General features: G+C 37.8%; 1 protein-coding gene and 1 non-coding gene across 2 annotated transcripts; one reads left to right on the top strand and one right to left on the bottom strand.

The window, feature by feature from the left end:
• Positions 1 to 22,579: 22,579 nt before the first annotated feature.
• BMT2 (base methyltransferase of 25S rRNA 2 homolog) lies at positions 22,580 to 94,414 on the top strand. Its single transcript, XM_049893600.1, has 5 exons — positions 22,580 to 22,858; positions 43,505 to 43,646; positions 58,706 to 58,876; positions 85,762 to 85,876; positions 91,047 to 94,414. The coding sequence occupies exons 1-5, from the start codon at positions 22,699 to 22,701 to the stop codon at positions 91,674 to 91,676; spliced, it is 1,218 nt and encodes a 405-aa protein (XP_049749557.1). The 5' UTR covers positions 22,580 to 22,698; the 3' UTR covers positions 91,677 to 94,414.
• Positions 39,452 to 39,570, bottom strand: LOC126082306 (5S ribosomal RNA). The gene has a single exon (XR_007518543.1). It is a non-coding gene; the product is annotated as a 5S ribosomal RNA (ribosomal RNA).
• Positions 94,415 to 106,213: the final 11,799 nt, after the last annotated feature.

The following is a 106,213-nucleotide window of genomic DNA, read 5'->3' on the forward strand; positions in this document are numbered from 1 at the left end:
TTTAGACCCAAGGTCCCTGTGCCTGAGAAGCTCTTAGTCCAAGGGAAGACTGATGATAAGGACCTTCCTCCAGAGCCAATAGAGAGAGAAAGCCTTACCCTGGTGCTGACGCACTGAATTTGGACTTCTAGCCTGCTAGACTGTGAGAGGATAAACTTCTGTTTGTTGAAGCCATCTACTTGTGGTATTTCTGTTATAGCAGCACTAGATAACTAAGATAAACATAGAAAAAAGTGTTCAGTTTTATTATTCATCAGAGCAATGCAAATTAAAAACACAATGAAATGACAGTCAAAATTTACTTGACGACAATGGGTTTAGAATAGCTAGAATTAAAAAGGTGACAATACCAAATGTTGACAAGGATAGAGCAACTGGAATTTTCATACATTGCCAATAAAGAGTGTAAAATGATACAGGCACTTTGGAAAAAATGTTTTTGGCAGTTTCTTATAAAGTAAAGCATACATCTATCCTATGATCTAGCATTTCCATTCCCAAGTATTTATTCAAGAGAAATGAAAACCTATGTCCACACAAATATTAATAACAGAAACAACCCAAGTATCCACTGACAGGTAACTCAATGAAATAATTCTGATATATTTATACAAAAGAATACTACTCAGCAAGAGAAAAAAAAAATTATGTAACAACTTGCATGAATATAAAAGAAATTATGTTGTTTGAAAGAAGTCAGACACAAAAGAGTACAAACCATATAAATCCTTTTATAAGAAGCTCAACAACAGGCAAAACTTACCAATGGTGATACAACTAGAACAGCAGTTGCATATGGGGAGTGTCCATTGACTGAAAGGCTCACAAGATAACTTCCTGGGGTGATGGAAATCTATGTTATGTTCGAATTGGTGCTTAGATGGCTGCATTCACCCACTGAAACTCATCAAGCTGTATGTACGTTTTACCTTAATTTAAAAAAAAAATGGTGTCAGAAAGTATCTATAGACTACTATATTCATACACAAAATTTAAATTCCTCAACATCATTAGAGAATATGGTCCTATTGCATATAATTATTCTCTGTGAAAATCATCACTGTATACAGTTCTCTGTGCAATCAAACATAAATACTAAATATAGAAAGCAATGAGAATACAAAACATATAAAGGAACAAGAAACTTTCCAATCTTACAACACAGTGTTTGCTTGGGAAAGGGAAACTACAAAGATACTTTCTGTTCCTTGTTAAAAGTCTTCGTGCCCTCAGGATTCAAATTTACATTCTAAATGGAAGATAATTCAAATTGGCCCATTTTTCTGAAATGGTTTCTGTGTCTAGCTAAGCAGAATAAAGCATATAACATAGCATTTTATATTGCGTAACCATTTTACCCTAAAATCTTGTAAACTAAAAGCAAATAGTGACACATCGAAAAGCTACCTTGTGTACACTCTGATAGAAAAAACTACAGCAGAGGTGCATCGTTTAAAAAATAAACAAGAAAGTAAGCAGTGTGTCTTTCTAAAGCAACGGCTCTCAGTCCCTGCTGTGTGTTGCAATCACCTAGGCAGATTTTTAAATACTCTACGCCAGTGCTCGCGTCTCACCAATTAAAGCAGAATCTTTGAGGTGATATTTTTACTAAATTACTGGCTGTTTTTCTTTATAAGCCTCATAAGGACAGGTTTTTTCCCCCCCCCCCCCTGTTTTCTTCATTGTTATATCCCCAGAGTTCAAAAGATTGATTCTCATTTAGAACAGTGCCTAGCACAGAGTAGGTTTTCAGTGAATATTTGATGAATGAATGAATAAGGTACATACTAGTTATTACAAGCCAAAGAACTATTTTGGCCTTGTACATGATGGCAGAATTCCTCTAGACGAGGCAGAACACATCAGTGCCAAGCAGTAATTTCGCACAAATGTTTGATGATTTGTACTCAGTTTAGCTGAAAATTGCCAAGCTTTTACTGAGCACTTCTTGTGGGTCAAGCACTGTCCTCAGAGTGAGGTATAGAAATGTCTTTAAGACATGGTCTTGTATATGAAAAGTTCCTAGTCTATTAGGGATTAGAGGTACCCAAAAAGTCTAGCATATGAACATTTACCAGTTTACTTTTTGCTCAACACTTTTTTACTAAGTACTTACTGTGTGCCCTGGACTATGCCAGGATATATCATGTCAAACAAAACAAATGTGGTAACTGTCCTCAAGGAGCTTACTGTCTAGTGAATAAAAACAATAATATCCAAGTAATCAAATAATTAAAATTTGTCAGAAATGTTATGAAGGAAATAAATATAATGTTATGATGGGGAATGATGGTCAGGTAGAGAGTACTATGTTATACAGGATAGTCAGGAAATACCTGACATTTGAGTTGAGACTTTAAAAATGAGAAGAAGCCAGGAATGCAAAGTGCTAAGGGAAGAAGGCTGCAGGCAGAGGAAATAATTTGTTCAAAGTACTTGAGGTCAGAAAGAACTTGGCATGTTCAAGGATCTGAAAGGACCCAATGACTAGAGCATAGGTAGAGAGTAGAACAAGTTGAAATTGGAATAATAGGTGGAGTTGTATAATTAAGAGTCCGGTAGGCCATGGTAAAGGGTTTGGATTTTATTCTAATTGCAATATGAATCTATGAAATGGTTTTAAGCAAGGAAATGGCATGACACAATTTGTATATTTAAAAGGTTCTTCCCTTTTCCAGATGTAGAATGGATTGTAGTTGTTAGGTGCCATCGAGTCAGTTCTGAATCATGGTGACCTTATGTACAATAGAAGGAAACACTGCCAGATCCTGCGTCAACCTCACAATCATTGCTGTGTTAGAACACATTGTTGCAGCCACTGTGTCAACCCACCTCATTGAGGGTCTTCCTCTTTTTTGCTGACTCTCCACTTTACCAAGAATGGATTATACCCATTGCTATTGAGTCAATTCCAACTCATAATGACCGTATGGGACAGAGCAGAACTGCCCATAGGGTTTCCAAGGAGTAGCTGGTTGATTTGAACTGACAACCTTTTGGAAAGCAGCCAAGCTTTTAACTACTGCACTGCCAGGATGAAAGAAAAAGCTTGAAAGAGCACAATGCTCAAGACAGACGTTCTTTACTAGTTAAGCTGAACTATTGTTTGGTTTTGAGTAAATTTCAGGGGATATTTTTGGTTTAAGGTTTAAAGGTTATCTCAGGGCAATAGTATCAGGAGTTCATCCAGCCTCTATGAGTCTAGAAATTAAGGATTCAATGAGAATTTGAAATTCTGTTCTTTATTTTCCCCATTTCATGAGAATCCTTCTATAGAATCTTTGATCAAAAAGGTTTAGTAACAGTAACATGGCACCATCCAGTTCTTCTGGTCTTATGCAAAGGAGGCATTTGTTCACAGAGGCCATTAGCCACACATTCTATATCCTCCTCCTATTCTTGATTCTTCTTCTTCCTCTCTTGCTGCAGGCAAATAGAGATCAATTGTTGTACCTCGAACGGCTGCTTGAAAACTTGTAAAACCCCAGGCACTAAAAGCACTGTCTATATGGGATCGAATTGACAACACCAACTCAAAAGATTAGATAGAAACCTTAGAGGGCAGCTAATTTATGTTAATGGAGGAGGAACAACTCAGAAAAGGAGGGTGAGAATGGCTGCACAAGTGAAAGAATGTAATCAATGTCACTGAACTGTACATATAAAAATTATTGAATTGGTGTATGTTCTGCTGTCTATATTCTCAACAACAAACAAAAATAAAATAAATTATTAAAAAATAAAGTAAAGCCTTGGAGACTAGTTAGGAAACATTTGCAGAAGTCCTGGTGAGAGATGAGAGAGGCAGTAAATTAGAGTGGTTACAATGGAGATGGAGAAAAGTGGGCAGCTCTGAATATATTTGGAAACGGAATTGATAAGACTTGGTGAGGGACTGGATATGGGTTAGGGGGATCAACAATGACCCCAGGCTTCTGGCTTCAAGAATGGTGCAACTATATACATATATAGGAACAAATGGGTCGACTCCAACATTTAAAGTTTGGATAGAGAAGAAACCATGGAGTATGAGAATAAGTAGCTAAAGAAGAAGAAGAAAACTCCTAGAAAAGGAGAATATTTCAAGAAGGAAGAAGTAAATATATTCAATCGTACAAAGTGGCTAAAATGAGGGCAGAAAATATCCACTGGGTATGGAATAGAGGTTATTGGTAATCTTGACAAGCGTGATTTTAGTAGAGAGATTGAAGTAAAAGTCAGATTGGAGTGGGCTAAGGAGTGAATGGGATATAAGGCAGCTGAGGAAGCAGGAGTAGACAATATTTTCAAGAAGTTTATCTTTTAAGGAAAGCAGAAAAATGGAATGAGAGTGAGTAGAAATTGTTGGATGAAGAGGAGATGCTGTTGTTGTTAGGTGCTGTTGAGTTTGCTCTGACTCCTAGTGACCTTATATATAACACAAAGAAACATTGACCAGTCCTGTGCCATCCTTATAATCATTGTTAGGCTTGAACCCATTGTTGCAGCCACTGCGTCAATCCAACTCACTGAAGGTCTCCCTCTTCTCTGACCCTCTACTTTACCAAGCATGATGTCTTTCTCCAGCAATTGGTATTTCTGATGACATGACCAAATTAAGTGAGATGAACTCTAGCCATCTTTGCTTCTAAGGAGCATCTGGCAGTACTTCTTCCAAGACAGATTTGTTCATTCTTCTGGCAGTCCATGGTATATTCATATTCTTCACCAAAACCACAATTTGAATGAGTCTATTTTTCTTCAGTCTCCCTTTTTCACTGTTCAGCTTTCACATGTATGCAAGGTGATTGAAAATACCATGGCTTGGGCCAGAGGCACCTTAGTCCTCAAAGTGGCATCTTTGCTTTTTAACACTTTAAAGAGGTCTTTTGCAGCAAATTGCCCAGTGCAGTATGTTGATTGATTTCGTGACTCCTGCTTCCATGGGCATTGATTATTGATCCAAGAAGAATGAAATCCTTGATAACTTCAATTCTTCACTATTTATCATGATGTTGTAAGGATTTTCATTTTCTTTATGTTCAGATATAATCCATACCTTTACCTTCATCAGTGTTTCAAGTTGTCTTCATGTTTGGCAAGCAAGGTTGTGTCATCTGCATATCTCAGGTTGTTAATGAGTCTCCTCCATTCCTGATGCCACATTCTTTATATAGCCAGCTCCTTGGATTATTTGTTCAGCATATGTTGTTGTTGTTGTTAGGTGCTGCTGAGTTGACTGCAACTCATAGTGACCCTGTATACAACAGAACAAAACACTGCACCATCCTCACAGTCTTTATGCTTGAGCCCACTGTTGCAGCCACTGTATCGATCCATCTTGTTCACGGTCTTCCTCTTTTTTGCTGACCCCTCTACCAAGCATAATGTCCTTCTCCAGAGACTAGTCCTTCCTGACAACATGTCCAAAAAATGTGAGATGAAGTTTCATTATCCTTGCTTCTAAGGAGCATTCTGGCTGTACTTTTTCCAAGACAGGTTTGTTCATTCTTCTGGCAGTCCATGGTATATTCAATATTCTTCACCAACACCACAATTCAAAGGTGTCAATCCTTCGTTCTTCCTTATTCATTGTCCAGCTTTCACATGTACATAAGGCGACTAAAAACATCACAGCTTGTGTCTTAGTTGTCTAGTGCTGCTATAACAGAAATACCACAAGTGGATGGTTTTGACAAACAGAAGTTTATTCTCTCACAGTCTAGTAGACTAGAAGTCAAATTCCCAGTGCCATCTCCAGGGAAGTCTTTCTCTCTCTATCAGCTCTGGGGGAAGGTCCTTGTCATCAATCTGCCCCTGGTCTAGAAGCTTCTCAGGTGCAGGGACCCTGGATCCAAAGGATGCATTCTGCTCCTGGCACTGCTTTCTTGGTGGTATGAGGTCCCCTCGTTTCTCCACTTTCTTCTTTTATATCTCAAGAGAAATTGACTTAAGACACAACCTAATCCTGTAGATTGAGTCCTGCCTCCTTAACATCATAGAGATACAATTTATAACACATAGGAAAATCACATCAGATGACAAAATGGTGGACAATCACACAATACTGGGAATCATGGCCTAGCCAAGTTGACACACATTTTGGGGGGACACAATGCAATCCATAACAGCTTGGGTCAGGTGCACTTTAGTCCTTAAAGTGACATCTTTGCTTTTTAACACTTTAAAGAGGTCTTTTGCAGCAGATTTGCCCAATGCAATGTGTCGTTTGATTTCTTGACGGCTGCTTCCATGAGTGTTGATTGTGGATCCAAAGTGAAATCCTTGATAACTTCAATATTTTCTCCATTTACCACAATATTGCTAATGGTCCAGTTGTGAAGATTTTTTTTGTTCTTTATGTTGACGTGTAATCCATACTGAAGGCTGTGGTCTTTATGATGATTTGCTCAATTCAAACTGATTTTGTCATTGCACTGGGTTGGATTAAAACTAAAGGACTGACAAAGCTCCAATTGAACCATGAACTCCTGACTGCCAAATATCTAGAGATTGCCTTACCTTTACGCAAATCAATTCTGTGGCCTTTGATGGAGGTAGATCCAATGATATTATATCCCATCTTTATTTTCACTGGTTCTCATGGCACTGTCTTTAACGATTTCTCCTGCCATCTTTCCTTTTTACTCTATCTCAGCTCTCAGACATATGACCTTTTTGCCGATCTCATTAAAGCTTGTGATCATTTTCTCAAGTTTCCTATCAATCGGGGTAATTGCTTCCTACACAAAATCCAGCCTCCTATTAACTGGCTCATTACCTTGAGTTAAAAGTTCAGAAACTTCTCCAAATGAAATCACTGTAGTGTTCTGAAAAGAAACTACTTTTGAAGATGCTGACACATCTGTAAACCAAGATATTTTTGGATTTGATTCATTGTTTTACAAATCCAACTTATTTCTTAGCAAGTTGTGATTTGTGCCAGTTTTCCTCCCTCACTGTAATGGTACATTTAGTCATAACACTGGCAAACATACAAGTAGCAGAGGTAAAAAGTCAGTTAATGTTGTTGATCACAGCCTTATCTACGTTGACAGAGATAATGTGATTCAGAAGAAATGCCATTAAAGTTTCTCTCATTCTATCCCCAGTTAAAGAAAATTAGGTTAATAAACATTTCTACTCATTATTTCCATGCTAACTAGTTTTATCTTTGCATTTTCTAGGCTCACTTCACTGATGCTGAGCATTCTAAAAAGTTTCGCTTCTCTGAGTCAGCTCGAAAGACCAAGAAATATGAAGTAAAACACAATATTTTCATGTAATAAATATTCTGAACTCATTATCCTAATGAACAATTTAAATTCTTCTGAGTACAGATAAACGTTTTCTCAAATAGATTATTAAAGCATCTACATATATACCCAAGGTCTATATGTCTTTAAGTGGAATAATATCTCCTAAAAAGAACTAAAATGCCTCAGTGTACAATTGCCCTCACGTCTGAGATTCATCAAGCATTTAGGACACAGTAGAACTGCCCCATAGGGTTTCCAAGAAACAGCTGGTGGATTCAAACTGCTGACCTTTTGGTTAGCAGCTGAGCTCTTAACCATTGTGCCACCAGGATTCCAAACATTTATTTACTGCATATTACATGCTGGGCACTATGACATAGAGATGTGGGCCTTGGTTTGAAGAGAAAGGGTATGTTATCCGTAGAAATATCCTATGGATATTCAGTGCCAAACCAGTAGTACAGACAATAAGAAGATATCAAATTTCAAAAGGAAAGAACAATCATACCAATATGGAATAATTAGAAAATGTTTGATAAAGTAAGTACTCCTTGTGCTGGATCATGGAGGAAGTATAGGAAGTTATAAGTAGATTAGCCACAGACATAGAAGAAGGCATTCTAGGAAGAGGAGATAGCTTAAGCAATAGTCCGGAGGTGATATAGAAGTGCTTGAGGTATATTAGACTAATATGGCCTCAAGAAGGCCTGGAAGCTTCCTCTTTTGTGCTTTGGGAGAAGTTAGCTACCAGGTAAAAGTCTTACTACTCTGAACCGACCATGGTGTGAGCAGCCCAACCTACACATGTGGGGAAGCCACAGAGAGAACTAAGGTATCTGACCCTGAGATCCTAGCTAAAATAGATAGCACCAACAGGTCAGCCACGAGAGTGAGGCAATCTTGGCAGTGAATCCTCCAGCCGAAGTTGAGCCACCCAGCTGATGCCACTGTTGAAACCTTAAATTTCAGAATTTTGAGCAAATACATGATTGATGGTATTTTAAATCACTAAATTTTGGGAGGAATCAGTGTCTTTAAATATCAGTTAAAATTGTGAGGTAAGAAAAATTTATCTGTGATATTCTCTTGTTTCATTATTTTTCACTTTGCCAACCTAAAAGTCTTCCACTTACCATAACTGTTTATCCTTAAAAGCTGTGTCATATAATGAATGGCTAATGAAAGACGTTCCCCATAGTATGCTTTTTCTAAAAACATATGATATGAACCATAGAGTAAAACAAAAAATGTGTACTTCTCATTAGCTAGTCTGCTACTACTTCTCTTTAACATTTGTCAGTGAGAAATTTTCTTAAAAAAAAAAAAACATTTTCCTAAAACCAAGTAATAACATATTTTAATTCAACACAAAATTCTTTGTAATATTTTCAGTTCCTTTGGGTTACTAATAGACCACTATCAACTGTTTGAATTAGACCAAATTAAGAATTTCAAACTTTCTCTAATCTTCTACTTGAAAGTCATGATGCCTGTTGCCGTGCAGTGGATTCCACTCATAGTGGCCCTATGCGATAGAGTAAAACTGCCCCATAGGGTTTAAACCCAGTGCCATCGAGAAGGCTGTATATCTTTACAAAAGCAGATTGCCACATCTTTCTCCTGTAGAGCAACTGGTGGGTTTGAAGTACTCACCTTTTGGTTAGCAGCCGAGTACTTAACCACTGCTCAACCAAACCAAACCCATTGCCACAGCGTCGATTTTGACTCATAGCAACCGTATAGGACAGGGTAGAACTGCCCCCTGGGGTTTGCAAAGAGCAGCTGGTGGATTTGAAGTGCCGACCTTCTGGCAAGCAGCCAGGCTCTTACCCACCGCACCACCAGAGCTCCTTAAAGTCATGATAAACCCACTGCCGTCGAGTCGATTCCAACTCATAGCGACCCTATAGGGCAGAGTAGAACTGCCAGATAGAGTTTCCAAGGAGCGCCTGGCAGTTTTGAACTGCCCACTTCTTGGTTAGCAGGCATAACACTTAACTACTATGCCACCAGGGTTTCCAAAGTCATGATAAGACACTAATATTCAAGAACTACTTTATGTCTCTCTCACATTTATTTGCTCAGTTAACAGATGTTTTCTTGTTAAGTTCACACTGAACTGATTTACAAAACAAAACAATCATCACAGTTACCAAATTTCCACTTAAATGAGAATTTCACTGGTCTTCATTTAATAACTAAAAACTCTATGAGGTTTTTTTTTTTTTTTTTTGGCCTCTGTAGCCCCAATGCCAAGCAGAGTATCTGGCTTATAATGAATGCTCAATACATTATTTTTAACAACTTTATTGAGGTATACTTAACATACAAAAATGTGCACATATTTAAAGTATACAGTTTGATAAATCTGACATATGTGTAATCTCTTCAAACCATCACTAAAATCAGGATGATAAACTTATTACCCCCCAGCGTTCCCTCTTCTTATACCTTAGAAATCCTTCGCCACCTCTTCCCATCTCATTCCCATATAACCGCTGATCTTCTCTCTGTAACTATAGATTAGTTTACATTTTCTAGAATTTTATATAAGTGAAATCAAACAGTATGTATTGTTTTCTGTCTGGCTTCTTTCATTCAGCTTAATCATTTTGAGATTCATCCATTTCATTGCATGAATCAACAATTTATTTCCTTTTATTGCTGACTAATACTTTATTATATGGTGTAATGGATTGAATTATGCTTCCCAAAAATGTGTATCAATTTGGCTGGGCCATGATTCCCAGTATTGTGTGGTTGTCCTCCATTTTGTGATTGTAATTTTATGTTAAAGAGGATTAGGGTGGGATTGTAACACCCTTACTAAGGTCACATTCCCGATCCAATGTAAAGGGAGTTTCCCTGAGGTGTGGCCTGCACCACCTTTTATCTTACAAGAGATAAAAGGAAAGGAAAGCAAGGAGAGAGTTGGGGACCTCTTACTGCCAAGAAAGCAGTGCCAGGAACAGAGCATGTCCTTTGGACCTGAAGTTCCTGCACTGAGTTGCTCCCAGACCAAGGGAAGACTGATGAAAAGAACTTCCTCCAGAGCCGACAGAGAAAGAATGTCTTCCCTTGGAGCAGGTGCCCTGAATTCAAACTTCTAGCATATTAGACTGTGAGAGAATAAACTCTTTGTTAAAGCCATCCACTTGAGGACTTTCTGTTATAGCAGCACTAGATGACTAAGACATATGGTTATGCCACATTTTGTTTATCCATTCATTTGCCGATGGACATTTGCGTTATTTCTAGTTTTGCACTATTACAAATAAAGCTGCTGTGAGCATTCATGTATAAATCTTTGTAGAGACACATGCTTTCATTCCTAGAATACCTAGAAGTAAGATGGCTGGATCATATGGTAGGTGTATATTTAACTGTTTTCCAAAGTGGTTGTACAAGTTAACATTTCATCTGCAGTGTATAAGAGTTCTAGTTCCTCTGTATCCTAGCCAACACTTTGTATGGCCAGTCTTTTTAACTTTAGCCATTCTGATAGGTATGTAGTTGTATCTCACCATGGTCTAAATTTGCATTTCTCTAATGACTACTGATTATGAGCACTTTTTCTCACACTTGTTTCCTATCCATATGTCATCTATAGTAAAGTGTCTTCGTATCTTTTTTGTAATTAGGGAGGAAGAGGCAAGGGAGTTGTTCCCTTATTATTGAGTTTTGAGAATTCTTCCTGTATTCTGAATACACGATATGATTTTAAATATTTTCTCCCACTCTGTGGCTTGTGTTTTTATTCCCTTACCAGTGTCTTTCGAAGCGCATAAATTTTTAATTTTGGTAAAGTCTCAGTTATCGATTATTCATTTATGGATTATACTTTCATATCATATCTGAAAAACTGTTGCCTAACCAAAGGTCACAAAGATTTTCTCCTATATTTTCTTCTAAAATTTTACAGTTTCAGGTTTTGTATTTAGGTCTATATTCCACTTTGAGTTAATTTTCACATATGGCATGAGGAGTGGGTTAAAGTTCTTTTTTTTTTTTTTTTTTGCAACTGTACATCCAATTGTTCCAGCATCATTTGTTGAAAAGACTATCCCTTTTCTACTGAATTGCCATTGCACCTTTGTCAAAAAATCAGTTGTCTATATTGGAATCAACTCTACAGCTATGGGTTTGGATTTTTTATATATTATCAGGAGGGCCCAGTTCCTGGGAAAGGACATTATGCTTGGTAAAATAAAGGATCAGAGAAAAAGAGGAAGACTCCCAATGAGATGGATTGCCACAGTGGCTACAATAATGGGCTCAAGTATAACAACGATTCTGAGGATGGCACAGGACTAGGTCGCTATGAGTTGGAACTGACTCAACTGCACCTAACAACAATATATGTGTGGGTTTATCTCTAGACTTTCTCTTCTGTTCTATTCATCTATTTGCTTATCTTTATGCTGATACCATGCTGTGTAGATTAATGTAGCTATATACTAAATCTTGAAGTCACATAGTGTTAGCCCTCCAACTTTATCCTTTTTCAAAACTGTTTTGGATCTTCTAGTTTCTTTGTATGAGCTTTAGAATCAGCTTGTTAATTTCTACAGAAATTCAGTTGAGATTTTGATTGAGATTGAATCTCAGGGTCAACTTGGGGAGAACTGACATATTAACAATACTGAGTCTTCTGATCCATGGCTCAGTACAATTTTATTGAATAAAAGAGGAATTCTTGAAGTTTAGTTTTGGAATGAAGAATTTTCAGCTCTAAGTAAAATGAAAATATTTGTTTATTAAAATATTATCACAAGTATTATGGCAAGAAATTTTTATCTGGCTTTTCAAAAAACATTTATTCTAATTATAAGAAAATTTTGGTAGCAATAGCTATAGTGATTATATCATACCTTGACATATAAAACCCTATAATTTCAGACCTAATACGAGATATTTTAGAGCATGTACCACCTTCAAAGAAAAGAAAATACAGGAGACCATGGTTTCAGGGAACATCTAGGTCAACTGGCTTTATAACAAAGTTTATTAAGAAAATGTTCTCCATCCCACTTTGGTGAGTGGCGTCTGTGGTCTTAAAGGCTTGAGAGTGGCCATGTAAGATACACCAATCGGTCCCAAACCACCTGGAGCAAAGGAGAATGAACACCAAGGACACGAGGAAAATACTAGCCCAAGAGACAAAAAAGGCAACAGAAGCCAGACACTCCATCAGCCTGAGACCAGAAGAACTAGGTGGTGCTTGGCTACCACCAGTGACCGCCCTGACAGGGAACACAACAGAATGTCCCTGATGGAGCAGGAGAAAATTGGGGTCCAGAACTCAAATTCTAGTAAAGAGACCAGACTTAATGGTCTGACTGAAACCAGAGGAACCCCAGAAGACATGGCCCCCAGACTCTCTGTTTACCCAAAACTAAAACCATTCCTACCCAAAACATGAACCATTTCCAAAGCCAACTCTTCAGACAGGGATTGGACTGGACAATGGGATAGAAAATGACACTGGTGAAGAGTGAGCTTTTTGGATCAAGTAGACACATGAGACTACGCTGGTATCTCCTGCCTGGAGGGGAGATGGGAGGGTGGAGGGGGTCAAAAGCTGGCCAAATGGACTAGAAAAAGAGAGAGTGGAGGGTAGGAAGGTACTGTCTCATTAGGGGGAGAACAATTACAAGTACATAGCAAGGTGTATATAAATATTTGTATGAAAGACTGACTTGATTTGTAAGCTTTCACTTAAAGCACAATAAAAAAAATTTTTTTAAGTTAAATACATTAAAAAAAAACATATTTCTGAAGCCAACTCTTCAGACAAAGATTAGACTGGACTATAAGACATAAAACTCTATGGGGCAGTTCTACTCTGTCATATAGGGTCGCTTTGAGTCAGAATCGACTCCATGGTAACAGGCTTGTGTTTTTTTGTTTTTATAAGACATAAAATGATGCTCGTGCAGAGTGTGCTTCTTAGTTCAAGTAGATACACGAGACTAAATGGGCAGCTCCTGTCTGGAAGCGAGATGAGAAGGCAGAAAGGGATTGGAGCTGGGTGAATGGACATGGGAAATCTGGGGCAGGAAGGGGGAGTGTGAGGTCACATTATAGGGACAGCAACTAGGGTCACATAACAATGTGTGTATAAATTTTTGTATGAGAAACTAATCTGAGCTATAAACTTTGACCTAAAACACAAGAAAAAACGAAAATATGGTGAGATAATTGCAAACTATTAAAATATAAAGGGAGCCTGTCTTAGTTATCTAGTGCTGCTATAACAGAAATACCATAAGTAGAATGGCTTTAAACAAAGAGAAATTTATTCTCTCACAGTCTAGAAGGCTAGAAATTCGAATTCAGGGTGCCACCTCCAGCGGAAGGCTTTCTCTGTCAGCTCTGGGGAAAGGTCCTTGTCACCAATTTTCCCTGGTGTAGGAGCTTCTCAATGCAGGGATCTTGGGTCCAAAGGACACACTCCACTCCTAGTTCTTCATCCTTGGTGGCATGAGGTCTCCATTCTCTGCTTGATTCTTTTATATCTTAAAAGAAATTGACTCAAGATACATTCTAATCCTGTAGATTGAGTATACCTCATTAACATAACTAACTGTAATTCTGCCTGGTTAACACCATAAAAACCAAAAAAGCCAAACTTACTGCCTTTGAGTCCATTCCAACTCATAGCAACCCTATAGGACAGAGTAGGGCTGTCCCATAGGGTTTCCAAGGCGTGACTGGTGGGTCCAAACTGTCAACCTTTTGGTTAGCAGTCAAACCCTTCACCACTTAAAATACCAGGGCTCCCATTAATATCATAGAGGTTAGGATTTACAACACATAGGATAATCACATCAGATCACAAAACGGAGGAAAACCAACCACACAATACTGGGAATCATGGCTTACCCAAGTTGATATGCATTTTGGGGGGCACGGTTCAATCTATAACAGAGCCTACTGAACATTCAACAAGTCTATATTTAGCTTCCTGCATCTAGGATATTTTCACTTTTTTCAGGCCCTTTTGAAACAAATACCTATCCCATTTATTTCCTTTTGAAAATTTTTAAATTATCAAAGCACTTCCAACCCATAATTTCCTTATATGTTTACAATAACTTCATGAGGTAGGGATGGCAAGTCATCTTCATTTGATAACTCAGGAAATCAAGAAACAGAGAAGATAACAGATCTGCTAAAATCACAGTGAAAGCTACTGGAAACTGCTTCCAGGTCACCCGATTCTCTTCCCAAATGTTTCTTCACTAGACACCTCTGTGCAAAAAAATAGAATTCGCTCTAGCTAGTTCAAATAAAAAAGCATTTATTAAAGGATATTAAAGGAAATATTAAGTGGCCCCAAATCTCCAGAAGGACCAAAAAGGCAGATTTGGAGACTACCAGCCAGGAGCAACACCTAAATCACTCCCGATGACTACTCTGGGGAAGACCGCACTGTCTCTGTTTCTTGGCTCATAATGCAAATGCTGGCGCTGGAAGATAGAACCTCTATGACTGTAATCTTAAAAGCCACACACCTTCACTGTCACCCCTAACAGAAAAAAGATTCCCGGCAGCTTCTGTTTCATCCTGTTGCTCTCTTCTGAATGGAGAGTTCACCAAGGGGAACGTGACTAGCTGAGCCTAGGTCACCTATCTGAGCCTGCATTCATAATGTGGGAAATTCTCTAAACATAAGAATGGTGTTCAAAACTTCAACATCAAAATCACCATGAGTCACAGAACTATAGTGATTTGGGGGCTGAAAATGATCTTTCAGATTGCCAGTGTTTTCCAAACTGCAGGCCATGACTCATTGCTGTCGTCGCTAATGTGGCTTCAAGTTGATCCTGACTCATAACGACCCTACGTACAACAGAACGAAACACTGCCTGGTCCTGCACCATCCTCACAATCCTTGCTGTGTCTGAGCCCATTGTTGCAGCCACCATGTCAACCATCTCAATAATGGTCTTCCTCTTTTACGCTGACCCTCTACCTTACTGTTTTAGTTATCTAGCGCTGTTATAAAAGAAATACCATCAGTGGATGGCTTTAACAAAAAGAAATTTATTTTCTCGCAGTCTAGTAGGTTACAAGTCCAAATTCAGGGCGTCAGCTCCGAGGGAAGGCTTTCTCTCTCTGTCAGTTCTGGGGGAAGGTCCTTGTCCTCAATCTTCCTCTGGTCGAGGAGCTTCTCAGGCGCAGGGACCCCATGTCCAAAGGATGCGCTCTGCTCCTGGTGCTGCTTTCTTGGTGGCATCAGGTCCCCAACTTTCTGCTTACTTCCCTTTCCTTTTATCTCTTGAGAAAATAAAAGGTGGTGCAGGCCACACCCCAGGGAAACTCCCTTTACCTTGGATCAAGGAGGTGACCTGTGTAAGGGTGGTGTTACAATCCCACCCTAATCCTTTCAACATAAAATTACAATCATAAAATGGAGGACAACCACACAATACTGGGAATCATGGCCTAACCAAGTTGACACATATTTTTGGGGGGACACAATTCAATCCATGATGCTTACCAAGCATGATGTCCTTCTCCAGGGACCGGTCCCTCCTGGTAACACGTCCAAAGTATGTGAGACAAACTCTCGCCATCCTCACTTCCAAGGAGCACTCTGGTTGCATTTTTTCTAAGACAGACTTGTTTGTTCTTCTGGTAGTCCACCATATATTCAATATTCTTCACCAATACTATAATTCAGAGGTACCAATTCTTCTTTGGTCTTCCTTATTCATTATCCAGCTTTTGCATATATATGAGGTGACGGAAAATATCATTGCTTGGGTCAGGTGCATCCTAGTCCTCAAAGTGACATCTTTGCTTTTCAACACTTTAGATGTCTTTGCAGCAGATTTGCCCCCATGATCCATTAATGGGTCATAAAATCAATCGATTGTGCTGTTCTAAAAACTAAACTAGAATTGGAAATACTGCCATGCATTGCACTTAGTGAAAGAAACTATCGTTTGGTGAAATTTTTGTTCTAATTACATATGAATGTGTGCATGTATATACATATATGTGTGTATATCTATATACACATGTATATACACACGTATATATGTATAGGAAACCCTGGTGGCATAGTGGTTAAGTGCTACGGCTGCTAACCAAAAGGCTGGCAGTTCAAATCTGCCAGGAAACTCTACAGGGCAGTTCTACTCTGTCCTATAGGGTCGCTATGAGTTGGAATCGACTCAATGGCACTGGGTTTGGTTTTGGTTATATATGTATATACAAACATATACGTATATACATACGTATACACGTGTGTATGTATACCTATATACATATGTATACACATACATGGGAACCCTGATGGCGCAGTTAAGAGCTCAGCTGCTAACCAAAAGGTCTGCAGTTCAAATCCCTATGTGGCAGTTCTACTTTGTCCTTACAGGGTTGCTATGAGTCGGAATCAACTCAAAGGAAATGGGTTTGGTTTTGGTTATATATACATACATATATATGGAGCCCTGGAGGCACAAAGGGAAACCCTGGTGGTATAGTGGTTAAGGGCTACGGCTGCTAATCAAAAGGTTGGCAGTTTGAATCCACGAGGCACTCCTTGGAAACTCTATGGGGCAGTTCTACTATGTCCTATATGGTCATTAAGAGTCAGAATCAACTCAACTGCAACGGGTTTGGTTTGGTTTATATATATAAATATACATGTAAAAGTGTCCTGAGGCCTAGTATAAAATGTATTTCTTACTCTGAGTCATGGTAAAAAGAAAAAAGATAAAAACACTAGTCAAATCCAATGTCCTCATTTTACATTTGAAAGAGAAAAAAAATGAGGCTCAGCAAAATCAAGTAGCTTGCTCAAGTGGTTAATGGGAAGCTGGAATTAGAATGCTGAAAATCTCTGCCCTAAACTTCATTATAAGGACATCTTCTATCACCTAGAAGAATATTTCCCATTTTCTATCTAGACCTACATTAGTACTGTCACAATTATTAAATGTATATCATTAGTGACTATATCACAAAAATATTTTAATTTCGTATCTGCTGTTAGGATTCCAAAACCAAAGGAAAAAAACCAAAAAACAAAACCCATTGCCATTAAGTCAATCAAGCCTACAATCTTTAGGTTAGTAGATTATCACAAACTATTTGCATCATCCAGAGACCTTCATTTGGGATTGTTGTTGGCTGACCAAGGAGCTGATTCCAACTCATGGCAACCCCATGTGTGCAGAGTAGAACTTCTCCATAAGGTTTTCAAGGCTGTGACCTTTAGAAGCAGATTGTCAGGCCTGTCTTCCCTGGTGCCTCTGGCTGGGTTTGAACCATCAACCTTTCAGCTAGTAGTCAGCACTTAACAGTTTGTACCACCCAGGCACCCAGCAACTCCTATTTGGAATTGTTGTTGTTGTAGCTGTGTGCCCTCAAGTGGATTCAGACTCATAGCGACCCTATAGGACAGAGGAGAACTGCCCCATAGGGTTTCCTAGGCTGTAATCTTTGTGGGAGGAGATTGCCAGGCCTTTTCTCCCACAGAGTTGCTGGAAGATTAGAATCGCCAACCTTTCAATCAGCAGCAGCTCAGCACTTAACCATTGCGCCACCAGGGCTCCCTCATTTGAGATTGTCGTTTTGTGTGCAGTTGAGTCAAATCTGACTCAAATAGACCCTACAGGATTAGGCAGTAATTAATGGCTGTCACTTACTGTAGTTGATACTAATCTTAACACTATTCTCCATATTAACTCTGGAAAGAGAGCTAATCTGTGTCTTATTCTGAGAATTTTTTCATGCTAGCAGATACATTAAGAATTATAGGGGAAACATTGGAATAGTAGATATAAACTGAAAATTTTAAAGTAAATAATCGTATTTTTAATAAATAGATAAGTTGTAATCAAAAAATATATCTGAAAATATTTTTTACTGCTAGTTCTCAGCTATGTCTGTGTTTGTGTCTATTCAAACACTAAGTACATTTTCAAAGAAAATTTCTATGATTTGAAATAAAATATAAGGGAAGAAAACGCTTTTCAACAGTTTCTCTATAATGTGCCCAATTAATAATGTATCTACATTTTAAAAATTTGAGTTAATAGAATAAATTATTTAAACTTCATGGATATTTTTATATGCATGAATAAGGATTATGCAAATAATAGGTAAATATTTTCAAAACAATTTATGCTTTATTTTTTACTTTTCCAGTCTTTACTTTAACTGAATGTCTAAGACTTTTACTTTTAAATAATCATGAATTAAAGATTTGGCCACTTTTTGAATATAGCTCTTTCTTCAAAGATAAGGAGGTTGATAAAGTGTTTTCGCACTGTTGATGTATATCACTGTATGTTTTATAAACATTAAAAAAAAAAGTTGCAGTTCAATCGAATCCTATTCACGGTGATCCCAGAGCGTTTTCAAAGACTGATTTTATAAACTTTAGCTTAATATTAGTATTTCTTTCACACAACATTAAAACTTAATTGTTCTTAGCAGTTTGATGATAAAGAGGGCCAAATCAGAGTTGATAAGAGTACCAAGAATCAGTGAAGGAGAAAAATAAACTATTAATGCTTTAGATAATTCAAAGAATCCTCATTTCTACTACCTAGTCTTCTTTCTCCCACAGAATACTCAATAAAGGCAGTAATAAAATGGGCAACACTTTCGCAAAGGGCTCCCAAAATCCTTCTGTTGGTCAACTCAGTACCACAACCCAGACTTTGACCTGAATTTCAAAGTTTACTTTTCATCACCAATTAATATTTTTGAACTCCTGAAAATAGAACCTACTTTATTATTACAGTACGTTGACTCTTTATCTGTGAGAATTTGCTTTCCTAATAATGTAAACAAAGAGGAGAAGTTATTTGTCTCCACACAAAAAAAAACATTTTCCTTACACTGCGTGGTTTTTTGACACAGGAAGTTCACTCTGGCACACCAAACGTGCATGGAAAGAGTGCAGAAGTTTGCAGGTAAGAAAAAGAATGAGGATGAGAAGTTTAGTTATGTGGGTTTTGTGTAGCCATTAGAAATGCCTCTTCCTCCCAGACTGGTTTGTCCTGCTCAGTGAATACTATTTTACTCCAACATCCCCTTTCCCTAACACCCATTTAAAATAATAATGAGTGGATTAAAAAAAAATTAAGATACAGTAAATGAAAACCTGTCCCCACATGGGAGGAAAAGTGCTGGTATTTCCCTGGGCATAGGATATGCTTATTGGTATGGCACCAAACCTACTTCCTTCAGTGATTCCCTTTCATCAGTAATTACAACAGTTATTTCACTTAAATGGAAAATCCCCTTACAATTCTTCTATTACCCAACAGACAGAAGAAAACTTTTTCAATATAACTAATCACACTGAAGGAAGGTACTCATAAATTCCCTGTTATTCTGTGGTCTTAGGCCAGTTGCCATAGTCTTCTTAAAAAAACTCTTATTAGTGTTTCTCAGGGCATGTTGGTTCATGCCTCTTTGAATTCATGCAAATTTAGAATGAAATCCAGCTGTCCAATTTCAATTTTGAGGTGGCTTCTAGAATGTGAATAGTTTAGTAAATGTGAAATCAAAAAGCAAAGTGAAAATGTGGAGCTCAATTTGCTTAAAAATGGCAACTAGATGTTCTTCAATCAGTTTATTAGCTCTTACATTAATGTTTAATGTTAACCAGAAGACCTAGTTAAGAAACAGGAAATTCCCACATATTTCTTTAAAATAGAGATCTTTAAAAATCCCATTTAAAAAAAAAACTCTTTAAATTATATTACCCAGATTTGGTAACCAAACCAAACCCATAGCCATCAAGTCAATTGCGACTCATAGCAACCCTACAGAACAGAGGAGAACTGTTGCACAGGGTTTCCAAGGCTATAATCTTCACAGAAGCAGACTGCCACATCTTTTTTCCCATGGAGCCACTGGCAGGTTTGAACCACCCACTTTTTGGTTACCAGCCAAATGCTTTAACCACTCTGCCAACAGGACTCCTATATACTGCTAGAGGTGGCATAAACTGCTATTGTGTTTCAGAAAAGGTGCCTTGACAATATAAAAAACTTTAACACATTTGATCCTTTGATTTAGAACTTCTATTTTTAGAAATTTGGCCTAATGAAATGCATAATCAAAGTAATGGACAAAGATATGTGTGCAATGGTGTCCACCACAGCATTATCTGTAATTCAGCAAAAAAAGGAAACCAGATAAACATACAATAATGGAGGCTCAGTTAATGAAATGATAGGCTATTCATTCAATAGATTACCACACAGCCATCAAGAAATCTGATCCCATGTGAAATAAGTATATACAAGCAAAGAAAAAGATGTTAACAGTTGTTACCTCTCAGTGTTGGTTTTCCAGGTGACTTAGTGGCACAGTGGTTAAAACATCTGGCTGCTAACTGAAAGGTGGGTGGTTTGAACCCACCAGCCACTCCTGGGAGAAAGATGTGGCAGTCTGCTTTCCTAAAGATCTACAGCCTAGGAAACCCTATGGGACAGTTCTACTCTTCCCTGCAGAATGCCTATGAGTCAGAATGGCAATGGATTTTGCTTGGTTACTTTCTTTACTCCCTTCTGTACCTTTCAAATTTCCTTCAGTGTGTATCTTCACTTTTAAAAAAGCCTAAAAAATTAATTCACTAATTGTAGCATGGAAGAAGTTAAACAAAATAACTACAGTTCATTACAAATGAAACACTCTCTTTACTGTTGGTTTAACTCCCAAATATTTGCCCCTCTTTTTGCCTCCCACATCTACTAAAATATGGAAAGAGCCAAAAGAGATGTTCCTTCAGGGTCACCTTCCTTCTCAAAGGAAACTCCCCCCCACCCCCATACAATTACATTCTCAATTTATTAGGTGGTTCTGTGTTATTTCTCCTCATAATTTTAATGAGCTGTTTTGAAGTTCTTATGTCCCTGTGTCTGTTTGATCTGCCTCTCCACTGTGACAGTAGGGACACATCTTCCACCTTTAAGTTCCATCACTCTTCTCCTCTCACCTCTCCCTTCCAGTTCCTCCTGTGTTCTGGAGTGTGTATAATGCTTTGTTCTTCAGGTCTTCATCATTCAGAAGGTGGCCTATACAAGCTACATAATGCAAACCATACCCGTTGCCATCGAGTCGGTTCCGACCCATAGGGACCCTTTAGGTCAGAGCAGAACTGCCTCACAGGGTTTCCAAGGAGCAGCTGGTGGATTCGAACTGCTCACCTTTTGGTTAGCAGCCATGTCACTTAACCACTGAGCCACCAGGGCTCTAAACCAAGCTATGGTCATATTTATAAAATCATTGATCAAAAAGTTCTCACTGTAACAATTCCCAAATAATGTCATGTAACCAACATCTGCAGTACTCTACAATCTAATACTATTCATTAAAGGCTTTCAGTCTAGTTGAATCCGGCACTGCAGCAGTCTCAGCACCACTTCAGGAGCTAACGCAGAGTCTACCTCTCTCTGGAGAGCAGTGTTCCACCTTTCTGGGACAGGAGTCTGCAAGCACATTCTCTCTGAGCTTCCCACGAGAAGAGGAGGTATAGGGCAGGAAGGAGAGCAGGATGCCAAATCCATTTGAGCACGCTTCACACAGGCTAACCCGAGTGGAGTAAAAACGGCCAGAATTCTGACGCAAAATAGACTAAGAGCAGTACTGCTAAGTGACCGGGGCTTTTGCAAACTTCTTGAGGGCATCTGTTGTGGGTTCTCTATCTTACCTTCTCTCTCCCTCGCATCTCCTATTGCTTTTCTTGGCCCTCTCCTTTCCCCATTTTCTGTGCCCAGCACTGGCACTAAGAGCATTGACCCCGGCCCTCACACACAGTTTGCCGGCCGGTGAATTTAACCAGCGCTTCGTAGCCAGACCTCTACGTTTGGGCTGCCATCTCATAAACGCTTCTTCAGCGCTGCGCAGCTAAAGGGAGGCTACACTTGACAGCGTGCAGCAGGGGCTCAGGTAAACGACCCAGGCGACGTACCAGATTACAACCCGTGGGGGTGGGGAACGAGCGGGGGAGGATGGCAGGACGTGAAAAAAACGGGCAGGAGAATGAAGCCCAAAGCAAGCAAACGGCCGCGCAAGCGCGTCGCCAGCAGCACGTCTCCAGCGGCCGCACCACGACGCCTGCGCACAAACGCCAGAGAGGGGAGGGGAGGAGGATGGCGAGGAGCACTTCGGCTCAGCACTCCCACCGCCTCAGCGCCCCTCGGCCTGCAAGCCCCGCCTCCTCCAGCTGCTTGCTTCCCAAACAACCCGGTGCGCCGTCGGCGCTCTCTGTTGATTGGCCCTTGGCCTTTTCCGTTTCCGCCCAGCCCTCCGTAGTCCACCAATCAGCTTGTGCGTTTGGGTAAGGTGCAACCTCCGAGGCCGTGGCTTCGGCTCCTCTGCCTTCTCCAGCTGCTGCCTCCGCTGCTGCCTCCTCCTTCCCCACCTCCTCCGCCAGGCGAGCGTCTGCGGGGGCCCGAGGGGCGGCGGCGGCGGCGGCGATATGGAGCCGGGGGTCGGCAGCCGAGGCACTGCTCGCGGTCAGGGGGTCGGGCCACCGAGCAGTCCACCGCCCCAGGAGCAGGAGCGGAAGCTGGAGCAGGAGAAGCTCTCCGGAGTGGTGAAGAACGTCCACCGGCGGCTCCGCAAGAAGTACCGGGAAGGTAAACAGCGGGGGGCGGGGAAGGCCTCATCACCCCCACCCCTTGTCACTTCCCCTCTACCCCAAAGAAAGAAGCCACCATTGACACCTACGGGAGCTGCACGTCAGCCCATGTCTCTCTCCCAGGCCGGACACCCCTTTTCTGTCCGAGCCCTCAGCCGGCGTTAGGCGCGCTCCTCCCGCCCCCTTTTCTTTGAGGGCCTTTCGGGCGAGTTCCCGGCCTGTGGAGGCACTGAGTCCTCGCCGAGGTGCTGAGAAGGTTGTCATCGCACACACAAACAGACCACGTTCACAGAGGAGGTAGGGACGACTTGTTGCGAGCGACTTGGAAGGTAAAACACTAAGACAGGCGAAATCCATTTGTGAAGGATAGACTGAAAGAAGCCTGAGTTGATCCCCTCCCTCTCTTTTGCTTGACCAGCCTGTTGTTTCAGTTGCTTCCCCGTCAACCCGCCTTTCCTAGTACCCCATTCCTACGGGCTTAGCCAGGGCCCTGCCGGAGCTTCCTCGCATTGGCTTCCAGGGCTGCGAAGTTAGCAGGCCTTTTAGCTGGCTGGACTTCACCTTGTTAAAATGGGGAGGAGCTACCTTCCTGCTCACCCCTTTCACCTTTTCCTCGAATGCTTCATTTTCGTGTTTATTTAGACAGGAGAGATAGGGCAGGTTCTCAAAATACTTGTGAGGTTTGAATATGTCACTAGTAAGCCTCCTAGAACATTGATGCCAGTGAGGCTGGTCATCGGTGGAAACCCCGTCAGAAGTAAAGGAAAGAGCTTAGTAACCGTTGATTGTGCCTTTTGATAGTGTTTATAGTTGGGATCCACAGTTATTCTTGATATTTTTAAATATAGTTTGTTTTTTTCTTACACAGCTATTTTTATAAAGCTTCAATAGTGAGAACTGCCAGTCATTTCACATGCTCAGAAGGAATTTTTAAGTATCAAAATGAGGGCTCACTTTCTAGTGGCTCTGCTTTAGCTTAATTGCAAACTGAAAAGTCAGCAGTCTTCTGGTGTTAGTTTTATACTTAGTTAATATGTAGGATTAAAAGCAAAATTATGATAGTGAAAGAGACATGTAGTATCATGTTACTTTTGACTTATACACAGTTTTCAATTACTCTAGCTGCTTAAAAAGTGTCTTTTGTTTCTTTTAAGGCAATTGATGTGTTTCATTTTGCAAACTTCAAATTCAGAGTTGTCTTTCCGTGGCAACTTAAGCCTAGCTTTTAATAGTGGCCGCTTAAACAGCACCAAAGATGACCTATAGTTACTGTTTAATAGTTAACAATAGAAAGAGAATTAACAGGCATAGTTAAGATGTTGAAATTTGTTTTTTAAAAGGATGCTTTAAACCCCAACCCACAACTTAATAAAATGAGTAGTTACCATAGCAACCATTGCATCATTCTTGATGTTCAGAGAATGTACTTACATAATGGCATTTATTGTAGATTTTTATGTTGTTTGGAGAAATGAGGAAATGGACACTTTTCTGCAACTTATCTTGGCTGTTTTGTACAAACTTAAGTACGTTATTAAAAAAGAAATAACGTAATTCAGTTTCCGTTTTTACCTTTTTTAAAAATAATTTATTTTCATAAATGACTAGGTTCCACTTAAATTTTCTTTAATATAATATCTCCTCAAGTACTGTTTATACTTACTTAGTTCCTACATGTTTAAACATGTCTTTAATCTTGAATATTAGCCACTAGAACACTTGTCTATGATGAGAATTGGAAATTGGAAGTTACAATAGCTAAAAAGATACATGTAGTTCAAAAGTGAATGAATGTGCTTCTGGGCAGTCTGTAAATATTTGAATGAGACTGTGTTTTAGGCATTTAATGCCCTGGATTCCACCAATGATCTAGACTTCTCTAGGCTTTGCTGCAGTGATATACAAAAGCTCTAGCAGTGAACTAGCAGAGTAAATCATCTTAATGAGGATGCCCTTTCCACCTTTTTTTCTGACATGTCAGTTGAATCTTAGGAGTGAAGAAGGAGGCAAAACATTGTGAAGAAGCCAGTTGTGAGGGTCTGACTGTGTACACAATAGTTGCAAATAGTATTTTTTAGTGTTTTCATTTGGTGTCTTAGTATTGTAGTTTTGGTGGTCTCCAGTCTGTGAACATGTTTTACAAGTTCATTTGCAACTCAGCTTTGGTCATAAGTCAGTAGCATAAATGGTGCTTGAGTGTTAGGTCATCCCATGAAAGCATCCTTAATCTACTACATACCCGAACTATAGTCAGATAACTATGGAAACTACTATCATTTTATAGCAATAGTTCTACCAGAAAAAGCAGTGAAAATTCCAGCTTAGAACCTTGGAATGTTAGAATAGGAGGAACCTTAACCTTTATCAGTAATTCCTAAACATGGCTGATCAGCGGACTCATCTGAGTGCTTTTGAGAAAATACCTGCTTTCCACCCCAGATCTATGGCTTAAGAATCCCTGTCATTACAGTGTGGAAGTGTGTCAGCCATATTTTAGAGTAGTGATTTAAACTAGCTCCTTCATTTTAGAGATGAACGAGCTGAGTCCCAAAAAGATGAAATGATTTGCTTTAAGTTTGGGTAATTCATCACTAGCACTGTGTATACTTCATGGGAATAAGAGTTGTTTCTTCCCAATTCCAAGCCTGATATCGGTGACTGTAAATGTTGGTGGAATGGAAAGGAAGATAAGAGACAGGAGGTAGTTCTAGAATTTTTCTTAGGGAGGAGGATATAAATTGATGAAAATGGGTGTTCATTTGGGTATGTATGATTAGCTGCGTTGGGACTTTGTGAGATGTCAGTTTTTTTTAGGGAGAGATGGTAGGGAAGGAAATAAGTGGAGATGGAGTGAAGAAGGAGGCAAAACATTGGAGTGAGGACTGGATAATGAGTCTGGGATTCTCATCTCTGGTAAAACCTAAAAACCAAACCCGTTGCTGTCCAGTCGATTCCAACTCATAGCATCCCTATAGTGGAGTTGATATGAAGCAGGAAGGAGAATGAAAATGAGGTTCTTCTGCTGTGGTAGTAAAAGATTGCTCCTTGTCTTAGTTATCTAGTGCTGCTATGATAGAAGTACCACAAGTAAATGGCTTTAACAAAGAGAAATTTGTTTCCTCACAGTAAAGCAGGCTAAAAGTCCAAATTAAGGGCGTCAACTCCAGGGGAAGCCTTTCTCTCTCTGTCAACTCTGGAGGAAGGTCCTTTTCATCAATCTTCCACTGGTCTTGGAGCTTTTCGGCACAGGAACCCCAGGTTCAAAGGATGCATTCTGCACCCCGAACTGCTTTCTTGGTGTTACGAGGTTCCCCTGTCTCTCTGCTCACCCGTCTGTCTTATATCCCAAGCGAAATTGGCTTAAGACATACTCCAATAGTGTAGATTGAGTCCTGCCTCATCAACACAACTGCTGCCCGTCCCTCCTCATTAACATCATAGAGCCAGGATTTACATAACAGGAAAATCACTTCAGATTACAAAATGATGAACAATCACACAAACTCGGGACCTAGCCAAATTGGTATACATATTTTTGCAGAACACAATTCTATCCTTGACACTCCTTAACTCCCGCCCTTCCCCAATCCATTTGTCAAGCTCATGCTTATTGATGGTGATAAACAGGCTTGGGGGTGGGGCCTGGGGAGTGGTGGATAGGATTGTGAAGACCACCAGATTGGTTTTATGTACTCTTTTATCAGCTTTTTTCCTCTCCATTTTACTGTCTGTCCTGTGTCATCAGTTAGAGACCCTGTGCCACTTTGCATAAGGGTAAAGTGAGAATCAGTGATAAAAGTCAGTGTTCTAAGCACTACTGTTGTCTGAAGTAGTTACCAAGAGATAAGGAAATCCCTAGCAGTGGTGATGAGGTGTTTTAGTGTCAGCCATTTATAGTTAGGAGGTCCTCCTTTAGGTTGCATTTATAAATATGCTTGCATATATAGGTGTCTTCCATCTTTGCTATGCAGAATTTTTAAAATTTGACCTCCATGTAAACAAGAAATATTTTAGTGTATTAAAAGAGTTTTCCTTTTAAGAGGTTTGGACAGTTTTTTTTTTTTTTTGATGAGAAGCAACTAGATTTGTTTTCCAAACAGGGACTTCATTGTTTAATCAGATCTGCCTGATAAGTACATACCAAATTGAAGTAGAGCCATGCGTGTTTTCAGTTGCCTTTGTATGATTTCTTTCCATAATCCTATTTGTAAATAATTATTATTATGATTGGCATTTTATGCTAAACTTTAAATTACTCGTGTAAAAATGCCAAGAAAATATAAAAGGATACAGCTCTCAGCAGTAAAGCTACAATCTCCATTCCGTTTAGTTTTGATTTTTTTAACCTGACTTGTGAATGTCTTAAGCAAATTTGATCAGTTTATTCATTCCCTAAATTTATTTATTCTGTATGCCAAGACAAATTAAAAGAGTATTACATAAATCCATGAAGTTTATACATCAATCAGACCAAAAAAAAAAAGGCATTCTAAACAGTTAATAGTATCATCAAGGTCAGGGGATTATGGGTAACCTTTATTATTATACTTTTTTACATTTTTTAAAATCAACATTATTAGTAGCAATGATAATACCATTAAAGCAGTTAACAGATTAAATAAAACAGATTACTGATAATGAAGCAGATAAAGGAGAATTCAGGATAAGTTGGTTCTGTAGACTAAATCCAGAAAAAATGGTGTTACAAAGGTTACCATTTGTGATCATTATTTTAAGAGTCAGGGACTAAATAGCCTAGTTTAGATGTTTAATTCTTTTTGATTATTCAAATTCTTTTTCATAGTTTTGGGCTACTGGTGAGCTAGAATAGCAGTTTAGGATAAACCGAAGAATATGTTTGCAATAGATTGCTTTATAGCAAGCACCAAAAATAAGCAATTTTGAGGAGAGCAGGAAAACCTTTGAATTAGAAATAATTTTAAACTAAAAACCAAAAACTGTAAAACAAAGAATGAATGTAATTTTAGTCTTTTTCCTAAAACAAAATCTTGAATTTTTTTTAATAAATCAGAATAACAGGCTGTTTTTAATTGACTTTTTTTTCTTCAGTGGCCCTTTAACACAACTGCTTTAAAATACTGTTTACCTCCTTGACCCCAAGAAACTTTCAGCAAGCTTTCTTTGTTTTACTCTTAAGTGAGGTTTTACTGTTTTCTTTTTATGTTCTTGCTAGTCATACCCATTCTAATATAAAATAAGAAAGTACTGCTTTTTGTAATACCATCTTTGCTCAGTTAGCAAAATAAGTGAAGTGAAAAGTGTCCACAGAAAGATTTCTTAACTTTGTCCAAGGAGAATTTGAACTGCTTTTTCAGCAGTGGAACAAAAAATGAGAAGAGCTAAATAACAACACTAAAAGAGAGAACTTTGACAGTCAGTTCAGTAAGTGGCGCATAGCGGGCATGCAATATATGTTAGCTATTTGATTTTGTTATTATTAGTCATCTTTATTGAAACTATGGTGCAGTTCTACTCTGTCCTGTAGGGTTGCTATGAGTCGGAATCGACTCGACGGCACTGGGTTTTATTTGATTTTGTTATTATTAGTCATCTTTGTAATAAGGTATCTTTTTTGTTGCTTTTTGCCTTTTGAAAGATAAATAAAAATCAAAAAATTTTGTGCGGGTTTTTTGATGATTTTATGAGGGAGGGACAAACCAAAACAATTATAGTTGTTCTCAGCCTTGGTGCCATATCAGTATGATCTCTGGAACTTCGTGGAGAACAGGCATCTATATTATTTTAAAGTTTCATAGATTATACAATGGACACAGAGGTTGAGTTTAACTAAATAAAGTATGATGGATTTGAGTGAGAAGGAAACTGGAATAATGGATACCAGCTATAAGAGCTAGGAGGCTCTTAATACTAATCTGATTTAGAGTTAATAATGGCATACATATGAGCGTAGGGATCATGAAAATGGAGAAAGGTGAATCAAGGACTTTTTAAAGGTGAGTGTGAGCAGTTTCTTTAAAGGGGAATAGTCAAAGATGACACTAATAATACTTGTGTGTTCCACTAAATGGAGTGTTAGTTGTGCCCATAGCATCCAGGTTGGAAATGTGTATGTTTGGGTAGGGTTGGGGGCAGGCAGGACAAAGAGGCCTAGGTGAGTAGGCAAGTTGGCTTGTCAAAAGGGTGGTAGTAATGATTTACTTTGGAATGTACTCTTTGGAAGTATAGAACTGAAAGCCCTCTCTGGAAGTTAAATCTTTGAGAGCAGATGAATTGTGTAGGGAAATGACAGATCCTTGGAAAATACCAGTAGTTGTGGGTTAGAGGGAGAAAGTGGAAACCTCACAGGGTGCAGTAAAGACAGAGGTTGAATTTCTACTGTGCTGGGTGCTGACACAGTAGTAGAACTATACCAGCTATCATTTATGCTACACCTATAGTAACAAGAGGGTGTTTATGGTGATATTCTAAAGTCCTCAAGAAAATTTAAAATTAGGTTTATTATAACATTGCTTAAGAAGACAGTGATTTGCTGTGACTTTAAAGATTTGCAGTCTCTGTTGGCTCTGGTATAGTGTTGTTTTCTTTACCTATATATCATCCTTACAGCTTTAAAACACCCAAGAGTTGGTTATTAATCTTAATTGTGCTTCAGTGTCCTGTTCTTAGGCCCCAGAAAGCAATTCAGTAGGACTGAGACTGGAACCCAGGAATCTGTATATTTGATAATCACATGTGTGATTCTCATGCAGGTGATTATTGAACCACTTTTTGAAAAAACACTGAACAGAGGTTTTGCTGTTGCAGAAAAAGGAGGAGGGGCACTTCGATGCTGAAGAATATGCTTGTGCTTGGAAGTTCTTACTGTTTTTTCAAATCCATTCCTTACTCATAAGTACCTGTGAAATTCTTCATTTCTATAATAAAAGTACAGTATACAGAAGGCACTCAAAAGGACTGAGGAAGAGGTGCTTTCTCAATGTAGAAAAAAAAAATGTAGAGTTGGCTTTAATGACATGGATGGCTTCAAGCTTTCGGGACCTTAATTTGCTCATGTGGCATGACTCAAAATGAGAAAACAGCTGAGAACATCCATTAATAATTGGAATGTAGAAAGTACAAAGTATGAGTCTAGGAAAATTGGAAATTGTCAAAAATGAAATGGAACACATAAACATCGACATCCTATGCATTAGTGAGCTGAAGTGGACTGGTATTGGCCATTTTGAATCTGAAAATCAAATGGTCTCCTATGCCAGGAATGACAAATTGAAGTGGAGTGGTGTTACATTCAGAATCAAAAAGAACATCTCAAGATCTAGCCCAAAGCATAATGCAGTCCATGATAGAATAGTATCCATATGCCTACAAGGAAGACCAGTTAATACAGCTATTATTCAAATTTCTGTACCAACCACTAAAGCCAAAGATGATGAAATTGAAGATTTTTACCAACTTCTGCAGCTTAAAATTGAACATGCAATCAGTATGCATTGATAATTGGTGGTGATTGGAATGGGAAATTTGGAAACAAAAAAGGATTGGTAATTGGAAAATACGGCCTTCGTGATAGAAATGATGCAGGAAATCATGTGATAGAATTTTGCAAGACCAACGACTTCTTCATTGCAAATACCTTTTTTCACCAACATAAATGGTGACTGTACATGTGGACCTCACCAGATGGAATACAGAGGAATCAAATCTACTTCATGTGTGGAAAGAGATGTTGGAAAAACTCACTATCACCAGTCAGAGCAAGGTCAGGAGGCGACTGCAGAACAGACCATCAATTGCTCATATGTGAGTTCAAGTTGAAGCTTAAGAAAATTCGAACAAGTCCACGGGAGACAGACTGCAACCTTGAGTATATCCCACCTGAATTTAGAGGCAACCTCGAGAATAGATTTGACACATTGAACACTAATGACCGAAGACCAAACGAGTTGTGGAAGGACATCATACATGAAGAAAACAAGAGATCATTAAAAAGACAGGAAAGAAAGAAAAGACCAAAACAGATGTGAGAGGAGACTCTGAAACTTGCACTTGAACGTCGAGTAGCCAAAGCAAACAGAAGAAATGATGAAATAGAAGAGCTGAACAGTAGATTTCATGGGGCGACTCAAGAAGACAAAGTATTGTAATGATATATGCAAAGACCTGGAGTTAGAAAACCAAAAGGGAAGAACGGGCTCAGCGTTTCTTAAGCTGAAATAACTGAAGAAAAACTTCAAGCCTCGAGGTGCAATATTGAAGGATTCTACGGGGAAAATATTAAACAACATAGGAAGCATCAAAAGAAAATGGATTAGATAACCGGGAGCTCCTAAAAGTCAAACATCACCAAGAGTAAAAAAAATTGTCTACAGATTGGGAGAAAGTTTTTAGCTATGACATTTCTAATCAGCGTCTGATCTCTAAAATCTACATGATTCTGCAAAAACTCAACAAAAAGGCAAATGACCCAGTTGAAAAATTGACTAAAGATATAAACAGGCACTTCACCAAAGAAGACATTCAGGCTACTAACAGATACATGAGGAAATGCTCACAATCATTAGCTATTAGAGAAATGCAAATCAAAAGCATAATGAGATTCCATCTCACCCCAACAAGGCTGGCATTCATCCAAAAAACACAAAATAATAAATGTTGGAGAGGATGTGGAGAGACTGGAAAGCTTATACACTGTTGGTGGGAATATAAAATGGTATAGGCATTTGGAAATCAATTTGGCGCTTCCTTAAAAAGCTTTTTTTTAAAAAAAAAAAAAAAAACTAGAAATAGAGCTGCCATACAACCCAGCAATCCCACTCCTTGGAATATATCCTAGAGAATTAAGAGCCTTTATGTGAACAGACTTATGCACACCCATGTTCACTGCAGCGCTATTTACAATAACAAAAAGATGGAAGCAACCAAGGTGCAGATCAATGGATGAGTGGATAAATTATGATACATTCACACAATGGAGTACTATGCAGTGATTAAGAACAACGATGAATCTGTGAAACATTTCGTAACATGGAGGAACCTGGAAGGCATTATGCTGAATGAAATTAGCAATTTGCAAAAGGACAAATATTGTACGAGACCACTATTGTAAGAAATCTAGATAAAGTTTAAACACAGATGAAAATATTCTTTGATGGTTACCTGGGTGGGGAGGGAGGGAGAAGGTTATTCGCTAACTAGACAGTAGACAAAATTTTTTTTTAGGTGAAAGGAAGGGCAGCATATAACACAGGGATAGTCAGTACAACTGGACTAAACCAAAAGCAAAGAAGTTTCCTGAACACAACCAAAAACTTTGCAGGCCAGAGTAGCAGGTATGGGGGTCTGGAGACCATGGTTTCGGGGGACATCTAGGTCAATTGGCATAACAAAATGTATTAAGAAAACATTCTGCATTCCACTTTGGTGAGAGGTGTTTGGGGTCTTAAACGCTAGCAAGTGGCCATCTAAGATGCATAAATTCATCTCAGCCCACCTAGAGCAAAGCAGAATGAAGAACACCTAAGACAAGGTAAATATGAGCCCAAGAGACAGAAAGGGCCACATAAACCAGAAACTCCATCAGCCTGAGACTGGAAGAACTAGATGGGGCCCGGCTACCACCAATCACTGCCCTGACAGAACACAACAGAGATCCCTGATGGAGCAGGAGAACAGTGGAATGCAGATCTCAAATTCTCCTAAAAAGACCAGGCTTAATGGTCTGACTGAGACCAGAGGGACCTTGGCGGTCATCGTCCCCAGACCCTTTGATAACCCAAGATTGGAATCATTCCTGAAGCCAACTCTATGGACGGATTGGCCTGGAGTATAAGATAGACAATGATGCTGGTCAGGTGTGAAGTTCATGGCTCAGGTAGACACATGAGACTATGTGGGTGACTCCTGTCTGGTGGCGAGATAAGAAGGAAGAGGGGCAGGAGATGATTGACTGGACACAGGAAATACAGGTTAGAGAGGAGGAACGTACTGTCTCATTAAGGGGAGAGCAGCTGGGAGTGCATGGTGGGGTGGGTGTGGCTATTCATATGAGAGACTGGCTTGTAAACTTTCACCTCAAGCACAATAAATAAAAAAAAAGAATATACAGAGTCACTATACCAAAAAGAATTGGACAACATTCAACCATTTCAGGAAGAAGTGTATGATAAGGAACCAATGCTACTGAAGGGAGAGGTCCAAGCTGCATTTAAGTCATTGCTGAAAAACAAGGCTCCAGGAATTGAAGGAATACCAGTTGAGTTCTTTCAATGAATGGATGCACCAGTGAAAGCGCTCACTCGTCTGTGCCAAGAAGCTTGGAAGACAGCTACCTAATTCTATCCTAATTCTATCTAGTCGTTCAAACAGAACAAGGGGGATGACACATGGTTTAAAGTCAGTAAAGGTGTGCATCAGGGTTGTATGCTTTCTCCATATTTATTCTATCTGTATGCTGAGCAAATAATCCGAGAAGCCAAACTATATGACGAAGAATGGGACATCAGGATTGGAGGAAGACTCATTAATAACCTGTGTTATGCAGGTGACAGAACCTTGCTTGCTTGCTGAAAGTAGAGAGGACTTGAAGCACTTATTGATGAATATCAAAGTCTGCAGCCTTCCATATGGATTGCATCTCAACATAAAACAAAAATTTTTATAACTGGATCAATAGGCAGCATCATGATAAACGGAGAAAAAATTGAGTTTGTCAAGGATATCATTTTGCTTGGATCCACAGTCAACACCCATGGAAGCAGCAGTCAAGAAATAAAAAAAGAGGCGGGTCCAAATGGCAGAGTAGTCAGATACTTCTGTGGTCCCTCTTACAGCAAAGACCTGGAAAAACAAGTGAATTGGTTGTATATGACAATCTAGGAGCCCTGAACATCAAAGATACAGAAGAGTCGGACTGAGTGGCAGGGGAAGGGGGAGACAGTTCAGAAGCAGTGAGGGTTTGTCAGTCCTTACCAGGCCAGTACCCTGTAGGCTGGATTGGCGGATGCATGTAGGCTGAGGCAAGCAGTAGCACTCAGGACGTGTTTTCCACACTAGAAGAAACCAAGTGGTGGAGAGTCTGTGCGAACCTGCGGAACTAGGGGAAAGTGGCGGTGAATCTGCGAAAGTTAAGTGCAAGCGTCCAATCTACCATGCATGATTAAAAAACCCTTTCCCAGTCTGGGAAGCACCTCTCTCCCATTTACCAGCCCTCTCCCCACTCTGTTCACGTCCTGGTCCAGCTTTAGCAATTGCCATGCCCCCTAGGCTGAAAGTGGAACCCATCACGCACCCAGAGCCATTCTCCCGGCTTTGGAGAGGGAGGGAGCAAATTAACAAACAGAAAAAAATAATCTGCCAGCTCCCCCATGCTGGGAACTCAGGGCAGGCTCAGCCCTTTACCTAGGCACAGGCATAACGGGTCTGTGAACTTTGAATGCCTTTTACCCCTGCCTAGACCTGTGTGGGCCCACTTCAACAACATAGGCCCACGTTAACACAGTACAACAGGATATATATCTGAGGCCTATTTTCAACTACAGCAGCTAAGGGGGAGTGGCAGATTCACGACATTTGACACCACCCTGCCCACGAAGCAGGGTCGTCACCTACCTATGTCAGGAGTCTGAGGGCTGATCGCTCCATACACTCCACCTAGCCACCTGTGACAGGGGTCTGAGAATAAGTGGTGCTTCCCAGTCCTTACAGCCAACAGTACTGGGCACTCTAAGTCTGACTGTAAAACCTACCCATGTACACGCTCTAGAGAACAGGAACACGCTTTCCGCCCAGGCGCTCAGGCAGCTGTCAGCCTCCTACCTTGCTCAGCACATACCCCCTACTGCATCCAGATGCCTGTGCCTACTCCAATCATCCCTAAGTAGTCCTGCCTGCCTAGAACTGTAGATGAGAGCCTGCACCACACACTCAGTGACTGACAACCGGGACACCTGGGCTGAATCCACAAAAGAAAAGTAAAAGGACTCCTCCTGGGCTCGCATACCTAGTAACAGCTCTAACCACCAGGTGCAGGACGTGAGAGCTTCAAAGATGCCAGTAGTCAAACTAGTTCATGCGATCAGCCTATTTGAGCATATCAAAACAAAACGAAAAGCTAAGACACAGTAAGCAAACATAAAATAAATATAATAGTTTATTGATGGCTTCGATACAACAGTGAATATGAAATCACATAAAGAGGCAGACCATGACAGCCTCAGTAAGCGACCAAAACAAAGAACCAACAAACTTCCCGAAGGAAGAAAAGGTTTTGGAATTACCAGAGGTAGAATTCCAAAGATTAATATACAGAGCTCTTCAAGAGATCAGAAAGGAGATCAGGCAAGATGCAGACTAAGCCAAGGAGCACACAGAAAAAGCAACAGAGAAGCTTAAGATCATAAAGAGCATAATGACAAACAGGCTGCAAGAATCCATAGAGGGACAGCAAACAGAGATCCAAAAGATAACAATAAAATTTCAGAATTAGACAACTCAGTAGAAAGTCATAGGAGCAGAATTGAGGCAGTGGAAGTCAGAATTAGTGAGATTAATTAGAACACTTGACACCAATTTATTTGAGGAAAAATCAGATAAAAGAATTATAAAAAATGAAGAAACCCTAGGAATTATCTGGGACTGGAAATAACCTATGAGTGATTGGCATGCCAGAACAGGGGGTATAAGAGAATACAGAGACTTGTTGAAGATTTGTTGGCAATAAACTTCCCTGATATCATGAAAGATGGGAAGATATATGTCATGGATTGAATTGTGTCCCCAAAAAATATCTGTCAACTTGGCTAGGTCATGATACCGAGTATTGTATGATTCTCTACCTACCATTTTGTCATATGATGTGGTTTCCGTATGTGTTGTAAATCCTATCACTATGATGTAATGAGATGGGTTAGCGGAAGCTATATTGATGAGATCTACAAGATTAAATAGTGTCTCGACCCAGTCTCTTTTGAGATATAAAGGAGAGAAGTGAGTGGAGAGACCTAGGGACCCCATACCACCAAGAGTGAAGAGCAGGAGCATGCATCGTTTGTACCTGGTGTCCCTGCCCTGAGAAGCTCCTCGATCAGGGGAAGACTGATGACAAGGACCTTCCTCCAGAATCAAGAAGAGAAGGCCTTCCCCTGGAGCTGGTATCCTGAGTTTGGACTCGTAGTCTTTTAGACTGTGAGAGAATAAATTTCTATTTGTTAAAGCCATCCACTTGTGACATTTCTTTTATAGCAGCACTAGATAACCAAGACAATATCCATCCCAGAAACTCATCTATCAGGGTAGATCCCCAAAGAAAGTTACCAACATATATTATAATCAAACTTGAGAAAACCAAAGGTAAAGAGAGAATTTTAAGAGCAGCTAGGGATAAACGAAAAGTTCTCTACAAAGGAGAGTCAATAAGACTAAACTCGGACTACTCAACAGAAACCATGCAGGCAAGAAGGCAGTGCGATGACACATATAAAGCCTTGAAGGAAAAATGCCAGCTGAGAGTTATGTATCCAGAAAAACTCTCTCTCAAATATGATGGTGAAATTAGGGCATTTCCCGATAAACGGAAGTTTATGGAATTTGTGAAAACCAAACCAAAATTACAGGAAATACTAACGGGAGTCCTCCAGTTAGAAAATCAGTAACACCAGATAACAACCCCAGACTAGAACACAGGACAGAACAACCAGATATCAACCCAGATAGGGAAATCACAAAAATAAATCAAAGTTGTAACACTGAAGACAGGGAAACAGAGACATCAATATGTAAAAGATGACAACATTAAAACAAAAAAGAGGGTCTAAATAATGCAGTTATAGAACTTTCACTTGGAGAAGAAATCAAGGTGATATCAAGAAATAAGATTGGTTTAAACTTAGAAAAATAGAAGTAAATATTAAGGTAACCACAAAGAAGTGAACAATCCTACACATCAGACGTATCTGTCAGTTTGTCGTACGGTGGGGCTTGTGTGTTGCTGTGGTGTTGGAAGCTGTGCCACTGGTAATCAGATACCAGCAGGGTCACCCATGGAGGACAGGTTTCAGCTGCACTTCCAGACTAGGAAGAAGGACCCGGCAGTCTACTTCTGAAAAGCATTAGCCAGTGAAAACCTTATGAATAGTAGTGGGACATTGTCTGATATAGTGCTGGAAGATGAGCCCGCCAGGTTGGAAGGCACTCAAAAGATGACTGGGGAAGAGCTGCCTCCTCAAAGTAGAGTCGACCTTAATGACGTGGATGGAGTAAAGCTTTTGGAACCTTCATTTGCTGATGTGGCATGACTCAAAATGAGAAGAAACAGCTGCAAACATCCAGTAATAATCGGAACCTGGAATGTACGAAGTATGAATCTAGGAAAATTGGAAATCGTCAAAAATGAAATGGGACGCATAAACATCGATATCCTAGGCATTAGTGAGCTGAAATGGACTGGCATTGGGCATTTTGAATTGAACAATCATATAGTCTACTATGCTGGGAATGACAGCTCGAAGAGGAATGGTGTAAAAGACCCAGACGAAGAAAACTAAGACACTACTGCAAGGAACCAAAAGAGACCTACATAAGTGGAAGAACATACCTTGCTCTTGGATAGGAAGACTCAACATCGTGAAAATGACAGTTCTTCCCAAAACAATCTACAGATAACAATGCAATCCTGATTCAAATTCCAACAACATTTTTTAATTAGATGGAGAAACAAATCACCAACTTCATTTGGAAAGGGAAGAGGCCCTGGTTAAGTAAAGCATTAGAAGAAAAATAAAGTGGAGGCCTCACACTACCTATTATATGCCATGGTACTCAAAACAACCTCATAACTGGTACAACAGCAGTTACATAGACCAGCGGAACAGAATTGAAAATCCAGACATAAATTCATCCACCTATGAGCAGCTGATATTTGAAAAAGGTCAAAAGTCCATTAAATGGGGAAAGACAGTCTTTAACAAATGATGCTGGTGTAACTGGATATCCATCTGCAAAAAAATGAAACAAGACTAATACCTCACACCATCTACAAAAACTAACTCAAAATGGATCAAAGACCTAAATATAAAATCTAAAATGATAAAGATCATTGACGAAAAAATAGGGACAACACTAGGAGCCCTAATATATGGCATAAACAGAATACACAACATGGCTAACTGTACAAACACCAGAAGAGAACCTGGATAACTGGGTGCTTCTAAAAGTAAAACACTCATGCTCATCAAAAGATTTTACCAAAAGAGTCTAAAGACAACCTACAGACTGGGAAAAAATGTTTGACTACGACATATCCGCTCAGAGTCTAATCTCTAAAATCTACGAGATAGTACAAGTCCTCAGCAACAAAAAGACAACCCAATTAAAAAATGGGCAAGGATATGAACAGGCACCTCACCAAAGGAGGCATTCAGGCAGCTAACAGATATATGAGGAAATGCTCATGATCATTAGCCATTAGAGAAATGCAAATCAAAAGTACAATGAGATACCAACCATCTCACCCCAACAAGGCTAGCATTAATCCAAAAAACACAAAGTAATAAATGCTGGAGAAGTTGTAGAGAGACTAGAACACTTACTTACTGCTGGTGGGAATGTAAAATGTATGACCACTTTGGAAATTGATTTGGCACTTCCTTAAAAAGCTAGAAATTGAAGTACCATATGATGCAGCAATCCCACGCCTCGTATTATATCCTAGAGAAATAAGAACATCACACAAATAAATATGGGCACACCGATGCTCATTGCAGCACTGTTCACAATAGCCAAAAAATGGAAACAACTTAGGTGCCTGTCAACAGATGAGTGGATAAACAAATTATGGTATAGTCATACAGTGAAATACTATGCCACATTAAAGAACGATGATGAATCCTTGAAACATCTCACAACATGGATGAATCTGGAAGGCATTATGCTGAGTAAAGTTAGTCAGTTGCAAAGGGACAAATACTGTATAAGACTGCTGTTAATAAGGACTCAAGAAAAGGTTTAAACACATAAAACATTCTTTGATGGTTATGAGGGTGGGGAGGGAGGGAGAGGGGAATTCACTCTCCAGATAATAGACAAGAATTATCTCAGGTTAAGGGAAGAACAACACACAATACAGGGGAAGTCAGCACAACTGGACTAAACCAAAAGCTACAAAGTTTCCTGAATACAGCCAAACGCTTCGAGGGACAGAGTGGCAGGGGCCTAGGTCTGGGGGCCATGGTTTCAGGGGACATCTAGGGCAATTGGCATAACCAAAAAAAACCAAATGCAGTGCCGTTGAGTCGATTCCGACTCATAGTGACCCTATAGGACAGAGTAGAACTGCCCCATAGAGTTTCCAGGGAGCGCCTGGCAGATTTGTACTGCTGACCGTTTGGTTAGCAGCTATAGCATTTAACCACTGTACCACCAGGGTTTCCAAAGCCTACCAAACCCAAACCAAACCCGCCGCTGTCGAGTCGATTCTGACTCAGAAACCCTGGTGGCGTAGTAGTTAAATGCTACGGCTGCTAACCGAAAGGTCAGCAGTTCGAATCTGCCAGGTGCTCCTTGGAAACTCTGTAGGGCAGTTCTACCCTGCCGTATAGGGTCTCTTTGAGTCCAAAGCCTACAGCACCCGCTATTCCCAGGCGGTCTCCCATCCAAGTACTAACCAGGCCCGACCCTGCTTAGCTTCTGAGATCAGACGAGATCGAGCACGTTCAGGGTGGTATGGCTGTAGATGCAACTGGCATAACAAAGTTTATTAAAATGTTCTGCATCCCACTTTGGTGAGTGGCGCCTGGGACCCTAAAAGCTTGTGAGCCGCCATCTAAGATGTATCAATTGGTCCCAGCCCACCTGAAGCAAAGGAGAATGAAGAACACCAAAGAGTTGAGGAAAATATTAGCCCAAGAGACAAAAGGGCCACTTAAACCAGAGACTCCATCAGCTTGAGACCAGAAGAACTAGGTGGTGCCCAGCTACCTCCAGTGACTGCCCTGACAGGGAACACAACAGAGAATCTCAGACAGAGAAGTAGAATAGTGTGGGGCAGAACTCAAATTCAAGTAAAAAGACCAGACTTAGTGGTCTTACTGATACTAGAGGAACTCCATAAGACATGGGCCCCAGACTCTCTGTAAACCCGGAACTAAAACCATTCCTGAAGCCAACTCTTCAGACAAAGATTAGACTGGACTATAAAACATAAAATAATACTCTTTAAGAGTGTGCTTCTTAGTTCAGTTAGGTACCTAGTGCAGGAGACTAAATGGGCAGCTCCTGTCCGGAGGTGGGATGAGAAGGCAGAAAGGGATAGGAGCTGGTTGAATGGACACAGGAAACTTGGGGTGGAAAAGGGAGTGTGCTGTCACATTATAGGGGTTGCAGCTAGGGTCACATAACAATATGTGTGTAAATTTTTGTATGAGAAATTAACTTGAGCTGTAAACTTTCACCTAAAGCACAATTAAAAAGAAAAAATCAAAAGATGCATTGGGCAAACCTGCTGCAAAAGCCCTCTTTAAAGTGTTAAAAAGCAAAACTATCACTTTAAAAACTAAGTTGCACCTGACCCAAGCCATGGTGTTTTCAGTCTCCTCATTTGCACGCGAAAGCTGGACAACGTATAAGGATGCCTTTGAATTATGGTGTTGGCGAAGAATATTGAATATACCATGGATTGCCAAAAGAATGAACAAATCTGTCTTCGAAGAAATTCAGCCAGAATGCTCCTTATAGCAAGGGTGGCGAGACTAGGTCTTCCACGTGGATTGATGCAGTGGCTGTAACAGTGGGCTCAAGCATAACAACTATCGTGAGGATGGTGCAGGACCAGGCAGCATTTTGTTCTGTTGTGAACCAACTCAGTGGCACTGAACTACAACAACAAGCATCTGTCTTTATGTCTTCGAGTTAGCACTGAGGATGAATGGCTCCTGGACGCTTCTGCCCCCCTCCCCCACCACTACCCCTATTACCCATTAGTTCAGGTAACATTCTGCTTCCATAGATTTATAGCCTTGGAAACCCTATGGGGCAGTTGTGCTCTGTCCTACGGGGTTGCTACAAGTTGGAATTGACTTGATGGCAATGGGTATAAATTGTGTATTAACTACTAATTTCAAATTAGGCTGTAGGGTATATATTTTTAAATTGTGCTTTCTAAAAATTTTTAAAGTATCTGTACGTGGGAGAAGTGAGGTATGTGTACTCATTGAAGCTTTAGTCCTCTCTTTCTCTTTTTGGCTAAGTTGTTTGTGTTGTACTTACATTGGCCATAATGTATATGCAAAGAATATGTAAGTTAGGTCTCTAAATATTCATAATGATGTACAGACTGACTTTATTAAATGCATTATTGAAATTTTTAATGTAAGAAAATCTGTGTATGTTGATTTTTTACTGCATTTTGGATTTGTGTTTTGTCATTGTTATCACAGAAAACAATTTTCACTCAAGGTAATTTTTAAAAATATTTACAAATTTATATATTTACTTCAAGACATTCATTTTTGCTGGGATTCTTGTAAGAAATGGATCATTAATCACAATTATTTTGAATCATTCAAAAATGCCAATATATTAAAATAAGTCATAAGGCTAATTACTGTTTCATTTGGGAGTTGTGATTAATTGGACTTGAATAACAAAGCATTTCTTGTACTGTATTAACTAGAGTTTTGATGCAGACCTCAGGACGTTCAAGTTCCTGATTTGCCTTTTGATAATGAAAAATATTGTCCTTTTAAGTAAAAAACAGTCTTTTAAATATTCACGTAATTACTAAGTAATTTTAAAAAAATCTTTAGAACTGAGTTTAACGTATTTCGTGTGTGTGTGCGCGCAGTTTGACTCAGTCAGCAGAAAGGTCTGGAATATGTGTAGTGGGCACTGGTCAACTTAACTCTTTTTTAACTTTTAGAATTCAAATCATAGATTATTTTGAATATGTTTTATTTAAATGTTAAATAGTGTTATTTTTAATATTGCTTAAATAATAATGGGCTATTAAGAAAAACTGAATTTTTACCGTTCTGTTTTTGTTTAGTAAGTTTATCTTAAAACAAACAGCAATTTCAGGGGTATCCTGAGAAGTGAAATTTTCCCTTAACTGAAGACTAAGTATGTGTTTTTTTTCCAATTCCATACCAGTAGGTTTTTACTATAATGTGTGCCCCGTAGTAGGGATTTTATACATTTTTGTTGAATAAAGACATGAGTTAAAAGTTTTGGGCCCAGGATACTTTACCTGGAATATACCAAAAACCAAACCCATTGCCATCTAGTCAGTTTCGATTCATAGTGACCCTATATAGGGACCATATTAATTTCATATGTCTAGCATAGTGTCTGTCACAATTTATTACATGTACTTCCCCTTCCTTTGGTGCCAACTCCCTCTCATTCACTTCGTTACTCTCTATAGCATTTGAGACAGTAGATTTTCAGCAAATCTGTTGAAAGAATAAAAAGCATATACAATTGCCTTGGTTACTCTCAGTTATATATTAAGTGTGCTATACTTTACCAATCATGCATCTAGTAACCAGAGGATCAGTTTCAGTACAGCACGTTTGAGAGACTTTGCGGACCAGGCACTAAGCCTTAAAACTTCCTAAGAAATGGAAATATTTAAAGAGAATTTTGAGGAGTGAGAAAAACTAGAGGTCTTCTAAAAAAAACTGTGGGAATAGGTTTTGTGTACATACACAGTTTTGTTTTTGCATCTTAAAGCTAGTAGAGTGTACAGTGGCATGTTTAGGACTCTGAGAATTTGTAATAGACACCTCTGGTGCCCCCATATCGTATATTCTTGGTCCTTAGCTGTGATGGACTGTTCAGTGTGAGCTTACCCAGAGTCACACTTTATATGTATGCAGCTCTCTTTTCTACTTTCTGTCTTTCTCCTGCACTGCTGGTGCCACGGAAGATGTCACCTTATTCAGCATCTGAGACCAGACTAGAAGTGCAGGTTGTTAACAATCCTCAATGAAGTGGGAACCACTGGATACATGTTTCAGCCTCCTATTCTGTAGGTGGACAAGTCCAAGAAGCATTTCGTGTGCTTCTCTGTTGCCCATAGGAGCAACCTCAAGAATGTACCCTTGTGTTGGCTTTTTCTCTTTTCTTGCTTCATCTTCACTCCCTCACTCCTGTTTCCTGGGATTCCCTCCCAAATAAGCTACTTGCACCTAGGACCTTGTCTTAGATTGTGCCTTCTGTAGAATCCAAACTAAGAAGTCTTATAGAAAGGAAATTTGTATAGTTCTTCCCAGCACATATGATCATAGAACTTTTGTTTAAATCACTCCTTTTACCATATCAAAGACCATGATTTTGAAAATACTAATAAAATCTATTTTTTATAGATTAAAGAACAGGCATAGAAAAGGTAAGTCCTCTTTCAACATCTCATTGTTAATTAATGAATTTTAGAGCCAGAGCAAGTGTCCAGGTCTTTTAATTCTCCACATTTGATTATTAAATCATCAAAATTAAAATTATACATAAAGGAACTTATAAAATATAAACCCATAGGAACTCAATATTTATTTAGTTTAATTTCATGATTTTGCTTATACTCATCTTTAAATAATTTTAGATTATGCTGAAACTTGTAAGAGCCTGAATATGTTTTGACGTTAACTTAATTTACTTTTTTCCTTGTTTCTAGTGGGAGACTTTGATAAGATCTGGCGAGAACATTGTGAGGACGAGGAAACACTTTGTGAATATGCTGTTGCCATGAAGAATTTGGCAGATAATCATTGGGCAAAAACTTGTGAGGGCGAAGGTCGTATTGAATGGTGTTGTAGGTGAGTGTTATTATGAACTTGTTATTATGAATTAACATTTTTGGTTTCTATTGTACTCTTTAAACTCTTAAATGTAAGTGATGCTTGTGTGTTTTATAATTTATGTTATCAACATGGAAAACAGGAGATATTTTTAAATGGGTAATATCTTTTAAATACTTCTCCCCCTTGCCTCAGTTTCCCTAGGTTTATGTCATTCATCTTTTTTATAAATCAAATTGTTCTCTTTTGACATAGTTTTTAATTTTCTGTTTTAACTTTTCAAAAATATTACTTTAAATATATTTAATACATATAAAATACAAAAGATTTAATACTTAATTCATCATTAATAAGTTACAGAAATTTTTTTTTTTATAATTATCCATATTTGGAATCAGGTAAAAGTGAATATTTCTTGTAGTTTAAAATTTGGGAACATCTTAGAAGTTTTTAAATCCTTAACTTTTGACATGTGATTCAGCGTATTCCAACATTGGAATTGCCTTTGGATAATGTTCATTTTCTCATAACGTAAGGCTCTAATGTTAAAAACATCAGCATATAAAATACTGCTGATCAGCTTTTTCAAGATGGTAAGATTATGAAAGTGGATATGTGTATTGACTTACTTAAAAACTAATTCCCAGAAAACAAACCTTTATCTTTCTGAATGGAAAAAGTTCATGGTAACTCCGAGTTTATATTTCATTTTAATTCTTCTTTTTTCAAAATTCCTATTTTAATCCCGTTTAAAAATTATATAATGATACATATTTCATTCTGTAAAGAAATAATCCAAAGAAGAGTATGTGTTTAACTTAGTTTATTCACTCATTTAATAGATTATTTAGTAATTGTCTACTGTGTACCAGGCACTATCTTAGGCACTTGGGAGCACCACAGTGAACTAGACAGACAAAATTCCTGCTGTCACAGAGTTTACATGCCAGTGGGGGTGAGGGGCAAGCAACGATACATAAATATATACTAGGTAAGACAAATGTAAGTACCACGAGAAAAATAAAAGTTTAAAATGGAATATACAGAGAAGGGGGTACTCACAAGTGACATGCACAAAATAAATGAAATAAGAGAACAGTCCCCAAGTACAAGGCAGGAGAATGCTGGCATTTTTCAGAAACAGCAAGGAAACCAGTGTGGCTAGAGCAGAATGAGAAGGGGAAGATTATGAACAGCTAGATTTTGTAGGGTCTTGCAGGACATTGTAAAGACATTGGCTTTTCTTCTGAGTGATATGGAAGGCCATCAGAAGTTTTAACAAGAGGAGTGATCAGATTTCATTAACCTTTTAAAGTGTTAACAATTTTTAAAAATTAACTGTTGTGTTAAAAATAGACTGTAGAAGGGATAAGGAATCCAGTCGGGAAGCTACTACAATAATCAAGGAACAAAGTTATATGAAACAATTTTCTTGGAGAGAGAGTGTGAGTGGACAGGACAGTGTAATAGGGTTGCTGCTCAAATGAGTGTAATGACTCAAGAGTTGGGCAAGGGAATGACAGTGTGCACAGTATGGTGATTATGATACGTAAGAAGGGAGTTGAAAATATGAGGTGAGTGAGGAGCAATGAAAAGGGAGTAACTTCAGTGGATTGTAGAATCAAAGAATTGTGGAGTTTTGGGTTACTAAAGGAAGGAGCCAGAATGATAGGAAATGAGATGCTTGGAATGAAAATGTTTGGTTTTGTTTGCCTGGTTCTACAGCGAAAATAGTTATAAATCTGATCGTTCTACAGAATATGCAGTTTCCCTTCAAGCTAAGAAACACAAATATTTCCCTTGTAACAGAAGGTAATGTAATCCAGTCAGGACACCACTATCATTCTTGGTTATAGCAGTACTACTTTTAAATTAGTATTTTGATACAGCAGGCAAGCCTTCAAACTTTATTTTTTAAATAGACCTTGATATGTGGTATTCTCATAGGAGCATTTGCTTGTACCTTCTTCTTGAAAAAAATGATCTGCCTCACACTTCACTTTTCTGTTACGCTGAAGGACTTAGCTCTGAATAACATTGATACATTTGTCTTACCCTAAAATTTACAGCAAATAATTTCAAAATCACATTACTACTCTTCTAACGATAAAATAACTGAGCAGAGTTTAAGATTTCTTTGCAGTTTTTTTGTCTTTAAAACATACCCCACCAAAAGTCAAAGTACTGTATTCAAGAGATACTTAAAACAGTTCTTTTCTGTGTGGTTATATTACCAGTTTGCAGTACAAATGGTTTCAATTTATTTTCCACGTTATGGGTGGGGGACGTTTCCTCCTATTTTGTTTTGATTTGGGGGAATATAAAATATTTACATGATTCAGAAGTTTAAACTTAACAAAAAAGGTATACTCAGAAAAGGCTCCCTTCCATTTTCTGTTTGCTCCTACCCCCTGAAAGTAATCATTTATTTCTTGTTTATCCTACTAATATTTCCTTTTGCAAAAGGAAGCAAATTCAGATAGATATAGATACGTGTATGTATGTGTTTGTACATATATATCTGTCCTTTCCTATCTGTACAGATGGTAGTATATACTCTGTTCTCTACCTTTCTTTTTTAGTTAAAAATATATCCTAGTCATCACTCCATTTGGTATATAGATATCTTCCTCATTTTCATGAGTTATTTATAAACTTTTGCTGTTATGAATAATTCTGTGATGAATAACCTTGTGCATATTCCTTTTGTATTTTTTCCATTGTATCTTTTTAGACTCCTAGAAGTGAAATTGCAGGGTAAAAGAGTAAATTCACGTTTCATTTTGTTAGATATTGCAAAATTGTGCTCCCTAGGGGTTTATGTCATTTTGCAATTCCACCAGCAAAAAATAAGAATGCCTATTTCTCCACAGTCTTACCAGTGGAATGTGTGTGTAAACTGTTGAACTTCTGCCAATCTGATAGACAGGAATTGGTATCTTTGTATAGGTTTAATTTGCATCTCTTTTATGAATGAGGCTGAACACCTTTTCATATATTTAGGAATCATTTGCCTTCCTTTTTTTCTCTGAGTTTTGTGTTCGTGTTTTCTGGTGTTTTTTTCCTTGATTTTTTGAAAGCTTTCTTTATATAATTTACTCATCTTGTGCCCTTCGTTTGTGATTTTGCGTACGTTATTTATTTATTTTTTTTTGCCATGAAAAAGTAAGTTGGATCAATTAAATCCAATTTCTTCTGATTCACTCCATTCTGACATTAAATGCAAATGGAGCACTCTGTCCTGTGACCCTAACCACCAGAGCTAGGTCAGACCTCACAAGCTGAAGCACAGTCTTCCAGACTGCCAAGTCTGCCCAAGACTTCAGTCACTAGCCGCAAGTTGGGAGGTCCCCATGACACTCTTACTTCTGGCTTGTTGGCTCCTACTACTCCATTGGGTTCAGTAATTGACTATAATGACTCATAGACTAAGAAAAGTGCTGTACGTTTGATTACAGTTTTACTGTAGCAAAAAGGATACAAATGAAGAAACACATAGGGCAAGGAATGAGAGGGTTCCCGGTACAGTGCTTCCATGTCTCAAAAAGGGACACATCACCCTTTTGAGCACCTTTGTCTTTCACTAACCAGGAAGCTTATGAAGATTCAGTGTCCAGAGCTTTTATATAAGGTTCTATTGCATTGGCCTGGTGGCATGGTGCTTAAGAGCTCAGCTGCTAACCAAAAGGCTGGCAGTTCGAATCCACAGTCTACTCCTTGGAAACCCTTTGGAGCAGTTCTACTCTGTCCTGTAGGGTCGCTATGATTTGGAATCCTGTGGGCGGCAATGGGTTGTTACTACATTGGCATTATTGATTGAATCTGCCCACATAGTTGAACTCAACCTCCAGTCTGCCTCCTCTGAGGTCAGACTGGCCTGGCCAATCCCTACCCAAGAGTCATCTCATTAGCATAACCTGTCAGGCTGTTTGGGAGCCCTCATAGATAAGGAAGACACTTCAGTCACTGAGGAAATTCCAAGGGTTTAAAGATTACCTCTCAGGAATCAAGGACTGAGTTGAACTACCCCCATAGGGCTTCCAAGGATGTAAATCTTTATGGAAGCAGAGTGCCACATCTTTCTCCTGCAGAGCAGCTTGTGGGTTGAAACCTCGACTTTTTCCATTAGCATCCGTGTACTTAACCACTTCACCACCAGGGCTCCCCGACAAGAAGGTTTTACATAGTTACATGTATTAGTCCCTTTTTATTGCCTCTAGATTTTTTTTTTTAATTAATTTTTAATAAGCTTCAAGTGAACATTTACCATTCCAATCAGTCTGTCACATGTAGGTTTACATACATCTTACTCCCTTCTCCCACTTGCTCTCCCCCTATTGAGTCAGCCCTTTCAGTCTCTCATTTCGTGCAAATTTTGCCATCTTCTCTCTCTCTCTATCTTCCCATCCCCCCTCCAGTCAAGAGTTGTCAACACACTCTCCAGTGTCCACCTGATTTAATTAGCTCACTCTTCATCAGCATCTCTCTCCCCACCACTGACCAGTCCTTTTCATGCCTGATGAGTTGTCTTCGGGGATGGTTCCTGTCCTGTGGCATCAGAAGTTCTGGGGAGCATTGTCTCTGGGATTCCTCTAGTCGCAGTCATACCATTAGGTATGGTTTTTTTTTATGAGAATTTGGGGTCTGTATCCCATTGGTCTCCTGCTCCCTCAGGAGTTGTCTGTTGTGCTCCCTGACAGTGCAGACATCGATTGTGGCCGGGCACCAGCTAGTTCTTCTGGTCTCAGGATAATGTAGGTCTCTGGTTCATGTGGCCCTTTCTGTCTCTTGGGTTCTTAGTTGTCGTGTGACCTTGGTGTTCTTCCTTTGCCTTTGCTCCAGGTGGGTTGAGACCAATTGATGTATCTTAGATGGCCGCTTGTTGGCATTTAGGACCCCAGGCGCCACAATTCAAAGTGGGATGCAGAATGTTTTCATAATAGAATTATTTTGCCCATTGACTTAGAAGTCCCCTCAAACCAAGTTCCCCCGACCTCAGCCCCTGCTCCGCTGACCTTTGAAGCTTTCATTTTATCCCGGAAACCTCTTTGCTTTTAGTCCGGTCCAATTAGGCTGACCTTCCTTGTATTGAGTGTTGTCTTTCCCTTCACCCAAAGCAGTTCTTATCTACTGATTGATCAGTAAAAAGCCCTATCCCTCCCTCCCTCCCTCCCTCCCTCCCTCCCTCCTTTGTAACCACAAAAGTATGTGTTCTTCTCTGTTTTTTCTATTTCTCAAGATCTTATAATAGTGGTCTTATACAATATTTGTCCTTTTGCCTCTGACTCATTTCGCTCAGCATAATGCCTTCCAGATTCCTCCATGTTATGAAATGTTTCAGAGATTCGTCACTGTTCTTTATCGATGCGTAGTATTCCATTGTGTGAATATACCACAATTTATTTACCCGTTCGTCCGTTGATGGACACCTTGGTTGCTTCCAGCTTTTTGCTATTGTAAACAGAGCTGCAATAAACATGGGTGTGCATATATCTGTGTGAAGGCTCTTGTATCTCTAGGGTATATTCCGAGGAGTGGGATTTCTGGGTTGTATGGTAGTTCTATTTCTAAGTGTTTAAGATAACGCCAGATGGATTTCCACAGTGGTTGTACCATTTTACAATCCCACCAGCAGTGTATGAGAGTTCCAATCTCTCCGCAGCCTCTCCAACATTTATTATTTTGTGTTTTTGGATTAATGCCAGTCTAGTTGGTGTGAGATGGAATCTCATCGTAGTTTTAATTTGCATTTCTCTAATGGCTAAAGATCGGGAGCATTTTCTCATGTATCTGTTGGCTGCCTGAATATCTTCTTTAGTGAAATGTGTGTTCATATCCTTTGCCCACTTCTTGATTGGGTTGTTTGTCTTTTTGTGGTTGAGTTTTGACAGAATCATGTAGATTTTAGAGATCAGGCGCTGGTCTGAGATGTCATAGCTGAATATTCTTTCCCAGTCTGTAGGTGGTCTTTTTACTCTTTTGGTGAAGTCTTTAGATGAGCATAGGTATTTGATTTTTAGGAGCTCCCAGTTATCAGGTTTCTCTTCATCATTTTTGGTAATGTTTTGTATTCTGTTTATGCCCTGTATTAGGGCTCCTAGGGTTGTCCCTATTTTTTCTTCCATGATCTTTATCGTTTTAGTCTTTATGTTTAGGTCTTTGATCCACTTGGAGTTAGTTTTTGTGCATGGTGTGAGGTATGGGTTCTGTTTCATTCTTTTGCTAATGGATATCCAGTTATGCCAGCACCATTTGTTAAAAAGACTATCTTTTCCCCAATTGACTGACACTGGTCCTTTGTCAAATATCAGCTGCTTATACGTGGATGGATTTATATCTGGGTTCTCAATTCCGTTGCATTGGTCTATGTGCCTGTTGTTGTACCAGTACCAGGCTGTTTTGACTACTGTAGCTGTATACTAGGTTCTGAAATCAGGTAGAGTGAGGCCTCCCACTTTCTTCTTCTTTTTCAGTAATGCTTTGCTTATCCGGGGGTTCTTTCCCTTCCATATGAAATTGGTGATTTGTTTCTCTATCTCCTTAAAATATGACATTGGAATTTGGATCGGAAGTGCGTTATATGTATAGATGGCTTTTGGTAGAATAGACATTTTTACTATGTTAAGTCTTCCTATCCATGAGCAAGGTATGTTTTTCCACTTAAGTATGTCCTTTTTAATTTCTTGTAGTAGAGCTTTGTAGTTTTCTTTGTATAGGTCTTTTACATCCTTGGTAAGATTTATTCCTAAGTATTTTATCTTCTTGGGGGCTACTGTGAATGGTATTGATTTGGTTATTTCCTCTTCGGTGTTCTTTTTGTTGATGTAGAGGAATCCAAGTGATTTTTGTATGTTTATTTTATAACCTGAGACTCTTCCAAACTCTTCTATTAGTTTCAGTAGTTTTCTGGAGGATTCCTTAGGGTTTTCCATGTATACGATCATGTCATCTGCAAATAGTGATAGCTTTAGTTCCTCCTTGCCAATCTGGATACCCTTTATTTCTTTGTCTAGCCTAATTGCCCTGGCTAGGACTTCAAGTACAATGTTGAATAAGAGTGGTGATAAAGGGCATCCTTGTCTGGTTCCTGTTCTCAAGGGAAATGCTTTCAGGTTCTCTCCATTTAGAGTGATATTGGCTGTTGGCTTTGCATAGATGCCCTTTATTATGTTGAGGAATTTTCCTTCAATTCCTATTTTGGTAAAAGTTTTTATCATAAATGGGTGTTGAACTTTGTCAAATGCCTTTTCTGCATCTATTGATAAGATCATGTGGTTTTTATCTTTTGTTTTATTTATGTGATGGATTACATTAATGGTTTTTCTGATATTAAACCAGCCTTGCATACCTGATATAAATCCCACTTGATCAGGGTGAATTATTTTTTTGATGTATTGTTGAATTCTATTGGCTAGAATTTTGTTGAGGATTTTTGCATCTATATTCATGAGGGATATAGGTCTAAAATTTTCTTTTTTTTGTAATGTCTTTACCTGGTTTTGGTATCAGGGAGATGGTAGCTTCATAGAATGAGTTGGGTAGTATTCCATCTTTTTCTATGCTTTGAAATACCTTCAGGAGTAATGGTGTTAAGTCTTCTCTGAAGGTTTGGTAGAACTCTGCATTGAAGCCGTCTGGGCCAGGACTTTTTTTTGTTGGAAGTTTTTTGATTACCATTTCAATCTCTTTTTTTGTTATGGGTCTATTTAGTTGATCTGCTTCTGAATGTGTTAGTTTAGGTAGGTAGTATTTTTCCAAGAATTTATCCATTTCTTCTAGGTTTTCAAATTTGTTAGAGTACAATTTTATGTAGTAATCTGAAATGATTCTTTTAATTTCATTTGGCTCTGTTGTGATGTGGTCTTTCTCGTTTCTTATTCGGGTTATTTGTTTCCTTTCCTGTATTTCTTTAGTCAGTCTAGCCAATGGTTTATCAATTTTGTTAATTTTTTCAAAGAACCAGCTTTTGGCTTTGTTAATTCTTTCAATTGTTTTTCTGTTCTCTAATTCATTTAGTTCAGCTCTAGTTTTTATTATTTGTTTTCTTCTGGTACCTGATGGGTTCTTTTGTTGCGCACTTTCTATTTGTTCAAGTTGTCGGGGCAGTTCTCTGATTTTGGCTCTTTCTTCTTTTTGTATGTGTGCATTTATCGATATAAATTGGCCTCTGAGAACTGCTTTTGCTGTGTCCCAGAGGTTTTGATAGGAAGTATTTTCATTCTCGTTGCTTTCTAAGAATTTCCTTATTCCCTCCTTGATGTCTTCTATAACCCAGTCTTTTTTCCGGAGGGTATTGTTCATTTTCCAAGTATTTGATTTCTTTTCCCTAGTTTTTCTGTTACTGATTTCTAGCTTCATTGCCTTGTGGTCTGAGAAGATGCTTTGTAATATTTCGATGTTTTGGATTCTGCAAAGATTTGTTTTATGACCTAATATGTGGTCTATTCTAGAGAATGTTCCATGTGCACTAGAAAAGAAAGTATATTTTGCAGCAGTTGGGTGGAGAGTTCTGTATAGTCAATGAGGTCAAGTTGGTTGATTGTTGTAAGTAGGTCTTCCGTGTCTCCGTTGAGCTTCTTACTGGATGTCCTGTCCTTCTCCGAAAGTGGTGTGTTGAAGTCTCCTAGTATAAATGTGGAGGTGTCTATCTCACTTTTCAATTCTGTTAAAATTTGATTTATGTATCTTGCAGCCCTGTCATTGGGTGCGTAAATATTTAATATGGTTATGTCTTCCTGATCAATTGTCCCTTTTATCATTATATAGTGTCCTTCTTTATCCTTTGTGGCGGATTTAAGTCTAAAGTCTATTTTGTCAGAAATTAATATTGCTACTCCTCTTCTTTTTTGCTTATTATTTGCTTGATATATTTTTTTCCATCCTTTGAGTTTTAGTTTGTTTGTGTCTCTAAGTCTAAGGTGTGTCTCTTGTAGGCAGCATATAGATGGATCGTGTTTCTTTATCCAGTCCGTGACTCTCTGTCTCTTTATTGGTGCATTTAGTCCATTTACATTCAGCATAATTATAGATAAATAAGTTTTTAGTGCTGTCATTTTGATGCCTTTTCATGTGTGTTTTTGGCCATTTCATTTTTGCACATGCTTTTTTGTGCTGAGACGTTTTTCTTAGTAGCTTGTGAGATCCTCATTTTCATAATGTTTGACTTTATGTTTGCTGAGTCGTTATGTTTTTCTTGGCTTTTTTCTTGAGTTATGGAATTGATATTCCTTTTTGTGGTTACCTTATTATTTACCCCTATTTTTCTAAGTAAAAACCTAACTTGTATCGTTCTATATCGCCTTGTATCACTCTCCATCTGGCCGTTCAATGCCTCCTATATTTTAGTCCCTCTTTTTGATTATTGTGATCCTTTATCTATTGATTTCCATGATTTCCTGTTATGTGTATTATTTTGTTTATTTATTTATTTTTTAGAATTAATGTTAATTTGTTTGTTTTTGTGCTTTCCCTATTTGAGTTGCGTTGATATCAGGACGTTCTGTTTTGTGACCTTGTATTGTGCTGGTACCTGACATTATTGGTCATCAGGCCAAACAATCTCCTTTAGCATTTCTTGCAGTCTTGGTTTAGTTTTTGCAAATTCTCTAAACTTGTGTTTATCTGTAAATATCTTAATTTCTCCTTCATATTTCAGAGAGAGTTTTGCTGGATATATGATCCTTGGTTGGCAGTTTTTCTCCTTCAGTGCTCTGTATACGTCGTCCCATTCCCTTCTTGCCTGCATGGTTTCTGCTGAGTAATCTGAACTGATTCTTACTGATTCTCCCTTGAAGGAAACCTTTCTTTTCTCCCTGGCTGCTTTTAAAATTTTCTGTTTGTCTTTGGTTTTGGCGAGTTTGATGATGTCTTGGTGTTTTTCTTTTTGGATCAATCTTAAATGGGGTTCGATGAGCATCTTGGGTAGATATCCTTTCGTCTTTCATGATGTCAGGGAAGTTTTGTGTCAGGAGTTCTTCAACTATTTTCTCTGTGTTTTCTGTCCCGCCTCCCTGTTCTGGGACTCCAGTCACTCGCAAGTTATCCTTCTTGATAGAGTCCCACATGATTCTTAGGGTTTCTTCTTTTTTTTTTTAATTCTTTTATCTGATTTTTTTTCAGCTATGTTGGTGTTGATTCCCTGGTCCTCAAGAAGTCCCAGTCTACATTATAATTGCTCGAGTCTGCTCCTCTGACTTTCTATTGCGTTGTCTAATTCTGTAATTTTATTGTTAATCTTTTGGATTTCTACATGCTGTCTCTCTATGGATTCTTGCAACTTATTAATTTTTCCACTATGTTCTTGAATAATCTTTTTGAGTTCTTCAACAGTTTTATCGGTGTGTTCCTTGGCTTTTTCTGCAGTTATCCTAATTTCATTTGTGATATCTTTAAGCATTCTGTAAATTAGTTTTTTATATTCTGTATCTGATAATTCCAGGATTGTATCTTCATTTGGGAAAGATTTTGATTCTTTTGTTTGGGGGGTTGGAGAAGCTGTCATGGTCTGTTTCTTTATGTGGTTTGATATGGACTGCTGTCTCCGAGCCATCACTGGGAAACTAGATTTTCCAGGTAATCAGCTATAAAAAAATGCAGTCAGATCCCTATCTGAATTCTCCCTCTGGCTCAGGGTATTCGGATGTTAATGGAGCCGCCTGGGGAGGGTGGGAGAGGGATCAGAGAGCTAGGAGTGTAGCACCACAGAATATAGAGCTGATCCCCGCATTCACGCTCCACCCCCGTCCGCCAAAATCCTGGCGGGACGGCTCCCCGGCTGGGACGCTACTCTCCCCGCTCCGATACCCGTCACTTCCTCCCAGGGACTTCTCCCTCCAGTGCGCCACACCACTCGCGCGAACTGGGTGGGCGTCTCCCGCATGAACGGGTGGGCCCGCCCCCGGGGTCTATTCAGGGGAATATAATTGGACCCTGCGCTCACGTCCCGCCCACGCGCGCCCGAACCCCAACGGGACGGCTCCCCTGCTGGGACGCTGCTTTCCCCGCTCCGAGACCAGTCACTTCCTTCCGGGGACTTGTCCCTCCGGTGCGCCGTACCGCTCGCGCGAACTGGGTAGGCGTCACCCGCACGACCAGGTGGTGCCTCTAGATTTTGAGTGTCTTGGAAAAGATTCTCTGATTCCTTACTGTAGGAATTTCTCTTAATAAGTCACTCATATTTTTTTTCTAGTACTTAAAAGACTTCATTTTTTACATTTAGGCCTCTAACCTGTTTGGAATTTAATTTGGAGTTTGTTGTGAAGCATAGATCTAAACCTGTCCCCCAAATAACTACCATTTGCCCCACCATCATTTATGAAAAAGTCTAGTTTTTCTCCAGTGATTTGATGTGACATTTGTAGAATATACCAAGCTTCCCGACATATTTAGTTTTGTGTTTGGACTTTCTGTGATGTTCCATTAGTCCATATCATGTATCCATGTGCTGTTTTACTCATAAAGACTTAGAGTTGTAGCGCCGTTCTGTGATCTGCCCCACCCCTACCACTACCACCACCACCTTTTTCAGGGTGTTCATAGATATTCTTGCTTGTCTTTAGAATCACTTTAAAATCAACTCCTGTAACTAGAGAAAAAATTGTGTTTTTATTGGGGTTTTATTGAATATTTATATTAACTTAGAGAAAACTGATGGCTTTATAATGTTGAATCATCCTGTCCATGAACAAGGTATGTCTTTCTCTGTGTTCTGATCATTTTTTGAGGGTGTGTGGGGAGACTGGAATTTAGATGGCTGCCATTATCTTTTGAGAACCTGAAATTCCAGCCTTTAAATATTTTGCACCAGGTTTCTTGGTAACTATTAAGTTGAACCACGTAGAATACTGATTTTTATAACTGAAGAACTGTTGAATATTGGCAGTTTTATGATTCTACCTAAGAGGTTTGTGTGGTTTTTTTTACCTAATAGAAAGGTAGCAAGCTTTTCACTCTTGTGTTTTATGCCTTAGTTTAAATTTTACATGATAGGAACTTTATTTAAGTATTAAGTCCAAGTTGATAAAGGGTACATCTTTTATCACTTTTCTTGAGGTGTAATTCACATACAATAAAATGCACCCATCCTAATGTACAGTTCAATAGGTATTGAAAATGGTTTACACTAATGTAACCACCACCGCTCTTTAAGATATACCATATTTTTACACAAATAATGCACATGTTGCACTTTTTTTTTTTTGCAAACCACAAACTGCCTTGTGCATTATTTTCCTAGGTGCATTATATGTATTGACGCATTATTTGCAAAAAAGTCCGGTAGAATGTTTCCATCACTCCAAAAAGCTCCCTTGTACCCCTTTAACAGTGAGCCCCACCCACAACCCAGGCAACCACTAAACTGCTGTCTTTCATTAAATTAGATTTGTAAAGGCCACATTTTTAAATTGACTTATGGGCCATACATGATCTGAAGCTTCCTTACCTCTCCAGTCTTACCTGGCTACCTTTCCTCTCCATGTGTGTGCTGGTCACAAGGCCTTTTCACGTGTGAGTCCATCCGTCATTTTCTTCCCTGGCCCTTTAAACTTCTCATGTCCTGAACTGAGTACATTTCTCCAGGATCCATGCTGTTTTCCCCTTCTATACCTTTGTTCATGCTATTTTCTCTGCCTGAAAAGCACTCCTCTCCTCAAGTAAATCATTCCTTGCCTGATTTATTCCTACTCCTCTTTCTAAAATCAGTTCATATTACACCCCCTATGGGAAGCTTTTCTTGAGTTTGTCAGCTCTTGGATTGGGTTAGGTGTTTTTAATATATATATATATCTGTGTGTGTGTGTGTGTGTGTGTGTGTATATATATATAGTTTTTTTGGGTGGTGTATATATATACACAAATATGTATATAGATGTATATAGTTATACATAATATAATGTATCTGGGCTTTATCTCTGTCAACTGTATTTTCTTTGTTGTTATATAATTATTTGTCTTCCTCACTAGTCAGCTCTTTGAGGGCAGCAACTATGTCTTCAACTTGTTTTCTCATGACCCTAATAAATGTTTAATAGTTATGAGTTTCAACTTTTATATATAATTAAAACTTTAACTCTTGTATGTAATGTAATAAAGCTAAATCTAAATACCAAAAAAAAAAAAACCAAACCTGCTGCCGTCGAGTCGATTCCGACTTATAGCGACCCTATAGGACAGAGTAGAACCACCCCATAAATCTACATAGGTTAAGTTAAATAAGTCTTAAATAATAAGTAGTAAGAAAAACTGAAGTTGGGCCAATGGCATGCTATAAATGTAAGAGAGAAGCGGGCATTGTTCCCTGAGACCCTAGTTCTATTTGCAGAAACCAGTTTTAAATTAATTCTCACTGTTCATTCCCTCTGCTTTTGGAACTTCTCTAAGTAGTATCTTTGGAAAAAAAAAAATCTAGCTTTTGTTCAAAGCATGAGCTATACATAATAATAGTGCTATTTATTTTCAGAATCTAAAGGTAAAGAAAATTTGCTCAGGATTTATTCTCCTTAACTTTAAGTAGCTTTGATAAGTATGTCAATCCATTGTTTTCAAGGGTATAGCTCTTGTCAAATTGTAAGCTCTTCAAGGGCCAGAGCTAGGTCTCGTTAGTCTTTTTTTCCTTGAAGTTCCTATAGCTTTTATAGCTAATGAATGTTCAAGTTGATTCTATGGCTCATTTTTGTTATCCCATTTACTTAGTTATTAGATGATACCCTCCTTTTTTTTTTCCTTCCTATTGCTGTCGAGTTGATTCCGACTCGTAGCGACCCTATAGGACAGAGTAGAGCTGCCCCCATCACTGTGCAACCACAGGCTCTAATACCCTACTATAAAAACAAACAAACAAAAAAAATCCGTTGCCATCGAGTCGATTCCGACTCACAGCGACCCTATAGGACAGAGTAGAACTGCCCCATAGAGTTTCCAAGGAGCGCCTGTTGGATTTAAACTGCCAACCTACTATAAGATCTTATACTCACCCTAAAATTTTATTAGGTACATTATAAATACTAAGAAAATTATTTGATAGTATATGCCAGTCATCAGTTTCTGGTTCTGGATAGCAGCCTGATATGGGCTAACGTATGTGAGCTTAAAAATGATACATCTTGAAAAATCTGCATTTTAGTAGTATAAGAATTGGGACAAGCAGGAATGGTCTGATAAACAGGAATAATTTCCAAGTGGTATAAACACTATTATATTGAAGGAAACCCTGGTGGTATACTGGTTGAGAGTTCAGCGGCTAACCAAAAGCTTGGCAGTTCGAATCCACCAGGCGCTCCTTGGGAACCCTGTGAGGCAGTCCTACTCTGTCCTGTAGCGTTACTATGAGTCAGAGTCGACTTGACAGCAACGGGTTTATTGTGTTCAAACCCTGTTCTCTTTGAAGGTATACCTTCACAATGTGATGTCATTTCTGCATGAACTAGATTTATATGTGCCCCTGTCAGAGCAAATAAAAAGATAAATGTTCACTTAATATGTTGACCACCTGACTTTAATATAAGCCAGGAGAGATGTCAAAAACAAGTGTTTGGTTATGGCTCAAACTACTATCTTTCTGGATGCATTACTGAATTGCAGAGTTATCTAAGCCTTGTTAAAGGAAGTTATGTTTTAGTTAAGTTTAAGTTAGGAATGAAGTTTAGAAAAACATATGGGCACATCTGTATTCTTTAAAAAATTTTTTACTTGTTGAAGATGGGCTATTACTCTTTGATGTATAGTAATTTAAAAGATTTGAAAGTGTTACAAAGTCATCAAACTTATCTTTACTTGATATTTTCAAAATAAAACCCAGCGATCAAACCCATTTCCATCGAGTCAATTCTGACTCATAGCCACCCTATAGGACAGAGTAGAAATGCCCCATAGGGCTTCCAGGGAGCGCCTGGTGGACTCAAACTGCCGATCTCTTGGTTAGCCGCTGTAACTTTTAATGTTTGCACCACCAGGGCTCCCATTTTCAGAATTCTTTAATTTGAAAGTTTCCCATCTCGATTAATAAAGGCTAATCGTTTTTTATTTTATTTTATATTCATACCCAGGATCTGAAAATATAACTTTATTTTGCCTTGTAGTGTATGCAGAGAATATTTTCAAAACGGTGGGAAGAGAAAAGCACTTGAGAAAGATGAAAAAAGAGCTGTACTCGCCACTAAGACCACTTCAGCCTTAAATACGCATGAGTCTTCTAAACTTGAAGGTCATTTAACCAACCTCAGCTTTACAAACCCTGAATTTATAACTGAGTAAGTATACTTTTTCTAGTTCAATTATTGGCATTATCCTGGATAGCTATGGTAATGTGAAATAGTGTAATAGTTTACATCAAGTAGTGGGCAGTATGCTTGTTCCTCCAGTAATTTGTTAATATTATTTGATAGAAAACTAGCGTACTTTTTAAGGAATATCTGGAACTAGTGGTTCTATAACTTAGGTTGTCCTCCCTAAAAATAAGAAAGAATATTAAATGTTAAAGTAATGATTTTTATGGCTGGCAATACAAGGAATCAGAAGAGTAAAAGCCAATTAAATGATGTTTTGTTTAAATTGGCTATATAGTAACTAAGACATTGCAAGAAAAGGAAAAGAAAAAGTGGAAGACTTAATAGAACGAATTGCCATTATTTTATTGTCAAAATAATTATTTTATGCACATAGGCACAAATTTTATTTTATAAGCCCATGAGTATTATAATCTAATTAATTATTAGCAGTATTAAAATACTTTATATACCCTAGTGCCAGAATGATTTGCAGTACCAAGTAATTTTTTTTATTAATCTCTTGAAAATGCTAAACTTGAATAATTCTAGAAACATTCTTGATAGGCAGTGAAAGCTAACCATGAAAATGAAAGTCTTAAAACAATTCCAAATTCATAAGTGTAGCATTACCTGTGGTTAATTTGATTTTAAACCATGTTGAAAGTACTCTTGTTAGTTATAGGCAATTTCATTTAAAAATTGACATACCCTTGATTAGCTCAGTAGGAAAAGACAAGGCATGTTTTTTGCTTCTGTTCAAAAGTTACCAAAAAGCTTATAAAGCATAAAGACTTACTAAACATCCTATAACTCAGATATTACAAACACTTTAAATTTTTTAAAAATGTTGACCAATATAAAAAAATTGTATACCTATAATTCTATCAAAGACAGGTACAAATGGAAAGTATCAACTCTAGAATTTCTATTTGGTTCTTTTTTTATAGTCTCTATTTCTTTATTAAAAAAATTTTTTTTTTATTTATTGAGATTCCATATTTGCTGATTCATTGCAATCATATTTTCCTTTAATTTTTTTAAACAAGATTTTCTTTAATTCTTTGGACTTATTTATAATAGCTGCTTTGAAACTCTCAGTTTGGATTTTTTACCCAAGGAGATTGGTGATAGTAGTGCTTGTGGGTTTTTTTTTAGCAATGTGCCTGAACTTAATCTGTGGAATCTGTCTCCCTCATATTGTGCACATGCTGATGTCTATGCTCAGATTTTTTTAATTGCTTTTTTTTTTTTTGGCTGCTTTTGAAGGATTTGCCCCACGTCTACGTGGCTTAGTGGTCAAACAATGAATGTTAGAGGTTACACTCAAACACCGCAAGCTAGTAAGGCTTCCACACTCTGCCAGTGGATGTGTTGGTTGGGAATTGCATTTAAAATTCAGTCAGTTTTCAAGCCTGCCTTACCTTTTTCTTTCCACCAGGCCCTCTTGGATCTTCCCTGTATATTTGCGTGATGTGGTCACATGAAGAGTTTATCTAGCCCTTCAATGCCTCTCTCATTTCTAGAATCTTTCTGTTAAATTTCTAACTAGCTTTCTAGTCTGCAGCTCAACTCAACAGACTGCAACCTGAGGCTAACAGAATGGCAGACTTTCCCTGTTTGTTTCCTGCCACGTTTGCTACTTTTACTGACAAACTGTAGATTTTTCACCATTTGCTCCAACGCAAGTTAGCCCCTCCAGTGGGGCAACTGCTGTTTTTCAAAGGTAGCCCCTGTCCTGGCAGAACTTCCATATCTACTGAGCAGCGGGTGGGGGTGATGAGAGCTGCTTCAGGCAAGAACAATGCAGATCTCCACTGGTTTTACCCTAAGGTCAGCTGGTTTGCATGAATAAACACTTCTCAACTTACTTGCCTTTGTTTGAGCCAAGTGGTTGTTTTTGACAATTTTGTCCAGTTTTATAGCTGTTTCTTGAGATGTGGGTTTGCCAACCTCTTTACTCTACCATAGCTGGAAATCCCTGTCTCTGGTTTAGTTTTGAAGGAGAAAAATTAGTTCTCCTAATATTAAGGTAACTGCGTTTCCCTCCCTAATTCATCTTGTACATAAATATTTGTGATTGACACAAAATAACTACTTACTTTGCTGTCTTTTTAAAAATCTTTTTTTTTTTTAAAGTTGCAGTAAACAAAAAGAATGTAGTTTAAAGACACTGAACCAGCCTTCTTCCCATTTCCCAATCTGAAGTAACATTGACGGACTCCCAGCTGATTGATTGTATAAACGTGATTTGAGATTAATCAGATCTATATTACAGGATTTAGTTATGCTTTAGCTGCTAATCTTGAAGAAAAATCTAAGATTAAGGAGGAAACTGGAGAATTTATCTAGTTGCCAGACACTGTTGCTTTTTGATAATGATTTTTGTAAGAAAATGTCCAAGAATTACAATTTTAAAGCTGTGCTTCCACGTGTAATTACTAAATCTGTGCTAAATTTGTTTACCTCCTTTTTTGCTACGTCCTGCAAATGAACTCTGAAAGCACCCAAAGCTACAATGTTTGAAGTCATTTCAGGCTGGTTTTGGTTTTCCCCCAAACAGTACTTCATTGTTCAAAGTGTTGAGCCCAGCAGTGTAGAGATTTTGCAAGGGCTCAGTACAAGGTGGTGCCCTCTTTTCTGAAGGAGAATATGATGGAAAGAATCTTGCTTGATTACATTGTTGTTTTGTTGGAAATTTAGGTTGTTTAATTTCTCACAATTGTTTCAGCTCAGCATTAAACCTCTTTGTGCTTGAATTTTTATGTCTTTAAAATAGATTCCCAGAAGTGGATTTCTGGGTTGAAGAGTATAAATGGTTCTAGGCTCTTACACATACTACTGAATTTGCTTTTGGGGAAGATTATACTAATTCCATTACCTCTAGCAGTATAAGTACCCATTTTGCCAAAACTCACCAGCATTGGGTATTTTCATTTTTATTAACATGATGTAATAAAATGGCATCCTATTGTGTTAATGTGCATTTCTAACAGATACATAAAATGCAATAAGAAACGGTAAATTTATAACCTAAAAGAAAGGAAAATAATATGAAATTAGAAAAGTAAAATGCATTCTATGAAGTTCTAGTACCTACCATGGCAGAAGCATGGCACGTGTGCTCTCATTATACTTTTACGTATATAATTGGTTATAGGATCATTTCTACAGAACCTGGATTTGGCCTTAGAATCTTTTTACACAGCACTCTTAAGAAGCCATTGTCAGTCAGTATAATGGAAGAAGCTCTTCCATTCAGTCCTATTACTCTTGCTATAAGTAGGACTACAGTTTTGGCTCTAATTTTCTTAGCAGCTAAGGCAAAGCTGTGAATCAGGATCATTTCTTTTTTTTTTTTTTTTTCGGGAATTGTCTGTTAATGTCTATAAACAACATGGAGCAGCGTCTTACCTCCTCTAACTTCACCCAGCAGGATGGCAAAACTGACCAATCTGTTTGGTGGGCCACAATTACTCTGTCTGCACAGCCCCTCCCATTCACCTGGTGGGAGTTAAATGTCCGTGGAGTCTTGATCATCTAGTGCTGCTATAACAAATACCACAAGTGGATGGCTTTAACAAAGACAAGTTTATTCTCTCAGTCCAGTAGGCTAGAAGTCTGAATTCAGGGCTCCAGCTCCAGGGGAAGGCTTTCTCTCTCTCTGTTGGCTCTGGAGGAAGGTCCTTGTCATCAGTCTTCCCTTGGTCTGGGAGCATCTCAGCACAGGAAGCTCAGGCCCAAAGGACACACTCTGCTTCCGGCACTACTTTCTTGGTGGTATGAGGTCCCCACTCTTTGCTTGTTTCCCTGTCCTTTTATCTCTTGTAAGATAAAAGGTGGTGCAGACCACACCCCAGGGAAATTCCCTTTATATTGGATCAGGGATGTGACCTCAGCAAGGGTGTTACATCCCACCCTAATCCTCTTTAACCCCAGAGAGAGGTTATGATTTATTTAAAAAAAAAAAAAAAAAATGATTTATTACACATAGGAAAATCACAAAATGGAGGGCAACCACACGATACTGGGAATCATGGCTTAGCCAAATTGATACACATGTTTTTGGGTCACAATTCAATCCATGACACATGGTGAGAAAGGCTACATGTAAGAAATCCTCCGCACTGCAATGTCATTTGCCCACTTAAACGTTGGTGTCTTAAGTGTTTGTTTTTATCAATTTGTACAAGTTCTTTATGTACTCAGGATATTAACTTGATATTTATAGTTCTTGGAATAGAAACTTAGCACATGCTTCATGGACGAATGGAAGGAAGGAAGGACATATTTAGGACAGTAGAATCATGTTTTTTAATAATCTACTTGAGACTCAGTTGGCTGTTTTAGAAAAAGGGGAGGGAAGGGGTGGTGGCATTGAGTCAAAGGAAGGCATTGAGTCAAAGGAAGAACTGTAAGGAGTATGAGATGGTCACGGACAATGCAAGGGTCTTACTACAGGCCTTATATCCATTCTTCCATAGGATGTAAGATACTGGATGTATTCTTAGAAAGTTTGTGACAGAATGTGATACATGATGGTATATAATATCTAATAAAGAGGACCTGATTAGAAAAAGTAATTAGAACTAGTTTGAAATTCATTCTGTATTAATCATTGTATTGGTTTATATACATAAAGTTGAACCTGAAAATAAAATTCTTCACTTACTTTGCTGAAGTGTTAATAAGATAAAATGTTTCCTTTAATGTTTTTCAGCATTTAACATAGTATTTATCAGTTGTGATTACAAATACTAGATCTCGAGCTTAAGTAATAGTGTCAAGATATTAAGTCCCTTTTAAGCCGTGTATATTCTGATTTTTTAAAGGTATTTATGTAGAAATAGTGTTTATTAAAAAAAAAAAAAAAATTTTTTTACCGGTTCTAAAATGTGAACAATAGGCAGTTGCTCTTTTCTAAAAAGTGATGGAGATGGTTCCTTTCCCAAGATTAGCACTAGCTCAGAGAATGACCTTGGGCAAATATCTAACATTCTCAAGTTTCCTTTTTATTTTTTTCTGCAAAAAATAAAATAATAGTGTACAATCTTCTAGCTCTTAAAAAATATGGGAAGAAGTATAAATAAAAACCTTGAAACTCTGAGCGTCTTTCTGATAATGGCCTCAAGTACTGGATGTTGAGAATGAAAGTGGTGATTGTATAGGTTAGAAACATCATTTGGATAATCTTCGTTAGAAGAATACCGTGATTCAGACTTCTATAGTCTGAATATATATAAGGGAAAATGATGGCTACAAAGTATTTTCTAACTAAAGAAATTTCATCCGGGGATTCTTAAAGTAAGTGGTTTTCCATAGTAAAAGATTTAAAGCATTCCAAAAACATTCTCTTAAAGTCAGTATATAAGATCCTTGGTATAGTTCTGTGTACTATGCCCCCAACTGTTGATTTACTATTTAAAACAAATTGTTTATTATTTTAATAACTAGAATTGAATTCAATTAGACCTAATGAACTATAAAGCTAATATATGAAGTTATAGAAAGATAATTTAGAAAATGGAGTCTTCAGTGTTTTGTTTTAACTAACAAATTACTATTTCCTAATGGTTACCTAAAGCCTAAAATGCTTCCTGGAACAAATGTCAATGAATGTTTTTCATTTTAGGGGGTCAGCAGAACCATGTGCTATTACCTATGTTTTGGGGCTTAATGGCAATTTAGAGGTTATTGACAATCAACTTCTTCCATATTCTTCTCTTTATTCCTGCAGTCTTATCTTAAAAGAAAAAAAAAATTCTTCATCTTAATTTGTGTGCTCTTATAGCCTATTCTTTTATCAGTCCATTTACATGTTCTTTCATAATAGCAGGACATTTTCTTTTCTCTGCCTGTCTCTAAAATGTTGGTCCTGGGCTCCCTAATGTTCACACTCAGCATATCCCACCTGACCAGCCTAATTCAGTCCTGTAGTTTGGGATACCATTAATATGCTGATGATTCTAAGAATATCTGTATCTTTAGTTCAGACCTCCAAATATCTAGTTGCCTACCAAATATCTTTATGTGAGATAGACTGGTGTCATGGTGAGCTAATTGTCTCCCCTTTCCTACCCTTGAACCACTCAAATCTGTTCCTCCTGCAGTGTTTCATTAAATCCATCTTTATGCTCGAGGTAGAAAACTGGATTTATTCTTGACTGCTTCACCTATCTCACTTCCCACACCTAGTTAATCACCAAGTCCTACTATCAGTTCTCAGTTCTCAGTATTTCTTTAGTCCATTTACTTTGCTCTATCCTCATCTGTCACCAGGAGTATAGCAGTAGGCTCCTACTTTCAGTCTTCCTCCAGTCAATTCTCCACAGTTCAGCCTGAGAGATTTTTATGAAACACAAACCTGATAATGTCAATTCTCTTACTTAAAAATTTTTGGTGATTTCTCATTGTCCTTAAGATAACAGTCTGAGCTCCTTAACATTAAAAAGTCTGTGACTGACCTTTGCCTCTCTCCTTTCTCAATACTTTTTTTTTAACTGTGTGATTCAGTAATATGGATCTCTCTTTTATTCCTGTAGAATTCTAGCTGTTACCTGCTGTTTTGTTTTTTTTTTTCCCCTGCCTAGAATATTCTCTTAAACCCATGATCTATCCCCTCCACTTAAATAATTTCTTGTTCATCTTTAGATATTGTCTTCAACATTAAACTTCCTCAAGAAGAACTTTCTTTACTCCTAGACTCAGTATCAACAATAGGACATACTCCTCTAACACAGTAGGTCTCAAAGCATGGTTCGTGGACTGGAAGTCTCTGAAACTCTTTGAGGGGGAGTCTGTGAATTCAAAATCTTTCCATATTCATACTAAGATATTACCTGCCTTTTTCACAGTGTTTCATTTGTAATGATGGTTGAAATGTAAAGTGACGGATAAAACTGCTGGCATCTTAGCACAGATCAAGGCAGTGGCGTCAGACTATGCTAATAGTGTTGTATTCTTCACCATAAACTCACAGTTAAGGGGGAAAAAAAAAGTTTCACTTTAAGAATGTTGTTGATAAAGCAGTAAAAATTATTAACTTTTATTGAATCTGAACTCTTGAGTAATAGTCTTTTTAATAGGATGTGTGGATAAATGGGAAGTACACACAAAGTACTTCTCCATACTAGAGCATTATGACTGTCCAAATATTTTCTGTTTAACTGAACATCAAAAATATAAAGCAGTGTCATGTTTTGGAAAATATTATCTTTCATAAAATGTTATTTATGTTAGCATGTGATAATTTTATTATTGCTTTTTTAAATGAATTAATATTTTTTAAATTCTCAGTTATAATTTCTAATATGGTAAATATCAATACATATAATTCATATAAACAAAAGCTCTTTGAAGTCCTTGTTAGTTTTTAAGTTTGTAGAGGGGTTCTGAGACCAAAAGTTTTAAAACCCCAGCTCTAACACATGGTACTTATTCTGATTCTCATCAGTTTACTCTTACTTGTTAATGGTCTGTCTTTCCTCTTAGATGAAGGTGTAAACTCTGTGAAGGTAAAGTCCACATCTGCTTTGTGGATAACTCAGCTCCTAGCGTAGTGCTAACATATGTATATACTAAAATACTAGACCCTCAATAAATGCTTGTTAAAGTAATGGATTCAGCAAGCATGTATTGGTTATTAGCATAGGCTCAGTGTAAAAGGTTGCAAAATAAATAGGGGATGATTCTTAACTCTCTTATGTTACATCTTCCTTTTGTGATGATGTTATGTCTAATGAGCCATGTATGCTTGCTTAAAATCAGCAAGAGACTTTTAACAGGAATGTAAGGGATGTGCTATGAAAGTCAGAGAAATTAATGATCATTTTTTTGCAGGAAGATTTAATGAATTTTTCACAGAGCTGACATTTGAGCTAAGCCTCAAAGGATGAGTAGGAAAGGAGAGAGGGCTTAATAGTGAGAAGAAAAAGATGAACAAAGATACAAAAGCACATTGTGTTTTTAGAAAACAGTGACTAACACAGTAGATTGAGTCTTAGGTAATAAAACACCTTTATTTTTCCATTGTTTCTACAGAAGATGGGAAGCCCTCCTAGTTCTTGAGAAAAGAAATAATATGTTTTTAGGGGAGGTCCTGTATATGGTATGGATTGGAAGCTACTCTAACAGAGAGACCAGTTGCGATTGAGACTGTATACCGGGGTAGGGCCAGAGAGAAGATGAGTACAAGAGACATTGCAAAGTTATAAAACCCAGTTGAGGGAGGGAAATAGGTTCTACTAACCATAGCATCAGCTTATGGAGTAGGTGATTTATGGGGTAGAGTATGAGAAGAGTTTTAAGGAATGGGAAAGTAATTAGTAGTTTTGGATAAGTTGAGTTTGAAGGTTATTTCCAGGACTTCTGTGTCAGAATGTCTATCTAGCATATTGTTGAAAATGTGAGTCTGGAGCTCAGAAATGAGTTCAAAAGTCAGAAATACAGATATAGAACTTAGATCTGGAAGGGCTGTTTTCATTGGTGGAACCACATGATAACATCAGATTGATCTGAAGAAAGATAGTAGAGTAGAAAAAGAAGGAAAGAGAAACCTCAACTGTGGTGCTGTGGGGAATGCTTTACATCTAAGGAAGAGGAAGCCACACTGAGCATGAAGAGTTGCAGCCTAATCATCAGGAAGATGCAGACTGAAAGGATGTTTTTGGATTTAACAATTAAGAGGTCATTGACCTTGAGAGAATTTTGTGTAGTGTTAAGGGTAGCAGCTAAATTTCAGTGCTTTGAGAATTTTATAGAGTAATGATACTCTTAAGAGAAGCGTGATAGTGAGTGAAAAGGTTAAGATAAGATAATGTTTTGAGGGAAATTTGGAACAGTTCTGCCCTAGCAACTGGAACACACATTTTATTTTGTACATGCAAGTCTGTATAGAGTAAAATTTTATTATCACGAATCACCTAACTGTGATAAAGATGCTAATACAACAGCGTTTACAGAATTGGGAATGTGTGCTGCATGGAGAGAGTAGCAATTGGCTAAATCCAAGGAGCAGAAGATACATGTGTGTGCATAGGAAACCCTCTGAGGCATTATGCTCTGTCCTGTAGGGTCTCTACGAGTCGAAACTGGCTCAACAGCACAACAATTCGTGGTTGCTTAATGGTAAAACTAGTAGTTGCAAGTCTAAGGTATTCTTAGAGCAAAGCTTTAATTTTCTGTGTTTTGCTTTTAAATATTAATAATATTTAATAGTAAAACTAATTGACATTTTCATTTTAATTTTACTTAAATGTAATTTTTTTTTTCTGCTGAGTCCTTTTCAGAATCATTATGCCATGTTTTATGATATATCTGTCCAGGAGCATTATTCAAAAAAGTTTAGATATATGCAAAGTCATATTACAACATCAAGGAAAAAGTAGGGGAACAGATTAATTTCATTTAGACTCTCAGTGGTGGTGGGCCAGTAGACACTGTAACCTCTTTGTATACGGGCAGTTCATTCATGTGTAAAGAATTCCTGAAAAATGTTTATGAGTTGAAACAGGTTCATATGAAAGTTAGACAGTTGTAAAATGGCTTTTATTTTCATTAAAAAACCTGTAAAAAATAGAAAGAAAATCCTTAATTATACCTAATGCTTTAAACAGAATTAGTGACTGTATTTCTAGTATGTTATACACATTCTTTAATTAATTTTCGTAATTGAGTCCATAGTTGGATTTTTAGCTTCTCAGTGACATGTCCATCAAGTTGATGTATGACTCATAAAGACCCTGTAAGACGTAGTAGAACTGCCCCGTAGGGTTTCCAGGGCTATAAATCTGTGGAAGCAGACTGTCACATCTGTCTTCCATGGAGCGGCAGGTGGGCTTGAACCACCACCTTTTGGTTTGCAGCTGAGCACCTTAACCACTGCACCACCAGGACTGTAACTATATGTCCAGTGTGTATGAAATTGAGAGGTTAAAAATTCACTGCTTTAAACAAGCTTAATGAGTTTTATCTTTGTCTCAATTGCTTTAAGACTGAGAACTAAGTTCTTTATCACTAGCATTAATTTTCCAATTATGTATATAAAATAATGACAGTGCAGTGAATGATGTAATTGGCAATGACATATGTGGTAGGAAACAAGAACTCCAATTTCTAAACATCTTCTTGTGGTATTTAACAGTTTCCTCACTTTGCTTACAATCTCTTTCCTTTCAGAACGTGTAATTGTAACATTGTTTGAGAGCATGTTAAAAGGGAAAAAAAAAAAAGAAAAGAAAAGTACGGGTGGACTTGAAGGCTGCTGTTAATTGCAAAACGAAGTAGGGAAACGACTCTTCTGAGATCTGATATTCAGGCCTGAACAAGTTCTGTGGTAGAGAATAGTGTTGACATCTTTTAGTTTTCTAAACCTACCACGAAGCTTATGGTGCAGCTGCTATTTAAAGAGAGATAATAGGAGCTGAAAGTCTAATCAATGAACAGCCCTCTTCTTGAGTTTCAGCCTCTTCCCTCCCTGACCTCTCCTGTTCACCAGGCACAGCTGTTATAGCCGCAGGCAGCTGGCCACTGATGCTCCTTGCCTTTCTTCCCTGGCACTCTCCCATTCCTTGTGCTTCACTTGGCCCGGGGAGACTACTTGGCTCTGGAGCTACCAAAGTCAGAGTTGGCTTCTTTTGATTAGCCTCAGTGTTACACAGAATTTTGAAATTTTATAATGTATTTTATACCAATTATATTCATATTATAGCAATAATAGCTGAATTCTTAGTATCGGGTAACCATGTGAATGAAAATATAGATACTTCAATTCACAAATCATGTTTTCTTTATGATTTTTTTAGATGATTAGTACTCATGTAGTACTATGCACCTATATTGTGGTTGTTTTCCGCTCTCCCCTTCCATTCAGCTTTTTATAGATAGGCATGTAGAAATAATTTATAAAATACTTCATTTATATAGCAAATTACCTAAATTATATTCCGGTTGTGTAAATTTGAGGACAATAGCTTTGTCTTGTTTACCACTATGTCATCAACACCTGTGGAAACAATTGAACAGTCTAATATAGAAAGTTTGAGAGTAATTGCTTTACATCTGAAGAATGCCATGTTTTAAAATTAAGAGCATGGCCTTAAGAACTGGAGATAGAATGTGAACTTTGGGAAGAAACCTTTGAAATATATAAGTTGTTGAAGAACCCTTAGCCAGCTGGATTCTTTCTCACCTCAGCTCTCCAAAGTAGTGGATTTTGGACCTCAGATAAGTATTGTTACCTGCTTTAATTTTTATCTAAGCTGGCAGTGACAGTGGTCACAATGCAGAACTTTGGCCTAATGTTCTTCAGCTGTAGATGTGATTGTGGCATAGTCAAGCCTTTCAAAATGGGATTGTCTGCCTCACTCAGTCTCTAAGCCTTTGGGCAGTGTCTTTTTGCATTAAGAACCGTTCAAGAACAAAAGTCCATTCCTCCTAAAATCTGTGTACTTCATATATTAAGTGTACATTGGATATGTGTTTTCAAGTAGAAGCAATTTTTGAAAACCTGGGAAAATCTGATAGGATCCACAGTACTCTAAATTAATCCACCTTTATCTGCAGGCCATTATAAAATCATAAATCACACGGGAATCTCTGCCTAAGTGCCAGGTTTTCTTTAGGCCTTAATATTGGCTGTGAACTTGTAAAACCATTAGAGAACTCTAAAAGCAGGAGTTCTTCACTTAGTAACTGGCCCAAGGGGCATTATAATCTTCCTAATTCTTATAATTTTCCAAACCATTGTACTAGATTGTCAGGTTCTACAAGGACAGATATTGGAACTGTATTATTCTCTGTTGTATCCCTGGGGCCTAGTGCAGTAACCTTCCATATGAAGGGGCCCAGTAAATGTTTGTTGAGCGAGTAAATCAGTAAATGAATGAATTCTTTTTTAGGAAGGACCTTAAAATTCACTTCAACCAAAATTCCCGAGAGTGCCAACCTCATAATTAAGTTAAACTCTGACTCTGTAACAGAGGTGATTAATTGAAGTTAGAAACAGGGAAAATTAATAGTACTGTGTTTGTTTTGTTTTCTTCTTACAGTTCTATACACCACTGAGTAAGGTGATGTGACCTAAAACATTTGGGGTAGAATGGAGCCATAAACACAAAAGATGAGAACATTATGAATGGTCCCAAAGAGAAAAGCAAAGAATTTAAATTTTAGGACATAGGCTATTTGAGAAAAGGTTTATAAAAAAAATTTTTTTTTGAGACTTTATATCTTCAGAAAACATAGGTAGTTTAATATCTCCACTATTTGGATTCTGACCCTAGTTAATGCATAATAGTCATGCCACTTGCAGACAATTTGTATTTAACCAGAGTTAAGATAAGATCACTTCAGCAGTTGTCGTGTATCCTTCTTAGAGCTGCCATAACAAAATACCACAAAGTGGGTAACTTTAAAGAACAGAAATTTGTTTTCTCACAGTTCTAGAGGCTAGAAGTCTAAATCAGGGTCTTGGCCATCTCAGTTGTTTCTGGAGCTTTGAGTGAGGAACTATTTTCTACCTCTCTCCTAGTTTCTGGTATCTGCCAACAAATGTTGCTATTCCTTTGTTGCTTATACGTGCATTTGCTTCCATCCTCACAAGGCACATCTGTCTTCCTGTGTGTGCCACTGTTTCTGCGGCTTTCCTTCTCTTTTGTAAAATGTCACTCAGAAGGAATTAGGATTAGAATCCACCCTACTTAGATATGACTTTGTTAATTTAACTGATAACATCTGCAAAGGAAAACTTTATTTCCCCGAACAAGGTCACATTCACCACTGTAGGAGTTAGGACTTCAACATACCTTTTTGGGGAACCCAACTCAGTCTGTAACACCATGTAACTAGGACCTTCAAACACAAAAAGGAAAAGGAAGAATAAAAGGGAAGGGGAGAGTATTTCAATGTATAGTAGATGAGAAATCTCAAGTTAGAAGTCAGAAGGAGGGTCAAGTATACTAATAACAATGAAATATGACCAAAGAGACCAGCTTCCTTAGAGAAAAGCATTAAATAATTCCAAAAACATAGGCATGCTTATTTGTGGGAGCAAAGAGTCCATAAATCTGTGAAAATTATTAATGGTCATGATGAATATCCTTATTGTCAAGAAAAGATTATGTTCATTAAGTCATTAAGAAGACAAGTAAGTCCATATTAACTTATGAAAGGTTTCCATTACATGTAAAATATATTCTCACTTGAAAGACTAGGTTCTTGCCCTTTGTTAAAGAATATCATGCACTACAACAACAACCGCAAAGTTGCAACTAGTTAAAAATAACTGAAATGTAGATTATCAACAAGTTGCTTATGTTATAAATAATAACAGATGAAATAATTGAAATAGTATTTAAAATACCTTAGTAATTATAGCTCCACTGTGTTGTTAGTTAATACCTCAGGACATAATCACTTAAAAAAAAAAAAAAAAAATTAGGGCATGGTTTATTGTTAACAGGAGTGAATAGAAATCTGCATTTCAGTTAGCCTATTTTATAATTTTGTATTTTTTCCAACTTCATATCAGGTCTGATTTAGTCATTTTTGACTCAGTGTGGGGCCAAAAAATATTTTTCTAAGAAGTGCACAATTTGTTGTTTTTGGTAACATCCTTGTATTTGCATTTTTAGATTATCTTCAATCATAAGCTGTTTTTTTAAATAAGGCTTAGTTTAATTAACCAATAATTCAGTCTCTCCACTTGCTGGGGCCATGGTGGTGCAGTGGTTAAGAGTTTGGCTGCTAACCAGAAGGTCTGCAGTCCAAATCCACAGCCGCTCCTTGGAAATCCTATGGGGCAGTTCTGTTCTGTCCCGTAGGGTCACTATGAGTCGGAATTGACTTGACGGCAACAGGTTTGGTATTCACTTACCTGTGAGCAAGGAAACTGCAATACGCTGGAGTATGCTGCAAGTAGTAAGGATGCCTCTGCCATTCCTCCATGGTTTGGAACTCCCTCTCATCCCTCAGGTAACCTCGCATAACAGCCAAAGCTTGGCCATCTGACACAGGAACTGAGTGGGGATGCCAGTGTCATTTCTTCTATTAAAGTAAAGCTTAATTTCTCGGTATAAAAATTAAAATCACATACAAATAGAAGTCCTGATACTGTCTTTCTACACTGATAGATGGAGTTATGTTTCCCCATTTTGAAGAGTAGCATAGAAGCCCTTTACAAATTAGCCTTGTTAAAACTAAAAGAAAATACTTGTGTTCATTAAGTATATAAGCTTTCAGAAATAAATCACTGAAATATAATAAAACCTTACTAATTTGAAATTCATGATTAACAACTTATCAAAAATTCATCTTTTCTGTAACTGATAAAAGGATTTTTAAACAAAAAATGTTAAGAAGCATTATAGTTGGGATAGTTAAACATTTAATAATAGAAACCTTAGGGAATTTTTAATTTTAAAAATCATTATACATGTTTACCATCCCAGAATTACTATTACCTACCATTTGCATGTGTGTTTTTACATTGCTGCTTTCAGAGTGGGTGCTATTTTACATTGTATTTTCACTGACAGGGTGAAGATAAACTATGCGTCTACTGTGGTCTTTGCATTTATTTTTAATATTTGTATGATAATTCATCAAGTTCATGTTTGCTATCTTGTTCCTCTTATGTCCTTACAGTGAAATTTATGGTTCCATGGCCAGGTCAAAGGGTATGAATATTTCAATGCCATTGGTAAATATTTCCATTTTACTTTACAAAAAGGGTATGAAAGATTGCCACAAATAGTGTTCAGATTGTGTACCATAAAAGCTCACCACAAACAAAACACATGAGCCTGAGTCCTTCTCAATGTCTGTCTGTAATCACACAAGTAAATATTCTGAATAAACTTCTACAATTATTAGTGGCTAATAGAAGGTAGTGTTCTTTTCAAGCTGTGGTTGGTAATTAGAATTCTAAAGATGTCCCCCTTTGCCCTCAAAATTCCTGTCCCTTGTTTATCCAAACAACACTTATCTAGATACTACTGTGAAGGGTCTTTGCAGATATAATTAAGGTAACTAATCTTAAAGTGACCTTACAATAGTGAGATTGTCTGGGTGGGCCTAATCTAATTACTTTAGCCCTTGAAAGCAAAAAAAAACTCTCTAGATACAGCAGAAGAGGAGGGCAAAAGAAAGTGTCAGGGAAATTTGAAGCATGAAAAAGGATTTGACATTCTATTGGCTTTGAAGATGGAGGGGGCCAAGAGCCAAGGAATGCAGGTAGCCTCTAGGAGCTGAGAATGACTCTTGGCTGACAGCAAGAAATCAGAGCCCTCAATCCTGCATCCACACAAAACTGAGTTCTGCCAACAACCTCAGTGAGCCTACAAGTGGATTCTTCCTCAGAACCTCCATGTAAGATCCCAGGCCAACTGATACCTCGATTTCAGCCTTATTTGACTCTAAGCAGAATAGTCAGCCCAACCTGCTTGAATTGCAGACCCACAGAACTAGGTGGTGTTTTATAGTTTGTGGTAATTTGTTACACAGCAATACAAAGCTAATACATATGGTTAACTTGTTTTTGAGATGAGTAACTATATTCCTAGTGTATATTCCCATAGCATATTTATTGTATGCATGTGAAATTGTTGAATTGCATCCATCCTGCCACTTTCTTCTATATTGGATACAGTGAGCATAGTGGTTAATAGTTCAGGCTGTTGATTGAAACTTTATTTTAATCCCATCTGAAATCACTATGTTATTTAACTGCTCTCAACCTCAGTCTCCTAATCTATAAAATGAAAGTAATAGTACCTACTCATGATGTTACCAATCACCAATCTGACACAAAGGGTTCTCGTCTTTTCCTGAGTAAGAATACACACAGAAGACAAACTTTATCTTCAGCAAGCTTTATTTTGCTGGAGTCAGCAGGGATCTAAGCCTCTCCAAAAGACTGACTCAAAAAGGGAAGCAAGGCTAGTTAGGGCTTATATGGGTTTGGTGGAGACAACAGAGTAACGAATATTTAGTGGGCTCCTTTAAAGGGGAGGGTACTTCTCAGAATGGCAGTTCGTGTTATTTAGGTTGCCCGGGCATCTGGCATCCAAGATGGAACCCACTAATATTCAAGATGGAGTCCTCTCGGCAGCCCTTGGTATCACTTCCTAATGGGATATAGCACAAGTGCACTGATCTTTGGCACTACATCACCATCTTCAGAGGGCTAAGGAAGGTTAAACAGCAGTCACACTTTGTACTTCTGCTCATGCAGGAGCCTGTAAAGGGGGGAGGGACTAGAAAAACACTAAGAAGGAGATAGTAATTCACAGGTTGTTCCAGCCTTATCTCATGTTGATGGGGTGTGGTTCCTGTTTACCCAACTTCTAGATGGTAATTTTTTAACAGCTCTTTTGTTCCACCAGCTCAGTTAACCCTATCTGTCTCAATGAGAATTTTATATTGCTGCTGTTGTGATGGTTGTCATTATTATTTGATCACGATGATGGTGATCAAGATGATAGTGACAACAAAGAATGTTGCCAATAAGAGCAGAAATCTGTGCGTTCACTTCAGGCTGTGGCTGAGATATTTTCGCTTAAATCTCATCTCTCCCTGACCTCTGTATGTGGGCAGCTCTGAGTTATCCTTTCAGTTTTTATTTTCCCAGATATTTTGCTTAGAAACTGGATGTCCTTGCCTTTCTCATGAAGCCTGCCTTCCCCCATCTCCATTCTCAAAGTTCCTCAGAGGAATTCTCTAAGATGTTAACATATACTTGAAAAGGGAGCTTCTTAGCAAAACAAATTTGGGAAAACACTGACACTGAACTTAAAAAATTAAATTGAATTTCTTAGTTATGTATCTATTGTACGGTTACATGCTTGTAATTCTTCAAGAAGAGGACACAGTTTCCCACATTTATCGACCCGTTGACTAAGGAGCATCTTGTAAGACTGTTTCATGAAATGCACTTTCATGAAAGCTCTTCTATCAGATATAAATCATTAACTCCATGAATGAATCCCTGTCTTAGCTTTTCCTTGTTCAAGCTTGATTTTTCTTTGTCTACTTAGTGCAGATTATTTAGTTTTATGAGTAACTTTTAATCATTGTACATAATCTTTCTCTTCATAAATTTTTTGGTTCTTTATTGACAAAATAATTGAGGGGAAGCTGTCGTCTGGCTGTTACAATATTACAATCAAAACCAATTTCCAACCAGTTAGAATTACAAGGATTTGTGACATATATAGAAATGAAAGGGATTATATGAAAAGTGCTAAGAATGGGTTGCTTAACATCAAATAATAAGCCAAGTCTTAGGTCAGAGTCAGGAATTTTCTGTTTTAACCTTTTTTCTGCTGCTTCCTTGAAGAAATGATTGAGACAAAAGGACAGGTGGAACTAATGATTTTTATGTGGCCCACGGTATCTCTTGGAAACCCTTGGTGGCATAGCGGTTAGGTGCTACAGCTGCTAACCAAAAGGTCAGCAGTTCGAATCTACCAGACACTCCTTGGAAACTCTATGGGGCAGTTCTGCTCTGTCCTCTAGGGTCGCTATGAGTCGGAATCAACTCGATGGCAGTGGGTTTGGTTTTTTGGTAAGGTATCTAGTAATAGAGCTTACCTACATATTTGTCACCTGTTTTTTTTTTTTTTTTTTTTAACATATTTGTCACCTGTCAGCCTTAAAAGTTGTCTTTCAAAAAATCTCTCATGAATTCAGGGAGTAACAGTATGCTGTTTATATACTGACTGTCAAAAATGCATTTCCTTTTTGTTTCTCCCCCTCCCCCCAAAAAAATATGAGACAAAAATCTGTTTTTCTCTCTCCCATACTTCCAGCCAGCAGGGATAATAAATAAATAAGGCCTAGATCATTAATTTCAGTGTGTTTTAACCATAGAACCTTTTCTTCAGATGAAACATTTTAGGGAAGCCCACCATTTCAAGCAAACACATCACTATTCTGGTCAAAGAGTTTAAGAGAAGTTGAAGCTTCTCAGTATCTCCTGTATCTGCCTTGTTGGCCCTTGAAGAGATGCTGTGGAATACCTCCGGCTCTGTAGCGCACACTTAACAACAACAACAACAACAAAACACGTTTGTAAACTGCATTCTTGGGTAAATATTGCTAGAATTTTTTATGTAAGGAGCAAAAAGTTTTACTTAGAGACTTTTAACATGTCTTGAGAAGTACAAGATGATGTTGACTTTGGCAGCTTGCCAGACAAAATTGTGTAGGAAATAAAATCCTGTATTTCCTTATTAAACTACTTAGCTAGCAGAATGGGAATTGAGGGGGAGAGGGTAAAAAAAAAAAAGTATGATCTAATAATATAGCTGTTTTGCAAAAATGAACAAAGAAAATAGTGAGGTAAGAATGGCATAGGAAATTTAAGTAGAAAGTTATGATTTGAACTAGCTCTACGTCTTTACGTATAATAAGATTTTTTTCTTTAAGACTTTACCATAATCTAACGATGGAAAAATATTGTAAAACGAAGGTAGAGAGAAGCCTATGAATTTCTAATTTTAAAAAATATTTATAAATAATGCAGCTTTAAGATTCTGTCTATAAATTTGTCAAAAGTGAAAATGTGCTGAGGAGTGTAAATGAATATTTCAAAAAGGCATTGAAATGTAGAGTCTCCATAACTGAAATAAATTTTTTTAGCCAAACTTTGTTTTCTAATCAGTGTGTTTCATCACTTTTCAGAATGTAAATGAAAAGGGTAGAGCTGATAGACTGAAAATAGAAACCAGTCTAACAGTATTTCATTTTTTGTCCTTCAGAAAGTTGTTTGCCTACTGACTAATCAACCTTTTGATCTCTTACATAGATTTTCCTTTTTAGAACAAACTGATTTTTCCAAATATTTATTTTGTCAGCATTAATGTCAGATCAGACATGACCAGTAAATTCAGCCATTCCTTTTTTTTGTCATAAGATACAGTGATAGGTTTTTTTATTACTCAGTCTTTTTGAAATAACATTTTCCATGTCAAAAAATGGCCATCGGATATAGAACTTAATAAAACCCTAAAGCCATAAAACGTGCGTTTAGCAAAATGTGTTCAAATGTCCCATTCAGAATAGTCTTCAGAGAACACAAACACATATTCCAGCAGTGCTGCCTTCAACCACAAAATTTATTGAAACTATTTAATGAAGTTGTTCTGAACACCTACAGCACATTCCTTTTGAGCCTTCTTAATGGTGGTAAATCGTAGCCTATTGTAGTTAAATTTGATGTTAATTTTTGGAGAGATGTTACTGTTGAAAATGATACAGCTGGGATAAGCCCCAGTTTGGTGTGGGAAGAGAATGAAGCATCAAAGGTATAACTGGAGAAGAGCTATCTGAGCATTATAGGTGCCTTGGAAGGAAATTTAAGGAGCATATCCTAACAAAGGCTGCTAAACAGGACAGGTGGGGGCAGGTGGGAGATTCAGAGATGGGATCCCAAAGGTAACCTTGCTTTATAATATTCTTAGTTAATGCCCTGTGTATGCAATACTAGGTACTATAAACTGAAGTAAGAAATAAAATGTCCCCTGGGATACAGGGTTGTAACTATATTAGTCATTGGAATCTAGAAATTCTTTGCAGGCAGCTGAGACAGCTTTTTGGAAAGGAAAAGACAGAGAAGAGTATCTGCTTGGTAACTTTTCTGTTCTCGTGAGGCCGAACTGTACACCTTACAATTGAATTCTATTAGGTATCTTTTTGAATTTAAAATCAATCTTTTACTTAAGATTAAGTGGTTTTCTGTTGTAACTGTTAAAAACAATCAGAAACCAAAGAAATTGAAACATAAGGTTTATTCTGAGCAGTTATTCTATATTCATATAGGAAGACCATTCTGATTACCAAAAAAAAGCAAATGGCTCGAAGTAGGCTTGTTACAGTGAAGCTTATGAAGAGAAGAGGAAGGAGAATAGAAGATCAACCATTGGCTAATCTTAACATGATTGACTAAACCCTGTCTCTCCCCCTCCCTCTCTTGAACAGAAATCAACTGATACCAGATTACTAGGTGGTCTCTGACCTGGCAGCTAAAAATTTGGTTTTATGGATAACAAAAAACTTTAAAATCAAAGTAAGATGTCTATTATTAATTTTTCTCTTTGACATAACTAACCATACCAGACTTAAGACAATGATTCCGTAAACCTTAGTCTTCATCATCACTACCTATGCATGGAATCCTAGATGATCCAGATAGAGTCTGTGAACTACCCCAAATTATATCAAAATGTGACTTGTATGTGTATTGCTTTCTAGGGGGAAAGGCCATGTAATGAGCAGAACGTTTTACTTAGAGTCTCTTAACATGCCTTGAAAAGTTTAAGACGAAGTTGCCTTTGGCAGCTTGCCAGACAGAAAATTGTGTGGGAAATAAAATCCTGTATTTCCTTATTAAACTACTTAACCAGCACAGTGGGAATCAAGGGGCAGAAGATAAAAAAAAATATGCCTCATGCAGAAGCCCCTGCACCCTAAATGACAGAGTCTCTCCATTCTGCCTCCATATGGAGACAGTGAAAGACGCCCATTGGTTTATTATCGTTGGATTTGAAAGTGCCATAACTATGCCAGTTTTCACCCTATATGTGGCACATTGAAAAAGGTGAACCTTAGAGCTTTGCTGCTGTTAGCTATATATTAGCAATCTGGCAGAGTAGATTTCAGTGAAATTTAAAATTTTCAGGAAGTTTGTCCCTTAAGAAAATTCCCTAGGTAGTATTTTTTTTCCTAATAAGACTAAACTTTTGTTCATTTAGTTATTAGCAATTGGCAGTTGATATAGAAAAGTTCGAATTGGGCAAGGGTATGATATTTTATCCCACTAAGAACCGATCTAAAATTTTAGAATTACGATGATCTTTATAGGTCATCTAGTTCTACCCTTTTGTTTTACAGATGAGGAAATTGAGACGCAAAATGGATAAGTAAAATTTCCGTGATTACTTAGCTAATTAGTAGTAAAATCTAGATAAAGACAGATTTCTGTGGCTTATCTGTCTCTGGAGCCTTTTTTACTATATAAAACTTTTGATAGTTATAACTTCTTTATTTCTTGTCCCCATCTATGATGTGTAGCTAATTCACTTGATCTTTGTACAGCCCTATGAGGCAGGTGGTATTTTTCCCTTCCAGTAACTGTAGTAACTGTCTTCTACTTCTTTGAAGAAAGTACATGTTGATTGTTGTATGACTACATATAAGTCAGTTTGAAAAATACTGCTGTATACATGTGGGTACTTATTAATGGTTTTTTTGTTGTAAGTTGCTGTCAAGTCAGCCCCCGACTCACGGCTACCCGATCACAATGAGATCAGACCATTGTGATCCATAGTGTTTTCACTGGCTGATTTTCGGAAATAAGTCACCAGGCCTTTCTTCCTGGTCTTAGTCTGAAACCTGTTCAGCATCACAACAGCATGCAGACTTCCACTGACAAATGGTGGCTGTGCTTAAGGTGCAGCCTGCATCAGCAGCATGAAAGGTGAGAATTCTGCCACTGAACCACCACTGTCCTTTTATTTATGAGAGTGGAATTGAATTTTCAAATCTTGGGTAAATCAGTAAAAGAGCTGTTTCAGGTAATATTTTCTTCTCTGTGTTCAAGGGAAAATGATGAGAGGCTTTTTTTGTTTTTAATTGCTTTTAAATTCAAGATCAGATTTTAAACGGTGTTAAAGGCAAAAGGAACAATAAGTGGCATTGTAGACCTTTAAAAAGACTACATACAATACAGTGAAATCTGTGACTGGACACTTCAAAAGGCACTTCAGTGAGTTTCAGAGATTCTATGACAAGTCCACACCTACTTGGAAGGTACACCTTTGTGCTTCCTATGCTTTGACCAGAATGATAGTCACCCACTTCAACAACCCTCCCCTTTATTCTCCACTGTCCATCTCCCATTTTCTCCTAGAAAAAGCCTGCTTATCTTTCAGGTCTCAGCTGTGGGTGTTCTTTCTCTTTAGTGTTGCTCTGCTCCTATAACATTTTATACACTCCTCTACTGTACACTCAGTGTTGTTTTCACATTATATATTTTTATGTGTGTCGCCTTCACTAGACTGAGTTCCTTGAGCATTATTATTGTTGTTGTTGGGTGCCCTTGAGTCGGTTCCAACTGATAGCAAGTCTGTGTACAAAGAACGAAACTCTGCAGTCCTGCGCCAGCCTCACAATCATTGCTGTGTCTGAACCCGTTGTTGCAGCTACTGTGTCAGTCCATCTTGTCAAGGGTCTTCCTTTTTTTCATGGCCCTGTACTTTACCAAGCATGATGTCCTCCTCCAAGGACTGAGCTCTCCTGATAACATGCCCAAAGTACATAAGATGAAGTCTTGCCACCCTCACTTCCAAGGAGCATTCTGGCTTTTCTTCTTCTAAGATGAACTTGTTTGTTCTTCTGGCAGTCCCTGGTATATTCAGAATTCTTCTCCAACACCATCATTCAAAGGCATCAGTTCTTCAGTCTTCCTTATTCATTGTCCCGCTTTTGCATGCATGTGAGGCAGTTGAAAACACCATGGCTTGAGTCAGACACACCTTAGTCCTCAAAGTGACTTCTTTGCTTTTCACACTTTAAAGAGGTCTTTTGCCACAAATATCCCCAATGCAAAACGTCCTTTGATTTCTTGACTGTTGCTTCCATGGGTGTTAATTGTGGATCCAAGTAAAATGAAATCCTAGACAACTTCGATATTTTCTCCATTTATCATGATGTTGCTTTTTGTTTTATGTTGAGGTATAATTCATGCTGTAGTCTGTGATCTATGATCTTCATCAGTAAGTGCTTCAAGACCTCTTCACTTTCAGCAAACAGGGTTGTGTCATCTGCATATCACAGGTTGTTAATGAGTCTTCCTGTAATCCTGGTTGCTGTGATGCTGGAAGCTATGCCACAGGTATTTCAAATTCCAGCAGGGTCACCCATGGGGGACAGGTTTTGGCGGAGCTTCCAGACTAAGACTAGGAAGAAGGACCTGGCAGTCTGCATCTGAAGAAAATTGGCCTGTGAAAAGCTGGAGCATTAGGACTCTTGCTCAACTTACTACCTCAAACTCCTAGCAGAGAGGCTGGCAGGCACGATAGGTATTCAATAAGTGTTTGTCAAATTGTAGCTATGTGTACATTTAAAGCTATTTTTTAAAATGGTACTAAAGTACTTGGATTTTTTGTAGAAGGTTTGAAGTACTATTCAGATAAATAATATCAAATTATAATCTATAAACAAAGATTAAATAATTTTATTAGCTATATATTATTGTTATAAATTTCTGTTTTATTATTATCATTGCTTTTCAAAATCCCTTATTTCTGTGTCTACAACTTGGGTTTCAAGGTAACAGCTCCCATAGCTGTAATATTTTCCATATCAAAAATTAGATCTGACAAAGGTTTGATTGTATTCTATAAGTGAAAGGTACTCTGAAATACAATTTGGCTGCCAAGATACCATACTATAATTTCCAGATCCTTAAACTGCAGTGAGGATCACTAGGTGAAGAGGTCCTAGTCAAAAAAAAAAAGTTCTGTTACACTGTTTGGAGCCCTTGTGGCGTAGTAGTTAAGAGTTCGGCTGCTAACCAAAAGGTGAGCAGTTCAAATCCACCAGCCGCTCCGTGGCAATCCTAGGGGGCAGTTCTCCTCTGTCCTATAGGGTCACTGTGAGTCAAAATCGATGGCAATGGGTTTGGTTTTGGTTTCTGTCACACTATTTATTACTTTTGTTAAGTGATTTACCTTTTTTTTTTTTTTTTTGCTGTTTGTTTTCCTAAGTCAAAATTATTTTTGAATTGAAGGTATGTAGCAACTGTGTTAACTACCATTTAACTTGCAAATAAGAGCAAGAAGTTTTCCCAACCAAGTAAATTGGTAACTGTAAGGATTTGCATAAGTAATAATACCGTTTGTTGAAATTTTCTTGGGGTGAAACAGAAGTGTTGGTACCAGGATTTAGTCTTCATAACTGACTTTGATTCCATACATAAAAATTATCCTGATTCAAAAGTATTGATGTATTTTGAACTATGTAATTAAAAATCCTATAATGGTTTTAAGATTTTAATAAGATTGTTCAGATTAAGTCTAAGAGAATCTAGGATAACTCTGCGTAATGTTAGTATAAAGTATTTCTTTTGCAGAAAAATTTTTTTTTTTATTTTTATGGTGCTTTAAGTGAAAGTTTACAAATTAAAAGTCAGCCTCTCACACAAAAACTTATATACACCTTGCTCTACATACTCCCAGTTGCTCTCCCCCTAATGAGACAGCCCATTCCCTCCCTCCACTCTGTCTTTTCATGTCCATTTTGTCAGCTTCTAACCCCCTCTACCCTGTCATCTCCCCTCCAGGGGAGAGATACCAACATAGTCTCAAGTTTCCACCTGATCCAAGAACCTCACTCCTCACCAGCGTCCCTCTTCATCCCATTGTCCAGTCCAATCCCTGTGTGAAGATTTGGCTTTGGGAATGGTTCCTGTTCTGGGCCAACAGAATGTCTGGGGGCCATGACCACTGGGGTTCTTCTAGTCTCAGAAGGACCATTAAGTCTGGTCTTTTTAGAAGAATTTGGGGTCTGCTTCCCACTGCTCTCCCCTTGCAGAGAAATTTTAAGCACTAATTAAAATGGGAAAACTGGGTGATGCAGTTTTACTTTAGGCACATCTGTATAAAGTACAGGTATGCATCGCTTAAAGTCCACTATAAAAAAAAACATTCCCCTCCAGTCGATTGCAACTCATAGCAACCCTATAGGACAGGATAGTACTGCCCCCATAGGATTTCCCAAGAGCAGTTGGTGGATCTGAATGGCTGCTCTTTTGGTTAGCCGCTGAGCCCTTAGCCACCACGCCACCAGAGCTCCGACATCCACTATAGATAGGTTCTGTGAAATAGGACATTATGTGATTTGGACTTGGATGTTGTGTGAACACCTGGGTCTGCTGGGCCTTGCGGCTGCAGACACCTTACGTGAGCGCTAGGCCCGTAGTCCTGTGAAGGTCATGGTGGGAAGGCCCCAGATGGGGGTCTGAACAACAGGGGAGTGCCCCTACCCCAGCCAGGCCTGCGATGCCTGCCACCTTGGGCACTAGGGGAGAGGATTGGTCACTCACTCCTCCCAGCAGCAGAGCACTTGTTCTTGTCGGTGGGGGGCAGCAGGATGGGCTTCCTGCCAAGTGGGACTATGGGAAAGTGTTAAAAATACGAGTAGTATGTTTAAACTCTCAGGGAGCTAAAGTGTCACCTTAAAGCAAAAACACAGCAAGGGGAAAAGGGAGAAACAAAAAGCATTTCTGGCCAGGGTGGCCTCATGCATATCTGTAATTTTTGTCATTTATGGCTGGGCAAGATTTATGACCCTGTGCACCAAAGCTGTAAACAGAGCACAAAACAGCAAACACTTGCTCTGTATGGCATATCGAAACAGCACAACATAAAAGGGGGAGCGCGCCACGTAGGAGGTGAGAGCTAGCCACAAAAATGTGCTTCCCAGCATTTTCTCTTCAGACCTGCAGGTCTGATGTGGCATTTGAAGAAACAAACAAAAAAGACCATTGCCATGGAATTGAGTCCGACTCAAGAAAGAAGGTGTGGGTCAGTCAGCCTGTATTTTCTCCTCCAAACTGCTGACACAACTGTCACCACCTTCTCTGCTAATCCAGCTGCTGGCAAGGCTAGCTCACCCATGAGAACCTGCCTGAGGAGGGGACGGTGCAGGCTGAGGGTGTCCAGTCTGGGGCACCTGGGGTTCATACCTATCCACCAGCACCACACAAGGCAAACACAGGGACTAGACCTCCTGAGTCTTGTGAGCTGAGGTGGACCGAGATTGGGAGTTTGGGCCTGGGCCTCCATCTCCACATACTAGGTGGCTTCCAGGCCATGCACAATAGCCGGGCAGAAGTGGGGCTCCGCCCTCAAGACAGGGTCCATCGTGCTGGCACTCAGACACCTGAGTGCTCCATCCCACGGACATACATACAGTTAGACGTTGCCCAAAGGGACATTACGTGACACATGCCTGTATTTTAATTATTTTGTTTAAAGAGAATTTCTAGAATGCTTATATTCAAAAAGGGTATAAGTGGCTTATAAAAACAAATATAATTTTAAAATATGAAAAATATTGCAAATGAGGAAAATGAAAAAAGTACGAAGGATAACATGGAACTGCTGGTAAGGGTAGTATGAACAATACCTACTGAGGGAAAAAGGTGGTGACATTTTTGTGGCTAGCTCTCACCTCCTACGTGGCGCGCTCCCCCTTTTATGTTGTGCTGTTTCGATATGCCATACAGAGCAAGTGTTTGCTGTTTTGTGCTCTGTTTACAGCTTTGGTGCACAGGGTCATAAATCTTGCCCAGCCATAAATGACAAAAATTACAGATATGCATGAGGCCACCCTGGCCAGAAATGCTTGTTTAGAAGTGAGCTACAAATTTAGCTCATAAATGTAATAGAAAGTGCTACATTCCTTCCAATTAAATTTTCTTTCCATTTGACAGCTTTTTATTTCTGTGAAATGAAGAAACCTGAAAAATTTTAAAAGAAGGCCTCATTTTTTATTCCTTTTTTTTTTTTAATCTGGTTACTTTTAATTTTAAAAAGTGTTGTTGTATTAACATGTAATGGATAGATTCTTGTTTCTAAAGTGAATTAAATATTTTTAAACTTTAGTTTTAAATTCTAATAGGATAACTGTTGTTAGATACAACCCATTTAAACAAAAGCTGTATGGGGCTTTCAGTAAATTTTAGATGTGTAAAGGGATCCTGTGGCTGAAGAGTTAGAGAATATTTTTGATCTTTTTTATTCTCAAATATTTAAATTTTTTCTTACCCTTGCAGTTTTCCTTTTATGAAATAAAATATCTGTTTTTAGGTTGCTACAAGCCTCAGGAAAGATCAGATTACTTGATGTTGGCAGCTGCTTCAACCCATTTCTGAAGTTTGAAGAATTTCTAACTGTTGGCATAGATATTGTACCTGCTGTAGAGGTAGGTGTGCATAGTTTTGTTTTGTTTCAGACTTGAGTATTTTACATGTATATTTATGAAGAAAAAGTACAGCCTTTACATTCATGTCTTAGTTATTTAATGCTGTTATAACAGAAATACCACAAGTGTATGGCTTTAACAAACAAATTTATATTCTCACAGTTTAGGAAGTCAGAAGTCCGAATTCAGGGTGCCAGCTCCAGGGGAAGGCTTTCTCTCTCTTGGCTCTGGAGGGAAAGTCCTTATCATCAATCTTTCCCTGGATCTAGGAGCTTTTCAGCACAGGGACCCGAGATCCAAAGGACATGCTCTGCTCCCAGCTCTTCTTTCTTAGTGGTAGGAGCTCTCTACCTCTCTGCTTACTTCTCTCTCCTTTTATCTCTTGTAAGATAAAAGGTGATGCAGGCCACACCTCAGGGAATCTCCCCTTGCATTGGATCAGGGCTATGACTTGATAAGAGTGTTGTATTCCACCCTAATCCTCTTTAACATAATCTAATCTTGTCTCATTAACCACATGCAGAGATTAGGATTTATAACACATAGGAAAATTACATTAGATCACAAAATGGAGGACAGCCACATAGTACTGGGAATCACGGCCTCATCAAGTTGGTACACATTTTTGAGGGGACACAATTCAATCCATAGCAATTCTTAAAACGGCACATGTATTTCCTGTGTACAAGTTGTTAAAGAGATCATTTCTATTCAAAGCTAAGTTTATATTCTTTGAAAATAAATATCTAGTATTAACCAATGTTAATGTGACCAGTATCATATTTGTCTTTATTTTCTTTACTGTTTTGTTCCATAATCTGGAATGGAATAGTAAAAATCATTGCAATTAAGAACCTGTAGTAGATTGCTAAGATTTCCAGATAGCTGTACTATTTAGACTTTTTGTTTGGTTTGGTCTATTTTTTTAATGCATCTCTTTTGAAATGCACTGTGATGTAGATCCACTATGGAATGGTACAAACAGCCAAGGGCTTTGAAGTCAGTCAAAACTTTATTAAGTCTCAGCTGTTTGTACTTGAGTAGATGAAACTACTTAACATCACATAGGCTATTTCCCTTACCTCTAAAAGAGTTGTAAGAATATGATCTCCAGCTGCCACTGGTCTGGCACATCATAGGTCCTCAAGAAATGATAGGTATTATTCTTTCCTTTGAGAACATCACAGTGAGTCCATTTCTGTGATGTAGTCTTTTCATCGAACCAGTATCACCTTATCAGCTCAAACTTTATTTTGTCTTCTTCACATGATGCCAAGAGTTTGTGTTAAGGGTGTTTTTTGAAGATAGGTAATTTCAGAACAGGCAAATTCCTATTTCTATCAGAAAAAGAAATGAGATTTTTCTTGAATAGCATAAATTAGTGTTTGCAGCTTTACTTTTGATATAGCTCCAGGCACCATATTTAAAAAGATATTCAGAAGACCCAAAACTAACTTGTAGAGATGGGTACTACATTGTGTGATATGAGACACACATACAGTGGGATTAGTGACACATTAAACTTTGCGGAAGAAAAGTTAAAGACATAGCAATAGAAGCTATACAAAGTGAAACATAGAAAAGAGAATTTAAAAAAATCAGAGTATCAGCAAGTTCACTTGAAGGTAAACGTGATAAAGATGTACAGTAGCAATCAATCAAGCAGCCAGGCAGAAGCATAATTAGAGTCCCCAAAAATGAAGAGAGGAGATATTTGAAGCAATAGGGGCCAAAAATCCAAATTTGATGGAAACTATAAACTCACAAATCCAAGAACTTCAACAAACCCCAGCCACAAGAAATATGAAGAAAACTACACCAAGGCATATTGTAATCAAATTCCTTAAAACCAGATGAAAAGAGAAAGTCTTAAAAATAAGTAGAGATTTAAAAAGACACATTAAAGTACTGAAAGAAGAAAATCTGTAAACTTGACATTCCATACCCAGTACAAATATATTTCACAAATGAAGGCGAAATAGACTTTTCCCTACATACAAAAACTGAAAGAATTCAACATCAGCAGACTTGCATTAGAAGAAATATTAAAGGAGGCAGTCCTTCAGCCAGGTGAAAATATGGCTGTATAGAAATGAATGAAGAGTACCAAAAATGATGTTTTATATGTAAAAATAAATAAGATTGTCCTATTATTTAAATCATTTTCAAAGATAATTGATTATTTAAATAAAAATAATAATATACAGTGAGATTTATAATATATGTATAATAACAGTAGCACAAAGGGTGGGATAAAAGAAATGGAATATACTATTTGAAGGTTTTTATACTACACAAGGGCTCTGATGGCACAGTGGTTATACGTTCAACCGCTAACCAAAAGGTCGGCAGTTCAAATCCACCAGCTGCTCCTTGGAAACCCTGTGGGGCAGTTCTACTGTGTCCTGTAGGGTCGCTATGAGTTGGAATCGACTCAGCGGCAATGGGTTTGGTTTGTTTGGTTTTTTATGCTACATGTGAAGTAGTATAATATCACTTGAAGGTAAACTATGATAAATTAAAGATGTATAGTATAAACCCAAAAACAGCCACGGAAATAGCAGAACAAAGTCGAAATAAAATGGGATCATAAAAAAATATTAAGTTAATCCAAAAGATGTCAGTAACAAAAGAAAGGGAGAATGTGCAGATGCAACAAATTTGAAAACAAACAGCAAGATTTTAGATTTAAACCTAAACATATCAGTAATTGCATTAGAAAGAATGGCCTAAATATCTCAGTCCCTGGAGAAAGACATCATGTTTGATAAAGTGGAGGATCAGTGAAAAAGGAAGATCCTCAACGAGATGGATTGACACAGTAGCTGCAACAATGGGCTAAAACAAAGCAATGATTGTTCGGATGGTACAGGATCCTGGGTTGCACACAGGGTCACTATGAGTCAGAACCGACTCAGCAGCACCTAACAACAACAGTAACAAATATCTCAATTAAAGGACAGAGATTATCAGATTGGGTTAAAAAAAAAAAAAAAAAGACAGAAATAGATTAAAAGCAAAAGGATGAAGAAAGACCAGCTGGTGTGGCTATATTAAAATCAGACAAAGTAGATTTCAAAGCAAAGAATATTACCAGGGATAAAGATGGTCAGTTCTTAATGATAAAAGGGGTCAGTTCATCAGTCCTAAAAAATTAGGCACCTAATAACAGAACTTCAAGATATATGAAGCAAAAAACTGATAAAATAACAAAGAGAAATAGACATTTATAAAATTATAGTTGGAGATTTTGATACCCCCACTCAGTAATTGATAGAACAAGTAGACAGAAAATCTGTAAGGATGTAGAAAACTTGAAAAACACTATCATTTAACTTGACTTAATTGACCTTTATGGAGCATTCCACCCAAAAACTGCAGACTACACCTGTTTTTTTCAAGTACAAATGGAACATTTACCAATCTATACCATATTGTGGATCATAAAACAAGTCTCAATAAATTCGAAAGGATTCAAGTCATACAAAGTATGTTCTCTAATCAGAATGAAATTAGGCAGAGACATCACTGTAAAATTTCCAGATATTTGGAAAGTAAATAACATGCTTCTAAATAATTCATGGGTCAAAGAACTCACAAGGGAAATTAGAACCTATTTTAAAATAAAGATAAAATGAAAACATAAGATACCAAAATGTGTAGAATGCCACTGAAGTAGTATTTAGTAAAAATTTTTACAGAACTAAATGCCTTTATTAGAAAAGAAGGAACGTTTTGAAAAAATGACATCAACTTTTCAACTAGAAGAAAAAAGCACAGTAAATTCAAAGTGCAATATGGCTATTAGACCATCCAGATGAATATGTGTCCAGCTTGTCTACCCACTATCAAGAATGAGAGACTAAGCTGTTAATTCCATCTTTGTTAATAACTGTTGCTCTGTGTGAGCCCTGGTGGGGTAGTGGTTAAGAGTTTGGCTGTAACCAAAAGGTGGGCAGTTCAAATCCACCAGCCACTCCTTGAAACCCTATGGGCAGTTCTGCTGTATCCTGTAGGGTCCCTCTGAGTTGGAATTGACTAGACAGCAACAGGTTTGATGTGCGCTGTCAAGTCAATTCTGACTCAGAGGGATCCTATAGGATAGAATAGAGCCACCCTGTAGGGTTTCCTAGGGTATGATATTTATGGGAGCAGATCACCAGGTCTTCTCTTCCGCAGAGCTGCCAACCTTTCAGTCAGTAGCCGATCGCTTAACCGTTGCGCCACCAGGGCTCCTTGCTATATGATAAGGGTGACAAGTTTTTAATCAAATTTTAAAGCTGCTTTCTTATTCAGGATCATTTCCATAGAGTTTTAATATTCAACAAACTAGGCAATGTTATATTCGTTTAGTTGTAGTGGTTCCCAGAGTCCTTTGACTGAGTTAATTAAATTTAATATGTAGTTTATTTCACATCAGGAATTAAGTGTTTAATAAATGTGACATTAAAATTACTTTTTAAGATGGTTAAAGTTAATGGTTTAAAAGACCTTTTCAAGATCTTGAAAAGTTGTGGCATTACTCTGCTTGTACAGATTTTATAATCTTCAGTATCCTTTTTGACTTTGATTCATCTTGATTTCATGGTATTACCTATTTTAAAGTTGTTTTTATGTTAGCCCTTTTTTTTGAAACTGAGATGTTGAAGTGTGGATATGACTAAGTTTAGAAGTAAATAGATTGTTTTTGTAAACTCTTACTAAATTAAATTTCAAATAAAACCTTATGATTTTTCAAAATTATGTATACTAGAAAATTATTTCTAATTTCTAATGTATTGTTGGACAGAAATGTATATTTTTAAATTATAACTAGAAATTCTCAGATGTTAGTTGCTCTTTAAATCCGTGGACGTTGCAAACATTTTGCGCTTGACTCTTAACCTAAAGGTTGGCGATGCTACCCTATAATACGTAGGGTCGCTGTGAGTCAGAATCGACCCAGAGGCAGCCAGTTTGGTTTTTCTTATCCTAATTGCTCTTTGAGATTTTTGAGACTGAAAGTTTTGGTTGAGTAAGGCTGTACAAGCTTAATAATTTACAAGGAAAGGTGCGTAATCAAAGCTGGAGTTATATAGAAAAGCTGTGAGATAGTCTGATGTAAAATCTGTTTAATAAAGCGAAAATCGTATTGAGGTTCTTAATATGCCTTGTTTTTCCCTTTCTGCAGAGTGTATATAAATGTGACTTCCTGAACTTACAGCTTCAGCAACCACTCCAGCTTGCTCAAGATGCTATAGATGCCTTTTTGAAGCAGCTGAAAAACCCTATTGATGCTCTTCCTGGAGAGCTTTTCCACGTGGTTGTTTTCTCTCTCCTCCTCTCTTATTTTCCATCACCTTACCAGCGATGGATTTGCTGCAAGAAAGCTCATGAACTGTTAGTGTTGAATGGTTTATTGCTTATCATCACACCTGATTCCTCCCATCAGAACCGCCATGCTATGATGATGAAAAGCTGGAAGATTGCTATAGAGTCCCTGGGCTTTAAACGTTTCAAATATTCAAAATTTTCACATATGCATCTGATGGCATTTAGGAAAATCTCCCTAAAAACCACAAGTGACTTGGTTAGTAGGAACTACCCAGGAATGTTATATATCCCTCAGGATTTCAACAGTATAGAAGATGAGGAATATTCTAACCCTTCCTGCTATGTTCGATCCGATATGGAAGATGAACAGCTAGCATACGGTTTTGCAGAGCTCCCTGATGCTCCATATGACTCAGATTCTGGAGAAAGCCAAGCCAGCTCTATTCCTTTCTATGAGCTAGAGGATCCCATATTACTTTTAAGTTAATATAAAAGCAAAGACCCTTTAAGTCCAGATTCCTAAACTAATTGCTTACACTAATTGGAAATACTACTATGAGCTCAGTACTTAAAATCTGGTTTGCATAGAAGAATTGCAAAGGTTTACAGAGTTTGCTATTTTTTTCTACGTCTCAATTTTAAAATTTATTCTTATATAGAAAGCTTAAAGTTAACATGCAGTGACTCCTGTCATAGCAAAAACCACTGATACTTTAGCATTTAGCACTTAAGATATCATAGAAAGTTACCTTGTTCTCTTCAGTGCTATCGTGAAAAATGAAGCATAATTCGCTCTGTATTTTCCTTCTCTTCAGATTTTCTATGTTGACATTAAACCATTGCAGTGGGAAAGTTTAAGATGTGTAGAAAGCTGTAGGTTGCACTTTGATGACTCACAAGTTAAATGTGACACAGATTGCTTTAGCTTGGTGATGCACTTAACTTTTTTTTTTTTCTAACTAAATTGTTGTCAGCAGCAGAAAGCCATTTTCTGTCCAGTTTTGTCTGATGATCCAGTATTTCCTGAACTTTCTGGAACTGGTGATAATTCTATTTATCCTTCTTTCTTCCATTAAAATCTCATTTGACAGCGTCAGACATTGGGAGAGAGGTTCCCCCCAAATTATGTATTATAGTTTCATTAGCACAGTATAATAAACACCATTGCCAAAGTAGTATTTTGGACCTTGGTGTTAAGTATATTTATCTGTGAAAGTTCACATCTACCTGTTTTTAGTTTAGGTTTCATTTACGAAATTTTCTATATAAGCAAGGAACAGTATAGTACTCGATGCTGACCTAAAACACCTCTGTGAAAGGGTTTGCACTTGTAAGAGAGCTTCTGTTCTAACTACCATATTTTCACATACATAACGCACGCCTTCTACATTTTTTTGCCAACCACACTCCCCCCACCACCTGGTGGAGCATTTTCATAAGCACTGCTATGTCAATTTTTTTTTACATGTTGCTGTGAAAAAAAAATTAGCATAGAGGAGCTTATGAAAATGCCTCACGGGGAGGGGGGAGCGAGGTTGGCAAACAAAAGTAGAAGGTGCATGATATTTGTGTAAAAATACAGTAGACTGAATTTGGCCTTTCCATGAAGGAGATGCTGCACTACGAGTCTGCAATTATACAGAAAAATATAAAATTAACCCTCTGCTGGTAATCTCATAAAATGGTATTCCAATTTCCATCTAAATCCTAGAAGAAATTTTTCTTTGAATATATAAACCAGTAGTTGACAACCATTAGTTGGCATTGAATAATGTCTTTCTGTGTTTCTGAATCAGAAGCAAATGATTAAAGGGAAATGTATGTCCAAACAAGACAAGATTGGTTTTAGACATATAAGAACATTTAGTCCACATTGTCTTGTCAGCTAGCAATTGTTATGTAAAGTGTCATTTTTAAGAGTGCCACTGTGTGGATTTTTTTTCAAGTGGTTATTACATTAAAATTGCCTCATACTGAGGTTTTTGCACTGAAACTTTATCACAGTTTCAGATTTCATGGTTAATGTGTGTGTGTTTTTTTTTAAAGAAAACTTGCATTTTCAATAGTTGATCCTAAATTTCATAAACTGTACTTCTTTACTCTGGTAAAACTGATGTTTTTGTGCATATTGTGAATTGCTGTAGTTAACTTTGAATGTCAAACTTTATTTAGAAGCATAAAATTTATCCTTTAAGACATAAACAGTTGAGCATATGTACCCGATATTTCAGATTAAATTTCACATGCTAAATGAATGAAAGGAACAAGATTGTAATTAACCCCAAAAAAGCCAGTCGGCTAAGTGCAGTAAATATTGATTGCTCAGATATGCCAGAAGTAACTGGAAATTCTATATTTACTTTCAATAGCATAAGATTTCCTTAATTATCATGATTGACTCTCTTTGAAATAAGCACTACAGGGTCATGTCTTAAACTCCCCCAAAAGGAAAAAAGTGCTATGTTCAGGATTACACAGAATTGTATTTTGATAATACCTTTTTTGCCATACTATTTTGTCTTCTTTGATTTGGCTAAATGTAATGTTAAGAGCAAAGAAAGCGATGTTATCAAATGAAACTGCTTTGAAAGTAAATGAAAACAGTGCTTTTGAGGGGCTAGTGTACTTTTGACCTTGGAGTTAGCCTTTGTGTTACAACTGAAATGTTGGTGCTATAAATTCTTCTGATTGTTTACAGATGTTGACTCTGCTTATGCTCCCAAGTGTGCATGATGTTATTTTAAGTAGTACTTTAAAGAAAAATCTCTTTATAAAACCTACTACCACTTAGTATAAATTTGTTTGGATTTATAAGTATTGTTTCTTACTGTAAATTTAGCTTATTCAAATTAGGTTGGCACAAGATTTAAATCTATATATATTCCACCAAAGCCAATTCAGTGTATGTGTTGAAATGTAAGCAGTCATGTGGCTTGGTGCCAGGTTATATGTGGAATGACAAGAGAAGTTAATAGGACCTCCTAATACTATATAGGTACTCTTAAGAATGATTTCATTTGGATATAAAGACATTAAGGGGCCTCCTGTCACACAGCAGGATTCTCCAAAATAATTTAGTGTTTCAAAAGCAAATGATGGTCATTTGGTTGTATTCTTCAGGATCATGACTAGATCAAGTAGTTTATACAATAGTTGCCAAGTTGGGGGAGGTGGCATAACAGAAAATGTATGTTTGTGTTTGTATTTTTTCACATTTTGTGAACAAAGCACATTTATTAAAAATTTTAAATTTTCTAATATTCTTTGTTTATTATAAAAAAGTGTTGTGGTCCTTGACTTAAGTATTTCATTAAGTGATTTCAGAATTGGCAAACAGTTTAGAACTTGAATGCATTTTAGAATTTCCCAACTGGGTTTCATCTAGTCAAATTCTTTAATTTTTTAAATGTATTCACTGGAGGCCCAGAGAGGTCAGGTGACTTCTCATTGTCATGCTTTTTATGGCAGAACCAGGCCCACAGCATAAATTCTAATTTATTGTATATCAACCATTTCATACTCTTATTTTCTTGGAAAGTTCATTTTGTCAGAGATAATTTAGTAAGTATGTCAGTCCTTTTAGGACAGCAAATGGCTTTCTCATGATGGGAAAGAGTTTCTTCATACATTGAACAAACATGCGAACTCTACCATGTGCATTGTGCTGGGGAAACAGCAGGGATCAGGGTGGTCACAGGTCCCTGTTTTGATCAAGCTTGTGATCTAATGGAGAAGACAATCTATATGTATTTAATATCTGCCTTTAGGGATTATTGCCTACTGATCTACAGCTTTGCCCTGCTTAAATCCCATGTTTCCCAAAAACAGGACAGAAGGCAAAAAAGTTTAAACACACACATACACACAAAACTGTTCAGCATATTATAAACACATTGTGGATCAAAACTAAACCCATTACCATCAAGTCAGTTCTGACTCAGTGACCCTCATAGGGCAGAGTAGGACTGCCCTATAGGCTCTCTAAGGAGCGACTGGTGGATTTGAACTGCTGACCTTTTGGTTAACAGCTGAATGCCTAACCACTGCACCACCGAGGCACCATATTGTGGATAAGAGGGATTTATTGTTCATCCTTCTTAAAAAAAAAGCATGCTAAATATAAATTCTTTGGTTATAAAAGACGGCAAAAAAAGGGGGGGAGGGGAATCAAGCTTTTGCTCCATTTGTCCGTAGTTTTTTTTGAGCAGTAGTGCTGGAATGGAATACAAACACAGCCTTGGCCAGTGTTAATTTTTTATCAGTCATGTTCTCTAACACATCTCTATTTAAATGAGTTTGCAGACACTGGCTAAAATATGAAGGAAAGATTTAAAAAAAAAAAAAGCAAAAATCATTTGTTTCCAAATTGCCATAAGCCATTTCACTAGGAATCTAAGATAACATTTTTCCCAAAGCCAACACAGATTAAAGATTTCTTAGAAATAAGGAAATTTCTGAAAAGAAGAGAGGAGTTTCAGAGTGATGCAGAGTTAACACGCTCAGCTGCTAACCAAAAGACAAGAGGTTTGAATCCACCGAGGGGCACCTCAGAATAAAAGCCTGGCAGTCCACTTCCGAAAAGTCAGCTGACACACATACAGTTACCATGAATCAGAATCAACTCGATGACAACTGGTTTAGGCAGGCCAAATCCCTGGAGCCTGCGTGCAAGAAGAAACACGCTTGGGAAACAGACTTCAGACAGTAAGTGGCCCTAACTAAAAGGAGCTTTATGTTCTCCAACCCCACTGAAGCATTAGCAGAGATTAAAGTATCAGACTGCAGGTTACCATGGAAACAGAATAGGGCCCTGGGATTTGAAAGTAAGAAGATACATCATTTTGATACAGAGGAAAGGATAGTCCGAAGCTTGTGTAACCCAAAGTATTATCAAAGTAAGGGACTCTGTTAGCTTGGCGAACTGAGCCAGTTAGAATAAGGAAGTACAGAATGGGAGTTAGGATGCCACAGACCATCTCTTTAGTTTTGTTTGTGGCTGACACCCTTTAGATACATACTGAACTGCTATTATCAATTTTATACAAGTGTTTTATAATGAACAGATGCATTCCTCCCTAAAATTTCTCAAGTGTAAAGAAGTAACATTTTCAATCATTGGTACAGTGATAGTATTACAAATAAATACAGATAGTAATGCTTCTATAAATTTCACGTTCCACAAAATGTGAAACATGAAATTCAGAAGTAAGCAAGCACAGATCTTATAATCACTTTAGGTTGTTTATTGTATTATTTAGGACTTACACTGGACTAGGAACTATAAGAAATAGATGTCTGTCCTGCTCTTTAGAAACTGACAATATAGCTTAAGAAAAAAGTATGTAAGCTTTAACACAAGGCAACAAATTAAAATTTCAACATTGCAGAATAAGAATGATACATTTTGCTCTGCAGTGTATGGTGGTATCTACCAGTCAAATCTGTTCACTTGACCTTTTTGGCACGCTATCCTTAACCAATCTAAATGCAATTTACTTAAATATGAGTGTCCCTCATCATTGACTTGGCAAATGTAAATGATTGACCCTCCCTATCCCTTCAAGCCAACCTACCATTCTCTCCTTCCCCCTCTATATTAAGGTCCTAAAAAAAAAAAAAACAAGCCTGGTCATATTTGCATTTAGCTTGTCCCTCTGCCTAGAATTTCTTCTTCTTTATATTTGCATGGCTAGTTTCTTTTTTTTTCTTTCAGTTTTTAACTTAAATATCACCCCTTCAAAGGAGCCTTCCCAGCCCATACAATGCAGACTCTTTACATCACCTTAGTTAAAATCTCTGCATAGCTCTAAGCGTTGTGTGCCAGTCAAGTCAATTCTGACTCATAGTGATGCTATAGAATAGAGTTGTTTTTTTTTTCCCCCCATAGGGTTTCCTAGGCTGTAATCTTTACGGGAGCAGATATCCAAGTCTTTTCTCTTGCAAAGCAGTTGGTGGATTTGAGCCACTGACCTCTCAGTTAGCAGCCAAGCACTTAACCATTGTGCACCCAGGGCTCCTTTATAGCTCTAATCACGTGACGTTTATCTTTTTCCTTGTTTATGCACACGGGCAAGGACCTTGTCCACCTTGTATCTTCAGCTTAGAAAAATGCCTTGTATGTGGCAGGTGGTTGATAAATATTTTAAAAGAATTTATTTGTCTTATAAAATGGAACTGAGATTATGCGCCAATTTCTTTAAGTCTCTGGAGGTGATCTGATGCTGTTTAATATTTATTAGTTTACTACTTAACATATTCTGAGCAGTTTAACCAGGCAGTGTTACATTTTCATATCTTCTATTTTTCTCCCCTGTGACTTCCCAGAATGAGGTAAAAGATACTCAGTTCACTACAAAATCTACCCTGCGAGGTTTCAATCAAATCTACAAAACAAACCATAACGCAAGATTGTCTTGTCCCTTTAAATACAAATTTATAGAACTAGGTAACCACTTCTACAGTATGTTTAACTCAACTCTCATTAAGCATAGAGGTGGCTCCATAAATATAAGGGATTGCACTTAATATGAGTTAGGAGAATCACAATTTTACCTAAGAGTAGGAATGGATTAGAGATATTATTGCATTATATGAGAAGAAAACCCTTTAAATGTAGTTTAATTTCTAAAGTACTGACTTCTCTAGCCCTACAAAAGCATACCTAATATTGCTTCTATCACCTTCCAAGTTATCCAAATGCAGCCTTATCCATGCAGAGCACTTTTTCTAAAGCCACCAACTAAAGTTATTTATGGCACAGCAGAGATCTTGTGCATAACGACAAGTTTGGAGACTTAGTATTACCTTTTGGCGTGACAACAGTCTACAAAATTACAATAGAAGCAACAGAAAAAAAAAAATTTTTTTTTTTTTTAAATAGCATTCAGCTCTAAATAAAGTCCTTTCAATAGTCATGATAACTTATTAACAGGTATCATTACTAAGCAACTATTATATAAAAAAAAAAAATTATATACCAGGTACTAATTAAGCACTTTGCAAATATGTCAGTTTTGTCCTTTCGACAAGGCTATACAGTAAGTACGATTACCATGTTTTACCGCGGAGGAAAGTGAAACTTAGAAAGGTTAAGCAACTGCCTAAAGCTAGAGTTAGAAAAGTGGCTCAACCAAGATTTGCCTCAGGCCTAACTGACTGATTGTTAAGATGCTGATCTGAAAAGCAAGCAAAGGGGAAAATTGAAAGAAGCCTGAAGAGGCTAAATAGATGTATGTAAAAATGATAGTGGTTAACATTAATTGAAAACTTACTGTCAAATTCTGTTCTAAATGTATATATTAACTCACAATTCTCACAATAATCTTATGAATAAATACTATTAATATTTTCATTTTACAGTTGGGGAAACAGCTAGTAAATGGTACAACTGGAATTCAAATTCAGGCAGTCTAGCTCCAGAACTCTTTGCCTTAACCACTGCTCTTTACTGCTTCTCACTATAACAAATAGCTAAATTAAGAAGTAGAGCAGAGAGGAAAATTACAGTGGAACTCTTAGAAGATATTTTTGATAGTATACAGAAAACAGAAATAAAAGATATGAAGCTTCTCAAAAATTAAATTTATACATTAAAATATGAAATGATAGGGAACATTTTTTAAAATTATCTAACAAATTAGAGAATCTTGATTAAATAGTCAACATTCTGGAAACATATCAGTAACAAAAGTAAACCTAAGGAGGAGTAAAATATTGAAAGGCCAACGAGCATAGGAGAAATATTTTAATAACAAATAGTTACCTCTCAAAAAAACTAAAGACCCACATGCTTTAGGATTGAATTACTTCAAACTTAAAGAAAAAACTTACTTCCATGTTATATAATCTGTTGCAGAAAATAGGAAAAAAGAAAAAAATAGAAAGCTATCCAATTAATTTTATAAAATGAATATACCATTTATACTAAAACTTAAAAAGATAACACTAGAAAAGAAAATCATGCACAGATCTCACTTAAAAATATAAAAAACAAAATATTTAATTCAGCAGTTCATTAAAAGGTCAGTGAGAATTTATTCCAGAATTACAAAAACAGATTAATAATGGTAGTTAATATGACAGATTAATATATCAGCAGTCAATGAGAAAAAAAACATATGAACATCTCAAAAGGTCCTTAAAAAGATTTGGTGGAATTTAAAACCAATTTCTGAAATATAACACAATGAAAAAGCTATCATAGTTAATTAAGAATTAACAGATCTTTTCCTTAAATATTCTCTTTTAAATGACCATCAAGATTATATTTAATGGTGAAAATACAAGAAGTTTTTTCTATTAAAGCGTACAAGAATGCCTACATTCACAATTTCTTTAAAGTTGGGCCAAAATTTTTAAATTGTGCTTTAAAATATGATTCAAAAATAAAATATGATTCAGGAGTAAGAAATATAACAAATGGAAAGGAACCATAATTATTTTTTGGAAAATGTTATTAAACATAATATTTAAAAAATAATTTGGTGAGATAGCCAAATATTAAATGTAACAATATATTTTTATAAAGTATCAATTTAAAAATATGCAAAATTTCAATATAAATATAATGCAAAAATCCCCGCCTCCTATGTTGTATCCAGAGAAATAATAGAAAATACATTTAAAATAATTTAATATGAATCTAGACACATCGAATATTAGAGAGGAATTCTCAATGGATCAGAAAAATGTAGACTCCTTAAAAAGAGAAAGCAAGGGAAAACTATACCAATAAGCCAGATCTGCAAGAGAACAAGCAAGAAGGCACCAGGATCACAATGGGAAGCTACTGTAGAAAACCAAGAAATTTCTAAAACTTGAAGAAAGTCAACACCAGGAAAGAGAGAAAGGATAAATTCAACAAATTAGACAACTTTATAGCTGATGAAATAGAATAAAATGAGCATTAAGAATGATACTTGATATCCTCAAAAGATGAAGGAAATGCCATAAAATGAGAAAAACAAAATTATAAAAGTGTAACAGGGAGGCGGGGCCAAGATGGCAGAATAACCAGATGATTCCAGTGATCTCTCTCACAACAAGCTCTGGAAAAACAAGTGAAACGATTATATTTATGACAAGCTAGGAGCCCTGAACATCAAAGGCAAAGTTAGAAAATGGACTGAGCAGCAAGGGGAGGAAGAGACGGTTCAGAAGCAGAGAGGAGTTACCGGACCTGAATCACCGGGATCCCTCAGGGACCATTCCTGGGAGCAGTTGCAGTGGGCTGAGAGTAGCATTTGGCCGCAGTTTCCTCAGGGAGAAGCAGCCAGCCACACAACTTACTCAAACTCTGGAAACAGAGAAGAAAAGCACTCCTGGCAAAAGCTAAGTACTTGCGTATGTTTTACTGCGCCCCCGGGCCCTGGAGAAGGGATAAATTCACAATTAGGGGGAAAAGATAATTTGCCAACTCCACCAACCTGGGGAGCTCCAGACAAGAGCAGCTCCTGTCCAGACATAAACGGTCCATGGATGTTGAATACCTTTCCCCCCTGCATGGACCTGTGTGGACCTATTTCAGGAGAATAGGCCCTTGTTGGCAGGCTGCAACTGTTTCAGCTGTGCAGTGGAGAGGTGGCTGTTTGATGATTGACACCACTTTGCCTACTGAACAGGGTCCTCACCTACCCACATCAGGGGCCTAAGGACTGGTGGCTTCACTCAGGTCACACAGCCACCTGTGACGGGGGCCAAGGATAACTGGTACCTCCCAGCACTTACAACCAAAGCATTGGGTGCCCATGGTCTGTCTGCAGAACACATCCACCTGTATGCTCTAGGGAAGAGGGACACACTTTCCTCAGAGTCACTTGGGGGATGATTCTCAGCCCCCTGCCTTGTTCAGAGCATGACCCCCTGCTGCAATCAGTACCTACACCAATCACCCCAGCTCCTCTAAGACTGTAGGACAAAGCCTGTGCCACACACTTGATGACCAGCTACCTGGACACCTGAGCTGAATCCATACAAGAAAAATGAATGGACTCCAAGACTGATATACGAGATAACAGCTCTAACCATCTGGTGACAGGACGTCAGAGCTTTGAAGGTGAAAATAATCAAGCTAGGTCACTCAAGCAACCCATTTGAGCATATCAAAATAAAACAAAACAAGAAGTTATGACACAGTAAGGAAACATAAAATAAACTAATACAATAAGTTATGCATGGCTCAGAGACAATAGTCAATATCAAGTCACATAAAGAAACAGACCATGATCACCTCCTCAAGCTCTCAAAACAAAGAATCAAGGGATCTTCTAGACGAAAGTGCATCCCTGGAAATACCAGAGGTGAAATACAAAAGATTAATATACAGAACCCTTCAAGACATCAGGAAGGAAATCAGGCAATATGCAGAACAAGCCAATGAACACAGAGATAAAGCAGTTGAAGAAATTAAAAAGAGTATTCAGGAACATAATGAAAAATTTATTAAGCTGGAAAAATCCATAGACAGCAACCAGAAACTCATAAGATTAACAACAAAATTACAGAAGTAGAAAACCCAATAAAAAGTCAGAGGAGCAGAACTGAGCAAGTGGAAGGCAGAATTGGTGAGCTCGTGGATAAAGAACTTGGCACCAATATATCTGAAGAAAAATCAGATAAAAGAATTTTTTTTTTAATGAAGAAACGTGGGATTCTATCAAGAGAATTAACCTACGAGTGATTGGAGTATCAGAACAGGGAGGGATAACAGAAAATACAGAGAGAATTGTTGAAGATTTGTTGGCAGAAAACTTCCCTGTTATTGTGACAGATGAGAGGATATCTACCCAATATGCTCATAGAACTCCACATAAGGTAGATTTTTTTAAAAAGTCACCAAGACATATTATAGTCAAATGTGCCAAAACCAAAGATAAAGAGAAAATTTTAAGAGCAGCTAAGGATAAACAAATAATCACCTGCAAAGGAGAGTCAATAAGAACAAGCTCGGACTAATTGGCAGAAACCATGCAGGCAAGAAGGCAATGGGATGACTTATATAAAGTATTGAAGGAAAAAAATTGCCAGCCAAAAATTACGTATCCAGCAAAACTGTCTCTCAAATATGAAGGTGAAATTAGGATATTTCCAGATAAACAGAATTTTAGAGAATTCATAAAAACCAAATAAAAAGTATAAGAAATACTAAAAGGAGTTCTTTGGTTAGAAAATCAATAATATCAGGTATCAACCCAAGACTAGAACACTGGACAGAGCAATCAGAGGTCAACCCAGACAAGGAGATCACAAAAATGAATCAAGATAAAAAAAACACTTAAAACAGGAAAACAGTGATGTTATTACGTAAAAGAAGACAACATTAAAACAATAAAGAAGACTAAGAAATGTAGTCATAAATCTTTCAAGTGGAGAGGAAGTTAAGTTTAAACTTAGAAAAATAGGGGTAAGTATTAAGATAACCACAAAGGAGACTAACAGTCCTATTCATCAAACGAGACCCCGGAAAAAAATAGAGATTCAGCAGAAACAAAATCAACAACAAATAAGAGGAAAAGACAATATATAAAGATGAACTACTCAGCACAAAAAATTAAGCAGGAAAAAGAAACTGTCAACAACACACAAAAAATGACATCAAAATGACAGCACTAAACACATCCCTGTCCATAATTACGTGGAATGTGAATGGACTAAATGCACCAATAAAGAGACAGAGAGTGGCAGAATGGATTAAAAAAAAAAAAAAAACACGGTCTGTCTATATGCTGCCTACAAGACACACACCTTAGACTTAGAGACACAAACAAACTAAAACTCATAGGATGGAAAAAAATATATCAAGCAAACAACAATCAAAAAAGAGCAGGAGTGGCAATAATAATTCCTGACAAAATAGACTTAAAAGTTAAATCCACCATAAAGGGTAAGGAAGGACACTATATAATGATTAAAGAGACAATATACCAGGGGGATATAACCATATTAAATGTTTATGCTCCCAATAACAGGGCTGCAAGGTCCATAAAACAAACTCTAAAACCATTGGAAAGTGAGACAGACAGCTCCACAATAATGGTAGGAGACTTCAACACATCACTTTTGGTGAAGGACAGGATATCCAGAAAGAAGCTCAATAAAGACATGGAAGCTCTAAATGCCACAATCAACCAACTTGACCTCATAGACATATACAGAACACTCCACCCAACAGCAGCCAAGTATACTTTCTTTTCTAGTGCACATGGAACATTCTCTAGAATAACCACATATTAGGTCATAAAGCAAGCCTTAGCAGAATCCAATACATCGAACTATTACAAAGCAACTTCTCTGACCATAAGGCCATAAAAGAGGAAATCAATAACAGAAGAAGCAGGGAAAAGGAATCAAACACTTGGAAAATGAGCAATACCCTGATCATAAAAGACTGGGTTATAGAAGACATTAAGGATGGAATAAAGAAATTCATAGAATCCAGTGACAATGAAAACACTTCCTAACAGAACCTTAGGAACAGAGCGAAAGCAGTGCTCAGAGGTCAATTTATATCAATAAATGCACACATACAAAAGGACGAAAGGGCCGAAATCAAAGAATTACCCCTACAACTTGAACAAATAGGAAGAGAGCAACAAAAGAAACCCTCAGGCACCAGAAGAAAGCAAATAATAAAAATTAGAGCAGAATTAAATGAAATAGAAAACAGAAAAACAATTGAAAGAATTAACAAAACCAAAAGCTTGTTCTTTGAAAAAATGGATAAAATTGAAAAACCATTGGCCAAACTTACAGGAGAAAAACAGGAAGGAAGCAAATAAACTAAATAAGAAATGACATGGATGATATTAAAACAGATCCAACCAAAATTAAAAGAGTCATATCAAATTACTATGCAAAATTGTACTTGATCAAATTTGAAAACCTAGAAGAAATGGATGAATTCCTGGAAACACACTACCTACCTAAACTAACACAAACAGAGGTAGAACAACTAAATAGACCCATAACAAAAGAAGAGATTGAAAAGGTAATCAAAAAACTCCCAACAAAAAAAAAGCCCCAGCCCAGACAGCTTCACTAGACAGTTCTACCAAACTTTCAGAAAAGAGTTAACACCACTATTACTAAAGGTATTTCAAAGCATAGAAAAGGACAGAATACTCCCAAACTCATTCTTGAAGCTAGCATACCCCTGATACCAAAACCAGGTAAAGACATCACAGAAAAAGAAAATTACAGACCTATATCCCTCATGAACTTAGATGCAAAAACCCTCTACAAAATTCTAGCCAATAGAACTCAACAACATATCAAAAAAATAATTCACCATGACCAAGTGGGATTCATAACAGTTATGCAAGGTTAGTTCAAGATTAGAAAAACAATTAATGTAATCTATCATATAAATAAAATGAAAGACAAGAAGAACCACTGATGCTTACAATCATTAGTCATTAGAGAAATGCAAATGAAAACTACAATGAGATTCTATCTCACTCCAACAAGGCTGTGATTAATCCAAAAAATGCGAAATAATAAATGTTGGAGAGGTTGTGGAAAGACTGGAACACTTATACACTGCTGGTTGGAATGTAAAATGGTGCAACCACTTTGGAAATTGATTTGGCCCTTTCTTAAAAAGCTAGAAATAGAATTACCATATGATCCAGCAATCCCACTCCTTGGAATATATCCTAGAGAAATAAAAGCCTTTACGCAAACAGATATATGTACACCCATGTTCACTGCAGCACTGTTTACAATAGCAAAAAGATGGAAGCAACCAAGGTACCCATCAATGGATGAATGGATAAATAAACTACGGTATATTCACACAATGGAATACTACACTTCGATGAAGAACAATGATGAATCCATGAAACATTTCATAATGTGGAGGAATCTGGAAGGCATTACGCTAAGTGAAATTAGTCTGTTGGAAAAGGACAAATATTGTATAAGACCACTATTATAAGAACTTGAGAAATAGTTTAAACAGAAGAAAATATTCTTTGATGGTTACGAGAGCAGGGAGGGAGGGAGGGAGGGGGTTTTCACTAATTAGATAGCAGATAAGAACTATTGTAGGTGAAGGGAAACACAACATGCAATACAGAAGAGGTCAGCAGAACTGGACTAAACCAAAATCAAAGAAGTCTCCTGAATACACTGAATGCTTCGAAGGCCAGTGTAGCACGGGTGGGGGTTTAGGGACCATGGTTTCCGGGGACATCTAAGTCAATCGGCATAATAAAATCTAGTAAGAAAATATTCTGCATCCCACTTTGGAGAGTGGCGTCTGGGGTCTTAAACACTAGCAAGCGGCCATCTAAGATGCAGCAATTGGTCTCAACCCACCTAGAGTAAAGGAGAATGAAGAACACCAAAGACACAAGGCAATTATGAGTCCAAGAGACAGAAAGGGCCACATAAACCAGAGCCTACATCAGCCTGAGAACAAGAGAACAAGATGGTGCCCAGCTACAACTGATGACTGCTCTGACAGGGAACACAACAGAGAACCCCTGAAGGAGCAGGAGAGCAGTGGGATGCAGACCCCACATTTTTGTAAGACCAACTTAATGGTCTGATTGAGACCAGAAGGACCCCAAAGGTCATGGTCCCCAGACCTTCTGTTAGCCCAAGACAGGAACCATTCCCAAAGCCAACTCTTCAGACAAGGATTAGACTGAAAAACAGAATAGAAAATGATGCTGGGGAGGAGTAAGCTTCTTGGATCAAGTAGACTCATGAGACTATTTTGGCATGTCCTGTCTGGAGGGGAGATGAGAGGATGGAGGGAGTCAGAAGCTGGTCCAATGGACGTGAAAAGAGAGAGTGGAGGGAAGGAGTGTGCTGTCTTATTAGGGGGAAAGCAATTAGGAGTATATAGCAAGGTGTGTATAAATTTTTGTATGAGAGATTGACTTGATTTGTAAACTTGCACTTAAGACATAATAAAAATAAAAAAAAAGTGTAGCAGACATTTTAAAAAAGGAAAAAAGAAATTAAAAAAAACTAGAGGCCTAGAAAAGAAAAATAAAATAAATAATCTGAGTAATAAAT

This window comes from Elephas maximus, chromosome 8 (genome assembly GCF_024166365.1).
Source record: "Elephas maximus indicus isolate mEleMax1 chromosome 8, mEleMax1 primary haplotype, whole genome shotgun sequence".
Classification (NCBI taxonomy): Eukaryota; Metazoa; Chordata; class Mammalia; order Proboscidea; family Elephantidae; genus Elephas; species Elephas maximus.

Bases quoted from the DNA above. Each gene is read 5' to 3' on its own strand.
- BMT2 (XM_049893600.1), top strand. From the start codon at position 22,699: ATGGAGCCGGGGGTCGGCAGCCGAGGCACTGCTCGCGGTCAGGGGGTC. The intron at 22,859-43,504 runs GTAAACAGCGGG...CCTTGTTTCTAG, and splicing joins CCGCAAGAAGTACCGGGAAG to TGGGAGACTTTGATAAGATC. The intron at 43,647-58,705 runs GTGAGTGTTATT...TTTGCCTTGTAG, and splicing joins CGTATTGAATGGTGTTGTAG to TGTATGCAGAGAATATTTTC.